The 132,497-nt window shown below is 42.7% G+C and overlaps 2 protein-coding genes across 5 annotated transcripts; one reads left to right on the top strand and one right to left on the bottom strand.

Moving 5' to 3' along the window:
* The first annotated feature begins 17,150 nt into the window (after positions 1-17,150).
* On the top strand, positions 17,151-72,130 carry slc25a26 (solute carrier family 25 member 26). 3 transcript variants are annotated; one of them, XM_080892613.1, is made up of 10 exons: positions 17,151-17,303; positions 17,816-17,972; positions 20,120-20,238; positions 26,652-26,756; positions 27,513-27,560; positions 47,801-47,845; positions 55,146-55,215; positions 57,946-58,010; positions 62,915-62,988; positions 68,074-72,130. In XM_080892613.1, the coding sequence occupies exons 1-10, from the start codon at positions 17,271-17,273 to the stop codon at positions 68,168-68,170; spliced, it is 813 nt and encodes a 270-aa protein (XP_080748739.1). In that variant the 5' UTR covers positions 17,151-17,270; the 3' UTR covers positions 68,171-72,130. The 3 variants fall into 3 exon arrangements, with proteins under 3 accessions (XP_080748739.1, XP_080748740.1, XP_080748741.1); XM_080892614.1 differs by lacking the exon at positions 27,513-27,560; XM_080892615.1 differs by lacking the exons at positions 55,146-55,215; positions 57,946-58,010.
* lrig1 (leucine-rich repeats and immunoglobulin-like domains 1) lies at positions 70,473-107,804 on the bottom strand. 2 transcript variants are annotated; one of them, XM_080892612.1, is made up of 18 exons: positions 106,754-107,804; positions 96,620-96,691; positions 95,784-95,858; positions 85,760-85,897; positions 85,393-85,536; positions 84,300-84,443; positions 83,708-83,851; positions 81,923-82,066; positions 79,721-79,801; positions 78,069-78,140; positions 77,815-77,886; positions 77,525-77,688; positions 76,877-77,233; positions 75,909-76,190; positions 74,185-74,619; positions 73,913-74,047; positions 73,399-73,683; positions 70,473-72,938 (listed from the first exon to the last, which is right to left on the bottom strand). In XM_080892612.1, the coding sequence occupies exons 1-18, from the start codon at positions 106,954-106,956 to the stop codon at positions 72,745-72,747; spliced, it is 3,141 nt and encodes a 1,046-aa protein (XP_080748738.1). In that variant the 5' UTR covers positions 106,957-107,804; the 3' UTR covers positions 70,473-72,744. The 2 variants fall into 2 exon arrangements, with proteins under 2 accessions (XP_080748738.1, XP_080748737.1); XM_080892611.1 differs by having other exon boundaries at positions 70,473-72,941; positions 106,754-107,803.
* Between the last annotated feature and the right edge of the window lie 24,693 nt (positions 107,805-132,497).

Genomic DNA, 132,497 nt, shown 5'->3' with positions numbered 1-132,497 from the left:
GTGTGTGTGTGTGTGTGTGTGTGTGTGTGTGTGTGTGTGTGTGTGTGTGGTAACCCCTAACCCCCTATTCATTTTACACCCCTAAGTGAGTGCATGTGTTTTTATGCATGTGGATTTTATGAAAAAGTCTACCATTAACCAAAAAGGGGTTTGCACCCAGATGTGACCAGACAGGTTGAACAAGTAAACAGACTGTTGTGTGTTGTGTGCATTCATTTTGTGAGTGGTAGATAGTAGTTATATAAGGCAGTAAACTGGGGGGCACAAATGCAATTGGTATTCCCAGGAGTTAATGAAAACCCAGAGTAAATGAGATCCCAGTGGACTGAGTTTGCTGTGAAACTGGTCATCAATGTAGATGCTCAAAGAACAGACCAATTCCTCTGAGGCCTGAAAAACTGTTTTCATTACAGGGGTCATTCAGAGTGTTATCTATACATTATCAGATAAAAATGTTAGGCTCTGCTGGGCCGTTTATGTGGATGCTGCTGGAGTGTGTTCATTTATAATTCAGCAGCCAGCTGTACTAGCTGTTTATAAGTTCAAGATTATCCTGGTTTTAAGATAGGTATTGGCTGGAGACTTCCCATTATTATTACACAGCACGATGGTTCAGTGTTGTAGCACTGTTGCTTCACAGTATGAAGGTCCTGAGTTTGACTCTGACACCATCTGGCTGGAGCCTTTCTGTGTGGTGTTTGTTCTGTATTTGCGTGGGTTCTTTCTCTGTATTCTGGCTTCCTCTCACAAAGGTAGTGGGGTTAGATTAAACTGGTCATTCTGAATTGCCTATAAGTGTGAATGCGACTGTGTATGGTTGTCTGTTTCCCTCTTGCCCTATGGTAGCTGAGACAGGCTCCAGCCCCCCTGGAGCCTGTCTCAGCAGAAGCAAATGGATGGATGGATGGATGTTTGGATGGATGTTTGGATGGATGGATGGATGGATGGATGGATGGATGTTTGGATGGATGGATGGATGGATGGATGGATGGATGGATGGATGTTTGGATGGATGGATGGATGGATGGATGTTTGGATGGATGGATGGATGGATGGATGGATGGATGGATGGATGTTTGGATGGATGGATGGATGGATGGATGGATGGATGGATGTTTGGATGGATGGATGGATGTTTGGATGTTTGGATGGATGGATGGATGGATGGATATTGCACCAAACAGACCAGAAAAACTTTCAGGGATGAAGTTTATGTCAGCATGCTAATATCCCTTTGGAATGAAGAGTAATTTGTTATGTAGTGCTACATCTCAAACATTTGTTGCTATTCTACCTAGATATGAAAAAATAACACAAAAATAGTCATGAAAAAAACATGACTCTTTCAATTATAAAGTTTTATGCATCAAGATATAATAATTGAAAAACAAATCTGGTCTAGCAGGTATTAAAATTATTTCAATACGAGCTCAAACGAACACCAACACATGACTTCTTACACCATGTCATCATTTATTTAACAGAAAACTGAGCCAAGCTGTGTTTAAAAAAACTAAGTGCACCTCCTGCTAATTAAATGCATTTTCAATAATTAATAATCAGCAAGTGTGTCTGCCTCTGTAAAAACACAAATTTGCGCTGTTTGCTGGTCCGGAGCATTCATCTGTATCTTAACACAAAAGAGGACCGACATGAGCAAAACCAACTATTGCTGTTTATAAGGCCATTACCAAACAATTTGAACTCTATATTTATACAGTGACAAAGATTATTCACAAAACATTCAAGACAGCAGCTAGTCTTCCATGGAGTCGGCATCCTAGCAAATTTACCCCAAGGTCAATGCAATGCTCAGAGAGACTGCAAAAAAATCCAAGAGCGATATCTCAGACTCTACAGGCCTCAGTTACCATGTTAAATATACCATTACAAGTCAAAAAAGACTGAACAAGTTTGGCATGTTTAGAAGGGTTGCCAGGAAAGAGCCTCTCCACTCTAAAAAGAACACGGCAGCATGACATAGCTTTGCAAAGCTGCATCTGAAAAAACCCATAAACGTCTGGAACAAGGAGGAGATGTTTGGGAGTAATGCACAGAGCCATGTTTGATGGAAACCAAACGCAGCATGTCAGCACCTCATACCAGCTGTCAAGCACGATGGTGGAGGGGTGATGAGTTGAGTTGTTTTGCAGCCACAGGACCTGGGCACCTTGCAGTCATTAAGCCGACCATGAAGTCTTCTGGATACCAAAGTATTCTAGTGTCAAATGTGAGAACATCTGTCTAATAGCTAGAGTTTGGCTTTAACACAGCAGCAAATCAACAAGCCGGAACCTGATGGAAATGCTGTGGACCTGGAGAGAGCTGCCCCCAAACTTTACTGAACTGAAGCAACGCTTTAAAACAGATCGGTCTAAAAGTTTCCAAATCATGGTGTGTACTTTTTTATGTCATGCGGTCCTGTATTTAAATCATTTTAGAACCGGATAAAGGTAAGATATTTTTTTAATCTGCTGATATGTAAAACCTCAGAGCTTCTTTTACCATTAATACATGTACTTATAGGAGAAAAATAACAAGCAAAACAACCAAAGAGAGAGAGATAAGGACAAGTCAAAGGAGCTTGCAAAGAAAAGCGTCTGGACTTCTTTAAGTTGCTTGAAGACGTTTCACCTCTCATCCGAGAAGCTTCTTCAGTTCTAAGGTCAAATGGCGGACCTTAGACTCCCACTGGGTTTAAATCTGGGACTCTCCACCATTTGACCTTAGAACTGAAGAAGCTTCTCGGATGAGAGGTGAAACGTCTTCAAGCAACTTAAAGAAGTCCAGACGCAGGACAACATTCACAGAAGAGAGATGGTGAAACAAGAAGAGAAGCTGAACCTTTTAGAAGGCAAAAATCCAGATGTAAAACATGTGGAAAGAGGTGGGGGATGACAGGTGATAATACAGTGAAACCTCTGTAAAAAGTAAGAACACAGAAAATGACATACAATGAAAAAGAGAAAGATAAAAAGATAATTATGAATGGCCATGCAGTCTAGATGGCCAAGAAGCAGGATCACAGACAAACACAAACTATAGCGTAGTTATAAGGCCTAATGAATTCAGACTGAAACCTGAGGACTAAAGAGCTAAGAGGCTTGAGAGAGAGCTTTTAAAGCACAAGATTACAAAAGTAATCATCTGGATGGAATAAACGCACAAATTAAAAGGACAAACAAGAGCAAGGTCTTTTAATGTGTTCATAGAGTTGATTTCAACACCAATAATCTGGGCTTTTATTTAATGTTGGTGTTCTGTGTCACACACATTATAGTTGAGAATAATGAGTGTATTATAGGATTCTGTCATCAGTTGCACAACACTGACATACTTGAAGTTGCTCATGAAGGTAATCTGATACTACAGGAGAGATAGTCAGGGCAGAATGTGATTATCCCATGTGATATCTTAAAGTCAACAGTGTTATCGTTGTAGCGAGGGGCTCATGCACAACGTGGGGAAAAATATCAAGGAGAACCTGATCTGATTTAATGATAGGATGTGTACAGTGCACACGTTACTGAAGTGTTTATCGGCTTTCCTCAGATGGAATGGTTCAATCCAGTTCAATAAATCACTGCAATAGTAGTTGAGATCATTTAAGGAAAACTTAAGGGTTTGGATTCACGAATAGCTTGTGTAACCCAGTCCTTGTGGTTATGTCTGTGCAAGAATGTCATAGAAATCATTATATCTATTGTTATTCTTTCATGTGCTATAAATTCAGCGTTTCTTCCTCATATTAGCTCTCTGTTTGGGGTCCACTCCAATCCAAAGGCCATTATGATGCCTTGAGTTAAAGACAAGTTATCCCAAATCCTGTCAACACCCTCTCAAGTGGAAATAAATTAGTGAATCTTTCTTGGACAAGAGAGGACCACATTCCCCTCTTTGTCCACAGCCTTGTGATAGGATTACAATGTGAACCAGTCAAGGGAGGATCACTGCATATATTTACTATGGAAGCTGTTTAATAAGATTGGCTTTATTGTGTCCCATCAGTCTGAGACATAAAGCTTTACTGGCTCATTCTTTGCACAATCTGCTTATGCACCGATGCAGCCTTAACAAGCCAATGCTCTTGAAATCAAAGGAGGGAACCACATGGAGAAAGAGCATGAGAAAGGTTTGACCAGCAAGCTTTGTGTCTTTAAATATTCTAATTAGTTCTTGGAGCATGCAAAAATGGACACCCGGTGATGCAGTGCTGCTCTCTGTGAGGAATTCCTCCACATGAGAGACGATAACAGTCACATAAACCAATAGAACTCTTCTTTAGATCAGGTTTGGGAGTATTTTTACCCACATGATGGAGATGCAGTGTCAGTCTTCTGAATGATCCAAAACTTTGCCTCAGACTCATTAAAGTGCAATCATTTTGATTTTGTACAGATTCATCAGCTTTTCTGTTTGATATTTGTCCAACACAAGTGTATGCCTGCCACATGGTATTCCCATTGGTCCCAAATTTAGGCCTATTCTTTTTTTACTAATTTCTCATAATTTGTAGAGTTAGAACTCAAAAGCTGGACAAAAACAGATTAACAAAGGTCTACGGTAAGCTTCAAAAATGAACAGTCCAAAAGACAAAGACAGAATAAAATCTAACATAGACACAGAAAAAGACAACTAGGAAGGATGACGGATAATCCAACATGGAGAAAGAGTGAGGTGGGACCATTTATACACTATACAGTGTTGATTGGGAATGACAAACAGGAAAGGAACGAGACAAGGTTGAAGTTAATCAGGACTATCATAAAGAAGGAAGCAAAACTGACACAAGTCATGAAGGAAAAGCAACCAAAGTAAAACAGGAAATATCCTAAAGACAAATAGTAAACGGAAAAAAAAAAAAATACATTACACGGGATACAGGAGGAGGATAACATCAACACAGGAAGACGAAACAGGAAGAAACAGACATAGAAACACTGAGTACTTAGAGTTGGTTATTACACACACGTAATAACCAAGTATAAATGGAAACTGAAGGTACATAAAGACCAAGAAATCACAGCCACTACTAGAACAGTAAATCAAGCAAATACAACTCCATGAAAAATGAACATGGAAATTTGACAGTAACTAGAACTTCAATAACCCTGTTAGGCTACAACTCATTGTAGCAATAAATTCCAAAACACAGGAATGCAAAACAGAAACTTCTCCCAAGGGGAACTAAGTACCAAAGACGGAAATCAGATCCTCATCAATACCACAAGATACTAAACTCACATTCAGAATAAAAGAAGTCAAAACACAGGTCCAAAACTGTGACCACTGTGGAAGTCAAATACCTAGAAGTAATCACCAAGATTACTAGGGTGATACTGAAATCCAAACCAGAAACAAAACCTCAACTTATCAATAATCAAAAACTAGAACAACACTGATAATGAACAGAAAACTCTCAAAAAGAACCACAAAGACTCCAAAGCAGCTCAAAACCCACAGATGAAAAACCAGGGATCAGCGAGCCGGGACATAATTATGGTAATTATAGTAAACATCTGTATCTGCTTAACCTGTATCTTTGTCTTTGAGCACACATTTCTATCTCAGAATTTAACTGAAAGCATTATAGCATCTAACTACAACTTTATACTCATTTATACAACTTATTTTACAACTTATGTTATCTACAACAAAATTGGCTCTATTTAAAATATACTATGTACCGTGCTCTATAGAATGGACGTTTCACAATGTAATACTTTCAGCTGTCATAACACTGTTGCTTTAGTATTTTGAATATAGTCTCTATAAACAACTTATTACTTTAAAATCCATAAAAGAAGAAGATGATGCTGGCCCACAACCCTTACAATGTTCTCAACCACACAGGGTGAGACTCAAGTTTGAACTACATAGAAAAAAAGAATAGAATAGAATAGAATAGAATAATCCTTTAATTGTCTCACAAGGGGAAATTTGGTTGTATCAGCAGCAAAAAAACAAAAAACCCAACAAAAACCACACATATACAAACAGAACAGAAACACAATTTTTATTTACATCATGGACAATAGAGTACTGTACACTTATTAAAATTAGAGTACAGATAAGTGGCAAACCCAGGTTGTAGTGTGCAAACAGAGCAGGATACTGAAAGATGTTTAAATAGTTACGAATATTTAGAATAATTAGAAAGATTGTGTATTTTACCTGTGCCTTAAAAAGTAGACATGTAACCTCCGATAAGTTAGTGTATATATAAGCTGAGAAAAGTAATGTGCAGTTATAACAGTAGCAGTTGTTACAGCGCTGATGTAAACATTTGTGTTTGTTGGGAGCAGTTTTGATTGTGCAGTCTGACAGCTGCAGGGAGGAAGGACCTGCGGAAATGCTCCTTCATGCATCGAGGATGCAGCAGTCTGTCACTGAAGGAGCTCTGCAGTTCAGCAACATTTACATGCATGGGGTGGGAGACTCTGTCCATCAGAGATGTTATTTAACAGAGATGTTATAAAACTGTGTAATTCCAACACTGTTTACCGTTTTCCTCACATGCATCAGCATTCAGCATATTCATAAAGAGCGGTACATTACTGCACATTTCTTATTTTATTTATTTATTTTACAGGAATTTATTCCATAGTAGCATGCTAGTAGACTTGCTTTAGCAGTTTAGTATGTGGCTGCCATGAGATTTACCATATCATGCCTGACTTTCTTAATATGAAAAGAACAGAACTATAAAGTACACCGTAAGTATTTAAGATACTTTAAATTAAGCATGAATCCTTGAAGGAGAGTGGATTGGAGATGAAAGAGATTAATCTCTTCGTACGCTAAACTGTCTCACTGCACTTACGTCTTCATTCGTGTGACTGTAACCCAAGTCAGTCCCTTCAACTCGTACTGTAAAAATATGTGAAATTTATTAGTGGAGAAGAAACGCTTTTTAGGCAAAACGCCTGCGTAACTGAACCACGAAACTGTTCTGGCTTTCAGACTTTATTTCAGCAAGCGAACACTCCAACTGACTCTGGAGCAGGACGGTGACAGCTCTGTCATGCCATTAAAAGATCAGCTCTTCACATATCCATTCATCTCTCCCTCGTCTCTCCTTTTACTGTGCCTATTGCAGGTATAAAATAATCCTCATATCCAGCCTATTAGTCACAGAGGATTAGACCCATAGTAGAGACAAGCTGAGATGAGAGGTGAACGGAGCAAGAGAGGCAGATTAAATGCCTGTGGTATTATGATGTAATGCTCAGGCCCCACAGGAAAGTGTCCATGGAACGTTTGTGTGTAGATAAAGGCATACATTTAGATGAACAGCAGTATTTTACTAAAGTAAAACACAGTGATGAAAAGATGAATTTGCCCCATAGCATCAGCTGTGTAGGATCGCAGTTTGCATGAATGCACTTTCAGGACTCTGTGCGTGTGGTTGAGAGCACATGTGTTTGTAAACAAATCCTCCCCAGTTTTCTGCAGAGGCCCTGATCAATTGCAGATTAGACCCAACTTTATTATCAGCGTGGATAGAGATCTCTCCACCTCCAACCCTTTCAGGAGCTCATTTGAAAGTCAAGACTCATTTATCAGCTTTTGATCTAATTAAACAACCTGGAGCTTAGATGAAAGCAGGGACAAGCCATTATCTGACTCCATTAGCCACAGGCACGGCATGAAAAATCACTCCCCCATCCTTCACAACTTCAAGCCAACTTTCTTACTCTTTCTGCTCCTGCAGCAGCTTTTTAAGAAATTTGATCTTGTTTTTATATCTCACCTTTATTGCCTCTGCTTATAACTCTTTCCCTCCATTTACCTCTCATCACTCCCTTCGTAGCTTTCCCCTGAGAAACTTTTCCATCCTTGCTGACTTATTGCATTTAGACTTTTTAATTCTCGTCCCACAGGTCAGCCTTTGGATTATGACTTTATTGTCTGTCCTTACATCAACCTTCGATTCAGGCAGATGGCTGTAAATCTTCAGTTATGATTTGTTTTCCTAACATCGGCGTGTGTGTGTGTGTTCAGGACAGGAGTCACCTCCTCTCCATAGCTAGAAAAATAGATCTTCATTCATCCCTCTGCTCAAGGGACTTCAATGACTGACACGAACATTTATGACTATTGATTGAAGCAGATCAAGAAAAGACCAGACTGAGCCGGAAACTGGATCAAGGATTGTTTTCCCCCCAAAACGTAGTTTTGCATGGGCACTGCGTTTGAGAGCATGTTGTGATCCGAAAGAGCTTTCTGTTTGCCAGGTAATGCATGATGCATAGGTGTCAATTGGATCAACAGCCTGAGGAACAACACATGTAGTCAAATACCCTTTCACCCTGCACGGATTCAGCATCGCAACAGAATGACATGGGCCCTCCCTGCTGGTGCTTTTATGCATTGCACTATACAAATACCATGAGGGACCTTCAAAAGTAAACAGGTAAAGCAAAAGTAGTGGAAAAAATGAATGTTTAAAGTTTTTTTTTGACAAATATCCTATGTACAAGCCCTGAGATCGAAAGGGGAACTCTTTACTTATGAGAAATAACTTTACTGCACTGCTGATTTTAACCTTGAAAAAGTAAAAGAAAAGCAGAATGTTTGTAATTTAGTTTAAACAATACCCCATCCCCCACCTCCCCAAGAGACATTATTAATATTACTTTGCACAGTTATACTGTCAGGAGCCATTTCTAATGTATCTAATGCCTCTCGTCTTGATTGCCTTCCCTCAACCACAGCAAAGCGCCGAGCATATTCAGTAATCACTGAAGACATCATGGAAGTCATTTTCAGTAGGCCTGCAGGCGTCTGGGAACATTACCACTGGGAAAATTACATGGCAGCAGTTTCCTAAGATGGGAGATGATGGGGGGACCAATTAGGATGGAAAGACATATGGCAGTCCCTCAGTCAGAAAAAAAAGCTAGGGAAATTTACTGTTAGAGTGTAATTAGCCATGTTTACTGTCCAAGCCATTAACACTAATTTGTGATGCTTGCAAACAAGCTGTTTAAGGTAATGGGGCCTCGCCTTGTTCAGTAGAGTTAATAATACTATTGCCATGCAATTACATGCACAGTTCAGCAAAGTGAATCGTGGCCTGGAGACGTGATTTCAAATTGCTGGACTCAATAATAGAGCTGAAATGGGTCTGTAATGGTAAGTTACACAGTCAATCCATCATCTGTCAGTTTGGCAGGCAGGTAAGTCACAGTGGTGGAAGAAGTCCATTACATGACAAGTCCTCCATTTAAAACCCCACTTATGCAACAGTAGGGTAAGAAAGGAAAGGACTAAAATAGGTAGACTTTTTTTTTTTTACAATGCTACTGATAGAGCACTGATCTATATTATGTATCTAACTGTTGTATATTTAAACACAACCCAGGGATATCGCTTATCAAAAGGTCACAGGCCAAATTTGAAAAGGTTACTACATCATCTAGTCAGAGCAACATTTTCACTCGCTGATTTGAGAAGGGGAGGCATAGCAGAGCTGTGTTTAGCACTGCTGTTATAGCGTGAAGGACTGTGGTTCAAACCTTTATGGTTTGGTTTGGTTCTTGTGTGGTTGGTGTTAGACCTGTGGATAAACTGGCAATCAGGATGGAACTCCCACTCTCCCCACCATCAGGATAGAACAATCCAGGTTTTCAGGTCTGTTAAGTTCCTTGTGAGTTCTGAAGCCATGCTCTTTGCGCTCCATGATGAGGGTCTCTAATGTGTGACATTGATGCTGGGTTTAGCCATGTAAACTCTGTGGTTAGTGAATGTAGGTGGCCATACACATGCTGGTGTAAAGCTGTAATCTTATTAAATGGTTTCGCAGATGTTTATAGTACATCTGGTGCTGCTGTAAGCAGTAAGAATGTGTCATTTTTCCATTTGCATCATTGACGCTAGAATGACAACTATTATACTACTTTTGTGCCTATGGGATGGTAGTGATTCTTTGTCTGTTTTGATTGATAACCCCTGATATTTAGCTGATCTCAGTAAATTAAAATTGGATTGAGAAACAAAAGTCTTTCAAAAAAGTTTGGAAAATATGGATGCCTGGAGCAGAGTTTACAATTCCATTTATCCATCATCTATTGATCTGTTCCTTTCAAACCAGGAAGAAAAATGCAACAAGGAAGAACTCTGGATTACAACACTTGAGGTTACAGCTTATAATTTGACAAATAAATAGCAAAAAGTTATGCAAACATGCAGAATTTTGTATCTCAGTAAAGTGGGTGTTTAATCCTTACCAGCAGAGAGACGTGGAGCAGTTTATCGATGAATAAGGCCTGTTCTGTTCAGGATTTTCACCAGTGATGATAAAGCAATTTAGAAGAAGTCAACCACAGTATATGGAAGCTCACGTCTTTCATGAGGAGGTTAGCCATCACAGAAAAGAGGCTATCGTGATGAATTCATATCAACTGTGATATTAGAAAAGGTGTATAAACGTGGATCACTTCTTACATTGCCATGGTAACTTATGATGCAAACCAAACTTGCTACGGAGCAGCTTAGAGATCAGCAGGTATGAAACCACCGGCACTACTGATCAATCAATTTTACAGAAAAATAGCATTACCATTCCTAGAAGATCCTGCAGACCTCTGGCTCTGACTACTGTGGTGGTCATACGCTGCTTGTTAAGTTTAGAAACACATGAGAGAAGCTTGTTCGTACTAAAAAAAACACTACTAGGTTTAACACTACTAGGTTATTAGGTATTTGCATATGACAACTGCAGAAAAGTGAGAAAGACACAATTTGAGACACTGGGACTTGCATTTTTATGTTATGAATAATAGATATCCTAGAGTCACTAATTCATCCAAAGAACAAAGACAATCACTCACGGTGTTATCGGCCCCTTCCCTGTGCCATCCATTATAAATCATAATTGATGTTTAAAAAAATCCAGTTCTACAGATGAAGGCTGCACTGTCTCAATTATATTGATGGAGGCAATTATTGCAGTGATGCATGGTGAAATTAGCATGTTAATTGGTTATTATCACACAATCCAGTGCACTGGTCCCAAAAGACTTCTATCATGCGTTTGATGGAAGTTTTCCCTTGTGTTGAAGAGGGGAAAAGGCACAATACATAATGTTCAACAGCTGATAAATTGAAATAATATGAATTATACATGCAGGCATAATGGAGCTACATGATATTTTGACTTCAAAAGAGCATCTCAATCAAATTAGACACATTTTACTGTAATATGTCTGTGTCCTTGAGTAATATTATGCAATTATTTACCAAAACGCGAGCTGTAATGCATATTTTAAAGTGTAAAATAATTGCTAACTGCAGATGGCCACACTGAGTAATCAAATATTATTCAGGTTACAGCCAGAGCACAGGCTCAGTGAACCATTTGACCACTAGGTGGCACTCTGAGACTGTAGTAAAGCACCCCAAGCTGTCCAGATGTTATTCAAAACTAAAGGTTAGCTTCTCCCTTAGCGCTCACTCTGCTATTTAAAGGTCATCATTTGCAGGCAGAGGACAATCTGATGTAACATTTGTGTTGCTGAATCATAATCACTGTCTGCAGCCGGGTGAAGAGTTGATCACTATCACAGTTTAGATGACACTCTAATTTCTAGACCCTCGCAAAGTTTCTCAATGTAACCTAAGGTGAATGTGGTGAGAAGAGAAGGCCACATGACGTCAAAGTGTCATCTCTCCTGTTGTGTCCAGATAATAGGCCTCTTTAGGAGTTTTTCAACAGCATGAAAATGATTTTCATGTGACTAAATTGGAGCCAGAGTGTAAGCTCATGAAGGGATGAATCAAATGTCAGTCTGACAGGGGCTGCATGAGAGCAGATTTCTATCAGGCCCCGCAGTCAGAACAGATAGAACTGGATTGACAAGCATGTTTGTGCATATTTTATTGTAATCCAACTTCTCTATCTTCATTGGCCAACAGAGGTGATAGAGAGGCCTACGCAGAGTATGGCGGGCATGCACGGATGCACATGTGCACACTATCCCAGCGCTCTGCTCCTATTTGATGTGTGTGTCCTGAATCGATCCATAAAAAGTGAATGGTTTTGTACATGCTTTTTCTACAACAGCCACTCCAAGACTTCTCATTCTGGCTGAGACGGGGGACCGGTATTATTGATCCATCTGCAGTTCCCTGAAGGGCATGACTGCCAGAGAAGATGAAATCCTCTGTTCGTGGTCACATCTGGTCTGTTTCTGGCACGGCGCGGCCTATCGGCAGGCCACACATCAACTGGAGGCTTTTCAGGGAACTTTTAGTTTGATAATATTGAATAAGTTCAGCTTAGAAGTAACACATGTATGAACTAGTTTTTCAGCATCACCTATGTGTGTGTGTTTTTTCTTAATCCCTCAAGAGGGAGTAGCTAATGAGTCCATTATGGCTTAATGCACCACAAAGGTATATCTTATTTCCAGACTTGTTCTGTTCTTGTTTTTTCCACTTTAGGGGCTTCAGCCACTAGAGGGCCATTTAGAGGAAAATGCAAAGACTGCGTTAGTAAATACGTGGCTGACTCACTATTATTTACTTTTTAGTAGTGAAGGAGAATAATGCGCTGTAGAAAGCAGAGAAAGGGTGGAAATATCTGTGTTTTAATAATGTTCAATCTGACTGTTATGAAATCCAGTGACCCTGTTGATCTCTTATGTGTGCAGTCCATACTGCAGAGAAGAAAGGTGTGCTTGAATAGGAAATGCAAGAGCCAGCAGCTGGTAGAATTATAAAGAATTGAGACTTGGTGGACATATTTATCAAAGGAAAAAGTATGCTGCAAACAAAGCTGCTGTGACTCATTTTCCCAAGTACCACGAGCTAGTCTGGATGCTCTCACCTTCTCCCTCGATACGCTCAGGCAATGACAAATGCAAGTGTCATCTGTGACTATGAGCCAAAACAGCAAAAAGCCAGTCAGTTAATACCAGCAGAGGGGGAAATTCAGCCACACTAGTTGTGATGAATAGATACCATATATTCTTTAAGGTAATTTCGTGGCTTTCTTTTCAGTTTTCATTTTTCCACTCAGCAAATTTCTTCTAGGAAACTTCAGGCTGTTGGCGTCTCTCTGAGATCACACTTCCTCCCATTTCTCAACATTTACAGCTGCACACTACTACATGAAAACCAAAGGAAGAAACCAAGTGGGCTGCATTAAGACAACTACAAGATTCTCCTAAAGAACTTATTAAAAGATGTTATGATGTGCTATTTATTATATGCAATAGCACTCTGATTGACTGTGAGGCACCAAGAAAGTAAAGCACAAAATTTAAGGGGTTTGTCCTAGTCAAGTTTCAATCTTGATATTAAAATAAATAAATAAATAAAATAAAAGTTAAATGTTTATATGTTTACAGCCTCCAGGAAGTCAAAACTGGACCCAAAACAGTCATATATATGTGTGGCTGTCTGTTCCCTTACTCCTCCTACACGACTTAATCAATGTTTGAAACTTATTATATAAACTGCTCAGGGTACCTCATTGAGATTAAAAATCTCATTTCCAAGAGAGACCTGGCATCATGGCAACAAAAGTCAAAATACACATACCACATAAGTATATAACATTTAAAACAAATACAATATCCCATACCAACATGTGTAAAATATACAATAACAGATATATACATCTACAGTGATATAATGAAGATGAAAAGAATAACTTAATAAATTGTAATGAATCTGTGTTTTTGTACATAAGCAGAGCAAACAAGTGCTGCAGACTAATGATACTAAAAGTCAAAATGCCAACAATGTAAATAATTTTCAGTATGAAAAATCATCCGTGGTGATTTGAGCTAATGTCAACATGCTCACAGTGACGATACAACCATGCCGATGGTAAACAGCTGGGAAGTATAGCACATTTGCTTGCACCAAGCACAAAGTGTAGCTGAGGCTGACAGGGATTGTGCTGTCTAAGAGATAAGACTGACTCAAAGTTAGAGTGGCTTAGTCCTGCATGTGTTGCACTAAAGGTCTCAAGGCTTAAGCTTTCTCATAAGTTAAAACAAAATTAGCCAAGTAGCAACCTAACTTGATCAGATACTGGGCAGGACCTAAGACAACTTGGAAGAGCAGAACTCATGCGTTTATAACGACTGTAGTCATTCTGCTGTATAAACAAGGTTTTAAACCCCCGGCAGGGATGAGAAAGCAGACGGGGGGAGAAAGAGGAAGGAAAAGATGGGATGATGACATGGCTTTGCAAGGCTCTAGGGGGGTCAAAACACAAAGCGTGGTGCAGAAACAGGTGATAGGGATGCGTCCAGAGGCGATAAGGAAGGAAAAGTTTTGTGTGTAACGCAGGAGTCAGTAGTTTAGCAAACACTTAAATGCAGCATGGACACGGGGCAGCCTGACAGCTTGTCGATTCAGTGAATTTATAATGAATGTTCTTTTATGCTCCACTTTCTCTCTAACCTTTCTCCTCTCCTTTGCTCCCTTTATCTCACCTCCCCTCCTCTCTTCATTTAGAGCATCAACACCTCTCACCCACCCCACCCTGTCACAGGCTCATGTAGCCTATCATCCCGAGAGTAAAAACAAAGAGTTATACGAAAGGTGCTTAGTCGCATTTCTTTCTACCCCTGCTGTTGTGGTGTCCTAATGATGCAAATGTTAGGCCAGCTAATGAGCAGGAGCTATGTTTGGGCTGAAGCTCACCTTGCCGCCTCATGAATAAAAGCACCGTGTCAGAGTCAAGATGTGTGTTTCTCTCAGCTCTCAAACAGCGACTATTACAGATGGTGCTTTCTCACATTACATCCAAGAAAAGAAGACAACTGTTGTTCCATAACAGTGTCCAAAGAATAAGCTAGGCATTTGAAATGAAAATTTATTTAAACTATTAAAATGTAAGCAACCTGTCCTGTCTAAAAAACCTCGCACACGCACACAGAAGCAAGAAAAAGTATATAAAACTTCAGCTGGAACTCTGAGCAGCCTCTCACCTGTGCAAGTCACATAACCTTTTGACTCAGAGTTCATTCTGGCTGTCACCGGCGCACGCCTCTAAAGGGGAGTGAAACCAATAGATGTTAGCTCTGTGTTATTGCAATAAACCTCATGGCTGCTTGCATTTCTCTCCCTCCCCACCTCGTGGCTTAATCCTCCGTACTTTTGCCCTTCAGTTTTTAAAGACAGCCTGCGGGCTAGAAGTGCCCTTTGCTGACTTGTGGCTGACAGTGAATAAGTTCCCCTCTCGTCTCCTCCCTTTTATCTCTGAGATCATACTCTGAGTGGGTCAAGATCAATGGTGCTCCCTGCAAATCTGCCCAGACTCTGGGTGATTCTCATTGACCTTACACGGGGGTAACTGAGCGCTCCTACTCTCATCCTGCCGCTAGCTTTTGCATCCACTCCTATGGAGAAATTCACCTCCTGCTCGCACTGTTTTTATCGAGAAACATGGAGCATACTGGCGCAGGCCGTTGCTAAGTTCTTGTCTGCCTCAAACCGAAATGTATCTGGTTGGAGATTTGCGGTCCTAAAACCAAACTAGTTTCTAATGCTACAGAAGGGAAAACTGTGGTTGGAGACTCAGGCAGAACCGAGATTAGGTTCTGTCTGAGGTGAGGGACAACCAACTTTTGTTGTCCCTCACCTCAGTCCCCCAGGTTAGGCTGTGAGGTGAAAATCCCCAAAATACAGGATATCATTCACATCTTAATTGTGGAAATGAAATCCAGAATTTAAAAAAATGAAAAAAAAAACAACTTACACATTCATCATGTTTTTTAAAGTGTTCCATCAAGACAACATAAGCACAAGAAGGAAAGAGTAAGTGGTGCGACTGCCATCCTCAGGCCCATGGATGAAGAGAACAAGTCCATCCAGATCCAGCTGGGGCTCTCATCCAATGGGATCCCAGTGAGACCACCTTCAACAAGATGGATGGCGCACGCCGAGCTTCAAACTGGGCGCACCCAGCCCAGACATCATTAGGTCCGGGCTGAATAAAGAGGTGGTGGCCCCTCGCCTGCTCTTCCCTAATAGGAGGCGCTGCCTGGCTGACAGCAGCCCATAAATAACCCAGTCGACGTGTCACTGGAAAAGAACACACTCACCTGAGCGTACTCACTCACTCACGGGCACCACAAGGGAGAAGCAGGGTGCAATAATACAAGGCCATACAGACACAGAATGACAACACGAGTGTGTGAAGATAGGTCTCAAATTATTTGCTCCCTAGCACATATTATGTGGTCTGATTAAAAAGATCAAACAGGATTTGTGCCACACTTTCAAACCACATTAGGGTGGCTTAAATTAGCCACCAGTTCATCTGTGTTTTTGTCAGGTCATCATAATGACTGAGCAGCGTTCTGGGGAGCTGAGGACAGAGCAATTTCCCTTTTTCTTTATTTCTTATGGGAAAAAGCAAACCTGCAATCATCCACTTAGGCTGTAGATGATGACTATTTGTCAGGTGTTCATTTCATCTGAGCTAAAGGTCCAAATCGTCACATTTTACAGCTTTCTTACAGACAATCACACATGGTCACCCAGCTGTAACCACGTTTCTTTTAAAGCCTCGAACTTTTTCCCTGCAGTCATTTTGATATGAATTCGTACATGTGTTAGTAATCACACTAATTACAACAGAACTTTAATTAATGTGATTAGCAGCACCGTAGTCTACCTACTATTACCTCTCAAAATGGCCATCATACAAGGACAGCTGTTGCGTTTGCGCTTTTTTCCCCTCCAAACGCGCCAAGCTGTTTGTCAGAGTTATCTGACATTTTCAGAGTATGTTTTTGTTTCAATTAGTCTTTAATTATTTTAATATTTAGATATTCCTCAATTAAGCAGGCAATAACGGCCAGCAGGAGCCAATCTGCTAGCCAGAATATAGAAACGAGCTATCGAAAAGTGGGGAAATTTTTATAATTTTAAGTAATTTTACAGCATCCCTCAAACACCTCAGAGCCTCAAACACGTGGAGGACTTACCACAGCTCATCAAATGACACCACAGGTATTAAAAGGCACATATTATACTGTTATAGAGCATGTTACAGTCAGAGAGTCTGTCTTACTGCTTTATTTCCCTCTCGTTCAGACACTCTCCGAAAAACAAACACGCACGTGAAGCTTCGGCTCAAGCGGTCGACGTCATATGCGTCGTGACGCAATGCGGAAGTAATTTAACCAAGATGGCTGCGTCCTTCACAGGCATGATTTGGTTTCACTGAAGTGTCAGATAATGTGTAGCAGTTGCATTTTTAAGAGCTAAAAGACCACAAGGGCAGCTTTGAGAGCGGAAACATGGAGAGGCGAGAGTTCGTGGCGTCTCTGGTGGTAAGATAATTTTATTTACACAGAGTCGTACTTTAAATACAGACAAATATAAGCTGTTAACCCCCCTCTCATATATCTGGATTAAAAAACGCCACTTTGCCGGTTCCTTGTTGTTCAGACAGTATAATGAAATCTGTTTGAACAGGTAAAAGTCCATGACGCTTTATATTTAGCTCGAGAAAATAAAAGAACGGTACTGAAATGAATATATGTAAACGTTATTATAATGTAAATATAAATATATAGATAAATATAAATTGATAAACTTCAGTTAATCTTCTAGCCAGTCTGTTTTCGGTTGGAGTTTTGTGGAGACTTGAACCGACCTTGAAGAGTCGATTTTAAATGAACTCTTACAGACACAACCAACATTTCTCAGCTCTCCTTGTTTTGCAGTTAAATATTTGCTAGACATTAACGTGACAATATAGCAGTGTTTTCTGTTTCTTAAGTGGACAGTGGGTGAGTGTTGCAGCATTACTGTACATCTCACAATGTGACTGTCACCGCAGGCAGGTGGCTGTGCGGGGATGTGTGTGGATCTGACCCTGTTTCCACTCGACACAATAAAGACCAGACTTCAGAGTCAGCAGGGCTTTTACAAGGCTGGAGGCTTTAGGGGCATCTACGCCGGAGTCCCATCTGCTGCTGTCGGCTCCTTCCCCAATGGTATGATGTTAAATTGTGACAGCTGGATATGTATTCCCTCTGAACTATTGTTTGCATTATTTCTGTTCTTGTGTTATTCTGTCAGTGTCTCACTGTGTATCTGTAAACATAAGTCACGGTGTAAATAATAATAATATTTACACCGTGACTTATTCAGCTCATTCATCTTGAAGAAGATATAAAATTATATCTCATATTAAAAAAAATCTACCTTAATCTCACCTGATTCTGTGTCCATGTATATGGAGGGATTACTGAGTAATGCAACCAGAAATGACAGTAACATATATCTAATTTTTTTTTTAAAACAACAACAAAAAGAAAAACTTCCAAACTGCAATCATAGCTTATGTCTTGGTCATGAGTTGTTTTGGAACATATCTTTTCCTACACTTCCTACACCTGTCAGCATTTAACAGAACTTACCTGTTTGGTAGTATAATCGTTTACCGTTCACACATAACCTTATTTTGCTCTTCTGATAGACGTCTGGTTGGATATTTTAGTTTGGTAGTTCACAATCAGATTAGTTTGATAAGAGGCCAGCTGATTTTTCAGTGGGCCGATATTGTCAGTCGATATTAGTTTTTTGTTAATCTATCAGTATTGGCATTTTCGATTAGCTTAGAACTTTGTTTTATATCTTCTCTTCGAACAAGATAGAAATTTAGGAGTAACATGGCCTTACAAACCCAACAGTGAGATCTTAAGAGATCCACAGCCTACGGCTCTTCAATGGGGTGTCACAGGGTCCCCAGGAAAAAAATGTTTAAATGTAAAATAATAAAATAAATATTCTTCTGTAGCAATAACAAAGTATAACATAAATTATTCTGTAGCAATTACACAAGAATATCCAGTAATGTCCCTGCCTACAATTAAACACATTCACTTACTGAAAATCGGGGCATCTGCTGTGGCAAATGGGTGCAAGCCTTTGACCACAAACTTAGTCACTGCTCGGTGACATTCGTCTATCCTGGCCTGAAAGGAGACGCTAACGGTAGACTGCAGTGAGAACTGCCAGCATCTGAGCCAGACTCTGTCCGTCTCTCTCATCATGGTCACCTAAATGCACAGTAATGGCAGGTTTTGTAATAAGGCAGATCGCGCTAACATAATATGCACTGTTAGTTGATTATTTACCTGCCGCATTAACGGGAGAGGACGTGCAAACATTACAGCTGCTGCTGGGTTGAGATTCACGAGTCCGGAGCGGAATTAAAAACATGACATTCATTTAAGGTTATCGCGTGTTTTTTGCATATTCGTAGTGTTTGTGTTCAGGCTTTCTAACTTTTTCTACAGTCACTGCTTCAAAGAGGATCAAATGTTAAAAAAAAACCCCTTCAAAATCTCCATGGAATGCACTTGTGCTTTTCTCACAACTTTAAGTGCTGCCAATTGCTTGTTACTCCTTTAAACAGTTGCTGAAAAAAGTAACATTAATAACACTGAAGCTGATTCATTTATTTGTTGAGCTGCAGCAAATTAACCATGCACTCAAAGAATTTACCACAAATAACACTGTAGCTTTCTGAAAATTTAGTGATTATTTGAATTCACTGGAACCTTAAACTAAATGATGCTCTCCTTTTAGCATTTCGATCAATTATTTTGCTTTACAATCCTATTTAAATGTCCCTTTTATATCTGTTTGTTTTCTTAGGATTTAATTTGGGAACTTTGAATTGCCTTGTAGTTGAAGTGGTCTATAAAGGGCCTATAGATGTAAACCTCTCTAACTGTAGCTTAGTGTTTTCCACACAGGCAGCATCCTGGTCAAGGAGAGCATTTGAGAAGGTGCCAAGCACAGTCTTACAGGGTAGCAGCTCCAACGTACCTAATATTTGAGCATCAGTTTAAAGAAAGTATGTTTTTTCTGCATGTCTACCACTCTCACAGTCAGAAATTGGAAATACAATAAGCATCTCTTTATTTGAGTAGAGTAGAGTGATTTTGATGATTTCATCTGTATACTTTTGCAGAATGTGTTAACTTTCTTTGGGTTTAAGTGCAGGCAGACACACACACACACGCACACACACACCTCAGTTCCTCCCCTGTCAGTGGTAGTGAGGGATATTAATTGCTCTATGCTGGTTGACTAATGGGCCTTAAACGCCTGTGGTTCTGCTTGGTTTCAGCCGCTGCTTTCTTCGTCACCTACGAATACACAAAGGCCCTTCTCGGCACCGGTGGAGTGTTTGCATTACCACATGTGGCACCTGTCACTCACATGCTGGCCGCCTCCCTGGGAGAAGTAGTAAGTCAGCCTGTCCCTCATTCTCCCATCCTTTGTCTCCTCTCATGTGGATTTCTATCCCTGTTTCACTCTGGCAGTAAACTGTTGAGTCATTTGTATTCTTTTGTTGGTCTAAATGATTCCCAGCACTTCCATCTTTAGAAGGCCAGCTGTCTTTACATGCATATTTTTGCTCTTCTGTGTTCTTGCCCTTGTTGTTTCTTTCCCACCAATGTATGTCCCAAATGAAAACCAATGGCATGTCTCTTAATGTTTTCGCCTTTTAAATTTCGTAGACCGCTCTTCAATGGAGTAGCTGGGGAGGGAGTATGTGGTTTTGGCTGTAGGCCTCAAGGTCCAGCTGGGTGAGTTAAGGGGGCTTCCTCGGTACTGTCCCAGCAGTTCTCTCAACCAGCTGGGTAAATAAGACCTCATTACTGCCTATTGATTCATCTACTTTCCCATCTCAGTACCCCAGACTCTGACAATTTAGTCTGGGGAATTCACGCTTGAAACCAATGAGAAGCAGCGCAATTTCCTCAGCCGAATCCTCTCCCAGTCACTTGTAGTGAACCGCAGGATTTGAGCCATAAGGGGGCCATGGGTATTCACACTGGCATGAAATGGGGGATATGGAAAATAGGATGCCCCCCTTGGTATACCCTAGGCTGTCTGCAAAATGCTAGACATTCAGTATTCATGGCTTTTGGATGGGTGTAATTTAGCCAGGTTTTGCATGTTTATGAAATGGGATTATTCCACATGGCAGGTTGTTCACTGTACTTTAGGTTACCTACGAGGTGCGATCAGAAAGTTCTGAGACTGAGCCTGTTCTGCAAGAACGGAGCGAAGCATGGCATCATGGTTTAAGACCTAGAGCCCAACAAGCCTTCTAGTGGGAGAGTTTCCTAGGAGCAGCTTGATCTGATGCATCATGCAGATGTTTCTTCCTCTTTCCCAGAATGAAATTCAAGTTGAAAGTTTGACATTTTGACTTGGTGGAAGAGATCCAGCGCGGGTCGTTTAAGGCGCTTACAGAACAGAACTTCCGGAGGGAGCGATCCGAGTGTGGCAAAGCACAGAGAACAGCGCGGTGCTACACAAGTTGTTGTTTTGTTTTGTTTTTGTTTTTTTAATTTACAGAAGTCTGTAGCCAAACTTGGATCAGGGAAAAGTTTTTGCCTTTTTTAGATGGAGTCTCTAAACTTTTCAGGCCTCACAGTGTTCGCAAGAGGACATAATGATACTCGAAGATTAGCAAATCTTCCCCTAGTTCTCAGAATTAGTGTATCAGTTATTGGGGTTACCGTATGTGTTTAACACTTAACAATCAGAACATTTTTTTCAGGTTTTTTATGTATACTACAGTCAAGTTGAATGTGAAAGGTCAGGCAGAGGTTGCCACTACCTCTAACCTCATTGTGGATTTGAGCACATCAAAGGCACAAATCCACAGAATGGAGCCGAGCAGAGCAGGGGCGGTATCCTCCTGCATTCTGCCAGCTGAGATCGTCTTGTTCAAAGAGGCTAATCTTCAGGCTTAGCCATGAAAGGCCTACCCTAGTGCTGCCCCGAGTTAGATACAAGACCTAAACTTCTGCACTGTGATGCAACAGCAGCCAAATATGATTCTTTGTCTCAGTAGGTGCTAATGACTTTTTATAACAGTCTTGTTTTGAGTGTCTGACAGAAGTGGTGACAATTTCTTACTTTTCTTAGTATTTGCCAAGAAAATAATTAATAACACAGGCAGCAGAAAATGCGTGATTAACAAACATTCTGGTAATCCTCACTTCCTGAAGTTTTGTTTCATGAGAGGTGTATCTGACTTACTTTAGCACTCTTTTATTTAGCTTCAGGAGACAAGACACCCTCTTTACTTTTATGATGAGCATAAATCTTTTCTTTTTAATTGAATTTATAGTTTGGTCTTGATAAGTAAACTTGAAGCCATCCGTTAATTAGGCTGCTATGGCTGCTGTAGGACTTCCCATGATGTACTGACCCTTCCTTATTTTCTAGTCCTCATGTGTATAATGTTGTGGGCATTTAGTTTGATTTTGTCGATTCTCTCCTGTAGTTTTTCTCCTTTTGAATGTTCATGACTGTTCTCTCTTCTCCTTACACTGGTCATGGCCTTACACAGGCCATGACCAGTGTAATAAAATAAAACCCAATTCTTATCTGCTGACAGGGTCACTTGAATCTTACGTTATTCACTTGGTTTCATCCAAAGTTCCTTTTTTTAATAGTCCATCTCATCTGAGCTGAGATTATATCATAACTGGCCAATCATAGCTAGGTGTGTTTTTCACTTGTCCAAATGTTTTATGAGTCAGTGCCAGGCAACAGGTTAAAGCAGAAGCACATCAGCTCTGTCAGATGTGTGTGAGATGGGTGACAGAAAAACACAGTGAACACAGTCACACAAGACTTTATTTTCTATTTTGGCACTTATATGTGCTATAATTTAATATACAGTGTGCTAAAAATGTTTTTGTCCTTTAAGCCACAAATAAAAAGGACATTAGGCAACAAATTGCCAAAGGAAAATTTTGAGGGATCAAGGAAAATATTTCACAAACAGATTTTATGAAAACTGTGCAGCTTCCCCATTTTCATCCAAATGTAATATGTCAAACAGATCGTAATGACCACCTATCTTTAACCAGATCTAATCAATCTTCTTTTTTTTTCCCTCTTTACAAACAGGCCTGACTTTAGTAAGCAGTTAAGATGGTGGGATGGATGGCGACTGTAGATCAGAGTGACTCGCTTTGATTGTTTCCTTATTGCTCTACCTCCTTCTCGTTTTCTCTTGTGGAGACCAGAGCAGCAGTTGTGTAACACACACAACTTAAAGAAGAAGCAACTTGTTATTTGGTCCTCGCCTGACTTCCCCTCTCTAACCCACTCAGTCTACGATCCTTTCCCCCAGGAGGCTAGTGTGTTTTACCAACTGTTTCCACTCCACAACGTTCACTACAGATGTTTTACGGGCACTTATTGCTTTGCGACTTTGATGTCCAAGCTCAGTGGATTGTGTGCTTGACTTAGCAATATCTTATTAATAAATGTAGACTAAATCTATTATAGCCATACCAAAGGGAGTTTGCTGCTCAGATTTTATTCTGTACCAACGTATGATAGTGGAATTAAAATCCTTTGGTCTAACAAGTGCACAGTCTTTGTGGACGAAGCCAGAAATTTACTAGAGCTGTTGAATCTTACTCTTCAAGTGTCTATATTAACCTAGTTACCACTGCATTCACCTGCAGGCAATAACAGAGAGTTGTAGAGAGAAAGAACTCGAGAGGGTCGAGACAATGAGAGAAAATCCCCACTGCCACAAACACCTCGGTGTTTGTGCGACCGCAGTGGTGGGACGCTCCCATAAAGAATGTGTAAGCTGATGGCGTCTGTCAGGCTCTAGCAGGCTGTTATCCAGCCATTAGATCAGATTTATCTTCATTCCCATTCGCTCGACGTCTGCCCTGAAAGCTCATTTGTCAAGGCCAGGCAGCAGGCTTCTCTCGCATCTATAACCCCCCCTCCCCACACCCTCTTACTGCCACACATCTGTGGGAGGATGTACTGGAAAATACAGTGTGACATGACAAGATAGGGGGGACATTGAGAAGGAGGGAGCACAAGGGAGGAGTTTCTTTTTTTGGGAGGGAGGTAGGAGAAACTGGCAGCCACTTAACTTGGCTCTGAGAAATAATCCATGCATCGCCTTCGAGGAGCGCCACGCTCTGTGATTTATTGGCTGTTGTTTCAGACTTGGAGACATGCAGTGTCCTCATCTCTACCCTTCTTCTCCATGACCTTTTTCTTCTCCATCTTCCTTCTTTCTTCCATTTTCCTTGCTTACTTTATCCTTTGCGATACTGTAATGCATTTGAAGTATAATGAAATCCAAAGAAACAGTGGTTACAGACAGTATTGTCTTTTTGAAAGGGCAGCTCAAGGCACTCTTACTGTTTGTTTTTTATTTTTTATATTGTGTTAACTGCACTATAGTTGCAGCCAAATGTCAACAAAGAAAAAAGATTAAAATTTACTATTGTCCACAAAAGGGCAATCTTGTTTCTTGGTGGTGATCGCATTGTTTTTTAATGATGAATAAATCCAAATAAGTTAGGCCCAATGCAGTTATTACAGCCTATATGTTTTCCCACCTGTTGTTGCTATGGTGCCAAACGGCAATCCCGGTCCCGACTGACCGACCACCGTTTCCTGATGGCCAGACGTGGTAAAAGAGGCATGGGGGCAAAGGCTTGCCGGATGGAGGGATTTAATGACTCTAATGTGCTACGAGTCTCTGCTAATTTCCCATCCCTTACTGTGGTTCTCCCATGACTGAGTGCTGGACTTTCACTACAAACAGAAAACATACTCTGTCATTTGGACAAACGACAACAGGCCAAACTGAAGAGCTTCAAACACAGACAGGCAGCTTCCTAATGAAGGCTGCTTGACATATCCAGCAGCTTGTAAATAAAGATAAATGGTAGCAGAAATTTAAAAGGCTACCAACAGATTTCTAATAAGTTTACGAGCCGGAGGAAAGTGTTGAATGCTTGCATGCTTGCTTTCGTTCCCCTTCTTGATTCTGTGCTCCTTTCTTTTTCTTTTTCTGCTTTGATTTCTTTGTATCTCGCTTGCTCTCCGATGAGATATTACCTCCGCATCTCTAGCCATTATTTAGATTTCCTTCATCCCAGCCATACCTCATTGTGTCCTCATTCAGCATCACTCATTTCCCTCCCTCGTTTGCTGCCGCTTCTGATACTGTATCTGAAATAGCCTCGGAGACCACACACTCGATCTTTTATCCACTCAGCATCATCGCCGCCACCTCTAGTTGCACAAATTACTCCCAAATAAACAATGTTCCTCATTTATTTGGTGTAATCTGTGTCTCATTCTGGCCTCCTCGCTGCAGTGACAGGAAAGGAAAAGGCCATCTTAAGTCCAAACCCCCAGCCAATTACATCAGTAATTACTTGTCATAGCCACTTTCTTTCCATTTAGCTGCTGTTTTCTGCTCCTTTGGAGAGTTGGTTTGGGGTAAACATGATGTACAATGTATTAGAAATTCTAACTTGACCAAAGGGGGAGGGTAAATGAGATCTCAGAGGCAGATGCAGCAAGCTCAGTTGTTGCGAATGGGTCATGCAGTTGCGAGTTTGGGCACTTGGTGGTAGTGTTGCTCCGTGGTTGTGCTGCAGCTGGACACACTGATGTGAAACACCAGCAGCCTGCACAGAATTATAGAGGCACATTCAAGTCGTTTGTTTTTGCTGTTATGTATGGAGATTAAGGCTGCTGTGTTCACTGTGTGCTGAAAAGAGGAACAACTTGCGTAGCCTGCAGAAAACATGATGTAGTGAAAGTCAAAACAAAGTTGAGAATTGGTCCATCTGTTGCTCAACAGTCAGCAGGTATTATAGCAGTACAGAAAAATAAGAGACGACAGAGAGAGCAAGTGTCCACCAGAACCCTTTAACAGCTTGCGGTGTATCTTTGCCTTCTTATTTACAGGGTATGGCCCAAAAGAGCCTAAAGAGCCCAAATGCTAAATCACTATAGCGACAGCTGAACTGGGAAAGGAGCAAAACGGGAAGCGTCTTTAATACACTGCCTCTAACATTCCTTCTCTCCTTGCTATCCTACTAGCTTGGTGTTGCTTTGGCGTCTGGCATCTGTGCGACTAAGGGAAGTCACAGTAGGGTGGGGGGGGCTCACAAATCGCTCTCAAAGATTGCTTGCTGTTAGCCGGTTTTTCCACTCCGGTGCGGGATAAGTGGGAAATCAAGCCGCCAGGTGGGCAGCTGTGCTTGCCTGCCTGCCTCTCCTTGCCTTTCGGACCATGGGAGTTATGAAGCATAAATATTCATGTCTGTCTTCACTAGCTGTTGGCAGTCCATATTTTTGTTGACATATGGTGGATGGGTTGGGACTTGAGCAGGGAGTGTGGCTGCTGGGGTGTGCATGTGTGTCTGGATCTATCAGGGTGTTTGACGGTAGCATGTTCCTTGGACACAGATACACAGTCAGCCTGATGACCTTTTGCGAACATGACAACTGTTGCTCTGGTGTCATGTCCGCTCTGTGTACCAGTTTGTTAATTGGCCCAGTTGCGCACTAACTAAAGCAGTCGTTAGCCTGCCAGCTTCATGTAATTGCTCTCCTCGAGCCGTGCCACATCATGGCCACCTGCCACGTAGCAGAAACATACAGAAGGTGATATCATGTACAGCAAAAGGGCATCTAGGGGAGTGGCGTGGGTATGTGCGCACACAAAGATGTGGGTTTCCTAACCTCCAATTAAGCACAACATGGATATAAAGGGTCTATAAAATGAAAGTATAGTGTAATACAACAACTACAAATTCAGGCCTTTAATGTTTTGTTTTTTCATCCTGTAGGTGGCGTGTCTGATCCGGGTACCCACAGAGGTGGTCAAACAGAGGGCCCAAGCTTCCCTCTCATCCTCTACCTACAACGTACTGCTGGCTACTCTTAGAGAAGAGGTATGTGGCAATCAGAAGCTCGTTTTTGGCCATTAATTTTGCGTTTATGTGTGTGTGATTTTTGGCTGTCGTTCATATCAGTAACGCTGCTGAGATATGGGATCTGAGGCCATTGATGAAAACAAGCCTGTTGCCAAGAAATGCAAGCAGATTATCAAAAAGCAAACTTATCTGAAATCCAGAACTAAAGTACTCGCACTGTGAGTTTACAAGTAATGAAGTGTACTGCTAGTTCATGTGAAGCCATGATTCAAGGCTGAGGTGTTGATAGTAGTTCCAAAAGGTAGCAGATCAAGGTGGGGAAGATTTAAATGAGTATATTGTCCATATTCATATGTTTGAACATATAAGTAAATTAAGTTTCTGAAGTCCCCTCTGCTTTGAGCCAGATGTACCGATCAGATCCACCAATCACTGTTCTGAATGGGTGTGGATGTTGGGTCACTGATTTCATAAATTGTAATAAATTGTTAGACTCTGCCGCTCCCATCTAAACATTATGATGTTGGGTGGGTGTGGTGTGTGGGGTGGGGGGTTTAAGACGAGTGCTTTGGTTGGAGCATACCAGCGCCTTAACCCTAACAGCTCTCAGCAGTTATGTGCTGCTATAATTTGTGAAGAAGCTGAATAAACGTTGTTCCCACAGATGAATTATACAAGTGCTTTATCTGTTCATTGACTGATGTGCATTAAAGCAAAAATTAGATTTTATACGTTAGATTTAAACATTTTTTTTCCTGTTGTTTCTCGGGGCAGGGGGTTCGAGGCTTGTACAGAGGATATGGCAGTACGGTTCTCAGAGAGGTAGGTTTCATTCACGGGTTAACTTCACACTCAGTCGCTCACTTGTGTCTGTCATCCACTGTTGATACCATCATCAGTACCTGTTCCACAGCAGATCCTGCACTTATGTCTGTCTTTGGTAAAGTTTAGTTCCAGGTAATTACAAAGTATGTCATACAGATCATATTGAAATCAATACTAAAAACAGCTCCTCAGCTCTTTGAAAGATGTGTGGTGGATTTTTTTGGATAGGTTGAACGGATATTGAGGCTTTCCACGCTTGTGACTGAAGACAATTTAATTTCTCTGGGGTTGGATTGAAGTTTGTAGTATTGATTTACAGATTTTCTTTTTTCCTCCCTCACTTTCAATTCAGTCAATTACTTGCACAAGATGTGTGCTCTCCTTTTTAGAGCTAAATCTGATTAATTAATTCAATTACTCTGGTTATAAATGCAAAACAAAACAAGGATAAATGAGTTCTGGGCTAAACTCCCTTGATAGGCGCTCACCTTTTTGTAATGGAGAAAAAAAAGCAGCTCTAGTTCTTTGATTCATGATCCTCTGCCTAATTGCACCTGCAGTGCATGATATTGCAAAATAATTGCGGGAAGCATTGTATGGGTGTTTTGAGTTTCAATAGAAGTGGAAAAAGAAAATGGAGAGGGAGAAAGAAGTATATGAAGGTGACACTTGTCTTTTTTTTTTTTTTTTTTTTTTTAGGGAGGTGGGTGAGGGCGTAATCTAGTCCCCTCTGCTGTGCTAGCCTGTACTTATTTTCTGCCTCACTAAACTGATGTTATTCACGCAAATTCCATCTGGACAGCCAGGGAAAAAAAGGACAACAAGACACTGTGATTTCTCCGAGGGGCTCTGAATAAATGAATACATTTGGAGGCTGGCGCACGGCCTGTGTGCATACTAACACTGGCAGATGAAACGCAGCGGTGGCGGCAGGGATTTGGGGCACGGGAACGGCAAAGGATGCTTCGTGGTGATTGGCTTTGACGTGTGTCAGGAAGGTAATTCATTTTCTCTCAGCCTCCTTCGCTATCCGCCCATCTCGCTCCTTTGGCCAAGAGACCCTGTCAAGATAAGTTTGTTTATGTGGTACGGCATGGCGCCTCCCTGCTCTCACTGGCCCACTAATTGAGGTCCTATCTGTGCTATATATTCATTAGGCAGCCTTCAGAAACCTTTTCTGATGGGTATGATATCGCATTAGCGCCCAGTGTGCAAGAATCCACTTTGATCATCTTGGAGGGTGGAGTAAAGGAGTACAAGTGTCACGTCAGTTGTGATCCGTTTGTCATTGTTGCGCCAGCCTACATGTACGGGCGGTTTTTGCCCAGCGCACCCCGGCTTTGCCCAAAGTTGTCTTTAAAACTTAAATCTAAATTATTGATTAATAGGATTTCAGTTCTTTTTAATTTTGCACCACATTAATCTTTATTGCGGTATACCCTTTCTGTCAAGTTTTCTGCTGAGTTGGCATCTTATGGGTTCCAACTGAACAGAGCATGAAATCACTGAGATTTAGATTGGGGTGAAGGAAACTGGAGCGCGGTGAAAAATTACTTTATTCTGCTCTAGAAAAACAAGGACCTTTTTTAATTAACACCAGCAAGACTTTGCTCAGGACTTTGAGAGAGACTACACTTGCCCCATATCCCACATAAGCTGTTGATGTTGTCTGTGTGTTCATTTGCATTCATTGTATGAAAACACACAGGGTAATCTTCCGAGTCTAATCAAGACTCTAATTATATGTCATCAGTAGTAGTGGTCCTCATTTCGTCAGGATTTCCTGCACTTGCACGGTTTTGGATTGTACCATCTTTCTCCACTAGATGGCATGTTAAGATTGGTACTGCCTTTATGAAGCTTGTGCCTGACTTTTGTTTGAATTCCACACAATCTGTACTTCCCCTCCTCCCTCTCCTCACCTATCAGTACCAATCCAGCTCCATGACATTTATGCACAGCAGTTACTGATTTTTAAAAGAAATTATTTATTTTTATATCGAGCCCTTTTTTTTTCTGATCCAACATATTCTGAGGCAATATTGAGTAATTGAGTCTTAAGTGGGTTATTAGATAGTGTTTAGTAATGCAGTGTTGTGTGGGTTGCGGAGTGGCAGGTGTAAGTAAAGCTGGCTCTGTAAAATGCACCTTGTCTCAGTGACTCTGACATACAGCCAGTCTACATATAATCACTTATAGTTATGTTCTGGAAAGTGTCTGCTCTGAATGCTCTTAATAAACACATTTAATCTAGGAAGCACACAGACAGGGGAGGCATTTGAGCCACCTAAGTTAAAGCAAAACCGGGTGTTAGAATGACTTCCCTTTACCAGCATTACATATAGTTTGCTTAATGCAACCCCTCCGTCAACCTCAAAGCTTCCCCACTTCAGCAGCTGGGACCTGGCAATGCAAAGTACAGGCTCTGGCAGCTGGGCTTATGAAACACCTCTCCATCCAGGCTCCCCCATCCCAGCTCTGCTTTCTATTTATCCATCTCCTCGTCAATCTGCTGCCCGATCCCCCCCCCCCCCCCCCCCCCCCCCCCCCCCCCGCCTTCTCCAGCAGAGGGCTTAGCTGTAAGGAAAGACACGCTAACCTGGGATTTAACTGTTACCATCAGATCAAACACAAATCGGAGCTGATTTGTATTTGAGCTACAGAAAAGTGACAAATGAGAGAAAAACATGAACCAAAGACCGCATTTTGCCACAATTTGACCAGCTTAAACAGAGTTCTCTTTAACTCTGCTTGAATATATTGTTACATTGAGTGTTCTGATGTCATAATGATCATTAAGTAATTGCGTTTAAATGGTAACCACACTAGGGTCATTTAGGAAACTCAGCGTGTACCATGTTTACATGTCTGACAGCTCAGGTCTTGTGGTGTGTACACTGGGTTATAATTGTCAGAAACAATGTGGGGGTGGATGCTGCTTCCTCTGGTGGAATCCTAAGGTTGAAATTGTCTCAACAGGCACACAGCAGAGCGTGTGTGTGTGTGTGTGTGTGTGTGTGTGTGTGTGTGTGTGTGTGTGTGTGTGTGTGTGTGTGTGTGAGTGTGAGAACCCTCTCCCCATCCCCCCCCTTTTTTGTGTCCACCCTCCACCCTTGATGTGGGTTCAAAAGTGGAATCACTCTATATCCTGTGTCTGTGCACACTGATCCATAGAGGCTCATGTTTATATACCCTCATATGACTGAGACAGAGCAAAAAGAGGGAAAAAAAGAAATGGTAGTAGAAGCGAAGGTTGTTTATTTTCCTCTAATATGTAAAGGTAGGATTTGTGTGACACGTGTAAAGGAGTGAAGGCTTCCTCCTGCGTTGTGCTTTAGAGTTGGAGCTCATCGGAGCAGCTGCCGCTAGTCTCAGAGACCCAGAGAGCAAACCAACTCTTAAATTACTTCAACGCCTTTAAAAGCTTAACAAGACTGGATTAAATAAGAAGGAAAGTGCACTGGAAAAAAGAGAAATTAAGCCAAGGAAAATATTAAGCTGTCATTCGAAAATGAAATAGAAGGCTCACTAGTGAGATGAATGTGTTCACTTATTTTGGGCCTTTTCTTGATTCGTTTTGCACTGTTTGTGTGAGCCGTTTTCATTTCATAACTGTTTGCTATTATACAGTTATAGAATAAGACTTTTATCAGCCTTTGAAATTAATAAAATGGAGCGTTGCTCCGATGGGTTCACATCAGAAGCGAATGGGAGCTGCTGGTGTTATCTGTTTACTCTGTGATCAGTGAGCGGGCTAAGAGGACTGAAGAAGCCTGTTGACCTCAGTAGATCTGATCCTTGACCTGTGAAGGGCTATATGTGTGTGTTTGCGTGTGCTCCTGTGATATGGAGGAACCGTAGAGGGTTGTCTGCCATCTTGGTGTTTTGAGTCAGAACTGTCAGAGTACACATTCAAAGTATATTTACATTATACATACACAGTGGTGGTCAGAAGTTTGCATACACTCTTCATGGGCATGGTTTTAGCCAAATATGTCACTACTTTTCTTGGCAGAATTGATTGGTTTCCTGGTACTGACTTGGCATTTAAGTTTAGTTTACAAATTTATAATGGGATTGACATTGGGGATCTTCTAAGTCTTTTCCAAAAGTTTAGTGTCACCCTGCTTTATTCATTGTAGACATTTTCGTGTGTGTTTGGGATCATTGTCATGTTGGAACATACAATTGTGTAAAGATTAAACTATTTAGCTGTTGATTCTGAGGTGAGGTTGAAAAATGTAGAGGTAGTTGTCTTCCTGCATTATTCCATCCACTTTGTGCAGCATTCAAGTACCACTGGAAACAGAAAAGCCTAAATTACCCAAACTGAGTCTATGTAAACTTTTGACTACAACTGTTTTGGTCAACAATTAGTTGGACCACCCCATATAATATGTATATATACTAATATAATATATACTAAGATAATATAATATCCCCTTGTGGGGATAGGTTAATTGGATAATCCAAATTGCCACTAGGTGTGAATGTGCGAGTGAATGTGAGTGTGAATGGTTGTCTGTCCCTGTGTGTTGGCCCTGTGACAGACTGGCGACCTGTCCAGGGTGTACCCTGCCTCTCGCCCTATGACAGCTGGGATAGGCTCCAGCGCCCCCCGCGACCCTGAAAAGGAGAAGCGGAAGCGAATGGATGGATAATATAATATAATATAATATAATATAATATAATGTAATATAGGGAACCATTTAAAAATAGGACCAATAGCCAAGGATGTCCTAAAGAAAAAAAGTGCAAAATAAGTCAGTTTGTTCCACAGGAAGTCCAGCTATCATTACAAAGAAAAGTACGACTGTATAGTGTGTATTAAAGAAGATAATAGAAAGTAAGGGGAGGATGATGTAGATTTATTTGGTGTTTACCTTAATTTGTCACCAGTGGCTAGCTGAAACGTCCATATGTTCAATCAAATTAGGTGATTGGTGTTGGGGATGTCCTTGCAAGTGCCAGTTCATTAACAGAAGGCTTTGAGTGACTTCCAGAACATTTAATGACAAGCAGTGAATTTGATAAAATAAATTTAAAGAATACACGATTGGAGGCCTTAGCTTGATTTCTCGGTTCGTATCATTCCTTTCTTTACTGTCAACTTTCTTGACTTATGGGATACTCTTTTTGAATCCTGCCCCTGTTTGCATTGCTTCCAGGTCAGGCTGACTCTTGTTAGAAGAGTGATGACCTTCTTAAGCGATCCACTTGTCGCTGGATGATTTGTATCACTTTATCATAGATGTCACTCAAGGGAATAATGGTTTTCCTCCCACTGCCATTATGGATGACGGATGAATGCGGTTCTGGCTGCACCTGTCATTCCCATCAATGTGCCTTTGTGAATATGATCATATCTATATATTTTTCCTCTTCTGTGTTTCCTAATGCAGCCATACTGGCATGCACGTAGCGTATTGCAGCCCACTCGTATATCCAGTCCCTCTGAGGTGGCAGTAGGACATCTGCTGCAAATCTGACTAAACCTCAGTAACCTTCCTTAGATCAACATGTGGTCTTATTGATGAGTTCTGCAGTCAGTAGGGCTAAAGGAGTTAGCTGCCATGCTGTCAGACCCCCACGTGTGGCTTTTGCTAAGTTCGGTTGGGGGACAGCACCGGGCTTTCTCTGCTGGCTTGTTTAGGATGATACATTGGAAGCCTGTACCACTGAGAGCCATGGATCACACACTTATGTTAAGTACGCTGGTCCCCGTTGACGACGACTCCGAAATCCATCATTCTGGTTGCAGTTCATCATGCACGGCTACTCTGTGCATTTTTGAGACTTATTACCGATATCATCTGCCAAACATATTCCCAGGAAAAAGGCACTGTTGCCTTTAACGGCTATAGTAGCTTTCCGGTGTATAGTGCCTGTGTAAGTGCTGCATTCATGACCACAGTGGCCTTGTTAGTCAGTGAATCCCTCGGGGTCTTGGGGCTGTGTTTGCTTCCCACAACTTTATGCATGTTTATCTCAATCCAGGCAGAAAACCTTTAGTAATCCACATGTGTTTCTAATAACACACAGCCGACAGCCTGGCAAGGGACTTACGGTCTGTGAGTATTTGTGGGATTGGTGGGGGTCTGGAATGGAGGGAAAAGCGATGGCTATGTTTTGGATGTCATGTGGAAGGAAATAAGTGTCAGGAGTGTGCTTCTGTATGTTGGTGCCATAACACAAGATTGAGAGTGATGCATTATTCCCCTGACAGCCATACTTGTAATGCAGATTTAGCTTGAATTGGATGCCTGTTCCACTTGAGTTTAGCAGGTATTTAAGTGACATAATACCCCAACAGCCTAATTACTCTAACACCCATCGCAGTCAATCAGCACTTTATAAGTTACTGCATTTGCTGAAAAAGAATGTTTACATGAGGCAACTCATCAATCAGATCCACTCTATATAGCCAGTGTCTCATTTTCACTTTATCCTGGAGTGACAGGACAGAGTGAGAGCTGTGGGAGTGGAAGAAGGATAAATCAGTGCTGTGTAAAAGCCAGATGTGAGGAAGCACCCCATAATTAGAGGTTAACCTAACTTTTTTTTTTTTTTTTCGTGAAAACCAGTGATGCAGATCCTTATTCCTCCCCTTTCCCCTCACTTCCTTTCCAAAGCCAACCACCTCTCTTTCCTGTGGATTTACTGTAACGTTCAATTCAAAATGTAACTTATCGCTCCTTGTCAAATTAGTTGGCTTTTGACTTTAAATTGAATAGTTATGTCTATAACTTCTGTTCCCTGAAGGAGAGGAATGAAGTACAGCACATAAGTATGAGATATCGCGCCCTTGCGTGTCCTGGCTGAAGAAACCTTTATTCACACCTTTAAGGCAGATGACGTTTGCTGACACGCGCACGGCCCCGCCTGCACATATAGCCGCTGTCATCACAGTCATCCCTCAGTTCGATGGCCGCTCTTCACCGAGCCAAACTGCTCAGTGGGGCCACCTTGTGTTGTAACTCGTTCCTCTCCTTCAGGGAACAGAAATTATAGACATAACTATTTGTTCCCTTTCAGTCGATTCACTCCGTACAACACATAAGTATGGGACATATATACACGCCCCGCAGAGCAGCCACCGAACCGGAATCAGACCACCACCACCTTAGTGAGTGGTAGACCCAGCAGAAAGGACAGCATGAGCCACCAAAGGGGCTGTAACGTCCAACCAGGGTGGGCCTTTGCTCCAGGCTGACTGGCATGGAGGTCGGGCCGGAGGATGTGTTCCTGCTGGTGGCACACTACAGCAGTGGGCGCCGATCTCCATGCCGGAGCATGGAGATGGAGCTCATGGCGTGAGCACTGCCCGATAAATCTTCTCCAGCTGCAAAGCAGAGAATCTGCAGTCCTTGGACGGCAGAGTTGTGGGGCCGCCGACACAATGGTTATGGGACGGGGCCAGATAAGCAGCCATAGATGGCTCCATAGGGGGTGGGTTCGCTAAGCTAGCCTCCTCGGCGCTGTCCAACTCCATGTACTGTCCATAGCCGGGCACAGTGACGCGGGAAGACAGAGGTTTGTCCCATGATGCTGTTAGCTCGCAGATAAATTCTGGGAACATGGGAAGGCAGTTTTTGGCCATTGCGGGCTCCGGTGGGAGGAAAAAACCTGGGAACCGCAGCAGTTTGCATATTTTGCTGTGCAGTACAGCCAGACTTTTGACTGCTTCACCTTGGGCATTTTTAATCTGTAGCTCTGCTCTAAAAGAACATGCGTACCTGGACCCGCCTACTATCCTCGGAAACGTAAAATGATTGGCTAGAATCTAAAGTGTATAACAGCTCAGGAAAAAAAAGCACCGAAATAAAGCACCGAAATGTCCGCTGCTTTTCGGTCTGGTTACTATCGTTTAAGTCAGATGGCACCGGATACCGGTACCCATCCCTAACCACATGATTAACTTTAGCTGTCACACTGCAATAACTCCATCATCAGATCAAATATTGAAAATGTATTGTGTCTTTATAAAAAACGGGCTCCAAGTGTATAAAAGTTAAGTTGTTTTTTAGGATTAGTTAGCAAAAATCTATTTTTTGCAGGGGCCTATCCCAGGTGATGGTGAATCTCATTCAGGTGACTAGTAAATGGGGAATTACAAGAACAAGTAAACAAGTATTAGAAAAGTTTCATACTTTTATACCATAGTATACTATAGTGACCATAGTAAACATATCACCTGAACTATAATGTGTTATAAAAAAAAAAAGACAGCTCAGCCCAGTCATCTGAAAATCTAAAACAAAAGCCAGTATTGGAGTAAATGATGAATTAGAAATGAATTAAAGGAACCGTCTTAATGTCATTCTGGGTGATCCGGTAACTGGATATCTGTACTATTTATTGTTTTTGAGGCGCATGAAGACTGAATAATGATGGGTGTGTTAGTTGAACTAAGATTTAAGATGTCTTATCCATGAAGGGTGTGTGTTTTTATTTCCACTAACGATGTTTCATCTCAGCATTATGTTGTGCTGCCTTTTGTCAAGCCCTTCAACGGATCAATCAGGCCCATACATGGTCTTGTTTTACTCGTGTGTGTGTGTGTGTGTGTGTGTGTGTGTGTGTGTGTGTGTGTGTGTGTGTGTGTGTGTGTGTGTGTGTTTCTCAGAATAGTTGCGTCACTGCCAGTATGCACTTTTCTCACTGTGGAGATTCTGTTATTTCCAGCTGTGCTGCTGCTGTGCTTATCTGATTCCCAGCTGATAAGGTACAGCTTGCACGTGTGTGTGTGTGTGTGTGTGTGTGTGTGTGTGTGTGTGTGTGTGTGTGTGTGTGTGTGTGTGTGTTACTTTTCAGCTGGCCAACTGGTTAGCTGGAATGACTCTGGTCTGTGTTTTATTGCCGTGGGCACTGCTCCCAGAGAGCACAGTGTGTGTCTGCTCCTCTGCTATGTGGGTTTCAGATGGGCATGTGTGAGTGCCATGCTGGAGATATAAAAGCAAGCGGCCTTGTTCTGGACCTACCTTAGTGCTTTGCTCTTACTTTAATAACCTTACTGAAATTGGCACAATTGGTTGTTTTTTTTACTTTTTCCTGCATAGTGTCACTGATGCATCGTGATTTCCAGGTTTACTCCTTCACCTATAATACTTCATGCTTGTAACCAGCTTGAATTAGCCTGTCACTGAAAAAGCAGCTCCTTCAGAGACAAGCTGTGGTACCAAGGGTGTGTGAAGGAGAGATTTAGCAGGTGGTTCCTTCCCGCTGCTGCAGACCCCATGTATAAATACACATGTGTATATACATATGCACTCACTGCTATATCTCAATGTGCAATAGTTTTCAGTCAGACAGTGCAAAGCTTCTTATCTTGTCTCCTACTAAGCATCTAAAACAATTTAATGTCATCCTTTGTATCAAATATAAACACACGTATTTAAATTATATTTCTTTCTACAGTCTATAGTTTAGTTTTTCTCCTCTACCTTATGTAGTTCATATTTTTCTTTTGTTGTGTAGTATTGGTGTTATAGGGTATATTGCATGTATTTTTTGTTTTGCTTCTGTAATAATGTGAGTTTCCCCATTGTGAGATTAATCTTATCATATCAGCCTACTATCTTAAACGATGCCTTATGTTGACTGGTTCCAGAAAAATCCTCGTTGAAATGTTTTAGCTGAGTCACATGGCAGTTTTGCAGATACACTTAAAATATTTTACCCTTATGACCTTCCATATCTGTTTTGTGTGTCATAGTTTTGATTTTGATCAGATATTATCTACCCAGGGTTTCTCAGATCTCAGTATCTCTGGAAGCTTCTCTTGACACCAGCTATCTTTGGTGCTAACAGTGAGATAGTTGACATTAAAGAGAAATGCTCGCCTGGTCTGAGCTACTTTATCATATGAAGAAGACAAAGGAGATGTACATTTGAATTCTAATGAGTTTAGTCAACCAGAAACCTCTGAAAAGAGTGTGTGTGCATGTGTGTGTGTGTGTGTCGGTCATTACTTTGAACATGCCTGCTCCAGTTGCCCTGCTGTATAGTGTGCTGGGAAGACAAGTACCAAGTGTCCAGCTCTCTAGCCTCAGCTAGCCTCCTTGCCTGCGCCTCAGCTCCCAGCACCAACATGTTTTTCTATCTCTGTTCCCTCATGTCTCGCGCTCAGCTTCAGACCGAAGTCCTGAGGCAGCAATACATCTCTGTTCCTGTCAACAGCTAATTGGTCGACCCTCAGGGCATCCTGTATCACACCACATCACCATTGATTGGCTAATATGCCCTTTGCTATTGATGTCATCCATCAATGGCTGTGGCGGGTCAAACCATCATGCTTTTAAGCCAGCCATAGAATAAGTATGACATTTACTTCATATATAACAAGTTCAACTCAACATCTTCAACGTTTTTTTTTTTTTTAACTAAGTTTGCAATAATTTTATATATTTTTCCTTTTGACATCATATGTGGATGCCTTTGCTTCACAACAGTGTTGCATTTGCAGTGGGCTAGACTTCACGTCGTAAAGGCCGAGTAGCATCGGGTATCCGTTGATAGGACCCTTTGTGTTTTTGCGTGTTCTGCAGTATCGTGTGTCCAGTCTGAAGCAACAAGCTGCACAAAGCTGCACACAGGTGGGAGGAAGGGGGGGGGGATCTCCAGCACAACATAAATATTATTCAGTTTCTGGGAAGCATTTCTCTCATGTCGATGGAATTGCTCTCTTGAATCTTTGCCAGCACACTGTTTCCACACCACCACCTCCTTAAGGCTTTTCTTTTCCACTCTTTCTCAGTCTCTCTCTCTTCTTCTCTCTCTCTCTCTCCAGCTTCGAACAAGTCTTAATTTGTCAGGACTATAACTCCGCTGTGCTGAGATTTTTGGTGGGCCGTGGCAGCTTATGGGAACCCAACTCCAGCTGCCATTTGATTGGCTCCAGCGTGATGTGCCGGCGCTTAAACCTCTCCCTATTTTGGCTTGTTTAAACATACGCACACACGCTCGCTGCCCTTGGCATTCAACACTGTCAGGTGGAATTCTTCAGCAAGTGCAGTCACACTCACACTAGTTTTTACAGCGCACAGGGGCTAGAAACTTTGGGATGAGCTATCGCTTGTCGCTTGCGGCTGAATGCTCCTCGCATTTACGCCGTATAGACCTTAAAGGGACATGCGCTTCTGCTGCCGGATGCACGGCAGATGTACGGCCTCCAACCCTCTTAATCTGTGACAAATTTAGGTTTGGTGGAAAGGCTCTGAGAACAAGGGAAGTCCTGCTTTTTTTGTGTTGTAGGTTTAGGTTGGATAAGCTTATGATTTGTGTGAAGCGTGCCTCAGGGGAATCTAGAGACAGGTGTATATGTATGCACATGCATGCCTCAACTGACAAAGCATATGGGAGTCTGTTTTCTGTAATTGAGAGAGCAGGCCTTGGCTTCTACTAACCGGGACTATACAACCACCAAGAGAGAAGTAATCGAGCCTTCTCGTTTGCCTCTCTCTTTCACTCCCCCACCCCCAGGCCAAACAGAGGCCCAGAGAGCCAGATCAGGCTCTTTCTATTGATTTACTTGTGTGTGTGTGTGTGTGTGTGTGTGTGTGTGTGTGTGTGTGTGTGTGTGTGTGTGTGTGTGTGTGTGTGTGTGTGTGTGTGTGTGTGTGTGTGTGTGTGTGTGTGTGTTTTTTAAATGTGTATTTGTTTATTTATTTAAGAAGACCTGAACCTTTCTGTCCCTAGAGTGTACTTAGGTGCATACACGCACGTACACACAGAGGATCCCTTTGTCTCTCTTATTGGACTGTACACATTCAAACTCCTCTCACAGTCCAAGGCAGGTTTTTTGTGGTTGTTGTTTTCTGTTTTTTTTGCTGCGTCACTGCAGGATGTGAGATGTGTGATCACTCCACTTACTACCTGTGTCATTACTACAGATGTACAGCGTTTACATGCATGGTGTGGAGCCTGTGCAGAAGAGGAAAATAATTAACAGCCCCTTGAAGATTTAAAAAAAAGGCCAGGTGGAGTTAGCTAGCTCTGTTTTTAAATCATGGCACTACTTAACTATTGTTTGGATAGAAATATAAGTACGACTGGCTTTAGCGAAGTGTAGAAATTTCCATTTTACAAGTTTTACTTTGGGTTTTGATTCGTCAAATTGTAGCCAACTGGTCTGGAACATGTATACGTATCAATCGCATCCCCTGACCTGTATTTAAAACAGGCCCGCTGTGTGCTCAAAGCTCAGGGCATTGCAACATGCATCCATATCGCATGTCAGTGATACTTCGTTAAAACAGCACTAACTAGCAGCATGCCTGTGGTGAGTGTGTTTGTTTTTTCAATGTTCTTTCGTTCTCGCAGGCATGCACAAACTTGTTTTTAAGCGATCTATTGTTTTCGTATTTTTGTCTTCAGCTGCCCTTGCACGCAGACCTACTTTTTATGTCAGCAGATAGTCCAACAGGTCTGGCTTCTTCTCGCTCAGTGACTTTTTAGCGACTGTGGTTGAGCCCTTGGCACCATAACCTACAGAAGCGTCCAACACCACCTGCCCGTCTGACATGATTAATGACTTTATCGACTTTCAGCATATTAAAATATGATCTGTCTGTTTGTTATCAGCGTGTCACCGCAGTCAGTTCCTCGTCATACTTTCGTGACACACAGCAGATGGAATGTGGGTGTGTCTCGATGTTTGTGTGAGAAGCGTATGCACGCGCTCATGTGTCTTTGGAAAGTGAATCCGGCTTGCAGCCCTGTTGCATTAGCAGGTAATAAATGTGGACTTAGACTGTGGGCTTTGCTGCGCCTGCATAACCCGTGTGTGTGTGTGAGAGAGAGAGAGAGAGAAAATGGTCCATAGAGGTCTATAGTCCTTCTTCCCTTCGAATAAGGTTCCTACTGAATGCTTCACCATCTGACTTCCATCTGCTTCTTTTTTAAAAAGGTTCCTCCTCTCCTCTCCTTTCCTCTCCTCCTATTTCTTAATTGGACCATCCAAAGTCAGCTACAGCTCTTAAGTGACTCACTGTTTCTTAAAATGACTATTTAAACATTTGGAAAAGACCTTATGTTTGTTTTCACTTGTGCATAAATTGAATTTGACGTAACATACGTGGTCTCATTTGAAATGGTACATTTGGTAAATTCCAAATCCACAGATTTAGGAGGTTTTGCCAAATGGATTTGGAATGGTCGTTGAGTATCGAGTGCTAACTGAGGATATGCTAGACTTCTCTGCCTCATGAATCATTTGCTCTTTGCTCATTTGCTCCACATCTGGTGGCAAGAATTGGGTAGGGGGGAGTTCAAGATTGCACCACCGTGTCTTGACTGAGTTACAATGTGAGTATTTATTATTTGTGTCTGGGATTTCAAAATGTAACTGTAAAAATCTTTGAGAGCATCCTTTACCGTCATTGTGATGATGGCAAACAGTGTCATCAAGACCACCCGGGCTTTTTTACTTTTTCATTTTTTTATTTTTTTTTATTTTTTTTTTGTGAGACCATGAATTGTGTGTTTGAACACATTTTTAGCAAGGTGGCAAACCTGGTGTGTGTGTGTGCGCGTGTGTGTGTGTGTGTGTGTGTGCGTGTGTGAGAGAGGGAGAGAGTAATGTGGTAATAAAAACTGAAGCTGGGTTTCCACAAGGCTCAACCAAGAGTGAATTATCAGCTCTAGTGGAGTGTAAACAATCAAATTTGCACAACTGGTAATATGCTTTTTGGTATCACAGATAATTAAACCAAGCTGTGTGATCCACTTAGGGAAAGATACACCAGATGTTAATTATCCACTTGCCACAGTTAAACACAAGTTGCGTTTAAATCGGTCCAATCCCAGCCTTTATGGATGGAAATGATAGCGTGTGTTCCAGGTCACCACTTTAGCTTGGACTGGAACACCGTAATAAATGTTAAATTAGAGTAAGGTATGCATTAGGCAATAAATCCTCAGTGGATGTGCTTTTTCTCTCTCTCTCATATTGTAACATTCAGACCTTAATCTAACACGCTAACACAGTCTCATAAAAATAATAGCTGGATTTAGTCCGAGATTTTAGTATGTTTGAAATGGCTCCAATACTAGAGAGAAGTAAACAGCAAACCTTAGTAAATCATATTTGTGTAATTTTTTAAAATATTTGCCACACAACATTTTGCACTTGGAAACAAAAGCTCCTTCATAAGGCAGCTGAAAAAATACTTGGCTCGTGACTGAAAGTCATAAACTATGTCTCTTTTAACTCAGTTCAATTCAATGTATTTATACACCGACAAATCACAACAACAGTTGTCCCATGTTGCTTTATATTGTAAGGTAAAGACCCAAAAATAATATACTCCAAGAATCAAATGATCCTCCTTGAACAAGGACTTGGTGACCGTAGGAAAGAAAAACTCCCTTTTAACAGGATGAAACCTCCAGTAGAAAAAGGCTCACAGAAGGGAAGCTGCAACCAGTGTTTAGTAAACACAGAGTGTAGCTTTTTAGGAGTTTTATCAGTAAATCTGGCTCTAAAAGCATTTACACATCGGATGTGTATGTGAATATTTCATGCATTAAACACGTTCATACCAAATTTGCAGCATTTTTTTTCTGCTCAAGTTTAATTTTTCCACATTTTTTTAAATGCAAATAAACAGATGTGACCAATCAGGCCACTGCATTTGCCAAGAAGTGTACATGTAGCTCAAAAAGGCCCGGTACTGAATATACAGATAGTAAAACAATGCTGTTAAAACTCAGACACACAGCTAGACGCTGCTCTGGGTCAATCAGCTTTCTGACATTGTTCCTATGCTTCCTTATGTGTCCCAACTCTGCTAACAAGAGCTCAAACTGCCCCACTGACATCCTGAAATATGTACCATTGCTTCAACTTCTGTATCAAACCAAGAAATACTCTCTGCTGTTGCCTTTTAATGAGAATTGAATGAAACCAGAATCTTGGTTTCTTGTTTAGAAACATTAGGACCAGCTCATCATGGCTTGATATTGACTTCATGTTTTTCACAGTGAGGTTTTTGGACAAGTTTGTATCTGAAAATTTTTTAAAAACACGCTCTGTGTGGAAATGGCTTGATTGACTAAAATTGTAGGGAAAACCATGTAGCTTTTAAGGCTAACACTGCTAACATGCTACAGCTAGCGTACCTCCAAGTGGAGCTTTTGTAAATTTGTGTTGTGTGTAGAATTTATGAAACTTTGTCAACAGAAGTAGACTTCAGACAGTTTGATAGACAGATATTTGTTACTAAGTACTATCTTCCAAACAGTTTAAATCAAAGTACATCAAATTCACACACTAATCTCATTGGCTAGTGTATTATGCTAAATGTCAGACGTATCAAGGCAAATTTTTAGATTTGAGTTTGGCCTCAAGTGAAGTTGATTTTGGAGTGCTAACCCACAGTAGCCCAGTAGCCCAGTTTCTAAAGTAGGAAAGCATTCAACGTTGAGGGCTGACATACTTTTTTTGGAAAGAAAGCTTTTGGAAAAAATAAACCATGACTTTCATCGCTTGGTTTGGCCATCTATACATGTGTCTGCTTGTCTCAGTATCCATCTCACTTACTATTTCTCTCCTGCTAAATGCTCATCAGTATGCAGAGGCTGCAGTATGACCTATTAAAAGTCATTTGTCAAATTGCAGCCAACTGGCCTGCCTGCAATCAGGCTCAATGTGAATATATTTTGACATGTGTTTTTCCTGCCCTCCGCTGAGTGCCTAAGGACCTGTGACAGCCCGGAGCCTCTCTGAATACTAATAACGTTAGGACTAATACAGTTGGCAAGGACACACACACACGTACACACTCAAAAAACACGAGCACTGTCAGCAGAATGACACAGCAGACGCAATCTCCATATTTGCATTATATCGTACCTGACAGTCACAGCAAGTGGCACTGTCACTTTTGATCATTTGTGAAATACATCAGCGAGAAAACAGAACGCTGCTCTTCATACACACATGCGCACACATAAGCAAGAATATGGTTAAGCACGCCAATGTATTCATAAAAAAAACAACAACTAAGGCATGCATATGCAGGATAACGGGTCTGAGTGAGGGCCCTGTTTGTTTGTCAGGCGTGGAGTCCTGTCCCTGGAGGATTACTTGAATGTACAGATGAGTAGATACTGTTGGGCAGTGCAGCAAGAGCTGGAAATACATCATAAACTGGAAGGTTTATGATCTGTTTTCTGGTTAAAATATTTAAATTATTTGCCTCTGCTCCTTAAGCATGTGTGTCCTTATTTTAATGTCGAGTGATAGTTCATGTTTGTAGACCTCAACAACGTGATTACTGCACTGGGTGTGTTCGCCTCCATGGTTATGATTCGGTTGTAGCCCGTGCAGCCATAGAAGTCTACTGATTGGCTCAAGCTGGGGTTGAGCTAGTAAAATGTTGGCAAGCAGAGAAAAACCTCAGTCTTTTTCAGTGGACATAAACAATACTAGTTCTCAGCCTTCAGGGAAGTATTTTATCCCACTTTAACAAACAGCTACTCATTTGTGACTTCCATGTCAAATAAAAAAACACAAGGAAACAAGATAGAAATGTCCTCTTTTTAATTAGCTCTTAAATTGAACCTTAATTGATGAGATAATGATGCGATTCTCCTCGCCTGTGTGGCCTGATAATCCTAACTTTCTTTTCCATTTAAAGGAATTCATTAAGTCATGTTTATTAGGATAATCACAACAGCCCTGGACCTTCCACACACATGCACACGTTAACTTGGCTTCACAGAGCTGAATAGCCCATGGTAGCTGAGGCATTATATGAGGCGGTGGGATGAGACAGAGTGAGCAGTTAGCACCGTGGGGGAGTATGGAGTTTATGCAGCTTGGCTGCCTTCATCCTAACCAGCCTTAGAATAACCCGGGATGCCTGCATGGCCTTGTGTTAGTCTAGCATGACATAGCTGAGGTCTAAATGTGCCCTCAACACTTGTGGCAGACGCGTCTGTAACTCAGAATATCAAAACCATGCTGTTTTTGCCCACTGGCAAACACTTTGGTAAAGTGTGCCATGAAATTTAGCACCTGCAACCATTTAAAAGCAGCAGTGCACAGAACAGTACACTAAACAGTCATTTGTTCAATATCGAGAGTTAAGTGTAAGATATTTTCATGAGGGATTAATGGTAATTTTGTTTTTATGCTACTTTTACTGTCCCTCCTTCACTTATAAAAGCCAGTTGGGCTTTTTTTTTAGTTTTTCCACCAGCACTGCAGAGGGCTAACGCTCCAAAAAAAATCTGTAAAAATAGTACTTCCCAACTTGCACAATGATCCAACTGAATAATAACAGTCACACATTATCCCTGAAGAATAGTCATAGTCATGTTTTCCAGAGGATAGCAGTTGAATATTTTAGGCCCCTCTTTATCTGATTACAGTGTTGTTGGTGAAATTGTGACTTATAGAATATGTTAGGTTTCTCTCACCCTTTCTATAACATGGTGCAGGTTTCAACTCTGTAACCCTTGAAACTGTTTCTGACTGGATGTGCTTGTTAGTGAGGGTTCCTCTCAAGAAAGACGTCCAACTGCGTCTGCATTGATTTATATCGAGGGTCAAAACTCATCATTAAGGGTACAGAGGAGGTCATCAGACTTGATCTTTATACGGGACAGAGTTTAAAACAGTTTGTCCCACTCAGCAGTGGCTTGAACTTTCACTTAGTTTGTGAGTAACAGCGAGTCAGTCAGGTGTGACATGATGTGCATGTCTGTCTTTTCCCAACAATGGAAAATAAATTTCTCTTCTGGGCTTTTTTTGTTTTTTTTTTCCCCCAAAGTCTTGCTTGTGTTTTTAGTTCTTCTCCATGGTCTAAGAAGCAGAAGGGAAAGCAGAAACACATGTTCAGTCCCCTTTGTTGTTTTCAGCTTCCCATTCTGTCTCTACCTATCTTCAAAATTTATTCCTTCTTTGATCTCCTTCTGACACTACAGCAACCTCAGGTTAAAGCATTACAGTAGAAGTGCAGAACCTCACATTAATGCTGTAGAAACAACTCTATAGCCGTTAGCTCATATGCCCTCCAGCCTGCGTTCTTGATTTTGTAACTCAAGCAGACATTCTTCTAAATGTCACATGGAGTCAGGTTGGTACGTCTTCCCAGTTCCTCGGTTTGCCTCGGTTTAATGAGAAATTACTCATCGATTTTAATCAGACCTCATGTGGTTTTTCAGATGTTTCATCTTTGCCGGGCAACGCGCTCAAAAAAACGAGCACTCCTCTCCAGCTCAGTGTGCCAGGAGTGTCAAAGCGAGCCATAAATCACCGGTGGATCATTCTTTCCAGATCCTCTGCTGAAGCCATCTGTCTTTGTCTCGCTTGCTCTCTCTGTCTTTGCACTCACTGCAACCAAAGATTTTGTATTTTTTGGATGAAATTTTGTAAATTAATATGTAGTAAAAAACAAAAAACCCTGTCAGTTGCATTTAAGGCTAAATTTAAACAAGTTTTTGATAATTAATGCTTTTTTCAGTTTGTAAACAGAAGTTACTGTCGCTTTATCTGTGCCTTATTTAAGGTGACGTTACAGTAGTTTTGCACTTATGTGCACAAGAATTCTAGTATAAAATATAAATATAAAACCTGTCAGGATGTGTTTACTTAGGTTGACTCTCAGTTTACTTTGACTCATATCAGTACAACATGTTCCCCTTGCACTCAGCAGCAGTACCCATTACCCCTCCAACATCCCTGTACTCCCTCTTTCTCTCTCTGTCCGTCTCTTTTCCCAGCCTGGAATAGCAGAACTCATCAGGGTGGTAATAAAACACAGGTGCACTTTTATAACACTCCACTTTCTGGGGGCTGGATACCAGGCTTCCAGTATGTCCCAAAAATTTTTTTTTAGATAATCTTAGAGGAGTGAGAGAATTTGCTTCTGTCTGCACAGATAGACCAGATGGGTGAAGATTTCTGACCTTGCACATGCCAGGCCCATTTATCAAGGAAAAGTCAAAAGCCGCCTGCAGTATTTTCAGCTTTAACGCTTGAGTAGTAACTACACTAATGCAGAATTGCATTTAAATCTAAGGGTCTAGGTGAGTTCAGGTGTAGCTGCAGTGCCTGTGTGGGTGGGACAGTGTTATGGGGATTACTTACAAACATTTTACAAGCAGTGGAGTACAAATGTATCAGTAACAGCTCTAACCTGTCATGGATGTCTGGTTTTATTCAGTAGGTGTTTCTTTAAGTTTGAATCTGTACCCCTCCCACCTCCACCCTCCACCCTCTGCCCCTTCGTAATACTATCTCATGTTCTTTATTTGTCATACTTGCATTAGGTCTTTTATCAGCTCATCTCAGAAACTCAATTTCCTCCACTTAGTTGAATTTGCACTCAATTTGACAGCTTTATGTCTTTACTTTAATAAAACTCTGGGCCTCTATGAAGATCTTTAAAAGTCTTATATTAAACTCTTAAAAAGCAGATGCCCTTTAATTGAATCTACTTCAGAATGAGTGTTTATATGAGGTCAGTGCATTTGGACTAAGCTCATTAGGTGGCGTAAACACACTTGGTGCATTGTCTTTGTGCTTTGGCTGACTCAGTTTTTGCCAATGTGCTAACATGGTCTGATGGAACATGTTGGAGGGGGTGGTTCGGATGGATGAATGATCCTGTTGTATGTGTGATCAAAGCCTGATGACACAACTCACTGTCACTTTATTTATTTCTTCCTTTGCTTTTGTTTTTTCCTGTCTTGCCTGTCTTCGTCCACTGCAGGATGACAGGATATGTGCGCGTGTGTGTTTTCTCTATTTGTTTGCTTAGTACACAAATGGAGAAAGTATACTCGTTCCTATGTCTGTGTGTGTGTGAGAGAAAGGGAGAATGTGTGTGTGGTCTGACTGCGTGTCATTTGCACCTCGCCTTGGCACTGCCATCGATTTCTTTCCACTGTAACTTCCTGCCTGAGCCGATTTAGTCTTTCCAGCAGCAACACACACACTCCCACCATCCCCTCATCCCTCTATTCCTCTCTCCAACTTTGCTCCATCTATACATCCATCCATCCGTCTGTCAGGACTGCCAGACCACAGCCCGTCTCATTCATTAATCATCAGCACTGAGAAGGAACAAGGGAGCAGTCAGACGAGTTAGAGGAAATAGAGAAAGGTGGCAGGAATGACAAGTGTAAGAGATTAGAGGTTAAAGATGAAACCTGAACCTAAAGAAAATGAAAAACTAATGCTGACATAATGACGATGATTAACACTCTGCCTTCTTTCTTTTTTTCAGATCCCATTCTCTCTGGTTCAGTTTCCGCTTTGGGAATATTTAAAGGTATGCATCTATCTCTTATTTTATTCCCTTTTGCATCTTTATTGCTAATCTATTTTATCAGAGTAGCATCATTTCCAGTGAAAATTATGTCGAGGATAAATCCACTGTACAGTCAAAACTCACACATTTACAGCACGCTCACCCTCTGCATTCTCCTGTATCATTGTGGCAGGCCAAAATGGGACTTTGCACCCCGGTTTAATGGCTTGTCACGACTGTCATCAAACCAGCCTTTCGATTTATCACGAGCTCTGAGAATAGCCGTGTTGCTCTTCCTCTAGCTTTTTCTTGCTTCCTCTCGTCCTTAATGTCTTTTTCTGCCCCATGTCGCTGCTCTCCCCTCGCGTTTCACAGATAAAAAGCCATTTCTCTCTGAAAAGATGGCGTTTTGTTGGAGTGACATCATGTCTCAAGGGCGCGAGAGGCGGCCAGTCAAACATTCCATCAATGTTGGGAGCTAACGGCCGAGCGAAGGCGAACAATACGGCGCACAGCTGTGTGTGTGTATGCGTTTCTGTGTGTCTGTGCATTTGCGGGAGTTAGATTTTGTCGTTCACAAGTGTCTCTTTGTCCCTCAGTCAAAGGCCTCCTCTCTCCAGGCCATCTGGACACATCCGTTGGTGGAGAAATGAACTGCTGGAATCTGGACCTCTCCTCTCGAGCCGTTTTTGAGTTCTAATGGCAGACTAGCCAAGAAAACAGATGAAAATAAAAACCCAAAAAGCAATTGCTTAGAGGCAAGCAAGTTTTTACTGCTGTTTCTTCAGTGACCACAGGGATGTTCAAGAGGATTTCTCCAACAAAAATAATGTGATATACTTTTAAAAAATGCTAAACCGAAGGAATTTGAGACAGTGCATGTGTGTGGCATGGTTTCCCATCTGCTTCACGGCATAGTAATGTGCTGCGTTATGGCTTTTTTTTTTTTTTCCTTTTTAATTTCACATGGAGGCAGCACAGCTGTCAGAGAGAAGGGGGGAAGAAAAGAGAGCCAAATGAAGAAAACCCACGACCCAGTGCTGTTGTCTCGTCGTAAAATGGCCAAGCATCTAAATATCTGCATATCACAGAGGCAGCATTTTGCAGACACAAGTAGTCAGGGAGTAAATCATGAGGGAATCGGTCACTACACTGAGATTTAAAGCTTCTCCACGCCAGATTTCAATATCCATGTGAATAATTCTCACGGTTCTTTCACACATTAATTTCACAATATTTTGGTTTTCCCGCAGTTGTTTTCCCAACAGCATCTGCAGAATAAAGTGCACAGTTTGCTCCATCTGTTCTGACCTCAAAAATAACATTAGCAAAACAGGAGGGTGTAACACTTTTAGGTTATGATTGAACACCAACTTAGACCCACAAAAAATCCAGGGAATGTGGAGTCAAAGGCATGATGGAAGCTCAAAACGAGCCAGTGAGATATAGCACTGTTTAAAAAAAAAAAAAAAAAATCTGGAGTCATTTCTCCTCCTTACTAATATTTTGCTTCCAAGGAGCTATGCTTTCTTCTGTTCTTTAAAGTGTCTTGAGCAATAGTTCTCCATTCCTTGAGTTTCGAGGGATGAACCAGTGTTGTCTACATATAACAGATAACTTAGCAAAGAACCAGTCTATAAAAATAACAAAAATAAGTTTCACAGCCAAAAAATAAGTATTTTTGCTCCAACAAGAAGGTTCCAAAAGAGCTATTAGCTGAAAGCTTTATATATGTCAGCGTGGTGTAAAACGTGTCGTTAAGAAAATTCAGTTGATCCATCTACTGCTGCTGAAACTGAAATCAGATGATCATCAGATATGTGGACAGAGGAGGTCAGGAGAAAGCTACAGCAGTGAGTCTCTACAGCTGTCTATAAAGCTTGGTGGAGGCTTTGTCATGGTTTGGGACTCCAATCATCTAGTTCAGCGGTCCCCAATCTTTTTTTTGAGCCACGGACTGGTTTAATGGCAGACAGTGTTTTCATGGACCGGCCTTTAAGGTGTCGCAGGTAAATACAGTGGTCCCTCGTTTATCGTGGGTGGGTGTTACTTTCTAAAAAATAACCTGCGATAGGTGAAATCCGCGAAGTAGCCAGCTTTAATTTATACAATTATTGTAGATTTTTTAAGCAATGTTCCCTCTAATTTTTCATGTGTCGGAGCGAACACACAAATTCCCTGAGCGGTCTCTTGGACCGCTGTGAGCAACATTAGACGTGTGCACTGTGGTCACGCCAGCATCGAATCCATCCAAGTTACATGGTTTATTAAAATAATCTAATTACAGCATTTATGTTAGACTACTTTTAATTAAGTGCTTTAGCCCACTTACAATGAAAATTTAAAAAAAGAATCTTGTTCTTGACCTGTGCAGCATGTTAACACCATTGGAACTAAAAATAACTTGAACTCCAATTTATAAACACAACTTTTTTTTTTCTTTTTTTCTTTTTTTAAATAAAGCTCTGACTTGTATTATGAGTCTGTGGTCTTGGAGAGAGTCCTGTAACTCTCTGTCTGCAAAACACAGTATATCAGAATCAGAATACTTTATTGATCCCTGGGGGAAATTATTTTTTGTTACAGTGCTCCATTATAAACCAACATTAAGACAAGACAGACAATACACTAACTAAGAATAGTACAATATATATATATATATATATATATATATATATATATATATATATATATATATATATATATATATATATATATATATATATATATATATATATATATATATATATATATATATATCCCGGGAACAACATCGGAGATCTCTGTCCAGAAGAGCGCAGTCCTGGGAACAGCTAAGATACTGCGCAGGACCCTCAAGCTCCCAGGCCTCTGGTAGAGGACCCGAGCTTGAAGGATAAACCGCCCGCAGGGGCGTGCTGGGTGTTTTTTTATATATATATATATATATATATATATAAGTCACTCATAAATAAATAGCTGAACAAGAAACATGTGTAGTTATAGCAGCAAACAGTGTGTTAAGTGGATGCGTTGTACAGGGAGATGGCCACAGGCAGGAAAGATTTCCTGTGTCGTTCAGTGGTGCTTTTCGGTAATCTCAGTCTCTCACTGAACGTGCCAGCATGCAACAGCATAGAGGATCGCACTATAATGACCAATGTTGGGTAATTAATTATATAGTTAACTGAGTTATGCAAACAACAAAGTTTTTTGCAGCTGTTTACCTAAAAATGCAGCCAAGGCAGTGTTTTTAAATAAACATTTCAAACTATTTACAGAACAATCAGCTTGTTCTGACACACACAACAAAACTATTGACTACACTACACGCTAAATACACAAGATTTGCGCTAAACGTTGCAAATCTCTCACATCTCAAACCACTGCCGTCACTCCTAAAACTTCCCCCTTCCTAAACAACTAAATGCCATGTTGCCATATCATTTTTTTGATTGGTCAACATGATACATTTTTCCACCAATAGGAAAGGGTGGGATTTTTTTTTGGTTTTGTTTTTGCTCACAGGTGGAGAGTGCTTTGAGCGTTTTCCTTATAAAACAGTAAATATAAACAACATCTCCAATGGTTGTACACGTTGTCATTGACGTGGCTTCACTCCATATCAGGCACGCCGCTTTGCTAGCTGAAACACCGGTGTCTGCACATAAGGACGCTGTCCTAGCCTGTCAATGACGTTGATTAGCTGCGTATATACGGATGTGAATCGCATTATTGGCTGGACTATGGGATAAGGTGGTATCGTTCTAATCCCATAGTCACTTACTGACTAACACTGCAAAACAGAACTGTTAAAGTTTTAATTTTAATGTCATTTCAGGTTGGATTTTTTTTTTTTGTGCGCAAAGCAGATTTTCTGTGCGCAGAGACCGTGCCAGCAGTGCGCAATTGCACACGCGCGCAGCTTAGAGGGAATATTGGTTTTAAGGCTGTAAAACCCCTCACTACACACTTTAGACACTTTTCTCAGAAAGGCAGGAACATTTTCACACTTTTCTCTCTTGTTTAAACGCTTTCAATGTTCAAACCTTCGTAGAAAAATAAGTCCAGTATTATAGAATGAAACCAAAGGCACACGCAGTTGCCTTAGGGTGCAAAACGTTTCGTCGACATTGTTGTGTTTGTTGGGGAAACAACTTACAAACATATAATGTAACACTTCAGAGTCACACTGCTAGCGATCGACAATTTATGTAAATTTGACGAGCTGAAGCATTCTGTACTGTAAAGGAGACACGGCACGAGATTGACAGTGATTGACAACGGTCTACAGCCAATCAGGAAACGGAATACAATGCGCTGTAAGAAAAACGAAATCATGCAAAATTGCACCAAAAAAAAGTTATAGCGAGGGACCACTGTACAACAAAATAAAATGAACAAGACAAAAACTGGTATTTTGTAAATATAATAATAAACGCAAATTCACTGTGTAATTGTGTAACTTTATTAGCAGCGTCCTTCTGAAATGAGCCAACAACATTGAGAGTAACATCCTCCTGTCTGCCCCTTAATGCTGTCCGGTCGCTATGGTAAGGCGTAAATATTTCTTTCAAAATAAGACACACAACTACAACACGGGAAAAGACCCAGGGAAGCCGAGTTAATGATAAAAACCCTGAAAACCATAAATTTCACACCCAAGCCTCAACTGGTAGCTGGTACCAAACGACTCACGGACCGGCCCGTGGGTTGGTGACGGAACAAAATGCATATAACATCCAAAAAAGAGCTTTAAATGTCCTTCAGCCTTGATGAACTATTCCTGAAGGCTACTTAAGGAAATTAGAGGAAAGCTGTGTTGAAAATTAAAGGTGGTCATATTGACTTTCAAGCTTGCTACACTATATACTGTGTTTCCACTTCTGTTTTGCACATGTATTAACCCCTGCACCTATTTACCATTTTCCTAATAAGATATATTGGGGTTTTTTAAAAGAGGGATGGCTCAAGACTTTTTCACAGCATTGCATCTTTACTAAAGGACGTTTCCCAGGACAGAAATTCGAACATACACGTGATATACACAGACCCACCGCCCACTTTCCTGTGGGAAGGCAACCAGGTGCAAAGGCTGATCCTGACACAAGGGTTCAGAGGTCAAAAAGTTTGTTTTCCCAGGTTTACTCCTTATTATTTATTCATGAAACGGGCAGTAAGGGAGGGGGAGAGTCGGAATAGGAGAGAAACAGAGGAATCCCCCAGCGTGAGGCCTTTGATGTGGAAAACAAAATCTCCTTTTTAATCTGCCCTCTAATGAAATACACATGACATATCCTGAGCTCATCCACGGCCTCTGCCTTTGCTTCTTCCTTCTATCTTTTTCTTTGTGTTTACTTGTTTGTGTGTGCACACGTGTGCGAGAAAAAGAGTAGAATGAGTTAACATGAAACAGATTCAACTTGTGAAGGAGTGAATAGACAAAGAAAATATTAGTAATCACTCCATGCTGTTGCTCAATTGCTCTCACTGAGAAGTAATCATTACTTGCAGCACCCGAGGCAGCCCAGCTGTCCACATGTATTTTATACGCAGGCTAACCTTGCAGAGTTGGGCTCCTCGCCATTTTGCCAAAAGTGGTGAGGGCAGAAAAAGAGACATCCTCCCTTCTCATCCTGACTTTAATCTTAAAACAGAAACATCAGGTGGTTTCACTCAGTAGCCACTCTTAACTGTGAGAGTTTTTATACACAGTAAGTACTTGGAAAATACACTTATCTATATAATATAAACAATATATTCTATTGATACAATTCTGGGCTGTTTTTTGTCGGTGTAGTTCGGTCTGTAAAATTGCAACGCTAAAATAATTTTCAAATCTTTTAGGATATTTAAGGGGAAGAATAAATATAGCTCCAATCACACAAAAAATCTAGTTTAATTACATAAACTGTTGTTGCATGCAAAAGTTTCCTCATTGCTGAGTAAATATTAAAAAAAACAAAGTTAAAGATTCAACATTTCTTTGGTATTTGCAAATACTACAACAAAAAAAAGAAAAGTTTAGGGACTGTCATGGTCAGTTTTTTTAACATCTGCTTCAGAAAAAAACCTACTGAGGCTTTTTTTTGGCTGGTGAGTCACTCAGTTCTTTTGGGGGGGATTTTTATCCATTCTTACTGTATGAGATACTTGTGGGTTTTCATTTTAATTTAATTCAATTTTTTAAATGTTTATGTTGGATGTTGTGAAGTTCATGCAAGCTTTTGTGTTTAGTATCATATAGCGTTGCTAAGGCTGTTGTTGGTTATGAGTTAGCCACACCTTAATAACAACCTAATTAAGGTGTTGTTTTTTTATTTTGTTTTTGTGGGGTATTTTGCATTTGTTTCACATTCACTATATGTGGAGACGTAACAGTCACCAAAATTCCTTGACCGACTTTGAAATTTGAAAAAGAACCGCAGGCCTAGTGCCTTGGACAGTTTTACCAACAACATCAACATTTTGCATACCAATATTCAACAGAACATTTATATAAAGAAAGCTTTAATTAGTATATTGGCCACAAAATAAATAAATTATAAAGTCATTTGTCTGAGATGAACACTTGTAGAGATTTAAAGCCATTTAGCAAATATAGTGTTCTAGCAGGCTAATAACATACTGTTAGCTTAAACATTTGCTAATTAGCGCTAAATGCTAAGTACAGCTTGAGGCTGTAAGCTGTAGCACCTTTAACTGTACTTAGTATTTAGTGCTAATTAGAGGATTTAGAATCCTCCCCACTATGTGTTAGTATGTTAGTAATACCTTTATAAGCGGTTTGATTTTAAATAAAAAATTTAGAAATCAAAGACAATAGTGAAACACTTCTAACCATCTTTTCATTAAGAATAAATCTGCTACTGTGATGTTCCATGAAATATGTAAAGAAGCATTTAAGTAGGGGTTTACTGACACAGCTGCTTGGCCAGTACATTGATTTTGAGCTCCTGGTGTAAAACTACTAAAGTGTCAGTATATCCTAATATAATTTAATAATTATACTGAATATCTGAGTATGAGATGACCTGTTGTACTAAGTATATTCTCTTGCCTCCCTCTTATCCCACACCATGTCTTGGGAAACAAGTAGCATGACATCACTGGGGAGAAAAGGCAACACCAAAATAGCTGGACAGCTCATTTCCCAGCTGTGGGCTCTAAACCCCAGACCAGACCAAGGTTCACAATATGTTTTCAATGTGTCTGATAGTCCCACTAACTGCAGTCTCTCTCTCTCTCTCTCTCTCTCTCTCTCTTCCCCCATTTTCTTTCTCTTTCATCATCCTCCTCTATCTGCAACCCTCTCTCTTGACATTTCTTCTCTTTCTCCCAGACTCTGTGGTCGTCGAGGCAAGGTCACACGCTCTACTCTTGGCAGTCAGCAGTGTGCGGAGCTGTTGCAGGTGCAGGGGATTATATGCTGTGCTGGGAAAGAGGCAGAGAGGGAGGAGGGGAGGGAAAGGGGTTGGGATGGATGGATGGACGGACAGATGGATGTTAGATAGGATAGGTGAATAGATGGGCAGGAGGGCAGCACAAGTTTACCCAAAACCACATTATTGCAAGGTTTCTCAAGTGTGAGCTCTGCAGACAAATCCCATTCTCTCCTCCACCCGGGATTTGCTAAAGACGACTAAGGAGAAAATGAGAAAATGAATTCCAGTATTTTTCTTACACACAGATGGCATTAAACTGGCAGTCCTCGGTGCATTGATCCTGGATTGTTTCCACAACAGAAAAGTCACATTATCACAGTTGTCGGCTCATTCAGCCAGTGACTATTATTCCACTGCAGACTTTATTGTTCTGTCTTGATCTGGGTGAATGGGATATACAGACAACCAGAGGAAAGGACGGGAAGCATGAGATGGAGCCGTTTCTGGCCACGCGCCCCTGCACCGCTGTGACATCCTGGGCACTGGAGCCTAAGCTGCTTTAAGAAAGGGAGAAAGAGATTAGACTGTTTATTAGAACAAAATTCACAATGAGAATTTTTTTTTTTAAATAAATGAGGTACGGATGCACCTTCTTTATCCCAGATCTGGGAAATTCTTTTGGTTTGTTTTTTTACAAAGATTTTACAAAATTAAACTAAACAAAACATTTTCAGGAGGTAATACATTTTACTGCATGTTGTTTTTGTACTAGTTGTAATTAAATGTAGGGTTTCAATTCATTTGGAGAATAAATGGAACTTTGAAACACGACAGGCTTATACTAAATAGAGTTTGTAAAACTGATTCTCTGTTATCATTTTAAAGAGTTTTGCTTGTTTGTTTATTATTTGTATTTATTATAGTGACTTGTCGTACTTGGAGTTTCAGTGTAACCAGAGAGAGAAATCTCGACCCGGGGCCATTTAAAGCGGCAGCGCTGTCCTTCATGGAAGAAAATCTGCAGCAACATCTGTCTTTCCACCCAGTCTTGCATTTTTTGAGATAAAAAAATTAAAACCTGAATGTAAAGACATATTTCAGCAAAAGAACAATTCTGTAGTTCAGTCTGTGGAGCATTTATTGGACTTTTACAGCTTTCAGTCCATAACTCTTAAAATGCTACAGCATGCCAGACAGGACAGGAAGATGGAGGTTAGGTGATCTGGGGGCGTGATGCTGAGATTGAAGTGTGACTGATTTAGAGAAAACACACAACACAGCACCCTGAGGAATTGGGACGTGGCCTTTAGCCATCCCCCATCTGGGCTGTGGTCTCAGTGAAAGGAAGATTGTAGATAGAGATGCTTCAAAAGAAACAAGTGTGACAGTGGGTGTCATTTTAAAGAGGAAACCCCGTTTGGATTTATTGAAGGATTTCTGCACGAGCTGGCTTGAACCTCTTGTGCAGCTAGTAATTGTGAATGATGTCAAATTGCTGCACCTAATTCCTTGTTTCGTTAGTTCCTCATGAAATAATACAAAATCAGTGGATCAAGACTGCACTGTTCACTATATGCAAATAGTATTTGAGTATTTAAGCAGTCAGGCGGCCTGGTCATTGGTTTGAGAATATGTATTTGTAGAGAGAACAATGTGGGGTGAAGGATCGGGGGGGCAGGGTGCTGTGGGTCCAGGGTAGGAGTCAAGTTCACGTCCCTACGTGACCAAGCTGCTGTCCAAGAGGGATCCTCAAGTTTCAGTCACTTCCCCTAACATTGCGCTTCACACTCACTCTCTCTCACTCATACATAATCTGCTTGATGCTGGAAATGCTCACACATGCGTGTTTAATCATCCCAGATATCTCTATGAGTATCCTGCGTTGATTTATGGCAGCTTTCAGCCTGTGTAGACACCATCATATCAGTCACCTTCATCACCTTCACGTCCCCCACTTACCAAGTGTAGATTATTTAATTGAGCGCTAGACATGTGAGATTATTTATTGGGATGATCGTAGTAAAGCATGCCACAGTAAGACAGCTGTACTGTTTTATTCTTGAACTTATCCCCCTCCCACAGCAGAGAACAAAAGCCATCTATTATAATTAGCTATTAACTATAAACCCTAACGCGGTTTTCCTGCAGCTCCACCTCACTTACAGTCACATTGCTCCTCAGTGGCCCATATAGATATGTTTACCAAGAACAGTTGCTATGTTTGTGTCAGGGCGACACACACGTAACACACACTTTCTCAGTTATACACACTCTTCTGCTCACTGGAGGCTGCTCTATCCAGCTTCCAACTTGGAGTGTTGGGAGGGAATTTGGGGTGGAACGTCTCTATAAAGCTCACAGGAGTGAGTGTGTGTTTTAGGGGGTCTGCGTGGCTTTTTTTTGCATGCATGTGCATGTAATCAGGTGTGTGTGTGTGTTTATAGCTCAGGGGAAGACGTAGGCTGGACGAAGCTGTAGAAAAGGGGGTGCTGGGAATAGAAGCGCGTCTCTGGTTTTTGTGGTCTAATAACAGGGGAAGGTCTGGGACTTGGAATATTATGATTTTATGAACGTAATGGAGTTGAGGGCCAATAGTTCTTGTGTTTATTGCTGAATTAATACATTACTATAACTGTGGATAAGTAATTGGTCTCTTTTATGGGTTTATTTTTAATATTTAAAGTCTGTTCTGAGAGCATAGAGTAAAGGCCTCTTATGTTTTCACTTTGCTGAGCGCGTTTGTGTGTCTTTCTGTAGGTGCAGTAGCCGCGCTTGTTACCACTCCTCTTGACGTGGCAAAGACCAGGATCATGCTCGCAAAGGTATACACACTTTAAACACGGCCACACAGCACAACGCCTCCTCTGGCAGCGAATTCATAAACACTGCTGTCAGGTGATGCCTCGCAGGCGGGGAGCTGAGCGACCCCCGCAGTGGTCGTGAGCACGTTTTGACAGTGTCAGCATGCAGGACCGGAGCAGGCCGAGGTAGCGCCGGGACATTAGTGACACCTGTGTGCACATATATCACCTCACCTGGAATATGGACCATTTCGGGAACACGCTGTTTGTGCGAATGGTTAGTGTTAAGAGTGCGGACATGTTACTACTTCAGGAGAATTTCCATCCCAAGGCTGCTTGTCACTGAGAGGTGAAGCAGAGGCCCATTGTCCCTCCGGTTAACTCTCCTACTATGTCCGTCTTCCAAGGCGTCCCCCCCAAAATCCTCGTGTTCTGCGAATCCTCCTCTTCCTCCCTCTCCAAGCCACCTTTTTTCTCTTCTGGCTCGCTCTAACTGTATGTCTGGCTTCCCTCACTTTGTCCTGTGTGTGTGTGTGTGTGTGTGTGTGTGTGTGTGTGTGTGTGTGTGTGTGTGTGTTTGTGTGTATAAAGGGTAGTGAGTTCAGAGTAACCTCAATCGGCCCCCCCCACACACACACACACACACACACACACACACACACACACACACACACACACACACACACACACGCACACTTACACTGTCCTTGGAGAAGACACAGTGTTCCATTCCCACCCCGTCCTAACTAATGAGACACTGGAATTAACATAAGACTCCGACAGTCTTGATCTCTGGTGAGAAGCCGTTGGCTGTAGGTGGAACACTGTGTTACAGAAGCTTCCTGTAAACATTATCTGAAACACAGCTGCTGTAATTTAACCACCAGCAGAGGACTTGGCCTGCATCGAGTTTCAGTTATAACTTTATAAGGCCAAGTCTTTGATTCACTAAAGGCGCCACAGGTGAGAAAAGGAGAGTGAAACGAGAATGTGCTGCTATGCCGTTTAAAGCGCTTCTACTTCCTGTTTAAAGTCTGTCCACATCCACTTTACTACAAGGAGGATTAAATGTGTGCATCTCAGACTTTCATTTTTTGTAATTGAACTCAAAAAATGTAAGCTTTCATATATGCTATATTCATGACATGTAAAGTGAAATAACTTCAAGCCTTTTTTGTTTTAAATTTTAGGATGATGGCTTGCAGTTCATGACAATCAGAAACTCAATATCTCAGAAATGAGTGATTATTAATCTCCGGCTCTCTTATACAGTGTGTCTTTTGTCTTGTCTTTCTCCTCTCACGCTCAACTGGTTGTGGCGGATGGCCTCCCTGAAGCTGCTTCTGCTGGAGGGTTTCTTCCTGTTCAAAGGGAGTTTTTCCTTCCCACTGTCGCCAAGTGCTTGCTCACAGGGGCTAATCTGATCTTTAGGGTTTTTTCTGTATTATTTTAGAGTCCTTACCTTACAATATAAAGCACCTGGAGGTAACGGTTGTTGTAATTTGGTGCTGTAGAATTAATATTAATTTGAAGTGAAAAGTCTGCATGAATCGTTGGACTTCAAACACCTTGGATTCTGTGCCTCTGCATGCTTCCTCCAGACTCCAGGACCTTTGTTTTTCAGTAAAGTAAAAATGTGCTTTGATCTGAAAATAAGACTTTGGGCCGCTGAGCAGCAGTGGTTGTTGAAGCTTGTGCTTGTTCCTGCCACACTTTCCCCTTCCAGTCCACTTGCTTTTTATTCTTCAGCACAGCACTCTACTAACATCCTACACATGGAGGGTGTCAGTGATCATCATCATCATCTGGACAACGGTTAGGTCAGCAGGCTTTCCAATCGTGGCGGCGTGCACTGAACTACCTTTGAGTATAAATACTGTTGAATTGTAATTTAGTCAAACTTTAAATGAAAAATTCTAATAATTTGAGATACTGGATTTTCAATTTTCATGAACATCAATCGCTAAGCTAAGCTGCAGATTTTTTTTCTCCAGTAACCTCAAATCATTATGTTTAGGAGTTAGGAGAAAGTGATAATAATGCCAATAAATGTCTATTTATGATTAACAGTTTAAAGCTGTGATATTGAGTTTATATTCACCAACCTGGAAACAACAAATCTTTGGCATTTTTTTTTTTTTAAAATTACTGAAAACCCCCCCAGAAAAACATCATATTTAATGGCTGTGATGTATTTCCTGTCAGCCAAATTAGCAACCAGTGGTCCCGATAGTTCTTAAAGTGGTGCTGAAAATGAAACTGTAAACTATTTTTTGTGAAAATTATAAATTATTTCCTGTGACATCAGAATTTATACTGTCCCGATCAAAAGATCAAGACCACTTGAAAAACTGCAAAAAGCTATATTTTGCATGGTGGCTTCCAAGTAGAGCTTCAACATGCAACAAGAAGAAATGGGAGTGAGATACAACTTTTTTTTTTTTTAACATGCAGTTTATTGAAAACAACACTTAAACTGAAACAGGCTGTTTTACAGCTGATCACAGGTTTAGGACCACATGCATTTAAAAGGCCAAATCTGTGCAAAAATGTGGATTCATTGTCATTTTCTGTCAGGTAGTCACACTGTCATGACGTTCTGATGGCAAAGGCAAAAAAACGTTCCCTTTTTGAACGTGGTTGGGTTGAACTGCATAAGCAAGGTCTCTCGCAGCGCGCCGTCACTGCTGAGGTGGGACACAGTAAGACAGTTATTTGGAATTTCTTAAATGATCCTGGGGGTTATGGAACGAAGAAGTCAAGTGGAAGACCCAAAAAAATTTCACCAGCACTGAGCCAGAGGATCCAATTGGCTGTCAATCAAGACACCGGACGATCCTCGAGCCAAATTAAGGCCCCATAACCATCAGACGGCATCTGAAACTGAAGGGCTTCAAAAACAAATCTCCTTGAATGCCACAGAGCTGACTTTTGGACTTTGCAAGCGAGCACCAAACATGGGACAATAAAAGGTGGAAGAAAGTTTTATTCTCTGATGAGAAAAATGTAACCTTGATGGTTTCCAATGTTACTGACATGACAAGCAGAGATGTTTTCTATGTGCCACAGCGGAGGGGGCGCCATAACGGTCTGGGGTGTTTTTTCCTTCAGTGGAACAACAGAGCTTCAGGAGGTGCAGGGGCGTCAAACGGCCGCTGGCTATGTCCAGATGTTATAGAGAGCATCCCTCATGACTAAGGGCGGGTTTGGTCCTAAACTTTTGATCAGCTGTAAAACAACCTGTTCCAGTTTAAGCGTTGTTTTCAAAAAATGTTTTGTCTCACTCCCATTTTTTCTTGTTGCATGTTGAAGCTCTACTTGGAACCTTGTTAAGATCCAACTATGCAACATACATTTTCAAGTGATCTTAAACTCTCATTTTTAGGGGCTCAGGTTTGGTGTCGCTCGGTTGGCTCCTTGTGGGTGACAAGTCCAGGCAGGAGCGTTGAAGAAAGACAGACAGAGCAGGGCTCGTGTTGACTGTGGACGCTTTAGATCCGGGCTATGGGGGGAAACTGGGTGTTGGAACTTGTCACATCAGTTTTCTTCCCACAGGACACAGAATGAAAGACTGGCGTTGTACAGTATGCAGCCTAGCGCAACCGAGACCCAGGCAGGCCGACATCCAGGGCACAGCTGGAGGAGCAAAGCCCCTCCAGGACAGGACTGCCTGCAGCAGTGGCAGCGTGCCTGTTGTACCACAGAGCTGCCTCATACCTCCTATGCTGCTACCGCACAACACTGGTCTTCTTAGAGTCGGAGATTTCTGCCTGTTCATCACAGTGCTGCCATCAGTGTCATGTTTACTAATATCCACTGAAACCAACTGTGGCAAAGACAGGAGCCAGTGCAACACTTTATAGAGCAGCCGTTACTGTTCAGACTTTTCACAGGAAGCATAGTGGATGCCAGAAAACCCAGAAAAACACATCAAGAAGCACTTTTAAATCTTATATTTGGACAACAAAAAAACACGAATCGGGAGAAGAAACTCATAAACTGAGATGCATAAAGATACTTTTGTATGTCAGCATAAGTTAGACAGGGACTGTGTGTGTGTGTGTGTGTGTGTGTGTGTGTGTGTGTGTGTGTGTGTGTGTGTGTGTGTGTGTGTGTGTGTGTGTGTGTGTTTTGGACACCCTGTTCCTCCATTCCCTCGTTCCACCATTCCACAGCAGTAAAGGAAAAGAAAACTTGTCAGGCCAGAAGAGGAGGGGGCGGTGGTGGATTCATTTCTCAACCACCTGTCTCCAACAGAAACACAAGAAATAGGGGTGTTTTTCCCATTTCCGTGAAGAAAAGAAGCATGAATCCTACTCTAGATTTACAGCGGATGCTGCAGACTGTTTCCTACATGTTCAACAAGCTGCAGCATAGATCGCTGTGCGCACACCAACACACAAACTCCTCAAGCCTGTGCTCAGCTCCCTCCTGCTTATTCGAATCTCACAACTGCCTCTTCCATTTTTATCTTCCTTCCTTTTAAACTGAAGCCACCCACCATCACTTAACCCAATGTGGCCTTATCGTGCCGCTCTCATACCCGTGACGCTCCACGCTGATGGATTCAAAACTCTCTGGCCAGCTAATCCGTTTAGTATAAATAAAACGACCGGACTGGCAGGAGGAGAGGGAGACAAGGAGAACTTGTTGAGTGTGTTTTTTTGGGTGGGCAGCTGGTTGGGTGTGTTTCTGAGCGGGTGCTGGAGGTGACACCTGCGCTGACACAGCTGTCCATTAGCAGAAAGAGGGGGGAAGGGGAGGCTGGAGGAAGCTGGGCTAAGAAAGACTAAACAGGGTGTCTGTCTGAGGAGCAGGAAGCACGGGAGACAATTTATCAGTCATCGCACCTCTATTTGTGCTCTCCAGGTCCCTCTTTCTGTCTCACTCACTCACTCACTCTCCCTCTCTCTCCCTCTCTGCAGGCCGGCTCAACCACAGCGAGCGGCAACATCCCACTGGTGCTCTACGATGTGTGGAGGAGTAGGGGCATTGCAGGGTGAGTGTGTGTTTGTGTGTGTGTGTGTGTGTGTGTGTGTGTGTGTGTGTGTGTGTGTGTATCTTGATTTTGGTGAAACATTCAAAGACCCTTGTGATTGTTTAAAACCAAACAGCCTCTTTACACAAACCATTTTATCCCAGGCCACTTTAGAAAGCTCGTATTTTACATGATTTGATTTAACCTGGCTCCCGATCCCTCGCGTAATCAAGTTTGATAGAGCGGTTCCTCCAGGGAGCGTGAATTTACAGCCACGGCTGAAAAATGAGCTGTATAAAAGCTTTTCCTGACGACTTGCTGCAGCGCCTTATTGATTAAGGTGTTACGAGGGGCCAAGTGAAAGGGTTTATTTAAGTGTTTTGATGTGTTTATGATGCGCACTGGACAAAAGGCCAGGTCTAATGGGGTCCACAGAGGGCCGCCAGCACTAAAACAAACCCTCAGTCCCGGTGAGTAATAGGCCTGCTTGTGTACAGGCTGCCATCGCTTAATCGGGATGCACCCCGGCGTAGTGCTCGCAGCAGATTTGGTTTGGGGCTGGGCCAAACGCTAGTAGGATAATGCTCTCCACCCTCCCTGACTCGCAAACACACGCACACACAGGCAAATTTTGTGTTTGTTTTTAGCAGACACAGTCCTGGAATCCAATCAGAGCCAAGGGTGATTCCCTAAAAACCTCTTTCAAACATTGATAACACTCTGGGCATCATTTTTAATAAAGATCACGTCTGAGACTTGATTAAATCTCAGTGAGCTGATAGTTGGCAGGCCCCCGTGGAAAAACCCTAACTACAAGTCCCACTGTCCCTGCTGGAGCACAGGAGAACTGTTTACAGCCTCCAACTCTTCAGCACATGGAAATCTTTTTTTTGTCTCCCTCTTCTTCTCCTTCTACTCATTGTATCATCATCCTGGGCTTAGCTGTGTCTCAGCTGCACCCAGAGAACAAGGACCATGAGCTTAAAATGACAAACACTTTTTTTTTTCTCCTTCATGATGCGATGTAACCAGAGAAGGTGAAGAATGAGAACAAAGAGAGTAGCTAAGAGACACATTAAATGCAGAAACAAAGGAGAGTGTTTAAAAAGTTTTTTTTAAGTACAAAGGGAGGAATGGGGGGGTCTGTTTTGGCCCGGTGGCCCGGTGGTTGCACTGGTGCATGCCTGATACAGATTGCTGGGGCTTTAAAGCTGTAATTATGGTAATAGGCCCAATTGCTGTGTAGTGAAGCTCTAAAGTGCTTCCATGTGTGTGCCATGCCCCAGAGAGCCCGGGTTAGGAGAGAGCAGTGCAGCTCACTGGCCTACCCCACTAACCTGCAGGATAACCAAACACGGCTATGAGTCATGTCAAAATAAACACTAATGGGCAACATGTCCTTGAGGCTCTCTGATTGGCTCCTTGTGCAAACCAGAATAGAAGAAAAGCAAATAAGTAACACGCTCTCACCTCACACACAGAAACCTGTGGTAAAGTGCAATTGTACTTTACTGTTATTGGTCCTGCAACACAGCATGAACGGAGTCGTGCTGTGTTGCAGGAAACAGTAAAGCTGTGCTGCAAAGACACAATGATGAGCAGCTGTCCGCCCATCATTTAAGCCTGTCCCTGTTTTTGTCTCGTAAATATCTCGAGGACTCCAGAACATTCTTGCTTTAGATAGGATTTCTGGGAAAAGGTGTCTGTCTTCTTCTTTTGGAGTCAAACTTTTCTTAGGCGCTGCGCTGAGGAAACACAGAAGTGATTAAATAGCATTTTACAGACTGTTGTTTCCTTCTGCAACAAGTGGGGAGAAACCATGTTTACTAGAATGCCATGTTAATTCAGCCTGTAGCACAGGTGTTGACTACAGAGGGAGTTATTTCCAAGGATTTATCAAATACATGTAGCGCTCTGTCTTCCAGAATTCCTCAGCCACGTCTCAAACTTGTTAGTTCTCACGAGAACTGAACAGTATTAAAGAAAATGTCACTTATTCTTTTTCTTTCTTTTTTTTATAGTTTTGGACTCACACAACACAGAAAGTGCTTGTTAGAGGCTCAGTGGTTTGTGCTATTTGTTCAGATGAAAAATGTCCACCATCACTGCAGTTATAGTTATATAACAGATAAAGATAACACAGAGGAAACAGGGTGACTACAGATGAGTAATTTGTTTTCCAGACACTGATTATTTAGTGTTTTTTAAGGGAAAGTGTGCTCGAGTCTGTTTTTGTCTCTGCAGCTATCGTCCACTTTTCTACACCCACTCCCTGCTAGAAGGACATAAAAAAGATTGATTTTCCTCAGATTTGTTGAAGACCCAAACATGTTAGAGTCGGTCCTCTTTCCTCTTAAATTTATCCTTTCAAAGAGTTTCCGAGGACGGCTATTTTTATTTTATTTTTTTCATGGAACGCATTCTGTCTGCCAGAAATTTGCTTTCAGATACATTTGAAGATTTCTCCCTCGCTCTCTTCTTAAGCAGCACCGGCATATTTCTTCACCGCAACCAAAACATTTTGCGTGAGCTCACGGCGGTTCCTCCATACTGTCCTGCCGAGCTTTGAAACTATATTTAGCCCGGTTCCTCGGGAGAGGCGATTGGCCGACAATAGGGGGATGACGGCTCTCTGTGAATGGCCAGGCCGTGATGTCGAGGAGTCCCAGGGGGAATATTTGAGCTCCGGCTCTGCTCTGACGTCCACAGGTGGGCCTGATCCCAGACAGGAAATGTAACGGCAGCAGAGAGCTGAGACAAAACATGAGCGCTGAGTTTAAAATTAGTTCATTCCTCGCAGCGCGGCTATCGGACCATCACATGATGGAGAAGGTTGAGTGGAATACACAGGGATCTGTGTTGTCATTAGGCGCTCCACCTGCCCTCTGTTACTTCTGTCAGTGGGTTTTGATTAGCTTTGGATTGTATTTGATATCAGGGTGTAAGCAATGCACAGCCTGCGACTTTTGTTTCAGCAGATGGTGATAGATAGCCGTGCCGAGATGGAAAGAGCACGTCGAAGGGCAGGGCAACAGCCTCTGACTAATGTCCCGTGTTTATTTGCAGCAGTTCGGTTCATGCTTGGATAAACACACTTGTATAAGGTCTCTCACACTTCCAACTTCCTCTCGGTTTCACACACTTATCAAAGCCAGCCATGCAAAGCTAAGCCGTCTGTTGAGACCGGGCGACCTAGGCCTGGAGCATTCTTAAAGGTGGAGTCGTGTGAATGGTTGGGATGTTTGGAAGATCCCTGGCATGCTTGGACACTTGTATAACTTTACAACGGACAACGTGAAAATATCATAAGTAGGAAGTCTGTCATGGCCTCTGATCTCAAATTTCTCAAAAGAGCTGCACTTAACTATGTGTGTGTGTCCAGAAATAGAAGCTTCATGTAGGGCACTGAAAGGAAGATGACAGAGCTTACACAGAGACTGTTGTAGGAAGATCTTCTGTTCCACTTGAACATGCAGGGCCGATGGTTAGGCACAGTAGAGCTTTGAGCTAAATGCTAACATCAGTATAGTAAATGCACAGCGGAGCGCCGCAGTAGCTGTGTCATTAATACAGCTTTTTTTTTTCCTCTAATAGTGAGTAATAGCAAATCTTGGACTGGGTGGCTCTGCAGCAGAAGCTGGTGTGAAGTTCTGAAATGTGATATGGAAAATAATCTGCATACTTTACCTCTCAGTTGCTAGCTGGAAGTCCTGTTTTAATTTCTTCTCTATGAAAACCTGAAACCTTAAAAATGTGATGCCTAAGCACAAAACCGGCCTGGTCAGGTTGCCCAGAAGTTGTCAGCTCTTCAGAATTATTTTCTTTCTCTTTTGATTTGTGCGTGTGTGTGATGTATTTGCATTCAAGAAGCATTTTTAAGGCTGATGAAAACCAAATTAAACTTTGCAATATTTCAAAAGTTTCTCTAGAAATGAAAGTGGACAGAAACACAAGTGCCAACACACCCACACGGATGATGAATGGAGACAGACATGTTGCATGCGTCGACAGTTTTGTTTTTTTCAATACTTCTCATCTGGCTTGGACTGGGCCAGACCTTGTGAGCGTGGGGGCGTATTGGCAGACAGAAGGTGTTGGTAGGCAAATGCACTGCGAGAAAGTCAGACAGAGTGAAGCGGGGGGGGGGGGGGAAATAAATGGAGAGACGGACACAAAAAGCCGGATGAACTGACAGGACCGAGTGAGCACGTGTCTTAGAAGTGCATGACGCAGCACGAATAGGAGTCAGAGGAGAAATCCCCAAACAAGTGAGCCAGCTGAGGGGGACGTCGCTGAGCGGAGAGACAGAGAAATGGATGGATGGACAGCAGAGAGACATGTGCAGATGTCATCTGGCCATCAGTCACATAGAGAGAGAGTAGAGAGAGCGAGAAGGAGGTAGGTGGGGGGAGTGAGAGCTCCAGAGAGGACTTGGGTGGAGGCTTGAAGCCTAATCCCAAAAACAGCTGTGTGTAGCAGGAGGTGGGGGGTATCTTGGGAGACTCTTATGGCCCATCACATCCTTTGACCACCACCAATGTTAGCAGCTCCTCGTTGAGCCTCGGTCGCTGTAACACGGGCCCCAGCCTTTGCTCTTTGTGAAAGTGGCTCACTAACATGGCCTCATGTTTGAGGCGCTCTCATCGACCCCTCTGCACCCAAACACCATGCAGAGCTGGACACGAGACGCTCCGGGCCCCTCCTTTCACAGCGCTTTTTCATGGCAGTCATTTAAGCTGCAGCACACTTTTATGAGAGCTGATCACACGTCTGAGTGTAAGAAAATCTAGTCCTTCCTCTAACCACGCCCTTGAAATACGGATGAAGTGTGCTGCACAAAACGCCAAGTGTTCTCTTTTTTAAAAAACATACTCTAGCTCACAAACAGGGTGTCACGAACAAGGCAATCTTACGTTGTTAGACAGTAAGCGAACATTAGTGGACTGACATTTTGCTCTTTATATTGAGGACTCCATTCATCCTGCACAGAAGCGCTGTAGATAGTCTTGTAGCGTCTCAAATGCATTACTGTACCGCAATTTTGACAAATGCTGCAAAGATATCTTTTTTTTAAGAAGCACATGTTGCTCTCTCCCCTTTCTCCAGTCTGTTTGCTGGCAGCATACCGAGGATGACCTTCATCAGCGTGGGCGGTTTCATCTTCCTCGGAGCCTATGAGAAGGTCCGCCGCACTTTGCTATAGCAGCACGACCTGTGACTGTCCTGAGTCCTGACCTGATGGAGAGAACCAGAACAGCAGGGAAATCGTCTCTGGAAATGGAGGATCCAGCATCCTGCTGAGTCCTTTGAAATGAGGCAGAGAGGAGACGCTCACGGGGATGACTGCATTACCGAGTGCCACATTCATACTTATTGATTAGGCACTCAAAACACCACAGAATTTTTTGAAATGAAGCAACACTGTATCACCTAGGACAACGCAGTCATTGTAGTCAGCAGTGACTGGGACCATTTATGTTTCACGTGTTTGTGAGAGAATGAGTTATGTGATTAAAAACGGTCTTTGTATCTTTCGAGTGAGGTTTGGGGCTTTCTTTGACTCTCTGGAACTCTGCATAGTTTAATGGTCATTTTAGCGTTTTCTCCTCTCTATTGGACTAAGCCACCTGCTTTAAAGACCCACCAGAGAGACACAGCACTATCTCACCATTGTTACAATCCTGCTGCAGCAAAGCTGACCTCATCCACATGCAAAAGCCTTTTTTTTTGTCCTTTTTTTCTTGTAGAATCCCAGAACAGTAGAAGCCTTTTATTAACAAAATCACGCACTTTGTCATCTCCGGCTCTTCAGATCTTTTATTTATGAATAGATCAGATTTTTGATTCGGCCACTGCTTAAGCATTTTGCTGTCTCTCTTATAGGTTTGTGTAAGGCTTTTTTTTTTTAAACCTTTTGTTGACCTCCTTCACTAGTATCAGTGTCTCTTTGGAACTCAAATGAAGTTCGACTGAACAGCAACCAAACACTCCAGATCTGTTATCTGCTTATTTTGTAAAGAGAGAAAGAAGGAATGGGCTTCATGGGCTAGAAACCTGCTTATAAACCAGTTGACTTGTTGAGTTTCTGAAAACGGGGTAGTTTGCATAAAAAATGGCTGCTTCTCTGAAATTTTGCACTTGCTTAACATCCCCATGTTTTGATGTCAAGTGCTGCACATTAGCGGTGCTGATAGGCAGTTATAGAAAGCCATGCTAGCTTTTCCTCTTATGGCAGTTGTATGTTGTGGGACGCTCTGAGCAACTGCATTCTCCACAATGTACAAACATTCAAGTCAAACAGAATTAGAGTAAGTGATCGACCTGATTAGAAGTCATGAAACTGGTAAACATGCTGATTTTGGCTATGTAAATCACTTGTGCTCTGATACACTCACTGAAGGGATCAGCACACCAGATTTCACAAAGAAGCTTCATTTTCTGCTCTTTCATTTAAGCAGATGGTTTTGATTTTGTTTGCTGAGGTTGTGTGATATCAGCGGTCCAGTCCCACAGCTGAACCGATCTGCATGACTGGATCAAGCAGAGGTAAGGCCGTGCACATTTTTACTCCGGCTTTGATCTTGTTTATTGGAGCAGCGGTTTCCAACTCCTGGACCACAGAAGTGTTGCGCGACCCAGCCACGAGGACGAGATATAAGAAAAGTTTGGAAATGAATGAGAGAATCTCTGAGTTTAATTTAAATTGTTGCGTGATGTGATTTCCAGTGTGGCCTTTTTAAATTTTACAAGTATTCATGCACCCCCTCCCTGCTCCTCAGGCTTTTAAAAGAAGAGGACAACTTAATAAAAAATGCTCCAATACATCTTATTGAAGGATTATTTAGCTGGCATATGGAAGAACAGTTAGGTATCAGTGTGTTTTCAGTGAATTAGCTCCTCTCATCTGTCAGCAGCCGGTCTGGAAGGTAAAACTGCACGAGAAGACAAATGTCCTCACAGGTGGGACTGTTTGTCATGCTGCTTGTCACTAGGCTGTAGCACAACAATGGTCGGAGTGTGATTGGTGGAGGCCGCGGCCAGGGGCACGTCAATCATCTGGTGACAAACGTCCATCTGGAATGCACATCCTGACCTTCAGTCAGACTCGACTCAATAGCAAATATTTTTAACAGCCCGCAGAAGGAAAAAAACAAAGCCTGCTGTCTTTGCAGCTCCAAGGAGCCAAGAGACATTCCTGGTTGGAAGATTAGCTTTCTCTCTCTGTGTGTGTGTGTGTGTGTGTGTGTGTGTGTGTGTGTGTGTGTGTGTGTGTGCGCGCGTGTGCGTGCGTGCGTGCGTGGCTACTTGACTACTTTGAAGATCAAGGACTGGATTTCATGTCTTTGTGCATGCTCCATTTGAATTGATGGCTTCTCCATAACCGCTGTGACAGGAGAGCAGCGTTAAATGCTAACTCAGCTGTTTGTGATATTGTCGAAACATCCTCCCTATGTGTGTGCTTTTTTTTTTTATATGAGCAAGAAAACAGGCCCAACACTTGTAATAATAGCAAAATGGGATTTTTATTAGACACTTCAATGCCATGTTAGACACTTCACTGTTTTAACTTTGACATTGGGACAACGGTTTCAGACAGTCTGCATCAATAAATTACTCAGGATATGAACTGCACCCTCGCTCCTTCGAGTCCCTTTTACCTACTACACGGGGGTTGCTTTCCCAAAGCCCAAAAAACAAAGAAGAGGAGGAAAAAAAAAAAACATACTCTCTGATTGGTCTTGCTGGTAAAAATCACCTCAGTAAGTGCTATCAGGTGTAACCAGAGGAGCATGTCCTCCAGCTTACCTTGATAAGGCCACTGGTGTATTCATGTTGAATGGTACCAAAGCATTCAGGGACTGTGACAGTTCAACCCCCAAAGTTTGGTTACGGCACTTTTCACAAGCCTCCCTAACTGTTCACAGGAGTGAGCTGCACCTTTATCCACCTCAGGCATGAATCGTTATTACTGAACTGCAGTGATTCAGGTGGAGTACTGGCCATCTTTTGCTCCCAAATGCACCACCCCGTACCCCAGCTTCCCCCCCGGATGTCGACCCATATTACAGCAGTAACTGAATGACACAACATCACAATGCATCTTTTGCTAATTCCATAGCATTCAGATTTTATTATTAAAAAGAAGAGAAAAAAAACAGTTGGGCAGCCGGCCAATTAAACATCCAAAAATTGCAGCTTCGGTTATGAATGTGGGCCGTAACTCATGACAGGTGTCACGCAGTTGCACTGAGAGATTATTACTGGCTTTTGCAGCTTCCAAGCAACAGCTGTTAGCTGTTAGCAGCCACATGTGGTTGCAGAATTGTACCAAAGTCACTTTCTGGGACAAATAAAAAAAAAATCGAACTTAAAGAGGACCTATTATGCTTATTGCAGATCTCTCTCTCTCTCTAGATCGATTGATCTAATTTTGTAAAAAATTATTGGCATTGACTTGAGCAGCTTTGCACGATTCACAGTTCAAAACAATTATTTAGGTTTGTACACTGGGCCTAAGTGCAGCCCCCTCAAATCATCCTCTGGCAAACAGAGTGTCTGAACAGCAGGTGGGTGAAAACCGAGCAGTCTGAAGCCTGAGCTTTGGGCTCACAGGGATTACTTCTACATGCACTGACCTCGTTATGTGAAAACTTTGGCTATGTTTAATACGAGCATCCAACACTGTAACAGTTTCCACGTACATCTGCATATGAAAAGGAAATACCAAAAAGCATAATAAGTCCTCTTTAAAACACGTGAAGCATTCATCCCAACCCGATGAGAGCGGCTTTGCAGTAAACGTGTAGTGTTGTGAAACAGGTGGAAGAGCCTTAAGGGTACAGTATGTACTGTTGACTTTAGTGCGTCGAGATATGCGGAACGTCTCCTCAGAGAGGAGGCTACTGCATTCCTGCCGGTGGATCGTGTACACACAGTCTGCATGTTTGTGAAGTGAAGAAAAAAGTGCTTTAACTGATATCCCACCACTCGCACCAACATCTAACGTACCTAAATAATCAGCATCCGAGCTCTTCCTTCATACAAAAACGGTGGTGCGAGCTGTTTCCGTAAGGCCATAGCTGGCAAAAAAAAAAAAAAAAAAAAGGTAAAACATTCAAGTGCGATCAAGTGTTTTGTTTGCGATAAAAAGTGTACCAGGATCTCTCACAGAAACAGTCTCTGGATATATGCTATTACAACTTGAGTTTTCTTTGATCATGCAATAAGGCACTGCAGCTGAATGTTGGTAAAAGCTGAAAAAAGGCTGTTTTTTTTTTCTTGTTGTAAGAAAAATAAAAATACCATCACTCCTTTCTTTGCCATGCACATATATTTAAACACTCTTTTTTGTAAAAGTTATATAATATATAAGAAAACTCTTATGTACAGTCAAAAAAAAGTCCAAAAGGCATATTTCTCTTTTTAGTCCCCCTGCACATACATATTGTACAAGATTCCCCACATTTACATGCTTCAAATGCAAGTCACATTTTTTTCTTCTTTTTTTTTTCCTCTTTTTTGCAGCTAAAATTTTTATTTTTATTTTTTTTAGCGGCCACCTCCCAAAGGAAGGTTTTTAACTATGTACAGCTGATACGCTCAGATGGGACGCCCCCCACACAAGCTCCGCCTTCAAACTCCGGATGCCCATCCCCCCTCCTCCGTCAGTTCAGATGCAGGAGGCTCGGGACCGTTTGCCTCGATATGAGGTAGCAGGTTATTTCCCAGTGCAAGAAAAAAAATTATTGTATATATCGGTCCACATTTTTGGGGCTGCTAGTCACTGGCTCTCCTTAGAGAGGCGCTCTCATTCTGAGAGGCTCTGAGGGCGTGTCCATTGGACAGCAGAGTCTGCCTGAGCTCAGGCTCGCAGTCCGTGTCGATGTGTCCGTGGCTCGTCACGCTGGCCAGCTTCACCGGCTTGTGGAAGGAGTCTTCCTGCGATGTCTTGGTCTGTCCCGCTTTGCTCACTGCTGAAACAGAGAAGGAACAGGCGGGGTCAGTGACGTGGCACGCACAAAGACAAATATGTGCTCAGCTTTGGAAGAAAGCGAGTCAGTGGAATGTGTGTGTAGAGCTGTGTGGAGGTGAGAATTGGTATTCAAAGGCCAATACCACTGCTATATAACTAAAGGAGCTGAAGCCCAGAACAGGCCTGGGCGTGCATCGTCAGGAGGGAGATACATATCCTGAGGGGCTCTGGGCATGTAACTATGATACAGTGTCAGATGCTGGTAGGAGACAATCCATCAAAGATCACATTCAAAGGCACTTGCAGAAAGAAGACTCCAGAATGGCTGATAGCTTCTCATGGCATCACCTGATAAAACTGTTATTCCATCAGGGCAGTGTGGAGCTTTAAGAAGAGTAGTGGATTTATGGGATAAGGCTGGATAAGTACAGTTAAACTCACTACACTAATCACCGTACCTTTTCTATCGTGTTGGTTCAGTGTTGTATTATGGTTTTTTGGAAACACTGATCCTTCAGAGTTCTTTCGGATCCTGCTGGGGGTCCCATTGCAGAGTGGGGTTGTGTGTGACCCAGTGTCGTGCTGCTCCCCGGGGTAACAGTAAGAGTAGGGTGGTGGAATAAGCTGCTGTTGGTACTCCATGCCTGCAGCAGGACCAAACCCGTGTGCCAGGTAGTTGGGATCTTTGGAGTAGCTGTTGCCATTCTCCATACAATCTGTGCACAGCACTGTGCTGTCGAAACCTGCGGGCAGCCACGGGGAAACAAATAAATGATTTGGAGGCAGAAAGTCAACAAATGCATGTCAAAATTGTGCTGAGGGCGTCTCCTGTGATTATTTTTGACACTGAGCAGGTCTTTACAGCTTTACAGCAGCGCTCGTCTCATCATTACGTGACCCACCAGGGGACGTGGGAGAAACTGCCGGGGAGAGCGCAAACATTTGGAAGCAGAGAGCGAACTTTAGCGGTACCTGTGGTGTCTACAACGTGTCCGTTGGGCTGAGGGCCACCGCCGGTCTCCACACGGATGCACATGTCCTGCCGCTCGGACAGAGTCCCCTGGGAGGAGAGGTAGCTGGATACATCTGGGTGAACGATCGTCTCATCTGGGAGAGAGAAAAGAGGCAGACATCAGAGCCAGAACTGTGGGCTGCATGAAGTTTTAGTGGTTTCTTCATTTTTAGATTAAATGTGTTTTTAACTTACAAATTAAAAAAGCAAAAAGAAGTCATTCTGAGCTCACCTGTGTTGGTCACGCTGCACTCCTCGCTCTTCTTCCTCGTCTGATAGATGATACACACCCACACCAGCGATGTCACCACAATACTCGTAACCACAGCGATGACGATGATCCCTATAGTAACGGTGCTCGGGCCTGTCGGCGTGGCGCAAGCGTTCCTGCGCTCAGTCACCACCAGCTGGCTGTGGGCGCGCTCTGTGCCCAGAGTGTTGGACATGAGGCAGGTGTAGCGCCCGGCGTCCTTCAGCAAGGCGGAGCCGATGACAAGCAGCTGGTTTCCCGGCGTGAAGTGGTGTCTGTCGGAGGGGCGCAGCGGTTGGTCGTTGTGCAGCCAGGTGATGCGCGGGGGCGGGCTGCCGAGAGCTTTGCACTGCAGCGCCACCGTCTCCCCGACAGTAATGCTGCGGTCCTCCAGGTCCTGAGCCAGGTGGGGCGTTTCTGTGGAAAAGTGGGGTGATGAGTTTCCTCATAAAAAGAGCCCAAGGATTTCTAGAACTACGGTTTTGGTGGTTCTACGGTTTTCTTTAGCACCTTTCTGTTCACTGTATTGATGACAGACTACCGGATTGTGGTGATTCAGCTGGACAGCCTGAGCACAAACGGACATGTCCAGCCACTGAAAGCCTATCCGTCTTCTAAGACTGATATTTATTACTCAAACACAATGCTGATAAAGTCCGAAGTTTCCTGAAACTTAAAAGCTTTTTGATTGGAGCACAAACATTTCCTCTGGGGCAGGATCCTCTTCAGAGGACCTGTCTGTTTCCTTGCCAGCTTCACATTTCAGTGAATGAAGCACACTGGACTGAGCGATGGTGTGCGTGTTAAGGGTGGCCTCTCCTCTCAGAGTGAGCACTTCCCTTCACAGTGGGATGTACACAGATTAAGACATCTCACTTAACCCACTTCAGTTGTGTTCTCGTCTATCAATATTTTCGTCCTCCTTCTCCCTGTTTCTCTTTCTGCCCTCCCTCTTATTTTCTCTAAATCCCTTTTAACTACCTCCTCCCCCTACATATGCGCACTCACACTCCACCGCTGCAGTTCTTCTTTGGCTCCCATTTTTCTTCCCCCACCACTTTCTTTCAGTTAGGGGCCCCTTGACTACACACTACCCCTCCTTCTCCGTCACTTAAACTCAAACATTAGAAATTCAGAGTGGTTCTACGGTATCTTGTTTCAGTATTTTGTAGTGCTTTGTAGATTAAAACTTGACAACATGCAAATGTTATGCTAAAGCAGTGTTTTAAATGTTTGCGGGTATGTTACAGATTAATTTAAAAGGTCAATTAAAAATGTATAAGTAAAAATATATCCCATCTGTATACAACAGTGGGTTGTTTTGCTCAGTTCAAAGACAAAGGACAATGATGATCTATGTGCTGAGATGGTTATAAGAGAGAAGCTCTGTTCTGTTTAACAGTGTAAAACAGCCAATAAACTGGGAGCACTGAGGCCTGCAGTGAAGCAGCCATGACTGTCCCTCACAGAGAGTGTGTGTGTGTGTGTGTGTGTGTGTGTGTGTGTGTGTGTGTGTGTGTGTGTGTGTGTGTGTGTGTGTGTGGTGTAAATGCCTAACAAACTCCCCTCTGTGATCCCCCTCGATCCCCTCCTTTGACCCCTAACTGTGACCTCTGACCCCTGACCTGCAGCAAGGCCACAGCTGGCGAGAAAGCAAAATATAAAGATTCTCATTCTGCTTCGGACTGACCAAACCCAGCTCTTACCCAGTACGGTGAGGGTGGCGTTAGCAGAGACGGTGCCAGCTGTGTTTTTGGCAGTGCAGCTGTACACGCCCATGTCCACCGGCTTGACGTCCGTGATGAAGAAGACGTCGTCGTCGGGCATGACGTGCATCCGGCGGTCGCGGGCGGCGGGGAAATCCGTGCCGCCGTCCTTCTGCCAGGCGATCTGAGGTGCCGGGTGACCCTCTGCAGCACACTCCAGCCTGGCGGTGTGGCCAGTTCGGATGGTGCTGTCCCTGGGAGTCTTGATGAAGGATGGAAGAACTACGGATGGAAAAATTCCTTCAGTATTAGCAGATCAAAACAATATGACCTTTATATATTGTAGGAAGGTTGACAATCCACTTCATAGTTTGAGTAATTTCCTCATTTACAAACATATAGGCAGTCTACCCGAGCAGGATGTAGAACTGCAACAGCAGTTGTAAAGGATTACAGAGCTGCTCATTCATTTTCCCAGCTGCTGCTGACATTCAAATCAAGAAACTTTCAGTTAGAAAAGCAGGAAACCTTTATTTATACATGAGTAAGCCAAAGCAACAACCAGGTAAATAACTGCCAAAATGCTAAATTCAGTTTGACAGGATCTGCTGTGAGCGAGCACTTGGCTACAGCAAGGGTTAAGAGGTCTGATGGAGGCTTTTTCACACTGCTTTTCTGCAGTTGGACAGTATTTATTCAGAGTTTGGTTCCCTGCCAGAGCGCAGAATAGATCAAGCCTGTCAGCGATGACATGCAGCTAAATCAATTTGTTCCAAATATCAGCCTAGAGGAGAGGACGCTCAAGAGAGTGAGAGAGAGGAAGGGGACTTTATTGTAGCGAAAGACAAACTCACTGTGGGCCCTATAATTTTGAAATTCAGTTGAATAATATAAACAGCTGAAACAATTCGTCTGTTTTAATAAATGAATAAAAGTGACCCAAAGAAGCTATTAACGACGTAACATACCATTGACGATGAGTCTGGCCTTGCTCGAGTAGGTGGAGCCAAAGTGGTTGGTGATGATGCACTGGTAACGACCCTCGTGGGCAAAAGTGACGTGGCGCAGGTGGAGAATCGTAGTGTACTCCATCACGCCTCCTCCTCCTGCGCCCGGCAGATCTGGTGTCGCGGCCTGGTGGTGAGCACGCACGTGGGCGTAGTTCTCCATCTCAGCGTTACGAAGGAGCTCCTGGTCCTTGCGCCAGGCAAAGGTCATGGGGGAGGAGCTGCTGCTGGCAGCTGTACAGGTGAGACGAACGTCACTGCCGAGGACTGTCATTGTGGTTTCCGGCTGTACGGTGATCTGAGGCTTGGGGAGGTCGTCTAAAAAAAGGCAGCGGGTGAAATAAAGTGTGTTTAAAAAGCGTGAGGATATTATCACAAGCGTTGCTCAGCAGGTGTCTGAATGTAAAAAGGGAAAATAAAAACTGACATCATGTTGCTGGAGAGTTTATCACAGAACTAAACAAAAACACTACCCAAATACATGCAAATGTGTCAATAACAGGACAGCGGAGCCCATGTATGTGGCCCATCTGTGCCTTGAACGCCTCCTACTCATCACAAAGCAATGACACAGCCATGTAACCAGAGAACACACACACACACACTCACCACACACAAAGCTGCTGGGCGGAACCTCAAAGACGCTCTTTCCCTTCAGACTTTCCGGGTGGGCGCAGGTGGCATTGATACCGACCTGCAAACCACGTGCCACCAACCAGTCGGGCAACCAGTGGAGCTGGCAGTCACACAGCAAGCTGTTGCTTTGAATGAGACTGGAGGAGAGGGAACAGACAAGCATATGTCACGTGCACTGTACCCTTTTCTGTATTTGTGAGTGAGTTGCTGCAGGCAGGTTCTGTAAGCACACTCAGAACCAGAAAGATCCGTGTTAAACTCACAGGCTTTTGAGGTTCCTCATCTTAGTGAAGGCGTCGGGCTGGATGGAGCGAATAGCGTTCTCCCCCAAGTTCCTGTTGAAATATTAAATACTGTTTCATCAAGTGTGAACAGATTAGTGTTACCCACACCGATATCATTCTCTTTCACCACGACGCTAGCAGCCTCCCCCTGCCAACTACTTTTACAAAACCCACACCCCCTTACACTCCACCCCCTCTTTCCCCTCTTCCGCTCTCTCTCCTGGGATACTCACAGGTGTTCCAGGGTATCCAAGCCAGAGAAGGCCTTCTTGGCCACGGATTTGATCTTGTTTCCAAACAGAGTCCTGCCGTTTCCAAACACGAGGGGTGTCAATATATGAAGAAGGGGGGAGAGGAAGAGGGAGGAGGGAACATTTTGGGGAAAGGGGATGAGAAGAGAGAACAAAACAGAGAGAGAAGCACAATTAGCCGGTTTGAATCTGATAAGATTGACGGGGGGGGGGGTTATTGGAAACCTGAACTGTGTGGAGATTAGCCAAGAGGAAGGGTAAAGGGGATGGAACAGGGATGTGGAGGTGGGCGGGGGCACCTGGGCTCTGTGCTGCTCTTCAAAGACCACTTTTATCTTTATTAGAATCTAAAAGCCCCCCCGCGAACAGGACATACGTGTAATCATTTCAGTGTCTGTCAAGCCCAAAGTCTAGCTGCTCTGATTTGGGGTCTTAATCCCCTTCCTTCATCCCGCCACTGCCACCTCTTCATACCCGTCGTAGCCTTTGGATCGCAGGAAGAGGAGACATGGCTGGCTGGCTCACAAAGAAGAGCCCAGTGTTCAAACTTGTCCACATGTACACAAACAAATGGCAGTCTTGTCACACAGATAACGGTATAATTTTTTGTTTTTAAAGGAATTCAATGAAGCTGTCACATGCACTTGTAACTGAATCAAATCCAAAAATCATCTTTTGAACAGTAAGATCCACTTCCATCCCATGTGGCGGCATTCCCACGCAGCTTTTTAAAAACAGTTTTAAAATGGGAACTCTGTGTGTGTAATGGACACTTTGATGTAAGATTCTCTCTCTTGTTTTTCCCATGGCTCGCTTTGCCAGCGTTGGGATGCATCAGGCAGCTTCCGACAACGGCGTGACAAAAGGGGCAGGGTCAGAGGGCGGGGCTCATGAGGCGTTTGATGTTTGATGACTGAATGCGGCCCTCAATTTCACCCTCTCTCAGCTCTTAACAACAGAGACTGGGAATGAGGGGATGAGAGGGAGTGCGGCTATGGAGGAGAAATAGTCCTTCGCCTATTGGGGAGCGAACCCCTGCCAGCTCAAAGAAAAGCCCTTTCTCTCCCCTCTTTCTCTCATTCTTTCTTTCAGCGGTGCTCACACTGGGAACCATCTTGGCTGGACATCATCTTTTCATCCTGTGGGTTGATGATTGCTGCTCATTGCCAGAAACTTCACGCCTCTGTAATTTCTAAGCTTACTAACTTTTGATATTGAACTTTATACAAGGTGTTTGAAAGCACCGATGAGTAATTAAAAACATGACTCATTTTTCCAGCCATTATCAGCAAAGAGAACCCAGTTTGCCCATAAAGCTTACAATCAAATCACAAGATGAACGCTAGAATGAACTGAAGAGAAAGTGGCCTCTATAGGATGAGGAGAAAAAAAACTAATAAACTAAATAAAGAGGGGACCTTTAAATTGTTGCTCAGTGTGAGCATGTTTTTTTCAAAGTAAAGTGTGGGGTCATGATAGTGTCTCAAAGTTCTAAACAAACTTAAACTGGAGTGGCTTTGGGATGCAAGAAAAGGAGGCGGCTCCCTTCGCTTTCTCTATTTTTGTTTTCTGAAGAGAGCAGAGAGACAGTGGCAGGCCAGGGCTGAGGGATGAAAAGGAGGGGAGACACTCACAGCTTGATGAGGCTGTCCAATCCAGAGAAGGCCCCGTTGGTGTCCTCTATTGTGCCTGAGATGTCGTTATGGTCCAGCTCCCTGTGGAGAATGAGAGAAAAGAGGAGGATAAGAACGGCGGAAGGCGGTTGAGGAGAGGAACAGGGATTGGTCCTGGCAGCGCTGAAGCGCTTCACAGCCCTGGCAGAAGCTGCTCTTGGAAGTCACGGGTTACCCCCTTCGCCCCCGCTGCACCTGGCTTAAAGAGCCCCTCTCCCGCTCTGCTCTGCCAACCAAGCATATTCTTTCCTTAGAGGGGTGGAGAAGGAGTGTGCGTGTGAAAACGTGTGCATGCGCGCTGGTGTGTTGAGGCAAACCCTAGTGCAGGGAAACATGTATAATTCATGATGGCGTAGAGGGACTGGCAAGAACACAATGCCAGAAGCCAGACAGTTCGGACTGCAAGTCCGATGCTGGCAGGTACGGTGCAGCCAAGAGTGCCGACGGGGTTAGCAGCCAAGCTTAGTCATGGCCAGACAAAGACAGAAGAGATTGAGTGAACGAAAGTTGGGGGTTTCCGAACACTTGCTGAATGCTTCTGCTTGAGAGCTACCTCTTTCAGTGAAGTCATAGCTGCAGAGGGGCCACCGCTCCGCCCTGCTGCATGGTGATCAAAAAGAACAAGCGGCAGAGTCTGAGAACTTCTCCAAGCCATTAAAAAGAAAAAAAAAAAGACTTTCCTCAAACTTGAGAAAGGGCCTTCGGGGTTAATGGTCAGCCCCACCCCTCCGCCCCCACCACAATAGCCACCTCCACTCCTCCTCCCATTTGCTTTCCAAGCATCTCTTATCCCCTTTTGGTTCTTTTCACTTTGCGCTGACGACTGTGTCTGTTTGACTGGACTGGAGCTGCCAATTTCCTATTCTTTCTGGCTGGGTGGATGTTAAAGGCTATTGCCTTGTTAAAGCAAGGGCAGCGGCGGGGGCTGCAGAGTAGAGGAGCGAGCGAGAGAGAGAGAGTGAGGGAGAGATGGGGGCACGGAGAGGGGGGCCCCGATGAGCCAACGACCCCCGTGGCCGAATTAGAGGGCAGGCTGGCTTGTTTGGAGCTTTCACACCCCGTTTCAGGCTCCAGCCCCATGCCAGCGCAACCAGCCACTCCGGCCCAATTAAAGCTCCCCTGGCTCCTTTTCAGGGCCCAGCCTATGCACGTCCTCCCCACTGCTGATTAGATTAGGCCTGCCTCAAAGACACCGAGCAGAAGGAGTACAAGAGAGGAGGAAAAAATTCCAAAATTAAGACAGAGATTATATGTATTGTGGGATATCGTTAGGAGATGACAGAACACACTTAGAATAACAGAGGGGAAGAAATGGGCATTAAGAGGGCTTTGAAAGTGTGCAGCCAAATGAAACAAAGCGGTTAATTAAAGACAAGAAAGAAAAACATGAGAAGGGCTGAGATATGGCAGTGAAAGCTCCCTGTTCCACCCTCTGTAGCTAGTTATCTGGCATCCAGCGTGCCAGCAGAGGGAGAAGCCTTATGTGCCTTGGCTTCTGACCCTGCTGTCAGAGAGCCTTTCTAGCAAGCTCTGGTATTACTCTCATCTCTGGCTCTCTTGTGAACAGCTCAGCCAAGAAGACCTTGGTTAGGGACCAAGACCCCCAAGTCTTTCTGCTGGATTTATCCACCGGCTTTCTCCCTGTGGTTCTCCCCTTTTCTTTCTTTGGGCTTTTTGTACACATGGTGGATCAGGGAAAGGAAAAAAAAAATCCTCTATCTTCATTCATGGCTTCAAAAAAGCCAGGAAGGATCTCAAGGGAGCCGAGTGACACAGAACCCTTTTAGATCCAAGATTGCTGGGTGTTTGGAGACAAAACAAACGCCCCAGACAAAACTGAAGAAACAAAGTGAAAAAAGGCACTAAAAAAGTAAGAAGTTGCTACAGAAACCATGACAATAGACACCTTGTAAAAGACATGAATACAAATGACAGTAAACCCTCACTGAAAGCCAACAGCTCCCTCTTTCCTATGTCAAACGAAGGGACTTCATGAGATTAACTATCAAATGTCACCCAGGCAAAAAACAAAATTAAGCATCTCAATTTTCACTGCTCCCAAGTGGCACGTCTTAACCTTATGGTCAGCAGGGGCATAATGTGTGAGTTAGGGGTCTGTTTAGGGCTTGGTAATGGTGGTTGGGGGTGGGCTGGTGTACTTACAGGATGCGTAAAGCCTTGAGGCCTCTGAAGGCTCCCTCGTTGATGTGGCTGATAGAGTTGTGGCCCAGACGGAGGGTGTGGAGATCCCCGAGCACTGCCAGACTCCCTTCATCCAGACGAGTTAAGTTGTTGTAAGACAAATTCCTGGAGAGAGAAAGAAATAGAGACAGAAGAAGAGGAGAGACAGAGAGAAAGTGAGGGAAAAAAACAGAACAGACAGAGAGAAATATTCTGTGTGAGGTCTGGAAGGTTGGCAGACCACTGAGACCGCTCACGACATCATTATACTTCAGTTTCAAAGCCCATTCGATGACCATTTGCCAGTTTATGATGCGTTTTTCCATTGTACGGTTTTCCACACCGCATGATGTTAACGGAGAATGGATTTAGCAGAAGTCAGAGCTTAAATGAGCTTCGCATCGTCTGACAGGAAAGAAAAGAAATTCTGGGTTGGGACTCAGCATGTCTACAACCTCCGTTTATAAGACTACTTAAGCGTGTGGTAAACCCCAGGGGAATAAACTGCTACTCGTGTCCTGGAACCCTCAAAATGTTGCTCATATTCACATCCAGCCTCTAAATCTTTTCTTTTTTATTAAAAGGCCTGAGGAACATACTAATGGGGTGTCGACACTGCATGGGTTTCCAAGGGATTTCCCCTGTTTTAGGAATTCAGAGAGATGGTTTACTTGCAATCTTAAAAAGAAAAGGAAAAAAAAGAAAAGAAATGAAACTACAGCTTGAAGAGACTTCTAAGAATGTTTCTTCTTTTCGTGGTTTTTATGGCAAATCCTGATTACCACTGATAATAAATCTTACAACGGTATCTTTCAAACAGTGCTCAAAGGCAGTATTATGCATTTTATTGCCCTCTCTGTCTGTCTCAGGTTTGCTTGACTAGTCATGTGTGCAGAGATTCTCCCTGATGACCAGTTCAGCCCGGCGAATCGGGAATGCAATAACAAGGCTTCTCATAAAGACGAGTCACTCACTTCTATCAGCCGTGAGGGTCATCAAAACGCAGATAATAAAATCATATAACTGGTGAAAAGGTGTGGTGCTGGGAGAAACGTGTGCTGGGAGCGTACAGGAAGCGGCGCTGAGATACCCAGAGCAAACTAGCGCGATCACCATCTACCACTTTATCCATTCTGACTGTTACACATAAACAAACATAGGCGCCACAGATAGCCCCGGCTACCTCGTAGTTAGCAACGCCTCAGCTGAGCGAAGCACTTTAAAGCGGCATTACGACAGTCGTGTCAACAGTGCAGGAAAGACTCTCAGATAATAACTCGGCAGACAAAGGCAGTGAAGGTGATCCTTCAGTGTAATTACCACAACATCCAGCGGAGGATTTACACGCCGGTTTGCCGCAGGTTTACACACGGAGCACAAAAACTCATGTCGAAGCGCTCGAGTGCTGTTGAGCCCAGCTCTAATTATGGGATAAACAGGCTTAATCCTAAGAATAGTGTAAGCGTACTGAGTGTTAAAACAAAATGTCGTTTAACCCTGAAAGGGAGATGGTGATGATGATATGGGTGGCAGGTCAAAAGAGTTGGGCTCTCGAGGCTTTAAGAATCCACATTTAGTGTTAGTGGAAACTTTAAGAGCTAGCATTTAAACCTTTATTTTAAAAAATGCAAACTGCACTGATATATACGCTTTTTGTCGTTACCAAGCTGAGTTTTTCGGATATTTAACCACTCTCCGGTGAAACGTTTTAGCGGTACATCTGGCAAGAGAGTGTGCGTTCGGGCTAATTTGAATGCTGGTACTTACAGCTCCCTTAGCTTCTGGCAGAACTTCCACCCATCAGGATTGATGCGTGCTATGGAGTTGTTACTGAGGAACAGCTGCTGCAGGGAAGTCAGTCCGTAAAGCGAGCCACTGTTCACCTCCGTCAGGCTGTTGTAGTCCAGGTGCCTGCATGACACAGAGATACTGCAGTGAGTATCTGTTGATCTCACAACACTTCACCACATTACTGTGACATAAATTACAATGCAATTTGTGAGCATTACTCTGTTATTTTGCGTGTAATTTAAGTGATTATGTAAAAGTTCTGGGTGGAGGGGGGAAAAGTGTAATTGTGAGAAAGTTCCAGTAAGGGTACAAAAAGATCTTTTTTAGTCAGTGAGTATTCCTGTAATGGCAGTAAATGAGTGCAAATAGGATTAGCCAATCAGATAGTGCTCGCTCCAAACTAACTGCAGCACCCAAATTCTTTAAATTAGATTTTTTTTTTTCCAACTATTCGGATTTGTCCTCTGCTGTGCAGGAGAACTTGTGAAAGTAAAACAAAACCAGTCGGATAATAGTTTTAAATAAATGATTCTCTTTGGTATGATTAAAGGTCATGTTTAGTACGTACAGGACTTTCATCTTAGCCAGGTCAAAGAAGGCTCCGTCAGTCAGTTTGCCGATGCTGTTTCTTTGTAGTTTGAGCACCTCCAGGCTGGATAAACCCTGGAAGGTTAGACCCTCCACTTGGCGTATACGGTTCCTGTTCAGCTCACTGAAAGGTGGTAGGACAAAACAGATAACTGTAAACAGAAGACCATTTTAAAGAGAAGCAGCAGAAAAAACATCTTCCCCTTGTTTTGCCCTTATTCAGCAAAGGCATTTATCAAGCATTGGTGGTGGTATGGGGCCAGGGTTGTACACTACATGTGTTATTACCCCTTGAATTAAGACAGAGTGAGATGATTAAAAACTTTACTCATTTTCTCTTTGTATAAAAAGCCTGAGGTGCCTGTGGATGTAACAATGAATCTGTACAGCCGCTGTGTGCGTGTGTGTGTGTGTGTGTGTGCGTGCGTGTGTGTAGGCTGTAAAAGCCTTCAGCTTTTTCAAAGATAAACATTCACAAAGCTTCTTTTGTGTCTCATGTGCATCACCTCTAGCATGTGGTGATACAGTGTCACTGGGGCCCCATGTCCAACAAAAGGCACCTGGGGAAACTACTGGAGCCACAATGGAGAGAGACTCCCATTACGCGAGTCCCTTTGCTCTCCAGAATGGAGGCGTTGAGCTACAAATGGGTCTACCTCACCGTTATGCTAGAGGGAAGTTTGACGAAGATAAAGGAGCATGGTGTGGGGACTAAACTAACCACTTTGGGGGATATGGAAGAAGGCAATAAATCACCAATAATATGGCTCTGGTGTTTACCTAGTCAGGTCTTATCCATCCCTAGTGGTACAGCTCACACTAACAGCACTCTAAATGTTAAACACACACACAGCTCAATCAGCAGACACTAGAAGCTCCTTCTCAGGGAAAAGGCTCATCTCTGTGTAGTTTCCAAACACTACAATTGGGAAAGGCGCTCGGTTTTCAGCCTAAATATGATATGACAACAGCGTAATGTTTTTGCAGGGTGAACTGTTTTGACAGATCAAAGCTCAAGCTTGTCAGCACACTAGCCTACATTGTTAAAACTGATCAAATCCAGTGGCACTCACAGCTGGGTGAGCCTCGGGAGCTGGAAGGCTTTCACGGGGATCTGGCTGATGCGGTTTCGGCTCAGTCGTAGAACCTGTAGGGTTTCGCCCAAATGGTCCAGAGCGCCGAGCTCCAACACATTGATCTTGTTGTTACTGAGGTACCTGAACAAAGGGAAGCCACAGTGAGGTTTGTTAGAAATCTTATATTTGGAAAACATGTTATTTTGCATGTGCATGTCCATTAACATCACTTAATATTAGTTACAGAACTAAAGTTTCCTCATATAATAAATAACATATTTATCTTTATTAATTTATTTAATTTTGTTTTAATTAAATAGCTGGTGCATGACGTGCCACAGGAATCCTCTGAGATGCTACTTACAGATCTCGGATATGGAGGCCTGCAGGGAAGCACTGTCCTCGCAGCTCAGTAATGTCATTATTGCTCAGGTCCAGGGTTTCCACAGAAAGCAGCTCCCCAGTCCGCCTGCCATCAATACTGCGAATCTTATTATGATGTCTGAAAAATAAAGAACACAAACAGAAGACATAAGGTGTGGTCCTCACTGTTACCTAAACTTTGTGTACTCTTCCCATCAGGGAAGCCACTCCAATCCCACTGGCTTCTGTAAGCCCATTCGGGAAGAGAGAGTGAGAGAATGACAACACACAGAACAAAGTGGTCTTCATCCACCACAAAATGTAGTACTTTAAGTGCTTCCAAAAAGAGGCTGGTCTTCTTTAAACAACTCCCAAGGACAAAAAAACAGCCACAAAATCTGTCTGATGGATGGGGCCTCAGTGATGAACCAGAGCCACTTGAAGGAAAATCTTGGTATGCTGTGAAATGGGGAGAGGAGTTACTTTAAAGGTCCTAATGAACCCAGGGAGTTTTCACACAAGGAAACCTCGATCTCCGCCGAGCTTTGTCAGTGGGTGCTAGCCTGGTATAGCCAGAAGCCTGAAAGGAGACTGAATTTCCTCTCAGGCTGTCCTGTTTAGAGCTCTTGTTCAGAAATGAGGGTGACTCTCTTTACCCTATTCTGACCTCCTCCACATCTGTGCTCTTTGAGAGTAACGAAATTTCTATTCTCTGTATGTCCTGTACATGTGGCAGAATTGACAAATAAAGTTGACTTGACTTGACTTTATTTTGTGGAGCAGACGTGTTCCACACAGAGAGGTTGAGAAAGACAGTGATATAATAAAGAGTGAGATAGACTGATGGAGTGTGATATTTGACATTTATCCGTGTTGCAACCAAAGTGGTGTGTGTGTGTGTGTGTGTGTGTGTGTGTGTGTGTGTGTGTGTGTGTGTGTGTGTGTGTGTGTGTGTGTGTGTGTGGAGACTGAAGGCCTGTGTAATCTGAGTGTACATGAAAGCTTTTGCTGGATGACACGTTTGACACATGACTAGGTGCTAACTAGGGTCAGGGGATCCATTTAGTACCACATCCATTGTTTTTACAAAACTAAAACAAAACATTTAAAAAGATAGGAAACACGACAGAGTAACACAAAAAGGCAGAGCAATAAGCAAACTGCCACTTCATCATCTGACATGTACCACTCAAGGGAGATCTTTGCTACATGACGGAGGCTTTTTTTTTTAGCTTTCACAAGCAACGTGTTTGACATCACCTTGTAAGGCAAAACCATTTGATGCTTCTAACTAGTTAATCACAACTTCCCAAGAGCCTTTTTCCAGCAAATGACACCAACTTCTTTTTTCTCTTGAATTTAAACAAAGCTGTCTGGAGTGCCACAAAACTACAGTTCCTCTCATGGCTCCAAAAGTAGTCCTGCTGCATCATAATGCTAATCGCTGAACGTCTATCATGAAATTAATATAGCTGGAAGCTAATTCCCCTCCTTCGTCAGGTACTGTCTGTAAAGCTGCATCTCTCCTAATTCCAGTCACAGTACTGGATTTTGGTGCTTTTTGGAGCATCTTAATGTAATTCTCTGGTAGACGATGCAACCTGTTGTAAGGTACAGGGTTCATACGCCTTTTTCAGGGTCAAATTCAAGCACCCGTACGAACCCTGAAGGTACAGCGATAGGCAGCACGGATATAGGTCTGAAAAATGAAGCCAATCGTCTGATCAGGGAGGGGGCAAGACTTTCCCGATAAGTTGTTAGGCTAAGTCACTCATTCCAGGAAATAATGAATGAAATATTAAGTTAGAATGGCCACAATTAAACAAAACGGTTTTTCAGAAAGGAGCACATCTCATGTATGGTTTCAAAACAGCAAACTAGCAATGAAAAACAACAACAACAACAAAACCCCACTTAAGGCTTCACACTAGCTGACAGTAGCTGATAGCTTAGCATTGCACCTTCTGGTCTAAAATAGTGTTCTTTCACATCACATTCTTCATAATGCTAAGGTTAATCGTTCAAAAATCCACAGTGGCTTTTAAACACAGTCTATGATCCAAACCTAAGAGTACTGTCACGTGGCCTGCCTCATTCAGATTTACTGTAGATTCTTTCCAAATCTGATAATACACACTATCACCATGTCGAACCAATTCGGTTAATAAAAGGTCACGGTCTTCTTGGAAGTTAGGCAGCTTATTACTTATCAAACATCAGGGACAGAGAGATTTTAACCAAATCACGTGCAGCATCTTTAAATCAATTCACTTGACCTTTTAAGAGTTTGATAGTGTTATATTTAAAAGGGCAGTGCGTGTGCGTGCTTCACGGAAAGTGTGAGGTGGCAGGTGCTCTACCAGTCAAACTCATCAAAACAAGGTCAATCCCTCCTCTTTTTCTAGCCTGCAGCCAGCAGATGAACACACACACACAGTCATTTATTGGTGTATGGGATGTAGGAGGGTTCAAACCACAGTGGCCCACCTGAATAAACAGTGGCAGAAATGGTTAAGGATGAGCACACATGCGCAAACACACAACACAAATAACAAACGCACACATGGGCCAGAGCAACAGACAGTGGCAACAGTGAGCAATAAGAGCAAGAAAGGGATGGAAAGAAAGAAGGAAGGAAGCAAAGGGGTGAGGAGAAAATGAGGGGGGATTATGGGGTGAGGCGAGGTCAACAGCTGGTGACCTTCACTGTGGAAAAACAGATCAGTCTCAAACTGGTGGGAGAGGCTGAACCCCCCCCCCCGTTCCTCCTCCACCGCTCCAATCAAACTTTCCCCTCCCACAGCCAGAGCCCAGCTGCACCGTGTGAGAGACGGATAAAGCCTCGGCGCTCATCGTGTTTGAAGTCTGCACATACAATAGTAGCGATCATGAAAACTGATTATCATACGGCTAGTGACATTTCTGATAAAGAGGAGCTCGGTTCACCCGTGCTCCCTTTGATGTCCAGGAGTTCCTTATTCGCTTTGATTCCACTTAATTCCAAATTTCATTACACTGCCCCATCGACCATCTGATTATCATGAGCCCGGCTCATTTTGACACGTCTTTTGATGTATGGAAAGTGCATTTGTTGGGGGGGATACACTAGCGTGCCCATTCTCCTGTTTCCAGTGCCATCTCTGAAGTCGATTGTTTGGCCCGTCTCTTTCCGTTTGAAGTCCACTGTCAGGACAAAGGGAGAATTATTTGAAAATTAGATCATCCAGTGGGCCATACATATTCTATCCCAAGCTGTGTTAAAGAGCCCCTCTGAAGCAGGCGATGAGCACAATAGGAAAGTTTGTGCTGCTCTGCTGTCGCTTTGACACTCTGATTTTAAAACATTTACTTGCTTCTGGTTTGCTTGTCATCCTGCTGTGGCTTTCTGGGAGCCTGCAGGACATCAGCAGGCTCGCCAACTGTATTGTGGAACTGTGGGTGCCTGGCATATGGCCTTTGTATTTAGTATTTAGTATTTATTTATTTATTGTCATTGTCAAGAACAATGAAATTGCGTTTGGGGCTTCCATACAACCCAAAAAAAAGAAGAAAATAATAAATACCCCTTAAAACCCAAGTGTACATATTTAACCCAGTGTGACTCCAATGCAATAAGACAATCCTTAGCAATAATGTTCGTAGAAATTCAGACAAAGACCTGAGAAACATGACAAAATACAACAATGCAACCCATTCAATATTATTGTACTGTGAGATATGATATCAGATATGATAGTTATCTATTTAAGAAAGAGGAGGGGGAAGAGAATAAAGATATGATGCACCAATGCAGACCAGTTCATTGCTATTAAGAAGTTGGATATGGTTATTGTCCGTGAGAGGGGGGCAGAGAGTTCAGGAGCCTCACAGCCTGTGGATACAGGCTGTTGGCCAGTCTGGATGTTCTGGCCTGTATAGACCTGTACCTTCTCCCTGAGGGCAGCAGATGGAAAAGGTGGCGCGCAGGGTGATGTTGGTCCCGCAGGATACTGTGCACCCTCCTCAGACAGCGAGTGGGGAAGATATTACTGATCTCTGGCAGACTTGTTCCAATAATTCTGCCAGCTTCTTTCACCACCCGCTGGAGTGCTTGCTGATCGGCCTTGGTGCAGCTGGGGAACCACACTAGAAATCCATACTTCAGAACGCTGCTGATGGCACAGTTGTAGAAGTTCAACATCAGAGATCTGGGAATGTGTGCGCTCCGCAGTCTCCTCAGGTAGTAGAGGCGCTGTTGGGCCTTCCGTACAACTGAGGTGATATGGTTGCCCCAGGACAGGTCCTCGGTCACAGTTACCCCCAAGAATTTAAAACTGCTCACCCTCTCCACCGCCTCACTGCCAATGAAGAGAGGCAGATGGTTGTTATGACCCCTCTTCCGGAAATCTACAATGATCTCCTTGGTCTTTTTGGTGTTTAAGACCAAGTTATTGTCGTGGCACCATGACTCTAGTTGTTGCACCTCTGTCCTATAGTTTGTCTCATCATTGTTGGATATAAGTCCGAGCACTGTAGTGTCATCTGCAAACTTAACAATGAGATTGGACGCGCAGGAGGAAATACAGTCATGGGTGAAGAGAGTGTATAGCAGAGGGCTCAGAACACACCCCTGAGGGGCACCGGTGTTGACCACAAGGGTGGAAGAGGTGTTCTTACCCACTCTGACACTCTGTCTACGGTTAGTGAGGAAGTCCACAATCCAGTTGCACAGAGAGGAGTTAAGTCCCAGTTGGTGGAGTTTGGGACGGAGTTTGTATGGCCGGATGGTATTAAAAGCCGAGCTGTAGTCTACAAAGAGGAGCCGTGCATAGGTGTTCCTGTGTTCCAAGTGCTTCAGTAATGTGTGCAGCACTGTGGCGATCGCATCCTCGGTTGACCGGTTCTCCCTGTATGCAAACTGGTGAGAGTCCAGGGATGGTGGAAAAGCAGCTCTGATGTGTTTAATGACCAGTCTCTCCAGGCATTTGGCGGGAATGGGGGTGAGTGCCACAGGTCTGAAATCGTTCAGACATGTGACATTTGACTGTTTTGGGATGATTTAACAGAAAGTTTGACATGCTCAGATGACTTAATAGTAATTCATGTCTTTTATGTGATGATTGATGGACATCTAATCAAATTGAAAGTGACCACAAGTTTCGACCACCCCGCCATGCTTGTCTGTACCCGATCAAAAAGTGCAGCAAAAAACAGAGCTCGCAGACATGTACGGAAAGGATGAAAGCACCAAAGGGAGAGTGCTACAAGAGGCACCAAAAAGGCCAAAAATTTGAGTCTGAGTCATTTCTCAATCAAACAAAACATTGAGAACAAAAGCAACTCATCTGCCCACTCGTCTCTTTTTAGCATTCCTATTATTTCCGTTGAAGCCAGGCTGATGTACTTGTTTTTCATTTTGTATATTGCACACCCACATGAATCAGTCAGCAGTTTCGTTCTTCACCTTCCAGTGAAGGTGAATAATGAATGTACAAAAAAAAACAACCCACAAGTGTTCATTTTTGCAATTATTGTTCTTCATTTGGCAGAAATTTATAATGCCAAAAATCCTAGGAGCTAGGGCTGGGCGATATGACCCAAAATTCATATCTCGATATTTTTTAGCTGGATGGCGATATACGGTATATATCTCGGTATTTTTTTAAAGCCATAAGGTAAGAACAAAAAGAGAGTTCTTAGTCAAAGCTGTGTCCCAGATGTCACACAGGCACTTATTAACATACAGCGTAGATGTACATGAAGAAATTACTCAAAAATAAATTATCAGCATTTATTAAATAATAATTCTCCATAAATAAAAGAAAGCAATGTTGTTTTTGTGCATAACAAAAAGCTCACAATTGTGCAGTCAAAATGTAAACTAAAAGACGATGAGCATAATAACAAAGACAGACAGATTTCACAGCTGCTCTATTCCCAAGTTCTACTGCGTGGCTGGCAGCCTTGAGTTTGAAATCCTCTTTGGCTACGTCCACACGTACACGGGTATTTTTGAAAACTGAGATTTTCCATTTTTGTTTTAAAAAATAATCCCGTCCACACGTAAACGCAAAAATGAAGGAAAACGCTGCTAGGAACATGCCAAAGCAACAGGTGGCGATATATTCCTAACCGTGTAGAAATGTTGGCCAATCAGAAGTCTAGAAGCCTCGGTGGGAGATAGTAAACAAAGATGGCGCATAGAAGCAGAACCGAGTCCTATGTGTGGAGGGACAGTGACTGTGTGTGTGTGTATGTGTAAGCATTTAAACACTGCAGAGAGTAAAATTAACAGTAACAGTCTCCCCCATTGTAGAAATTCATTTCACCGAAACAATAACATGGCGCACAGTCTGACATCAAAAAAGGCGCACACCTTTGACGCTGCGTTTTCTCCGTTTTCCTCGTCCACATGTAAATGCAAAAACTGAGTTTTCGAAAATATCCACCCTGGCAGGCGTTTTTAAAAATCTCGGTTTTCAGTGACCGAAAACGCTGTTTACATGTGGACGAAAGGTGCAAACGCATAGAAAAATCTCCGTTTTCAAAAATACCCAGGTACGTGTGGACATAGCCTTTGCAACCATGTCTCTTAACAGGTGCCATTTATGGCCCTTATACACACACAATACGGTAATATTACGTTGAAGCACAGTACGTGCACTCAGCGAGGCTCCAGACTACGGTAGCCGTAATGCTCCGACAATCCATCAAGCGGTGCAGCTCCATAGCTTACCAAAGTCGTACTAAAACATTTTTTGACAGATTGCTGAGCGCCGTGTACCACATAAAATTGGTTCGCGGTCATCAAGCACAACCAGAATTCATACATAAGGCGCACTATCGATTTTTGAGAAAATGAAAGGATTTTAGGTCGTTAGCGCGGTTAGCTCGCTAACACGTTGACGCCGTCCAGCCCCACGCACGGGGCGATCCGCGGTAACTCGTTAATGGAGATTTGCCGTGTTCATCTTGTCGTTGCCTGCAGGTGAAGCTATGGGGGAGGGAAGTTGTGTTCAGTGAAGGAGAGGCGAGGCTGAGTAACGTTGCGTAGAGACAAAAGTGGACGAAAGAGAGGCAAACCTGCGGCTCCATAAGTATAATTATAACGTAACATAGACTATATCGATATAAACGATATTGTCACATCTTATATCTCGTATGAAAATATATGGATATTTAAAAAAAAAAAAAAAGATATATCGCCCAGCCCTACTAGGAGCTCACCATTTATTTCAGTTTCTGTGTCAAGACACCTTCTGGATAGATCCTTTTATTCATGACTGCATACCTTGTCTGCAACAAGTCATTCGATAGACTAGAAGACTCGGAGGGAGTCAGCCTGTCAGTCAGTAGCAACCACATATAAAATGCTCTTGGGCTTTTGGAGAGTTTACTGTTTGATGAGCGGCTGAAGACAGATTCTCTGTCCATTTGCTTCCCTGGGTGTTTGTATGTTTATGCAAGCCACTGTCTCACACAAACTTCTAGTCAGACTACATTCCGGACGATCTCCAACCAACAGCACGGGAACACCGCCCAGCAGCCCGAGCTGCTGTGTCTGCCAAGGTGCATGCGCGCGAACGCGCGCGAACACACACACACACACACACACACTGCAGAGGACTTAGTGGTTGGTGTGTTAAAGCACATTGGATTTACTTTTGGGAATGACACTGAACCCAAGATCACTTCTCACTTCCTTTTTCCTTTCTTTTCTGCACCCTTCCTGCTGCCTCATCCACTACTTCTCCTTTAACCATTCCTCTTTCGATATATGATGGTGTCATCCTGCTCTGATACTACGATCTATTACTACCTCCCTGATTTCTCATCCTTCCTCCCCTTCCCTACCCTCACCCATTTTACTGTAAGCTATGTGACTGACAGCTGCAGCTGCAAGTGCTTCGGTGGGCCTTCACTTCAGCTGCATGGCTTAGTAAAAATCTGACCCTCCCACCAGCCTCCACTCCCATCAGCACTACTGGCCTTTCCCCTAGCAACAGGCTGCAAGTCAGACCCAAAAAAAGACACCCCAATCATTTGCAGGGCCTGCAACTGGACACAGTTTGTGCAAGTAAAGGTGAACTTGCTCCAGTCTGTTTTATATCAGAGGCAGAGTGAACATGAGACTGTGCTAAAACTTAAAGATACAGACCAAAAAAAACCCCAAACAAACAAACAAACCATGACACACAATAACAGAAGGTCAAACTTCTGATACACGTCAACAGACATCTGTTAGAGTTGAATAATCAAACCACAGATGCTTCCCTTACCAACTGTCCACAGCTTACAGTAATATTCTGACCACATCAGTGCATCACGATAAATTCTGAGAAGCAGGCAGATGACACACAGGGAGAGGCGGACGTGTGACTCCCACAAAGATCCCCGCTGAATCTGATATGTCGATGACCAATGTAATAGGAACCAGCAGCTGTGTACTTTACTACCATGCAGCCCGCCTGGATGCCAGCAAAGTGTGAAAGAAAATACAGAGTGAAGCTAATGGTTCGCACTCGACGATGGCCGATTAACTTGCTCGTTTCAGGCTGAGCGAGTTGTGAGAATGTTTGTGGATACCGCAATAACCACAACGCTGCCATATCCATTCACAGGCCAGCATCACTACCCACATTTATTTGCCTTGTTGACCCCAATCGGAGGTGTTGGGAAGAAGTGCACTGCAGCTACATTTATATTTGCACAGTGAATTATGTAGTTCAGCTCGTTTTGTTGGTTCCATTACTGTTACTGTATACATATTTATAATTTTTTAATTAACTAAAACACAAGCAATTTAGGACAATAATGGCATATTTTTCCTTGCTGTTATCGAACCCCTTTTGGCAAGCCCCGCCCCCGTACCCTGAGCTGAGGGGCTAGGCGCTGCATTCGTCACATGCTCTGCACATGTGTGGAGCATGTGCAGAGAGGCCACCGCTGCTCAGCACTCACGAGGAGAAACATCCTCAGAATATTGATTATTTCTATTTGTTAACAAACGTTCAGGGAAACTGCTGCACTTTGTGGCCATGTGACTAATCACTACCTTTGTTGAAGTTTATACCGGTTTTTTAAAAACCTTTGTCTCTTGCATTATGAGTTGCTTTAGGTAACATCCTGAGAAAACAAGGTGTCAGAACTCTTTTATTTCCTTCAATTACTTTGCATTGCATTAACTTTATCTTATTATGAACAACATTAAAAATAAAAAGATCACATATTTCTGTGGGCTTGCCTCATCACTGCTTTCGCCATCTTTTAGCAGCATGAATAAAGTTACTGAATTACCCCCACTTCATCAATTTCCTTCCATTGCAAAAAAAAAAAAAAAAAAAAAAAGACACTGCTGAGCCCACGTTTGTGACAAACACAAGTGCACCCACGCCCTTTCCAAATACGGCTGTAAATATGCAGCAAGATGCCAGCCCCCCCCGCCACAATTTCACAACTGGGAGCAACGACTTAGAACTATATACGAGCTGACACTCCAAACAGCCAGCACCACTCACTGCAGACAAGCCCACATGGAAAGGTAAAAGGACTGGTCGCTCACTCCATCACATGCTAATCCGTGAAGACAGAAATTCGTACTGACACCAGCTAATTTAAATGCAGTCGAGTCAAATTTTTGGCTACCTTCACATGAATTCAACATTACTTATGAGATGCAAAGGCCTATTCTTTCTCAACATATGTCAACAGACTATTTAAAAGCACGCCAGTGAGGCAACTGACCTAAGAATACAGTAACAGAAGCCCTCTGCAGACATGGGATACATAGGCATGGCTGGCTTCATCAATCTGTTAAAATTACTAAAAGAGCAATATTTGCTGTGCCCTTTCAGACGTGAGTGTGACCGCACTCTCTAACGTTTAACTCTCTTTGTTGTTGTCACTGTTTGTGAGTCTGGGCATGTGTGTGTGTTGCAGCTGTGAACACACAGGGGCACCTCACACACAGGCTACAAGGGAAAGGTCTCTCTTTTGGATACAGATCTTCTGGTGCCATGTTAATCAGTAAGTGTAGTAATACTCACAGGTAGAGGGACACAATCTTGGATGCAGCCTGTCCTAAATCTGGTATGGAGGTCAGCTCATTGTGGTCTAGCCGACTGAAAGTTACAAACACAGAGAGAAGAGGGTTAGAGAAGCAAACCGCTGATAAAGGAGCACCCTTGAAAATTGACTATATACAGACAGACAGATAGATAGACACACAGGCAGACAGATAGATAGATAGATATATGTGTGTGCACAGATATCTACACATATTTAGATATGGTTGTTATAACTCATTTCAGTCAAAGCACGTATAAATCAACATATAGGACTTTTCACGTCTGCTGCACAGCAAGTGGCAAGTCATCCTTTTAAAAACTGAAAATAACATGGGAGTAAAACAGATGTCCGGGAGCGTATGACTGGCCCGCTGGCCTGCCAAAGATGTCACCAGTGTGTGTATCACCAGTACGTTCCTGTATCTGTGTGTGTGTGCCTTGTGTACTGGCGCTGAGTGACACAAAACCAAGCCCTCTCCTCACCATATAAAATATTTACAAGGCCAGTGTTGGCCACAGTATCAGGTGGTGGGGGAAAGGGCTTAATATAGAAAACCACCACTTAATTCTCAATTGGACTTAGTTCAAGGGAACACATATGAGAATGCTGCTCGGAAGCGGCGCGGCAAAGATGGGAGTTAGCCAGAATGAAGTAACTGATTTTTTATTTTTTTATTTAAAAAAAAAAAAAAAAAAAACAGGTGACACTTCAGGTGACAATCCAACAGGGCCAAACACATTTACTGAAAAGGGTTTAGGAGATTTTAAGGAGACTGTCAGCAGAAACCATGAGTGCTCTGCGGGTGACTACTTACAGCTCTCTCAAGTTGGGAAGGTTGGCAAAGGCTTCAGGACTGATGGAAGTCAGTTTGTTGTAGCCGAGATTTCTGAAAACAAACAAAAAGTTGCTCATTACAAGACAGGAAACAACAATTATTTGAAATACCTGCAGGGCAATGGTGTTTCACATCTTTTATTGCTTTTGTCCTTGGCATTTTTCAGCACTTTAAATAAGGATCCTAATCAATAGCAGCAATTATGTTTCCCATTTGACAAACATCCTCATCTGTCTGCATTAAGTATGCCTGAAAACACTGCAGTACATAAATTTACGCCAGCCTTCAAGGAGGGCCCGAATCGATACCATCGATACAGAGCGTCTCTCTCCTGGCTCACTTTCCAAACATTACCCACAGGCCATTCATCTGCAGCAGTCAATCTGCACTTTCAGCTAACGGTGTATTTAATAGCTGGCACTTGACTTGTACAGAAGCTTATTAGTGAGCGATTTGTCCAGTGACACAGCCTTACTGCGGTTAAGAGTGCAGGTAAAAAAAAAACACAGCTAACACACCTTTGCTTTTTCACCGAGATTCCCACGCCGTATGAATCGAGTTTATCTCGCGTAGACAAGTGCTATCTGTGTCACACACTTGCCTCCTGCCTAGCTGGCATGTCGCCTGCCTGTTGGCAGAGCAGGCCGCAGTGAGAGCGCTGTTTGTGTTTGCGTGGTGGGGCTAGGCTAGGCGAGACAAAGGGAGCCCACAGCTCCGAGCCGCCTGCCTCCCGCCCCTCCATCCCTCTGTCCAGACGTGAGAGACGGCCCAGGAATGTTTCACAGGCCTGCCGAGAGATGGCTACTTGTTCCCAGAGTCTGGGGACACTTTTACCTGATGTAACGCATTCCTCATTCTGCTCTTGTCCCACAGTGGGCTTTTACCACAGTGGCCTTAAAAGCCCACAGACTGGACAGCGACATATATTTTTTTAAAAGATAAATTTGAAGCTAAACAAACACAAAAAACCTGCCATTTTCATACTTCATGCTCACAACACTTTCTCTTAAACAATTTATGCCCATCAGTCTCAATAGCCATCTCACTTGACAGATTTCCCTTTCTTGTCTTCTGTGCTCAATTGCAGATAATGACAGTCTTTTTCCCCATTTCTTTCTCTCAAAGTGTGTGTGTGAGACGAGATAATAGCAGAGCGTGTGTCTGCCCTCGGGGCTGACAGAGAGGTGTGTATGCATGTCTATGTCATGATCATTTACTGGGGCACCTCCCATTCAGGCCTAGATCGCTAAATTATTGTTCCCTGCAACGGGAGGAAATTACCTTGTTATGACGAAGCCAAAAAAACAACACACACACAGAGTCCCCATTGATCGCATTTGCCTAGAGGCAGGTATAATGAGCCAAAGATACACCCAACACCGACAGCATGAGAGGCAGTGCCGTCATCTGGACAAGCTATCAGTAGTTTCTAATCAACCTGCATTTGGCACAAAATAGCAGAAGAAATTTCAGCAGTCCATGCTGCATAACAAGCAAGTAAAAGATTTATCCAAAAACGCCACAATCATGGAGCTTTGTGAATTTCTAACTTTCATATTTAATATTGAATTAAGCAGAGAAAATTGACTGCAGATATGATACTCAAGGTTTAAAATAAGGAGAAGGATAAAGCAGGATGAAGGAACAAAGTCGAGGTTGGGGGGTAAACCTGTCGGGTTGGTGCCAAAGGCCACAGCAGCAAACAGAACTGGCCCTTTATGTGTGTATATGCAAGCACGCCTGTGCCTTTTTTTCCTCAGTCACCTATGGTATTTACACAACTCCGTCTTTTCCTTCCCACTTCATTGAGACAAATCTGTTTTCTTGCCTATCAGATGAGATAAGTTTCACAGTATTTTAACACCTACTGTAAAGGAGGCGATGGTGATGATAAGGGCTGGGTTCTCTCCCTCTCCAACCCCCATCGCCACCACACACACACTCCCTCATATGGCAGGAAAGAAGGAGGGAATGTGACTCCAGCTTTAAGCATTGTTAATGCTTTCCAGAAAGTGACCTTGCACTCATGCAGTTTCTGAAAGAATTTGCTGCATCGGGTAAGAAAAATACAAGTCTTTGAGTTTTCGACTGCTCCGCGAGTGGAGAGATGCAGACGCCAACACTAACAGAAACAAACATGCTCAGAAGAAGAAGAAAAAAAAAAGAACTATCCAAATATCCTCTCAAATGCTAAACTGGGTTTAGCGTTCCATAAAGCTCTGCAAGTTTATGCTGTATAGTTCAACCAGCTGGAAAACGAAGTGTAGCTGTGTTTTATTAAACATGGCAAACACTACTGCAATTTACCTTAAAAAAAATTGAGAGTGGTTCAAACACTGCATTCCATTGTGTGGTACAACTACTTCATAATGGGCAGGACTGTTTGACATTAGTCAGCAGGATCACACTCAAAAGCACTCTCAGCCAGGTAGTTAGCCAAAAAAAGTGTGGGAAAATCTAAACGTTGAATCAAATGCTAATTTTCGCAATGACTTCAATCTGTTCTGATTAATGTGCTGATGCCAGTAAAGCATTTTGGATAATCAAAAAGGGGCACAATTAACATTCATCACACAGTCTACCAATGTTTTCCCTCAGATTTTGAGTCCTTTGGTGTGCGTGGGCGAGTTTATGTGGAGGAACAGCTTTTTCAATTATTAAATATTATTTTATCCTCCAAATAAATAACTGAACAATACAATCTGCTGCCTCTTTAGTTACTCGGATGTACTTTCACTCTGCCGTCTCTAGTGCATTGCACCTAAAATTTTTAGTTTTTGCTCACAACAACCCCACCAAGTCAACTTGGCCCAGTACCAGTACCCTAAAACACTTAAAGATGGAACATATCAAAGGTTCTTTATGAAACAGCAACAGACATACTTCAATTGACAACATCCTAAGCTGGTCGCCTTAACAACTAGTTGGAAGGTTTGACTCAATCCGAGTATACCTGGGAAGGAACGCTTCAAAAGCAAGCATGATAAACTCATGAAAGGCCTGCTTCATAGAGCAGGTGTCTTAGAAAGAAAAATGGAGCCTAGCGCCTGCAGAAGACCATCACTTCTGGACTGTGTAGCCGATGTGACACATAAAACTCATTAAAAAGCTTTAAAAAATTGCTTCGTTATGGGTACTGTGGGAGTAGAGGAAGCCTGTGAGTAGTGGAGTGATGTCATAGCGTATGACACTACACTTGTAAGTCAGCGCATAGCCTGTGTGTGGGAGAGGAGATGTGAGGAGGGAGGAAAAGTGCAGGGACTTAGACATACAGAGATACATCATCATTATCTTTTCCCATTTCTATCGTAGATAAATGCAGTGTGAACTTTGCTCGCTCAAAGTGTGAAGTGATGTCAGGGATGAGCCTTCTGTAGCCCAGTTGTGAGACAAAAGCTCTTTAATGTGGTCGACTTCATGGCATCGTAAAACTGGTCAAATAATAACCTGCGTGTCAGAGAGCCAGACACACAGACACACAAACACACATACACACACCGACGCTGCTCTTCCTGTCATTAAAGGCCAGTTTATAGCCCGGCAACTGCAGTGAGAGTGTACACAAAGCTAACACCAGCTCCCGGCCACCATTTTACACACAAGTCATACAGCGAATGAGAAGTGGGGCCGGTATCTTATCAGTTTCGACAAGGTTAAAAGCATAAACTGGCCGACAAGCGTTACTATAGAAGTGATAAATCTGACTCGTTAAAATCGGAGCAAAGAAACACAGTAAATACCAGATCCTTGGAAGGGGGGGCAAGGAGAACTTAGGTGCAAGATCAGAGAGATGTAGTGCTGATGGGCTCAGCATATTTTACCATTTGCATTACAGATACTCACTGCCCCCACACACATAACTCAAAGAGGCTGCTCCTGCCTTTGAAATCAGCCCGACAGGGAGCGTGACTCTGAAGTTTTCCGATGCAGGCACATCTTGGGGCCATGTGCAGCCCCGTTGTGAGTGTTGCCGCTTTGGGGTTATAGCAGGAGATGAAGCAGCGCACTCCAAACAAACCAGGACGAGGTTGGGGAAAGTTTCTGCAGCAGCCCGAGGCGCTGCTTGAACCCACGGCTGGGCCCACAGACCCGAGACTGGGCACTCCATATGAGAAGCACAAACCCGTTGATGCCGTCTGCACAGCAGGCAAACCAAGGGTTTAATGCAGGAGCATGCTCCTGCCGTCTAGTGTGATAACAGTGTAATGTTTTACAAATGGCGCCATGCTAGATCATTCCGAGTACAGGGAAATGAGTGTCCCAAATTAATCTCGAAGAATAACATAAACACTGTATTGTTGTACTCCTGTCTAGTAGTCTGGCCTAATGCTCTTAACTTCAAAGTGAAGAAAAAGACAGACAGTTTTTCATTCGTTAATTTCCTTCCCCAGTGATGTTTATTTTATTAGCAGAACAATAATTACCCATGGTAATAATGATTACACATGAATATGTGGTTGTTTTGGGATTTAAGTTGATGCTGTTTTCTAAAGTATCAGAAAGTACAAAGGCCAAAAAAAAAATCTGGCCCAAGTTAGCACTCCAATCTCCCCTTGTGTCTCGAAGGGCTGTCTGTTTTCTGGGGTGAAGCTGCTTCACTTGCGCAGTACCTCTCACTCTTTCCAAGTCACACTTTTTTTTCTCCCCCAAACATCTTCTCCAGATTCCCAAACTCTTACCAGATGTACAGAATTCACAGATGATTCACTGATCAAGCCCACTTTGTAGATACTGACTTCAGGGTAGAGGGAAAAGAGGAAAAAAAAGAGAAAAAAGAAAAACTTGGCGCCCTAAAGTGTCTTCACAAAAGAGCCATCTATTCTGCTGACTGAATTCCTGTCGAATGAGTTGTGGCAGCAGCTGTTTGATTGTCATTAGAGCCAGCGTGAGGCTATGAGCTCATTCCATATCTCCATATTAATGTCAGACTTTATCTGCTCTTATTAGAGTAGAGGATCAAGCTTTAGCCATTTCTTCGTAATTTGCTCACAGCTAATGCGTTACATGAATCATCTCAGCCGGTTAAAAAAAAACAAGACTTCTATTTAATCTTCCATCTAAGAACCACCAATACTTCTACTAACCTGAAAATCTAATGGCCTGATGTGGGAGGAAAAGTGACGTGGGCCTGATAAAGATCACCTCCAATGATAATATCATCCTAAAGCCTTCTAAACACACAAGTTAGGTCTACAAAATATCTACCAGACATGAAAGTCGCAAGGCCAGCAAAACTATGACAATAAACAAACTTGGTATAATCACCAATACCACAAGATTACAAGGCTGCGTAGCGAGAAATGCCCTAGAAACCACAAAGGGCTCAGCCCTGCTGAGTGCTGTTGCTGTATCTCTGCCCCAGCTGCTCAAATGTTGATGTGTTTAAGCAAGAGACGAAACATTTCTGCACTGTGGTGTTTATACATCAGTCAGTCCCAACATAAAATCCAAAATCCCTGACAGTATAAATGGCCATGATGGAAAAAGTAAACCCAGGGCAAGCATAGTACTAGTGGTTAAACCTATTTTGTGTGTCTATTAATAGCTTAGATGAAGCAAAACACTACCTGAAAATAAAAGTGTTATTTCTGCATATATGTGGCAGTCAAGCAAACGGCTGTGTAACATGCAATTTCCTTTGGGTTTCCACTGTGTGTTACAACATGTGTGACAGTGGTTGAGGTTTCTGACCACTGAGAGGACTTTCACCAACTAGTGGAGCTGAGATTCAGTAAGCAGAAGCAGACTGTGGCATTAACAAGACACTTCCGCTTAATGCATCCCTCTCCACGAACTCCTACTCCCACAGGCCAGGTGATCCAGAGTTACACCCCCCCCCCAGTAACCAGTCTGCAATCGACCATCTGGGCTCTCCATCCCGAAACCACCAACACAAACCTATTTCCTGAGGTAGAAGCCAAAAACCAGCTGTTGGGGGTAGCGTTTACCAATAAGGCTTTAAGTGAGGTTGAAGGCTACACTTTGGGGATGACTTGCAGCAGAGAGTTTGGCCAGCACATGTAAAAACTTGGGAAACCACTAGCAAAATGCCACATTACACAGGGGGTCATTTGAGAGCAGGTGAGTGATTCAAGGGCTCAGTATTCAAGTGAAAAATATATATGTAGAAAAGATGGAACTTTCCATAACAACAAATAGCAAAAAGAAAAGACGGAGAGACGCTGGCAAACAGACACCCTCCATCTGCTTTATCTCTATCCCAGCACGCAATCGCAGCCAAAATCTGTAATGCTCATGCTTTTATTTACTTGCAAAATCCCATTATGCCAGTGGCACAGTGGGCAAAAATGCTTTTAATACACATTACTGTGGCTGCAAATAAGATAAGACACCACTCCTGAGAGGGAATATGTGACTTTGTGAGAGTAAACTTGCTTTATATGTTGCTAGGCTATTCATCAATCAGAAACAATAGGCAAACATCTGAGAGTGGTGGACAGTTTGTTAAATGTTACAAGCACTGATGTAAAACAGGAAAGGACAAGTGCAACGAAGAAGTTCATAACCACAGAGGTTTCAAAGAGGCTGGATGTCCAGGCTGTTAGGCATTCACTCATAAATCTCATGTGCTTAAAGGCGGGGGGGGGGGGGGGGGGGGGGGGGGGGGGGCAATAAAGCATTCTAGTGTGATCAATAGTGATCAATATTACTGCGATACAGTAATCAATGATCTAAAATAGCAAAAAGTAGCTAATACGCTTCTTTTTAAGGGTACATTTCCACACCTGGTCAATCACCCATTTTTCCCTTAAAAGTTTGAGTCTTATTTGTCTCTGTTCTTTCTGTGGCCCAGGCAGGATGTGCTAACATCTTTTGTTTCCCTGAATGCACCATCAAGGCCACTTTCTCACAAGATCCTGAGGAGAGATTATTTTGACAACTGGAAAGCATTACTGTTTTCTCTCCACCAAGGGATGTGGACTCTGTGGACTTGGGGCTGCTAGTAATGGATGAACTGCAGTATAACACCGGTCCACTGGCCACTTGTCTTGACTGGCCAAAAAGCTCATCGGCTTTTCCAGATCCATTCTAATAAACTACACTCTTCATCCATTTTCCCTGACTCTGTAACACAGGAAACAACTGCAAGAGCTGCTTTGGTTGTGGCTTTAACCTGACATTATACAGTTCTATTAACACAAAGTGTAAAAGAAAAATGTTGCTGCAATCATTTGCTGCCTAAAAGCTTTGAAATTCTCCATCTTGGTGAAGGTATGATAACTCTCTCCAAGAGCAGCTTCCTCGAGTGCGCTGCTGTGTCATAAGAGCCATGGTTCATTACTGTAATCCCAATTTAAGCGCCTGTGTGAGGATAACTGCAGCAGCTAAATGACAGCGCTATCGTTCTTCACCCACACAAAAGGGTGGGAAATGTTCATTTATTTGCTGCTTGAACCATGTTCATTTTACAGACAGCAGAGCAGAGGGTTGAAGGGTTAAAAGCTTCCGACTGTAGCATGCACGCTGTATGTTTGACTAACGGAGGGTGCTTGTTGTTGTGGATTAACAGCCTCTACTCGTTTACCTCAGGTGATGATGAGATTTTTCCTTTATGGGAAGCCTCTGCACTGCGCACTTGAGTGAGAGAAGAAAACTGGTGTGGGTGCCTTGTGTTTATTGACAACCACCAATGCTGCCTTTTCTTGCACCACCACTGCCGCTCCCTCCCCAGGGGGAAATCATAACAATGAACTGATTCCACACTGATTACTTGGCTAAGATGCCTGAAGGTGGAGATAGACAAGCACACTTTGTTTGAAACCAGGGACTGTGCACACTGACTCTTTCAGCTCTTTTGACAGGCTAAAACTATTATTGTTGCACTGTACCACAGCCCCTGCTCTATCTTGTCTTTTTCAACAATACCAAAGTTTCCCTTTCAGCTGTGCACATCATGCACCACACACGAGACAAGCTCTAGTGCACAGAAATAAAAAAAATAACCTTCCAAACTGCTGCATACCCTAAAATAAAATAAAATGTTTTCACATAAGTGGACAGAGTTAGCACAGGGTTCACTATGATGGGATCACATTGGGCCACAGGTGAAATTGTCCGTACTTGCCTCTTTGGGTTTACGGTAATCATCCACTAATCTGGCTCATTTACGGACCCCAGAGGCAAAGAGCTGGTTCCCTTTGAGTTAGCCGCCAGCACAATGTGACTATCTCAAGTGGTGTGGAAATATGCAACCTAGGTGTTTTAAAAGATAATTCAAAGCCATAAAGCCATTCCCTTTGAAAACAACAAAGATTGCGGGTCCTTAAATCTCTGCCTGATAAGGTTTGGACGAGATAACAGAAGCCGACTTGGAGCGACACAGGGCTTGCGCGGGGAACCCTGTCTTCACACAAACCAAAAGGTCCAGTGCAGCAGTTTCAGATGGGACATTTGTTCCACAATACATGATCATTGTCCAAGAGGACAGGGCAGTACTGTGAGTCTGCGTGCATGCATGATAAACAGCATCTGCACTTGAGAATGGCTAAGAGGTGCTTCAGGGCAACGGGGCTACTCAGGCACAAGTGCCATTATTCGTGTTTTCTGAGGACTTTTTAAAGCCATTGCATTCCTGACTACATGTGGCAAGAAAAACTGCCTCAAACAGGAACCTGGGAGCCAGAACAGTCCTAAGGCCTTTATCTAAATTCCCAGGAATACACACACACACACACACACACACACACACACACACACACACACACACACACACACACACACTAAAAAATCTCAAAAGTTTAAGGATTTGTAAAAGTCACTGGAAACAGTGGGTGCAATATACTCCAGTGAGAAACAACATGTCAACAGGGAGGACAGAGAGCAGTGTTGTCTGTAAGTAAACTATCTAATTCAGTCTGGTAAGTGCTTAAGTTCCCCATACATTGGGGGATGTTTTATAAAAATGTGCCAAATTAGCTCATTTCCTAAATGATCTGGCAGACAGAGTTTCATTTGTTGTCAGCTTTACTTCCAGGAGCCGGTGACTTTCCCAAGAAATTGAATTTATGAAGTGAATCTAGCGAGACAGAAAGGGGAATCAGGATGATACCTGTCATAAGTCTCACTGAGTAATGACGGTTAATTTGTTATGACATGTTTGGGTCTATTTGTTTGCTCAGGCTGCAGGGACTGTTTGCTCACTCTAACACTGGAAACATGAATACACCTTCAGATAGATGCAACCGAAGGCACATGTGCCAGGCACAGAAAGATAAATCTTTTTTTTAAGCATGAAGATAAACCAGAGCCTGGAACATTCAATCACATCTCTAAAAGTAAGTGCGTTATAAAATACAGAATGACTTGAAGTTAACGATAATTCACAAAGCAAAGCCTTTGACACCCTTTTAAGTGCAGACAACTTGGAATACACGTTTGCGCACGTGGCTCTTCTCGCGATAACAAAAACACCTGTTAACCTACTTACTTTGAATAAAACTCCCCAAGTCTGACTATTTAAGCAAAAAAAAACAAAAACAAAAAACATCAGCAGGGAATGCCCGAACTACACAAAAAGTCTTTCAACACAGCATCTGGCCAAGTGTCAAACTCACAGATGCTTTTATTTGTTTGGGGGGTACAATGTTGTGAAAGATTATGCGACTTTAATTTACGAACAGCATGAAAAACAAAAAAGCTCAAGTGGAGTTACAACATGATGTTCAGGGTCTACCTGCGTAAAGTTTTAATGTTCCGTCACTTTCTAGAGGCGCGGGGGGCCTCCGGAGTACTTTGACGGGGTAACTAACTGAAAACAAAACGCGCGGGGCAGGGGGGCAGTTTTGTTTGCTTACATACAGTTAGAAAGGAGGCACGGGCATAGCTTCTATGACAGCTGCCCGTCACTCCCCCCTCTGTTTTAGTTCATAAGCAAAACTATGCAACTCTAAGCAGAACCACAAAAATCTTCTCTGACGGGATTCCTGGGGAGAAGCCCCGTACCAACAGGGGTCCTCTGTTTCAAAGCCGTGCTGTCGGCGTGTTTAAGCAAATAAAGCCCTAACACTCTATGCTGCTGTCCACGTTTTTACACTGTTATCCCGTTATGGGCTGGTCAATAAATAGGTTAGAGCAACTAAGCGCTTTACTTACAAGGAAACAGTCCGAACTGGAAGGTCCAAAGGCGTCGCCGTCAGCTCCAGATTACTACAGTCCACTGAGTCGCCACTGCAGGTACAGTTCTGGGCACATGGTGTGTCTGAACTCAATCCGTAACTTTGAAAGAATTCGACCGACAAAATTAAATAAAAAATACACCGAGACAGATATCCAAATCGTCCCAGGAAGGCCGCCATTTTGTATCCAGTTTTAATAGCGCGGCTGCTGAGCTCTCTCCCGGTGCCCACAACCTGGTGTCTTTAATGTGGCTACGAAAAAAAACGAAAGCTCGTTATAACGCATTAATTGTCCTCTTGTACTAAAGATGCTAGCACGGACAACTTTGGGGCAGCCAAATGTTTTCCGTCCCAGAAACATTCATCTCTGACACAAGTCCCCCACTTCCAACTTTCTCCTCTAGCGTCCGAGGCGGGCTAAAAAAAATAATGAAAGGTAAATCACGGACTAGCAGCGAAACTCTGCTACAGCGAACTCCTTTAACTCTCCAAACTTTGTGCATAAAAGGCTAAATGTAGTTTGTCAGTAGTGATATTGCTTTTGCCGACCTCTGAAAACATGCAACAGTCAGACGTTAAAGGATACTGCGCCTGTACACCTCTCAAAGTAACAGTTGATCAGCGGAGTAGCACAAAAAAGTAAACACTAAGCAAAAGAAAACTGCCAGACGAAACCAGAAATTTGAATATGTAGGAAATAATTTCGGGCTCGCAGGAACAGTGGTGAAAACTCCAGCGCTGGTCTCTCAAGCCGAACGTTGCATGTCGTCCATACCGCGGCGGTCGAATACATCCAACTTTAAATCCCCCGCACGCCCGGTGTTCTCCACCAGCTGCTTATCAGGTACAGTCTGTGGTCACAAAATCTCGACGATGCGATTAATAGCTAAATTGAGTACCCCCTCCTCCTCCTTCTGAGCGTTCAGTACCACCATGAGTTTTTCCCCCTTACCCAGTTACTTTTCCTTTTTTTCCTACGGGACCTTTCGGTAATCCCATGTTGGAAACACAACAGCAATTCAATGGTCCTCCCCCGGTTCGCTTGTGATTGGCTGGTGAGAGTTGACGGCCGGGTTACAGCCTAACCTCATTGGTCGTTGCGGGTTCTCACTGCCTCGCGAAGTTGGAGAGCCCTTGAGCAGTTGTCACTCAGCGGTTTCTGGCCCCGCCCATGTTTCCCACCCCGGGGTGTGAAACCGCACCACCTCCTCTCACTCTCACTGCTTCTTAAAGAGACAATTACCCAGATCAAGCTCTGTAATCGCATTATAACAAGCCGTAATAACATAATTGGTTTGAAAGCCCGATTTAAGTATTTCTTAGTAAGGCTGACATCAAGATTTACATACAGAAGAAAGAGCGGGAAAGCTGATTATAAGCAATTGGCTGTATTCCCCTCAGCCACGCGCATTTGAAGGAGTTTCTGTAAAATACGATAAAGTTCCAGCTGGAGAAAGTTGAATTGTGCATGTGCATTTGCTTGTGTAAAGTTTGCGTATGCATGAATATTAACAATTGTGGAATAGTAAGTACATTTCTCTTTCCAAGTGAACACCTCAGTCGACTGTTGCCTAATAATAATAATAATAATAATAATAATAATAATAATAATAAGAAGAAGAAGAAGAAGAAGAAGAAGAAGAACCCTTATATCTCCACTCCGCTTCAGAGAACAATTGCACTTTGCAGGTGTTCAGATAAAGAATAGAATCCAGCAGTGAGTGTTGCTGTGAAAGTAATTTAGACATTTTACATCACTTAAAAATAACAGTACTACAGAAATACTTTGTTTATAAAGTTCAAAATTTGCAAGTTTAAAAATGCTATACTCCTAGTGAAAGTAGATACTTATCAGGCTCAAATCAAGGTTAAATTAATTGCTATCAAAATGTCAAAATAAAATATACTAATTACTCTGGTCCACTTTCACCCAGTGATAGGTGAGAATGTCTTCAACCCCTCATCACCCTGAAATAGATTAGCGATTAAGAAAATTGATGGAAAGGTGGTTGGATATTACTCTGTTTAACGATAGACGATTGTGCAAACATCATTAATGGCGGTGACTGTGGTGATGATTCCACCTATGTATATGTTATCTAATCTAATCTACTCTAATCATTTTATATTCTAATTCTAATCCAATCATAATTAAATGTATTTAATCTTAAATAATAACATCTTACAAATAAAACTGGAGAAAAATACTGGATTTGCTTCCTAGTAGTGGAGCATAAAAAAGTGTAAAGTCAAAATACCAAAAGTGCAGTAAAAGCATAATTAAATATAACTGTATTTAAGTTCTCTCAGGTACTCCAGATTCATCCCACAGGTTAACTTGTGGTTCTAAATTGTCTGTAGGTGTGAGTGTGAATGGTTGCCAGTCCCTATGTTGGTAGAAAGTGATGAACTGGCAACCTGTGCAGAGTCTACCCTGCTTCTTGCTCCATGACAGCTGGTATAGGTTTGTACAGGCCCTTCTGTGACCCTGAATTGGATAAACGGACGAAAATGTATGAATGTTCGGTGCATGAGTAAAGCCTACTTACATTCCAAGTAGCTCAAATTGGCTCCATATTGACACACTGTCCATACGCTGTAAGCAATTGAAAGGCCTCTTATAAAATTCTTAACATAATGTGATTAAATTATCGATTTATTTTCGATCTTGTTGATAATATTGCACAATGACTTTGAATGGGGTGTCTTTAAAATTAGTTGTGATTAAGTAAAGAACCTTTTTCATAACCATCCGCGAAAAGCTGCAAATGTTTTGTGTACATGTACCTGACAATTTGCATACACAATCGCACGCAAAGTGGATGTGTATAATTGTATGTGTGTATGGGCCTGCAAACACACCCATACACATGTGTGTCATTTGTCCATCCAGAATAATCGTTCACCATTTGAGCATGCCCAGTAATGGCCACATGATAGCAGAAAATTTTTCCCAAATGTTGAAATCATATTTGCCCTGTGCCTCAAAAATGCACATCTGTGATAAATCAATGCCCCCGTCAGCCTCCCGGCCCCTTGTACGCTTTTTTTTCTTCTTTTTCTCGTCACATTTCTTTTCTCAGCACTGAAAGATAAGTATTGATTGACTCTGTCGGAGCTATTGTGATCGCTTCGTGTTGGGAGAAGTCCCAGATTTCTTTGCTATTAATCACAGTAGCAAGGACATAGATATTCACACCTGGAGCACTGCAGGCAGTTTAGCAGCGCGGTTCCTTTCCAGTGAATAAGCAAAGGTTTCACATTGCACCATGTGTATGAGTGAGCGCTGTGGCCTACAGGTGAGGCCTCTGGCTCTTGGAAGCGAGGAAAATATCTGCAAAATGAGACACTGTTAAAACATGACTTCGATGGTGATGGAGAACTGCAAATTTCTATAGTTTTGTCCAGAAACTGCATTTCTTTTAGACTGTTCTTTGGAGTTGTGAAAATCATTCAAATATTTTAAATGCTTGATATCTCACAAACTTTCAACTTTAAAATATAATATGGTATTTATATCTATTCGTTTGATAAGAAATGTATTTAGAAAGTAAATTCCAGTTATATAATTATATTTCTTAGGAATATATGGTGTAGTATTAAATCGTGTCTTTTTTTCAGTATATTTTTAATTGATACTCAGTAATATAATATATCAATAGTAAAATATATAAATATCAAATTGCTAGAGTTTATTATATTGGACTTCCAGCCACTGAACTGCTATTTAAATGTCCTTATTCATATAAACCATCGCAGCAATGCCACAAATGCCCAGCCCAACAAACAGGGTATGTGGACCAGGTACTTTGGGGCTCTATTTTGAGTGGACTGTTGACTTGTCTCTTAATGTGATTTATCTGGTCATATAATGTCTACTAGTGCAGCAGGCAGACAGCAAGTTAAACTAATGAGAAATATTTCTTCTCATATTTTTTCCTCCAAATTCTTATTTCAGTAGCAGATATTTCTTTACTTTGATAGCATATGTTTTGGCACTACTTTTGCCGTTCATTAAACTGACAGTCAAACAACGATGTTACATTGTAAGAAAAGCATTAACGGCCTTTTCTATCACAACTGGGAAACTCCTCAGACTCACCCCACGCCCATTCTTGTCTGTGTTAGTGGACATGTTCCTGTCATGAGAGTCCATTCTAAAGAAGATAACGATTGCACCAGATGAGCCCTTGGCTTCTTCTTTTTTATATCTGTTTTTTATGATTTTAACACCATTCATATTGGTGTTTATGCAGCTGGAACAAAATCAAAGTGTCCATAAAGACACGTCCACAGATTTCAGGGCCGGTATGAGAAGTGCAGGCAGTAGCTTCTTATGTGTTCACGATGAGTCAAATACACATTGTTCACATTTCACTTTATTTCAGTGCTGGAGGGGTAACGTGATGGCGAGAGGAGGGGAGAGGAGGGGTGGACGTGCGAGGCCTGGAGCGATTCATCACGCTCATCTTACTGGAATCTTCAAAGATAACAAACCATCTGCTGCAGCTATTCATCAACTATAAAGTGGAGAGGCGTGAAACGCAGCCAACTCATCAAACTGGGACTAGATGGCTAACGGGTGTTGCAGGAGTGCAGAGATGCCTGGCTAATAGGAAGCAGAAACAGTTTGGGCACTTGTGTCGATACCAGACTGCCTGCTAAGTGGCGTGATTACGTGGCCTACAAGGCAGAGGACGTGAGTGAAGAGGGGGAAGAGGAAAGCGTGACAGATGCAGAGAAAGAAAAATGTAAAGGCAAGAAGGTGCAGGATGTCTATAAACACTCCACGTGCAAGACATTTTGGATGAAAGACTCTGGCCTTGACTCTGATCTACCTTAGGGTTTCCTCAAAATTAGGAATAATCACTGATTACTTGATGACTACTTATTTTTATAAATTTTAAAAGTCTGAAGAAGATATGTGTTGTAAATAAATGTAAAGATATAAAACCAAAGCATGCGACAGGCTACACTCACATACATTTAATGGAGTAGAGCATTTTTCAGTGTTGTGAGAGAGAAAAGGATGCAGGTAATGTGTGTTTTAATTGCACAATTACTTTAGATACATGCTTGCTATTTGTTTTTTACTGCTACATTGTCACTTCCCCAGCTACTCAGTTACATTATCATCTCCCCATTAGTTTTGCATTATTTTTTTTATGATCACAGTGGGGGTTTTTTTTTTTTTTTGTATTTCTGCTGTGTTTTTTTCAACTTCAACTTTTCGTGCTTTTACAGCATTTTTCTATTTCCTGGTGTTGTTAAGTTGCATTGCGTTTGACCTTTCAGGGCCACCGTACAGTCTCCACTGACCTGGCAACAAACCAAACAGATATTCATGTGTAAAACGCTATCATTATGAAAATGCACAGAGAACAACCATGCATCCATCTCCTACACTTGGCCTTACCAGGGTCAAGGGGAGTTACTGGAGCCAATGCCAGTTACTCAGGTACAAGAGGCAGGGCACACCGTTGGGAAGAAGTGCATGGAGAGAACTCATGCAGACACTGAGAGAAAGCCATGCCGACATGGTGGATTTAAACCTAGAACTGTGGGGCAACAGTGCTAACCACCGTGCCACTTCACTACCCCTGAAATTTACACCTGTAGTAAAGAAATAAGCTAGGAGTGATAGCTACGTCGAGAGGAATCAGTATTTCGCCAGATAATGAACTAAACCACGGGTATATGAAAGACAATAACAAAGAAGCTTCAAGTGTGGTGCAACCTGCAGGTGTCTAAACACCATAGCTCCAGCTATTCTCCTGTTTTTTTCTCACTGCATAGAAAGTGAGCTAACCTTCACAGTTCACATCACTGTTTTCCTTATGACGAGGGTGAATCAGGCTGTGCCATGCCAAGTTCCTGTCAGTAGGTAAGACTCGCAGCTTTGCAGCCCAACGGCGAGCGATGAGAGACAAACCATACCAGCTCCCTAACCTGTTCCATCACGAGGTAGGCGTGGCGAGAAGCGCACACCTTGTCTACTATGCTTACATTTCAAGCCCACAGTGTCAGCTGCAGTGAAGGCATGCATTGTTGAAAGTGGGGCCCAAAATGGCAGTTAGTTTCCAGGTCCTTTCAACAGGTGTTTGCTTGTGTCTACATTGCTCACATCCTCGCCCTGCGAAGTCGAAGCCACGGCTTGTCGGTTTACAGCTACTTTGACAGACAGGGTGGGGAAAGGTGACTCTCTTGTGTATTCGGCTGTGGTTGTTTTAATAGGCCTTGTCAATAGAATATTTCATAAAAGAAGCAATGGCCCGGAACAGTTTTTGTTCTGTCCTAGCAGAGGAATGTGCTTGTTTCACTTTTTGAAAGGTGGTGCAGGGCTGCAGCAGCCAAACAGCTTTCAGTCTGCCAGCGCTTTTTGTTTCTGTGTTTTTTAGTGCAAACACGTTTGTACGAAAAAAAAGAGATCTCATTCTGTCTTTTCTCTCCCTTGCCCTTGTCTTTTGCTCTCTCTTCAGGCTCTGAATGGGATTAAACACAGCTTTTGTTGTTTGTGTGGAATATAGCTATAAAACAGTTGGAATTACCGAACTCGGTGACCTGTCTCCACCGTGCACGTTTTTCTTAAAGCAAAAAAGCTTTTAAAACGACTTGATTCAAATCCACAGATTTAAAATCGCTAGGCCTACGTTTGACCTGTCACATTTCACGGCTGGTTACCCACCGGCCTGGCATTTAGATAGCCAGTGAGCGGTTTAATTAGCTAGCGAAATCAGAATGGTCTGAAAGTCTCAATTCAATTAGGTCTTCAAACACACTCAATGGCACCGCAGACCAGAGGTGGAAAATTCAATTTATTTGAAGTAACTGGATACCCATTCACTAGTGAGCCAAATGGTCTCCCTCTTGGTATGCGTTGTATATGTTTACGAGCAATTCATTCAGCATCATTACTTTATCTTGAGTGTATCATTAACTGTGGAGAAATGGCAATTAGACGGCGTGTTAACTGCTGCCACAAAGACTGCATGTTTACCAGCCACTTCACAGCTCGGGCACAAAACATTTTCCCTCTGAACCACATAAATTACAGTGATTGAGTGAAATCACACTCCACTGCATTTGCACTTGTACATTTATTATCATCTTTAATTGCTGCGCTTTCCCTCTAAATATCCCGGAGCTGGTTATACGTGACACAAATGGACTTATAAAGTGAAGCCACCCATGTAGGCTGATGAACGTAAGACCGGCATTCCATCAGAGAAAAGAATGAACCCGTATTAATCAAACCTTTTCTCTTTTGCAAACCTGTTTCTAACTCTCTCTCCGCTCACACAACGCTGTGGCCAACTCATTAGTGGAGGCTTTGGAAATGCTTGTATAGCCATGTGGAGTACAAAGAGTGAAAAGGCTGATCCCTCCTTTTTTTTTCCTTCTTCCTTTGCTCCCTTGCTCTTGACAAAGTAGAGCCTTGGTGAATAGTGGAGGCAAAGGCAGAGTTGAATAGAGCTGGAGGAATGGGGCTCGCTCATGCAGAGAGCTCTCAGCTCCTCTATACCTGCTCTGGAGAAAAGAGTGGCCAGCTGCTGCTGAGCCTTTTTTCCCCTGACTTCAATAGAGACCTTGTGAAAAGAGCCTGGACAGGGCAGCTGAATAATGAGAGAGAAAGTGAGGAATGGAAGTTAGGTAAGGAAGGAAGGAAAGGGGGGGAATAAAGAGGAGGTTGGTGCGGTGGGGGATTAATTGGGAGCAGAGAGGGTATGTGGGGTTTGCATAAGCACATCGTCGCTAACACCCCTGCTGTGCACGCAGCTCTTGGGGCTGGTGTGTGACAGCGAAGAAGAGCAACTTGGTTTATCATAAAGGAAATTAGCATGCGGTAGTGAAGCGGTTGAAGTCCATTATTTGGGCAGTTCAAAGTGAGAGATTGACTTTGGAGCTGGGATCTGCAAATGGTGGCCAAATCAAGCTCGGCAGGGCGTCTGTTGAAGCTCAAAGAGAATATGAGTCATTTAAAGAGCTTTCCAATGCATGCCAGGTAAAGTAATGATGTGCACACAGAGGGCCTCCCAATTCTTTCTTCTGAAGATTGCCGTGGGTAAAACCCCTGCTTCTATTTTTAGTCAATTTTTGCATCTATCTTCTCCGCTTATTAATCTTTTTTTTCTTTCCACAGCTCCAACCACACTGCTGCGCTGCCACAGCTGCTAAAATGCATGTCAGCTTGTTTTCCTTCCCCGTGCACTTTACATTCATACTCTCCCTTTACCTACGAACTGTTGCTTTACCCTCCTTCCACCGGCTGCAGCTCCTGTTTTTTTCTTTAGTGCCGGTTCCTTTCCTCCTTCCTTTGCTCCCTTACCTGCCCCCAGGCCACTGTTGCTGCTAATAGGATAATGGCTGCCATGTTATGCACACTTAAGACCCACAGAGCAGCGCTGAGGGCTGTGTGCATACATGTGTGTGTGTGTCAATGTGTCTGTGTGTGTGTGTGTGCTTGGTTTGTCTGTTTGGGGGGTGGAGATGGGGATGCAGGACGTCTTTAAAATTATGTAAAATTACTTTGTGGGGATTGCAGGAGGAGTGAATTATCTTTAACGTTTCAGCACCGGGGCTGGGGACATCTGGGTTTTTAGCCCCTGAGGAGCATTTATAAGAGTTTATAGATGTTTTTTTTTTTTTTTTTAAACAAACAAACTTGAGTAATTTTTTGAGGTAAGTAAGATGTTGGATAAAAAATCGCTGACACTTCTACAGGCTGGATTCACTTGTTACTGAAGGGTGAACCAAGTGAGATAGAGGCGGATTTATAGGGCACTGAAAATATGTTCCATTTATCTGCTTCTGTTTATTGAAGGAAGAAAAATGGACAATAACTTAAGACCTTGGGGAGCTTTTCTGAATTTCAGCCAGGTGTTTTTTTTAAGGTGCTTTTTAACCTACATAACAGATGTTTGCTTTTTTTCTGTTCTTAAAGCGACACGGGACAGTTGTTCTCGCAGAAAGACTGTAGGTATGTGTATGATGGGGAATGATTCAAAAGGGGAAACTCTCACTGCTCTCACCTCTGTAAAAGAGCAGGCATGGACACTCATGACACTTTATCATACGCCTACGCTTTAATCCCTTGGAGCTCGAGCTCGAAGAATGCTGGAGTTCAGAAATCCAACCTGACTCCATAAACTCACATATGGGCAAACAAACACATGCAACTTCTATCATCCACACCTGAAGACACATATGAGTTCTGCACATTCCCTGCACACTGCCGCACATGTCAAATTCAAGAATAATAAATCATCCAGCCATCTATACAGCCTTTTTTTTAACCACTAGCCCTACTCAGGATTGCAGCAGGGGTGGGAGCTTTAGTCCATCTCAGCTGTCACAGGTTGTCAGTCTGTCAGGGTCATAAAATATCATTGATGAAAAGATAAACAAATCAGCAGCAGGGCATGCAGCATCGTGCAAATTTGAAACGCTATGCAAACTAAATTTTCCAAAATCAAATTTACCCCGTCTTCAAATGTAATAACTTAACATCTCGCATTGCACAACATCTTCACGATCTCTTCCATCTGCCTTGTAGCATTTGGCATGATGCAAAAAAAAAAAAAAAAAAAAAGCCACAAAACACCCACGAATTAGTCGCTTCTTGGTGGTTCTGGTTGCTCAACATTCGTCGTAACCATGAACACGCAGCAGATGTCTGCATGTGTGGAGAAGCAGAGACGTTAGATCTGAGCTGACAGTGAGATATGGACATCTGAGCTGACAGTGAGATATGGACATCTGAGGCCCGTGCTGTAAACATCATTTTACTTCAGAGCTGAGCTCATTCAACAGGTTGCATTTATTCCTCGTTAGTTCATTACAGCTGCTGACAGCGACGAACTGTCGTTCAAACTCCCAAACTCTTCAAACTCAAACTCTTCTGGATCTTTTCCACCTCCAACTTAACTCCTGTAGATCAGTTTAACCTTTGGCATTGCAGACACGTCCAGCTGAATTTGTTTTTACCGGAAAGGTGCTGCTACGCGCCAGAGCTTCCTGATGTTTCCCATTCCTGCTCACACACACACACTCCTGTGGTGAATTTGTTGTGCTTATTTAGCGTGGGCACCTCCGGCTGTTGGAGACCAGAAGCGTGACAGGACAGATGCGCCTCAGTTCTGCATATCTAATTCCGAACAGACACTTGCAGTTTCTCTCTGTCCCTTGTTTTCTAACCTGCTCTCTTTGTTTCCCTCGGTCTGTTCGAACTTAGTAATGGTAAAGACTGATGATGCACTAGGAAATGAAATCTTTATAATGACACTTGGCTTTATTTTCTTTTTAAACAGGCATTTTGAGTGTCCCGGCAACTGCCTGTCCCTCATGTAGTGAGACGTCAGTATAATATCCTAATAATAATCACTCGCTTCCAAGTCAAACACACAAAGTTGATTAAAACATGACTATAGCAGGATATTTGCAGTGGAAATCACATTTCGAGTTGAGGTGAGATGTGGAGCCCTTAAGTCTGGCAGTCACCGAGTGGAGCAGATTGATTGCCTCGTCTCACATTTCATCTTGTTTGGACGAGGGCCCCGTCTTACACTATCATACTTAGCTCGAGCAAATTAATTGGAGCTCTTCCTAATGAAAAGGGACATCTATTTGTTGTTGATGTAGTTTGAAAGTATGATTCCATAGTGAAAGTACGGTGTATTTACCTTTTCTGTCTTTCAGATTTTTATGGCCGTGTGTGCCTGCCGTATTGCGTTTCTCCACATGCCCTGCCTGCTATGTGTGTCTGTATACACAGTATGTCAACATGCATGAATGCTTACATGCCGGCATGTGAGGGAACATTTGCTCTGTGAGTTGCAGACCCATTTGCAGGTGTGAAAATGTGCTTGCGTGCCTGCAGACGTGTACAGTCAAATGCAATAATGACACCAATGATTCCTGGAAGAGTTTATTCCGTCTCACAGTGGGTTTTCATCTTTCTCTTCCCTCTTCCTCTTCTTTTTCTTTTTTGTTCTTTTTTTTTTTTTTTTTTTGCTCTGTTTGACAGTGGATCAGACAGGAAATGCTTGCCTGATTGGAAAGATTAGTGAAGCTTCTGCCAGCTGTCGAAGAAAGATGAGAAGATTAAAGAATGTAAAGAGATACACTCCCTTGCTGTGTGTATCCTTTCTGATTGTTAAAGAGATGGAAAAAATGCTTTGGCTAGGTAATCTGTTCAGCAAATTACAATGGAAACAACAGTAGGCTACAACCACCTTAGCTGCTCTGTCAGGCACAGGCGCTTTGAGCTAAAAAGGCTATTGAAGTCAATATGCTGGTATAATTTTTGGTACCATGCTCACCATTGTTGCCTTAGCGTTTTCAGAGTGCTAACGTTTACCTCAGCCTTTTTCATACATGAACTACAGACAGTGTCAGGGGAATTAGGTCAAGAGTCCCAGCCCTTTGTCAGCAGATTGTCCAGGTTAGAGGCCTGATGACGATGTCTTTTAGGTGAGGGGTGGCACCCAGGCAAAGAGTATTGTATTTAGCACACTGAGTCACTTTCTGTGAATTCTCCAGATGTTTACTGCTGTCATTTTCAAACTAGCTCATTGGACTGTTGGTGGATTAAACCTTTGAATAAAAGTTTAGTGTGATAGTAGTGCTAGTTGACTAGTGACTAGTGAGCAAAGTTGTTAACAGCTCCTCCTGAATATTTATATCAAATTATGATTATAATTATGATTTTTATTTTGGTAATTTGGTTAGTCATAGTAAAAGATAGTACACACTCTGCACCTTTTCTGTGTCTTTCTCAGTTTCACATATCATTGTAGACGACTTTAAGTCCACTTTTTTCTTTCTTCTTATTTGCCTTTTTTCTCCAGATTAACCAGATTTACTTCTGCACTTTGACAGAGCCATTACAACACATAGATTCTTTTAGTTTTCAGGCATTCTTTCATAGATTTGATGCTGTGCTTTGGATTATTGTCCTGTTGCGAGATCCAGTTTCATCCATGCTTTAGCTGTTGGACAGATGACCTCACATCTGCCTGTCTAGAATTCTTTGGTATGAAGAGAACTGCATGGTCGGCTCAAAGACTGCAAGGTGCAGGTACTGTGACTGCAAAATAAGCCAAACTTACCACCCCTCTTTGTCACTGTAGAATAATGGACTAAAAAAACAGTTTAAAATAGACTTATCCCCCATGGTGGACGTCTTTTCTTGATTGACATCGTCTTAAACACACCTAAATGCTCCAGACCAGAAAACCTCTCAGATCTGCTTTTATTGAGACATTTTTAGTTTAGTCTCCCCTCACCAATGTGAAAATAATTAAAAACTTTATATTACGTACAGTTTTTATATATTTTCTTCAAACTTTACAACAATGTACTAGGCCTTGGGAGACAGAGTACCTAGGTTGGCTAAGCATTTGACCTTAACCCTCATTTTTATTAAGTTCAAAGTTGACCTTGAAAAGAAAATTTCAAGAAAACATATGGAGTGTAATATATTATATGAAGGGGCATGGAAAGAGCTGCACGACACACCTTATTATATTATATTTTGTCAATACGACTCACTAGGACGTCACAATGACACCATAACTGGCTGACGTCAACATGCTGTAATAAAAGCGTCATAAAACATCAAAGATTGAGAATATGGCCCTTGCCCTTTAGAGGGAGTTGTGCTCTCTGAGTGCTCTTGTTTGCTGGTGAGGAAGTTGCCTAAAAACTCCAGGCAAGCGCACGTTTACTTTAACACAACTGACCTGAAAACGTAAGAAATGACTTTTCATTCTTTTCCCAAACAGATTAAACAGCCAGCTTAACCTTGTCAAGAAATCTTTTGAAGGCTCTGTATCGCATGACATAAACAACAGATGCCTCAGAATTTCAGATCTGCAGTTCAGCGCTCAGCTTTTCAAATGATTAGAATGAAACAGAAGCTTCATAATGTACTGGAATGTGGAAATGCAGTTTGTCATAGCAGAAACAGCTGCACCTGGAATAAGTCGCTTACACAACCGTCGCACCTGCATGCCCTAGATGTGTTTGGTGTGTGTGCTCGTGTTCAAGAAGAGTGAAAAGGGAGTAAGAAAAACCGCCCCACGGAAAATGAGGGGAGGAAAAAAAAGGAGATTAAGATTTAGAGGAAGTAGACAGTAAAAGAGATGACAGTTAGACAAATACAAACAGAATAACGTATCGACACGGCGAAGGCTCCATTTTCCTCCTCACTCCCTCTGGGAGTAGCTGTAAAGTTTCTTTTAAAGTGCTTGCAGGATGTTTTCTGAGGCCTCCCCCCTGCTCAGTCCTTTTATTTTCTCTCTGCGCAGTTGCTTTTTCAATCACCCAACAACGCTCTCCTGCATGTCAATGACCTGGTTTCTGTCAGCGTGCGAAGCATTAAAAGCCCTCCTTAAATACTCTTTTCTCACTATTTGGTTTACAGGCCAGTGACGCACAACCAGGAAGACTGTTGTGGTAACAAAGGACAACAAGTCCACGCTTTCTGTTTTTCATTCACATTATTAAGCACGAAATAAACATCTTTCTCCCAAAAGGTGAGAATTTCCTCCCAAGAAAACGGGAAGGTTTCTAGGGTACAACACAATCGCTGAATTGCTGTTTACTTAACATGACGTGCTCGTAATGGGTGAGATAAATTGCCGCTCAGAAGTAGTTGTGTGCGCTCAGAACAGTGATGTTCATTCACAAGGCTCAGCTGCCTTGCAATGCACCGACAGATGGGAAATAAGCCATCATTACCTACTATTGCTCATTTATCTTTAACCGCCTGTATTTAAACATAATTATCTCCATTGCACAGCCCATCAAGACAGGACAACATAGGACATCTGTGTGTATGTATGTGCGTGTGTGCACGTGTGTTCGCGTTCACATGTGCTGCTGAGCCTGGGGACTGCTCGAAAATTGAGATGATGATGTTCCAAGTATTTTTCTTGGTCTTAAATTGTTATATTTTTCACTCTCTCAGTCCAGCACACGCAGCAGATGTTTTCATGTGTACCTCCTTGTTTTTACAGCTTTGTAATAGTCACAGGCCCCTTCTGATAATTCATCTAATGCCCTGCCGTGTTCAGCTTTGGACCGTAACTTCATGCTTGTTAGTGCTGTCTGAAAGAGCAGGTCATTTTGAGTTTAGGGGCTTGTATGATGCCTGTACATATACATTGACAGCCGTTAGTCAGTGGTGCAAGTTCCCTGACCACTCACATGAGCAAAAGCAGCAGACCTGTGATGGAGAATTGCTCCATTTCAAATAAAAGTCCCGGCCACTAGAGTTTTATTTAAGTAAAAGTGCATTGCCTCTTACCCTTGGAAGCAGCAGATGTTGAACAAGATGAACACATGTGGATTTAATTTCTTCAATTTTTATTATTTCTTTATTCTGTCAATTTATTACCAAACTTTATTTGAACCTACACTAGCCAAAAAAAATAAAAAATTAAAAAGTTGGGAGGCTGTGTAAAATAGAAATAAAAACAGAATGCTGTGTTTTGCCAAAACGTATTAAAACATAAACCTGTATTTTATTCACAATAGAACGTGGAAAACATATTGTACTTTTAAACAAAAAAAGGGGGTCATTTGAATTTGATGGCACATCTAAAAGAAGTTGGAATAAGGGCAACAAAAGGATGGAAAAGCTACAGCACATCTGAAGTACATAACATCATCAAAAGTCTCTGATAATCTGGAGAAATCTCTGTCTGCATGGGACAAGGCTAAAGATCAATATTGGCTTAATTGACACTGCATTTAAAAAGTTTATTGAATCATAAAGTGTGCTCACTTATTTCTCGTGGGATTGCATAGAAAAACGTTCTTTTTCACATGACTGTATTTATTTCTTTACAGTATTCTTGACATTGCATTTCCTTTCTATGAATGGTTCAAAAGAGCTTGTATGTACTGATGAACTGAAATGAATCATTTCCTCGTAAGTGTGGGATATAACAAACAGTTAGCTTTAAATGACTTGTCACCACTAAGCAATCAGGCTTCATTGTGAGGCTCGGTACAGTAAGTCACCCACGGCTTCATAAATGAGCTGTGGTGCTTGTATATAGAATGCTTCACTGGCCACACAGTTTGTTCAATAGGCTTAAAGGAGGAGGCATGTGTGCACAAATGTGTTCAATGTCTTGCTGGGGCCCAAACCCACAGGTTGGATCCCTATACAAAACAACACAGCCAGAGGGGAAAGCTACCACATGCTCTTGAAGCACAGGTGCAGCTCTGCTGTCTCTCATTCAGCACAAAAAAGAAAAGAACGAAACAAGAACAAAACTTGACCCTGTGACACGCAAACAAACACTGAGGTATGCACCAATGGTGGCCATTCTTTCCTTTTTTTCTGCTTCTCTCTGTAACAGTTTCTTACAAAGCTACAAAGCAAACACAGTAGTGGCAGAAATAAGGGTAAACACAGGTTGTTGTGACGTGTGTGTGGTGAGTGACTGACCGTATGCGGTGGACATTCCTGATATTTAGACAGCTTTTTTTTTCTTTCTTCTTGTCGGATGAGATGTTTTAAGAAGCCCAGTCCCCCACCCAGGGCTCACCTGTTGAGCCGACAACCAAACAAATGGCTTCTATTTCTGCTGACACCGACCTTTGACCCCTGGGCTTTGAGCTGCCCTGCAGAGAGGGGCCGGTGGAAGAAGCTTCCTGGTTCAATAACATCTTTTCCCCTGAAGCGGCTAAAGCGCTTAGCTGTTTAACACCTGTGGTTTCATCCCTCTGTGCTCCAACACTGCTATTATCTTCCACATATCTTCACACAAGGCGCAAGTCATTTGTCACGGCTTGTTCTCTGGACATCTGAATGCAACAAAAACTTCTTATTTTTTGTGGGATAATAAGAAGAATCTGTAGAGAGGGCGAGAGGAAGGTAGGTAGGTATTCTTATGCACATCCATACTGTGCATTAAAAAGTGATGTAATTTAGCAGACCATGTGCTCGTTAGCTATTTTGATTGTTTAGTTGTTTTCTAGAGCAATTATCCAGTTAATTAGCTGGAAAGTGTCACCTCCAGCAGGGTGCGAAACAGCATATGAACCACGATGCCAGGCTAATTGACATTCTGACTCCATAATCTGCTAAATAAATGAAACACCCTTACAGAGATGTAAATTATGATGCCTAGATTGCAAAATCCCTCTGTGCTATGTATGTGCTGCAAACAATTATTGATCATTTCAGAGTTGAGAACTTCAAAATTCAGAAGTAAAACAGAAACACAGCAGTGTGGAAGAAGCTACGTTAAACAGTTAGTTTGCAGGATGCTAACTTGCAGAGATGTTTACTTGTTGTTGTTTGTTTGTTTTAGCAGTGTGTATTATGTAAGTGCTGTGCATTAAAAGAAGCGAGACAGGTGAGTCTGAACGTTTTTTGTATTGACCATTTCCTATATTTGATCTTTAACCTATAGCATATTTAAACATCAGACATTGACCCAAAGTGCTTTAAATGGTAAATGGCCTGTATTTATATGGCGCTTTAGTCTAGTCCCTAAGGACCCCAAAGCGCTTTACACATCCAGTCATCCACCCATTCACGCACACATTCACACACTGGTGATGGCAAGCTACATTGTAGCCACAGCCACCCTGGGGCGCACTGACAGACACATTTACATTCCAGGTTAGCCCAGTTTCAAAATACATGAAAAGCTTAAAGGTGTGTGTGGTTGTTGAAACTAATTATTATGGAAAGTAAAAATCTCAGTGATTTCGTGGTCATTAAAAGGTGTTCAGAATTTGCAAATTGATGATGAATCATCTCATAAATCATGACACACTGCTCTGCCGTACTTGAGCTGCCTCCATAGGTTAAAATAATGAGAATCGGTATTGATATCAGCAATACTGGCTGATATCAATACTGATACTGATGTACCACTAGCCTGTATCTGTGGATACAGGTACAGGCTAGTGTACCATTCACTTGTCATGTGCACACCTCGAGTCCAACGTGCACAGCCCATCAGGCTCTAAGCGGGAGAAAATTACTCCACACTCATGCATGAGCGCACTCAATCCGAGGCAGATATTCACTCACCTACGGGTGAGGAACAAACCCCCCGTCTGACCTCATGAATAAAATAAATAATCTGCTTTTTAATGTCTTAGAAGCAGACAGTCTGCACACAGAACTGCCTATTTTTACGCCGGTCACACAGCTTGGTTGTAAGCTTGTTTTTATTTATTTATTTTTTTAAGGTGAGCTTTACAGCTTTCTCTTCACTCCACAAATCAGCAGCAGTGCTTCAACGTGTGCCGCTGCGTGACTCCTTTTCAGAAACCTTGACGGAACGCACGCTGTTTTCTTTCACACATAAGGTGACGTAGTTTAGCCGCACAAACAACCTCACTTGCTGTACATTCACTTGCAGAAGCCCATTAAAGTGTGCGGATGCACAAGTGCACACAAGCGCACACACGTGTAAAGATATTGAATACATTTAGATAGCTATGGCGTCATGCGCAAACAGACATTCTGTAAGAGTCATAAAACATTTGTATGACTCCTGATTCAGATTGAGAAACCCTGCGCTGGAACAGTTGGGCTCTGTGAGTTGCAGCATACCACCAGGAACACGTAACGGCTTGTATCAAGCTGATACAGATGCAGAGAAATGCTGCAATCCAAGACTGTGCTGCCAAACGCTGCTACAAACAACAGCAGCAGCACCTGCTCGAAATCTGGGGAGCGAGTGGCGTGTAATGCCTTGGCTTCGGAGTGGATGTCTGCATATGTTCTTTCAGGAGTGATCGTGATGAAACAGGGCTAGTATTAGGTCATCACTTCTCCTGGCGTCTCTACAGCTGCTGGGCTTGACTGGTGGAGACATGTCCACATATGGAGGTTCTTGCTGCTCTCAAAATATTTTATACTAACGACGTTTTGTGCTGAACTGGAACCAGAAAATACCACTTTTTGCTTTCAAAGGGATCAGTAATAAACTTGTTATTAAGGTGGTTGGTATGGACTCTAATGTTGCACATTGTATGAATGGACACAAATTTGATTTTCAAAGATTTTTAAGAATAGTTTCAGATTTTTTTTCATTAGATTTTTATTTTGTGTCTTCTTCAGTAAATAGACAGTGAGAAAAATATGCAGATTGCCAAATAAATGCATTTTCATTGTTCCATGCTATGTGTTCTTTCTTTTTAGCTCTGTTTCCCATCTGATTGCAGTTAAACCAGGACAACGCTCTGACTCATCAGCCGTTACAGTGGCGTACTTTCTTGCAATCCATATGTGCAACAGGCAAATCACTCGTGCACTCGTTTTGCGCCCTCGCACGCGGTCCAACAGCATCAGTGCCGTCGAGCTATTCCGCTGCCGGGTGCGAATCTGTGCTGTGTTTAGCGCATGAGATTGTGTATTTTGAGTTTGAGAGTGTATTGGGAGTACAGCGGGTCAATAAATATTTGATGACAGCGCCACCTCTCCTCAGCGCCCAAGTCCAAGCAGATGATCTCCTGACCTTCAGACACCCAAGGCCAGATGAATTATTAAGAACAGAGCTGTCAGTCATGAGTGCCGCGCCAGCTCCAGGTGGAATAGAGAGGGAGGGCTATCTGTGGTCACATCTCGCTCAGATGTCAATCGCCAGACCACCACCTGCTGTTTGGACACTTCGAGTAAGGGGGAAAAGCTCTGCAGAATGTGAGCGCTATGGATAGATGGATCACAGGATCCCTAATTGATGATTATAGAAAGCGTTCTTTTCATCTTTCGGCATTATGAGTGATGGTTATGACCTGACAAATGAGATTAATGGGATTCTTTCATCATTCTAACATTAGCATAGGCTTGCTGCATCATATGGACGGCCCGTGTTTAAGTATGCCAGATGCTTCAGTCGTCTTCTAACACACTTTCTGCTTGCCTACAGTTTTGCTATCACATTAATGTTTTGTTTGCTTTGAGGAGATTCTAAACAACTGGTCAGGACTTTGTGCGTTGAGCTGAGTTATTGTGGTCTCTAGACCAATACCAGACAGCAAACTACTGAAATAATTCTGACTTGCTAAGCTTTGTTTGGGTGGAGCCCTCCAATTTCACCACTCAGCTGTAAGAAGCCGCTGTGTTTGTGCAAGCCCATATGGATTAATCAATGAGTGTGTGCACTGGCAAATTGGACTTATGCTGAGAATGTGACTCGGTGTTTGCTTCATCTTGTGAGTATTTGTGTGTCAGTGTGAGCAGTGGGTGTTAATCTGTGTGTGTGTTTGTCTGTAGATTTGTGTATCCGTCAGCGTTTCCTGAGACTTGTGGTCCTGGCCGCTGCTCAGCCCAGAGTAACCTTCTCTCATGAAGGTGTCGCATATGATACTTCCTCAGGCTTTGGCCAAACATCATCCGATCCCTCATCTGACACTCCAGCCTGATTTCTTCCATCCCCTGTATTCCCTTTCTGCAGTCCCACAGCTACCTTACTGCCACCCCTTCCCTTTTCCCAGCACTGGACATTTAGTCACCACCCCAACCTAATATCTTCTCCATGACACCCAGTCCCGGCAACAGCTGGGCTCAACTTGCAGCTGATTGGCACTTTTGCTTTGTTTGAATGAGCTTGGATGCTTCAGCTGGGTGGCAAAGGACCAGAGAAAACTGTGTGTCAGACTGAGATTTGACGAATGAAAAATGCTTGTTTTCAAAGTTATGCTTTTAATAGTGTTGAGTGGGTTTTACTCTGAAAGGCCCCAATACTTCAAGAGAAGTGTTTTATTCACTTTGGGAAGTTATTGGTCTATTTAAAAGCACTGTTTAGATTGAATGAAATTCAAAGACTTAAGCTGGGCATATTTGCCCTGAGTTTAAGGAAAGATGTTTGAGTTTCTTTCTTTTCACAAGTTTTCCTCTATTGTATGTGCCAAACACATGCAGCACAGTGCAAAAGTCTTCAACCACCCCTAGTTTCTTTATGTTTTCTTTACAATGAGCCAGACTGTCTTGTATTTTTTAATGGTCCTGAGCAATATGTTTTCTAAAAGTCGTTCATAGTTTATCTTTGGACATTGCATGGTTTTTCATGTTATTTTCAGTCCAGTTCTTGTACCTGCCCATTCTTAGAGGAATATTCTTTCTTTTTTCTTGACTGGCTGAAAACAAGTGGCAACACGCCTTATGGAGTGATTGAAATTATTGTCAGCATGCATGGAGGAGATCATGAGAGATGTACAAGAATGAGTGTCTAAAGCCATCTGTAAATACAACATGGTTTGGGGCTGTATTTTAACCAGTCGTGTTGGACATCTTGTCAAAGTTGATGGAAATATGAGTGCAGAAAGGTAACTTCAGGTTTTGCTCCAACATGCAGTATCATCTGGAAAGAATCTCATTGGTATCAGCTTCATTTTTTAGCATGACAGTGATCCCAAACACATTGCCAGTGCAGTAAAAGCACACAATGAAACACCATCAGTCATGGATTGGCCTCCCCAGAACCTGGATCGCAGCATTACTGAAGCAGGGTGAGATTATGTTGACAGAGAACCGAACAAAAGTCAGCCAAGATCCAAAGAAGAGCTTTGAATGTCCTTCAAGAATCCCGAATAACTATTCCTAAAAGTGCTCAAGAGAGTTCAGGTTGTGTTCAAGAATAAAAGTGGTCATACCAAATAGTGACTTTCAAACTTCTTGTAACTATACAAATTCAGTTTTTGCCTTATGTACTGTATTTTCATGCATGCTTGCATGTTTGAATAATTCACCGCACCTACGTTCCCCTTTTCCAAGCAAAATATAAAGGAATGAGGGGTGACCCAGGACTTTTGCACAATATTGCAAGAAATAAGACTATGATCATACTCGTTAGTGATAAAGGAGCTAATCATTTTACCATTACGAAGATTACTTTATTGATCCTTTGAGAGTACGTAACTCTTAATCCAGCCACATGCACTTCAAAATGAATCCATGTTAGACCAGATCTCTCCATGTGGACTTGTCATCCATTTTTCTTCTGTCCAGCTTTTGTGTACTGTCGAGTTAGGGTTTCAATCACGGCAAGAGTGTGGCATTTAGTTTTCCTTCTGAATTATATTCTGGCAGGTTCACCAAATCAGGTTTCCTGAATGTTTTTGTCCTGCTTGTGAGTGACAGGTGACATTGTTATTTCTCAAAGGCAACATGTCGGTCAATGTAAGCGAGCTGGCATGGCTGATACACAGTGGATTTCCACCCAGCTGTCATCGTGTGATTGGAATGTAAACATTAAGGATGTTCTGCTGCTCGGATCTGACAAACACCATTACAGTGAAGCTATTGATCATAGTGGACTTGAAAAGACACAGGTTGTCATAACGATCAGAAAATGGATGGTGGATTTTTTTTTTTTTATAGCTTTAGATAGTTTGACAGTCATGAAAAGGGTTTGGGAAAGGGTCCAGCATCATGTTAATATACAGTGTCCTTCAAATTGTGCACTTGCTGATTTGCATGACTCTTCAAATGTTAAAAAAAAACAGATGCACACAGACAGACACAGAGACATTTGTTGCAACATGAAAAGCACTCTCTAGCTGCTTTGAGAAAGTGAGCCAGCATCAGACGTATTGTGCCCAGCAGACGCAGTTTTTCTGTTTGTTTCAAACACAGTGTCCCCAGTGCCGTCTTTGCTATCTCAGCTATGGGTATCAGGGGAGACATTCTGCTCAGGGCTTGGATTCTTATGGGTTTCCTAAGTGAAAAGACAGGCCACGCCAGAATTACTCCTCCGCTTTACCACAATGGCTTTTCCAGTGACTGGACACTTACACAGTGTTTGGGGGAGGGGGGGCACCTGGGGCTGTATCTCTACTGTCAGCACTTTTTTTTTGGACAATGCCTCCACAAAAGCTCAAGTTCAACGATCTGTCTGCTTCCTAGATCTCTCGAATCTGGCAGAGAGCAATGAGACATATTTCACGTAGCTCGCTCTCAGCTGGGACCGCAGTATAATGCTTCACTGCTTCACTGGTTGCATGTGTCTGGAGTCTCGGGGCAGTGCTTTGCCTTATATACCAAATCAGCAAAAAATAATCACCCTTATCATTTTACCTACATCAACACTCAGCCAGTGAAATATTATCAAGTAAAACACACAGGTGCTGAATATGACTGATCAAATCCGACGAGTCCAGTTTCATAACCTGTGAGGAAGACATACGGCTGGCATCAGACTCTTTGGCAAATGATCACCCCTCCTCCATTTCTTGCTTGATATTCAGTTTTATATAGCTCACTCTCTTGGTGTCTCATTAACACGTACTCCTGTCCATCACTTCTCCCCTTTTCACCTTTACCATTTCTCATCTTCTCCCTCCGCTTTGCTCTTTTTTTTAATCATTGCCAGTACCTTTGCATCTGCTATGTTGCTGTCTGGCTCCTCCCAATCCTGCTGTGTGTGTATTATACGGCGTCTCCTAGTTTAAGCCTGAAAAAAGAAAAAATGCTTATTTCACATTTAAGCCAAAGAGTATATATTACCACAGGACCCCACAGGCACGGCAGAATAGTGATAAATTGGTATTTAGTTGAACGAGGTCCTGTTATGAACATCTATTTGGAGTTGTTAATGAAGTCTGGGGACAAAGACTTTGCTCTGGAAATTTTCATGCATCGGTTGAAGTGATTCCCGAGACAAATAATGGACTTTTTCAACTTCATTTGGCGTTAATAATGTGATTTATTCCCGCTTTCTTTAATCAGCACTCTCTAACTTCCTGTCATGAAAGTCATGAGAATACCAGAGAATTACTGTAGACAAATCCGAGGAACGTACAACTCTCCCCATCTTGTATTTCCTTGGAACGCTATAAGAAAGAAGAAGCGAAGAAAGAGGGAGTGAAAAACAGTTTGGCAGCTGTGATTGTGAACTTTTCCCCAGTTCCACCTGGCTGCAGCGGAGCGCTTTTCAGCCACGACAGGCCCCCGGGATCTGGCGCTCAGTGGAGCGGACCATGCATATGGGCTGTGATCCCATTTATATGTGTGTCTGGAGAGACAGCTGTCCAGCTCATCTTCCCCTGTTGCGGGCCTGCCTCATTTATAATTAACCCAGATGACCAGGTGGCTATGTCCTTCTGTCCCTGCCAAGGCATGCTTCATTCTGACCTCTGAACTTCTATCAGACATTCTTTGGATCATGTTTATCGCCCATATACTGTTTGAAACAGAGCACTGTGCATACATAGAGTGAGATTTTTAGTTTGCTTTAACTGAGGTATTTGACTGTTATCTTAATTCATTATCCTGGGCTTAAAACATTTAGTTAAGCCACATCACTTGTGGGTTTTGGATTTAAAGGCATTTAAAGATGAGAATTAAGGGGAAGATAAAGGGAAGTGATTGTGGTTAACAGAAAGACTGCAACAAGGAATGGTAAAAAGTTTTACTGAGTCACACTGGGCTCTGAACCTTCCTGAAGTCCTTGGCTTACTCGAGGCCAGGTCAAGGCAATAGGAAGTTTTATCGCCACCTGCTACTCTCATTCCTAGTGTCTCTTGCTGAGTACCAGGCTAGTCATTTACAAGCAGAGAGCACTGTAGTTGCACTACCGTTTGGCTGTTGTGTTGTTGGCTTCCATTTCATGCTAGCATTAAAGAGTTTCCCAGATGTGTCCAGGAGATTTAGCTGCTTTTGGGAAATCTCCACAAACCTCCATGTAACCGATTATCCACCAAATGTTGCCCTTGTAGCCGAAGAAGCTGCCCATCAGTGTTCGGTCCAGAATAGATTAAAGCTCACACTTTTTTCTGTGCCCTTCTTTCGTCGCCCTCATAATAGTGCGAAAGGGGCTGAGGGCAGGACAGAGACCCAAGGTTAGCGAACAAGGCGTATCCAGTTTCTGTTGTGTAACAGCTATACCTCCAAGTTTCCTGTGCACATGTTCTGTGTAATGCTCATGTCCTGGTGATTGGGTGGGCCATTAGAGGACATGAGGCAAGTGAAACTCTACCTGATTCATACTTCCTCCCGCTGCTGCCGCTGCAAGTTGGAGCCGGACTTCAAAGTTGTCCTACAAGTGCGAGCAGATGAAGAGTTGATTGCCGTTCAAACACTACCTCTTTGTTTGGCCGGGGAAATGAAAGCTGGCTTCGACATTTCTCATTTTGCCTTGTGTTATTTTCAAGCTGAACTCTGCTCGCCCCCCCTTGAAAACACACGGGGCATGATGCGGCAGAATGTGACCCTTTGTGCTGTCACCCCTCTTCATCACTGGTCACACCTCTCTAAAGGGCAGGCCCATGGCACACTAATCTCCCCATACCCACTTTACTGCCCCACCCTGACCCCACCTTGCCTACCCGTGTTTGCTTTGGCACTCTCCAGAACATCCGTCACAGCACCTGCCACTGTGGCCTGCAGCCTGCCTTCACACCCCACCCCTCACCGCCTCAAGCATGCTAAAGGGTGAGCCACATGTACCCAGCACCTTCTAAACGGGTGACAATACCGCTGTCTGGATTAAGCACAATGTAATCAAATGGCTGCTTCAAGTGGAGGGTAGTGCTGGAGAAGTAGTTTACAACAGGTGTGCCTTTTGTTGTTGTTGTTGTTTTTATTTTCTTAGCTGTCTCCTGTGGGCTCTGTCCCAGCAAAGCAGCACTGGGGAGGGGAGGCTGGTTATAGTAAAGCTACTTTCAGCTGCTCCGTTGTTCTCAAAGGGTTGCCACAGCGGGTAGCTCTGCTTATTTGATTTGGCAGATTCTTTTTATGCCAAATAGCCTTCCTGACAGAACCCAAAAGGGATTTGTGTCTTCTCCCAGGATCGAACCAAGGATCTCTTGTTTGTTTGGAGGCTTACAGTCAATGCTGAAATAAATAAGAGTGGGAATGTAACAGAATGAAATGGATCTAAATATGAATATAATTGAATTCTAGTACATCATCAAGCTAACCTGTAGGGCGGTCTTTTTTTTTCTTGCTCATGTAGAAGTAGGCCTTTTGGGGCGTCTGCTGCTTTATCCTTGGATAGAAAATAACCTAAAACAAGGGTTGAACTCAGCACACAAAGCAGTCAAAATCACTGGCACCTTTTGACACCTGCATTAAGGCCTCTTTGCCTGGGCACCCATATGTGGAGCACAGGGAAGTGACTAAGCCATGGCCACAACTAGGCCAGACTGTAAGGGAGAGAAGCTGCTTTTGTCCTTGGGGGTCTGTAATGGACTGATAGCATCTTGCTGACTTCCCTACTTCCCCACCTGCTTCTATTCTCCCCATTCTAGTCTTTGGCTGTTGGCTGTTAAAGGGCCCATTTAGGGTTGCTGATACTCTCAACTTTTGCCTATCAGCAACTGATGGGCAGGGAGAGGTGCAGATTGTGTGTTGTAATAGATGAGGTACCAGTGGGTAATGGATAGAAAACAGTGCATTCTTGTCCATCTTGAACAGTGGCTTTAGCTGGTATTACACATTCTGTAACATTATATGGTCCTGTTCAGAAATAAAGCTTTAAGGGGGCAACAATTGAAATGTCACCGTGAAGGTGATATCCTACAGCTCGGCCAAACTGACAACAGCATCTTCTTGAGTTCATCAGAGGTGAATTTACAGCGTCCTTGTAGGTTTCATAGCATCATCTATTCAGACATGTCCCAAATGTACAATGGGATGACAGAAGCCTGTATATTAGACCGCCCACAGGGCTGATTTGGTCTCCGTAGCAGTGCCACAGCCAACATCATACTGTGATCCTTCCACTTTGTGAGAAGACCTCCGT

The sequence above is a fragment of the Rhamphochromis sp. 'chilingali' genome (genome assembly GCF_963969265.1).
Source record: "Rhamphochromis sp. 'chilingali' genome assembly, chromosome: 9".
Taxonomy (NCBI): Eukaryota; Metazoa; Chordata; class Actinopteri; order Cichliformes; family Cichlidae; genus Rhamphochromis; species Rhamphochromis sp. 'chilingali'.
The sequence above is the reverse complement of the archived record's forward strand: the minus strand, read 5'-3'. Positions and strand labels throughout refer to the sequence as shown.

Bases quoted from the DNA above. Each gene is read 5' to 3' on its own strand.
- slc25a26 (XM_080892613.1), top strand. From the start codon at position 17,271: ATGGAGAGGCGAGAGTTCGTGGCGTCTCTGGTG. The intron at 20,239-26,651 runs GTAAGTCAGCCT...TTCATCCTGTAG, and splicing joins CCGCCTCCCTGGGAGAAGTA to GTGGCGTGTCTGATCCGGGT. The intron at 58,011-62,914 runs GTATACACACTT...CCCTCTCTGCAG, and splicing joins CCAGGATCATGCTCGCAAAG to GCCGGCTCAACCACAGCGAG.
- lrig1 (XM_080892611.1), bottom strand. From the start codon at position 106,956: ATGGCGGCCTTCCTGGGACGATTTGGATATCTGTCTCGGTGTATTTTT. The intron at 82,067-83,707 runs GTAAGTACCAGC...TTCTCTCTCCAG, and splicing joins TGCCAGAAGCTAAGGGAGCT to GAATTTGTCTTACAACAACT. The intron at 77,234-77,524 runs GTGAGTGTGTGT...GCCTTTTTTTAG, and splicing joins GCCCAGCAGCTTTGTGTGTG to ACGACCTCCCCAAGCCTCAG.